The sequence below is a fragment of the Ursus maritimus genome, unplaced genomic scaffold, assembly GCF_017311325.1.
Source record: "Ursus maritimus isolate PB19 unplaced genomic scaffold, ASM1731132v1 scaffold_18, whole genome shotgun sequence".
Taxonomy (NCBI): domain Eukaryota; kingdom Metazoa; phylum Chordata; class Mammalia; order Carnivora; family Ursidae; genus Ursus; species Ursus maritimus.
In genome coordinates this window covers 14,000,528-14,144,706 of record NW_024424230.1, presented here as the reverse complement: position 1 = coordinate 14,144,706, position 144,179 = coordinate 14,000,528, and the positions used below count along the sequence as shown (strand labels likewise).

Genomic DNA, 144,179 nt, shown 5'->3' with positions numbered 1-144,179 from the left:
GGACGCCTGGGTGGTTCAGTCAGTTAAGCATCTGCCTTCGGCTCAGGTCATGATCCCAGGGGCCTGGGATCGAGCCCCACATTGGGCTCTCTGCTCAGTGGGGAGCCTGCTTCTCCCTCTGCCTGCCGCTCCCCCTGCTTGTGCTCTCTCACCCGCTCTTTCCCTCTCAAATAAATAAATAAAATCTTCAGAAAAATACAAAATAAAGGAATTCAGTCAAATGTGGACTTAGCATTAAATACTTCCAAAGGTCTCTATTTGATTTTGCATCTTTTGCTGTACCCACAATCCTAGCAAAGACTTCTGTTACCATTTAATGTTAACAGATCACTTATCAAACATAGTGACTTGTTATGGTAATCCACGTTTGCTTACTCAGCTGCAAAGTCCTTAACATACATCAGGTCTAAGAGTCGGTTGTTACAAGATGAGCTGTGTTCCTTAATAACGAACTTGGCCTCAAATAAGGATAAGCTTAATCTGGTAACATTGGCAGCTGGTCATCATTGCAACATAAATGATTAAAACCCATTCTAACCACCTAATTATTCCTTAATCCGATTATCACCACTCATCACATTCCTAAAATAGTCCTATGAGACTTTCTCATTTAAACCTAGTTGATAGCTAACTTAGCACTATCAATAAGGTAGCCAAGTAGCTTTATCTGCTTCTTTGAGATCATGAGCTGTCCAGGGATGGAGGTATTCAAAAAGGAACCACGAGATCTCTAGAGCCACTTTCAAGACTGTGCCTCCCATTCTCTGAAGGAACACGTACGTGACAATGAGATGCTGGGAGATGCTCAGATGGCTGGAGAGTATAGGACACAAAGAGCAGTCAGAGTTGTGATTGTCACTTCAAGCTGAAGCAAATTCAACCTGAAATTACTGATATCACCAGCGAAACATTCAACCACATGGTATAAAAAGAAAAGCAATGGTCTAAAAGTCAGGAGTTCTGAAAGCAAGTCACAGCTCTGCCAGTAAATAATTGGATGTTTATGCAGTGTCTGGGTGGATCAGTCGATTGGGCAGACGACTCCTGGTTTTGGCTCAGGTGGTGGTCTTGGGGTTGTGGGATTGGGTCCCACATCAGGCTCCACGCTCAGCAGGGAGTCTGCTTGGGATTCTCTTCCTCTCCCTCTGCCTGCCCCCTCCCCCTGCTCTCATTCTCTCTCTCAAATAAATAAATAAATCTTTTTAAAAAATAATTGTATGCTCTTAAGCAAGTTTCTTCACCTTTCTGGGCTAATGTAGGACTCACTAATCCTTTCCAGCCTCAACCTTTTGCCTGTTACTTGCCTGTTTAGACTAAACCAACTTATTTCCATTTCTCAAGGAGATGGTTGTCCACCTCAAGGCTCACCACGTCTCTCAGTTCTTTCAGGTAGAGCAGAGAATGTAGGGAAGGTATTAAGAGACACTGGACTTGCCTTCAAGGACTTTATAATCTAACCCATAGGTCATATGGTTCTCACCCACAAGGAAAGAAGAGTTAATCTGCACAATGTGAGATATAATCTCCTTTCTTCCACCCAGAGAGGAGAATGTGGTGCAATGGTTGGCAATGACTTTGCCAAAGCATAAAATAAATGGGGCTTGGATGACCCTTGGGCTGGACACTCTCGGACGGACAGAGTTTGCTCAGACCGAGGACACAAGGATTATTTGAAACTGGGTGAGCAGCATGAACAGAGTCAGAGAATGAGCATGGCATGTGGAGGAAACGGTGATTTACTTGAATGAGAGAAAGGTGAGCATGGGATGTAAGACTGACTGGAAAGGTAATAATGAACCCAATTATGAGGACATTGAAAAGTAACTCAAAGAGTTCATATGTGACAGGGGAACCATGAGGGGATTGGGAATTCTTGAGTAGGTGGGTGTTTTGGTCCATTTGGGCTGCTATAAAAGAATCCCACAGACTGGGGGGCTTAAGCAATAGAAACTTATTTCTCACAGTTCTGGAAGCTAGAAGCCCAAGATCAAGGCATCAGCAGATTTGGTGTCTGGTGAGACCTACTTCCTGGTTCACGGATGCCTGTCTTCTTGCTGTGTCCCCTCAGGGTGGATGAGGATGAGAGGTCTCATTCATGAGGGGTCTACTCTCATGACCTAATCACCTCCCACAGGCTCCACCTGCTAATAGCATCATCCTGGGAGTTAGGTTCAGCTTCCAAATTTGGGGGAAACACCAGCATTCAGTCTATAGCAGAGTGGTGAAGTTCTGTTCAGGGAAGGTTAGACAGATGTGCCTTTGTAAACTGAATTACTTATAGACGGAGAGGGGAAAATAAGATAAAATAGGATCAGAATCAGAAGAGAGGAAGAGTGGGGAGAGAAGAAGATGGGAGAAGAGGCGTCTTCGCAAATACCTAAGTGGTTCAGGAAGTGAGACTAGAATGCAGGAGAGTTGTCAGGCTGATGTCTGGATATCAGAGACACCTCATGAAAAAAAGTGATATATCCCCAAATTAATTAAAAGGGACTACAAGACATATTTGTACACCCGTGTTCACATCAGCATTATTCACAATAGCCAGAAGTTGGAAGCAAGTGTCCATAGAGGGATGAATGGATAAAGAAGTGTCCATAGAGGGGTGAAAGGATAAAGAAAATGTGGCATACACGTAGATAGAACATTATCCAGGGGCGCCTGGGTGGCTCAGTCGTTAAGCGTCTGCCTTCAGCTCAGGGCGTGATCCCAGTGTTCGGGGATCAAGCCCCACATCAGGCTCCTCCGCTAGGAGCCTGTTTCTTCCTCTCCCACTGCCCCTGCTTGTGTTCCCTCTCTCGCTGGCTGTCTCTGTCAAATAAATAAAATCTTAAAAAAAAAAAAAAGAACATTATCCAGCTTTAAAAAGGAAGGAAATTCTGACATACACTACCACATGGGTGAATCTAGAGAATACTATTCTAAGTGAAATAAGCCAGTCCCAGAAGGATAAATAGTGTATGAGGACATTCATTTGGCGCACATGCAAGAGTCTAATTCATAGACACAGAAAGTACAATGGTGGTTTCCTGGGGCTGGGGAAACAGGGTAACAGGGTGAGGGAGTTATTGTTTAATGGGTACAGTTACAATCTTGCAAGATGAGGAAAGTTCTGGAGTTGGGTGGTTGCACAAGAATGAGTACTTACTGCCACTGAGCTGTATACTGAAAAATGGTTAAGATGGTAACTTTGATGTTAAGTCTATTTTACCACAATTTTTTAAAAAAGAAAGAAGTGATCTTCCTTAGTCCAAGGCTCTGGATCTCATCATCCCCAGCCATCTCAGGGGCTTCATTCCATCTACCATCCTGTCTCTTTCTCTCTCTCCTGGACCTTCGAGCTCTCCCTTTCTTTCTGTCAACTCTTTCTAGCCATAGTCTTCAAATAATTTTCTATACTTTGTAGAATCTATTTTTTCACATTTCAGCCGCTACCTTCAGACAATCAATCAACAACCCCCTTCTCCTAACATTCAACTCATGCTTTTTAGTTCTTACGTGGGTGGACCACCAAGCAGGAGTTTATCCTGTTGAGCTCCTCCTACTTCAAATTGTTTCCGTCCCTCTTCTGTTCCACAAAACTCCTGATTTATCTGCTACCTTTCGAATCACTCCCTGAATCCCATTCAGGCTTCTTCATGGTCTTTCTTCCTGTGTGCATAGTACTGGGGCCCCCAGTTCCATCTTGAGTTCTCTTTTATCTCTTTTATCCTCACACTTTTTGAGTGATCACATTCACTCTTCAGCCTCAGGTACCATCATATGCTGACGATGTCTAAGTCAACATCTACAGTAGAGATCTCATTCCAGTACTTTCCACCCATAGTCACTGGCCTTCTAGACATCACCACTTGGATGTCCCACGTACATTTCAAGCTCAACATGTCCAGACTTGGACTCATTTTGGCCCCTCCCCACGATACACATACCAACTTCTCCTCTAATATGCCATTTGCTGAAATGGCAGAATTACCATTAAATACCCAACACAGAAAATTCACATCATCCTCTACTTCTCCCTCTCTCTCATACCCATTTCCCATCAGTTATAATCCTGTTGATTATACTGATTCTGGGACATTGGAAAATCCCCAGAGTGCTCTGCCCATCTGAGGGGCCATCGGAAAGCTTAATAGTGTCAAAAAGAAATATTTTAATGGTATTTTGGTCTGTGTGTTAGGAAAAGGATTTGAATATTCAAATGAGTTGACTTCCATTAGTAGTAAATGTTTCAAGATGATGTAGTAACCCTGGTGTTGAGTATCCTCTTTAAAGTCTGCTTTTAGGGCATCTGAACTGTATTTGTTGTAAAAGTATTTAATATCAGCAAATGTGATAAGTTACTCCTAGAAGAACCAGGAACAACATCTGTTGTTAGATGATGAGGCATCAGTTTTAATGCCTCAAAGCCCTGTTAAGTAGCGGAGAAGGCAGTCAGCTGGAATCTGCCTGGGAGGGTTGGTTGAGGGAGTCCCTATCTCCTCCTCCAAAGCTGTTGGAGGTCAATCTAGATTTCCAGGGCCCCTCTGAGGCTCAAACATTGGCTCACTACTTCAAATGGGAAGCTGCAGCATCCTACCTGCCAGGACCCTCCTTCCCACACCACTTGGAGGGAAGAAGGCATCTGTGGGGTGATGGCAAGGAGCACTCGTGAAAGGGAAGCAACACGGTTGGCTACTGTATTGTCTTTGCTGTGCTCGAAACCTCATGAAGGGTGTTGTAGATTGTGTTTCCTCCCAAAATATGATCCCTGGTATTTGTGAATGTGACCTTATCTAGAAATGATCTTTGCAGATGTAATCAATTTAAGATGAGGCCATTGGATTAGGTCCTACTCCAATGACTGGTTTCCTTATAAGAAGACAGTAATTTGGACACACAGAGACACAGGGAAGAACACCATGGAAAGACAGAGGCAGCAACTGGAGTGATGTGTCTGTAAGTCAAGGAATGCCAAGGATTGCTGTCAGCTACCGGAAGCCAGGAGGGACACATGGTCCAGATTCTTCCCTAAAACTTCAGAGGGAGTCTTGATTTTGGACTTCAAGACTCCAGAACTCTGAGAGAATAGATTTCTGTTCTTCTAAGCCCCTCAGTGTGTGGTTCTTTGCCACAGCAGCCCTGGGAAAAGAGAACAACGGGGAATCCTGGATGGGACAGAAACAGGAGCCAAAAGGGAGGCCTTCGATACGTGCACCCCAGGTTTAAATGGCAGCCAATCAATACATTGCATCTGAAACAGCGCTCAGATCTGCCCTCCTCTCCGAACTAGGCCCCCGGGGCCCTCTGGCCTGGATTCCACAATGGTCTCCTGACTGGTCCCTCCACTCTAGTCTTACACCAAGGGACTGGGGAAACCGAACACTAGTCACAGTCACATGGATGGAGAACTATGTTCTTAACACGGTCAGAAGCAGCTGGCATGCTGTGTAAACGTGCCGGCAGAATCCTAATGAGGACCCTCATCCTCCTTTAACTAAATCTTGCCGAGAGTTCTGTGATGAGTAATACTATAAGCCTCATGTGGGGGCCTGGGGAGACTACAGCCCAGCGACATTGAGCAATGAGCCTGAGGTCACACAGCTAGAATTTGGACTTGGTCTGGCTAACTCACCAGGCTTTCCCGTGTTACTGTATCGCCTGGAGAAGGGGCTGGCAAACCACACTTCAGGGCTGGAGGGGCAAGCAGAGCCCCTTAAAGAGAAGGAGCGCCCATCTTGAGACAGTCCTTTGAAACTGGGGTGAGGTATCATCGTGATTTCTTGGTGGAGACACGGAAATCTGAGATTTGCCTCAAGTGCCAATGTGAGTCAGAATTGGACCGGAAACCGCGCTTTCTACACTCTCTCTCCCCCCCCAACTGTGGCTCGTTCCTTCCTGGGCCCTCCTCCAGTCTGGGCTGTGAGTGGAGCCCAAAGGATCCCCTGGCCCCACCAGCTGCTGACAAGCCGGGGCTCCTGGGGTGATCAAGGCGAACGCTTGCTCGCTCACAGCTAGCGCGTTGTCAGTGACTTTCCCAAGAGTGCGGTGAGAGTTAGTGTTTATAAAGTGCTCTGAAAGCCTCTGATCAAAGACGTTAAATGGCATTAATAGAACACATACTGCAGGCCCCGTGTCTCACTCAGGCTTGATGGACACGCATCCCTCTTGCGCTGTAGGTGGACTCTTCACTTCAGATGAATTGAGCTCATTAATTAGGATCCTGTGTGCAGTTTATTGTGAAGGATGCTCGGTTATTACCGTAATTAGGACCCTGAGCCAACCCCGGACGATCTCACTGTAAACATATGGGGGAGGGGGACTGTCTCCCTGAACCCTCTGTGCACAGAGTTGCTAAATTCAAGCCCATTATCTTGCACAGACAGGCACCTGAGGCTCCAATAAAATAAAGTGTCACTGATTCCAACAGGGCTCGCTCTTAGATGAGTCTCCGGTAAGCACGTGATTAATGCACTGCTTAATAGTGCTTCCCTATTTCCAGACATGAGCTCAACTCTGGTCCTGTAACACCTCTGTTCGTCATTTCCACTCAGCATCTAATAGACATTTTGAAGCAAAATCAAGCTTCTTTACCCATTTGCCACCAAGGGGCTACTTGTATTAGCCAGAAAAGCGGCAGTACCCTTAAGGCAAATGTTCCCAAACCTGGTTGCACATGAGAAGCCTCTGGGGAGCTTTAAGCAAATCTGGATGCCCAGATCCCAGCCTTAGAAATTCTGATTCTGATTCGTGTGGTCTGGGGACTAGGCATCAGTTGGGGGGGTAAGGGCATCTTTCTTTTTCTTCTCTTTCTTTTAATTAGTAGACTTTCTCTTTTTAGAGCAGTTTCAGGCTTACAGAAAAATTGAGGCTAGTCCAGAGAGTCCCCATATACCGACATCTATATGCCATATGGAAAGTGTATGTATAGGGACGCCTGGGTGGTTCCAGTCTGGTTAAGCGTCTGCCTTCAGCTCAGGTCATGATCCCGGGGTCCTGGGATCAAGTTCTGCTTTGAGCTCCTTGCTCAGCAGGGAGCCTGCTTCTCCCTCTGCCCCCCGCCCCCGCTCCCCCTGCTGTGCTTTCTTTCTCCCTCTCTCTCTCTCTCTGACAAATAAATAAATAAAATCTTTAAAAAAAGAAAATATATGCATATATATTTAATGACCTAAGTGATTCAAATGTGCAGGCAGAACTAAGAATTCAGGTTTAGTGCAATCATTCTCCGCACAACTAGAATTCAACAGCTTTGGGTAAAAATAATTCCTGGTTGAACCACAGCCCACTGTTCCAGGTTTTCTCAACACTTGTCCCTAATGTAGCAGCCCAAGCTTGAGAGTGGATTGGCATTCATTCAAATGAAGAGGACCCTGTTTCCCACCGTGGTTTATGCCTTATGCATAATTAATGGCCTTATTAATTATTAGAGGTCTTGGAGGGTTATCTTCCTTGTTAGATTAAAAAGAATATAAGTAGAAATAATACAAGTTGTGGCAGTCTAGACCTCTTTGAAATGGCTGATGAGTTGCAGTACTTAAGGGAAATTAACATAGTACTTCTAAAAAGGAGTTATTCGAGTATTTTTGACATTAGTAGTCTTGCTGTAAAGATAATTAAGTGGAACAAAGGAAGTAATTCATTTGACAGAGAATAGAAAATATGGGGGGAAATGTGTTTTTTCATAGTACCCGAAAGGGAGCTACACATGGAAGCAAGTATTTTGCGTCCATAACCATTCATTCATTAAACAAATATTTATAGAGCATTTATTATATTTCAGGTTCTAGGTGCTGTGGATAAACAATAAACCAAATAGGCAATAGTGTTGGTCTTAGAGAATTTATATCCTGGTGGCATAATCGAATATAGACTCTCCCACTTATCCAAATGCTGTTGGAGCTAACTAACAACAGTGGACACCTATGTAAATGTGAAAGAGTATGCAAATTGTAAACATTACTGACATCACCATGGCTTTTCATTAGATGGCATCACGATAAAAGGAAATTCTAAAATTCACTATGAAATACACTTAATTACTAAATTTTGACTTGAGAGAAAGTTAATACACTCTGATATCGGTGTGCTATAACAACTAATTGTTGCAATATAAATCATAAATCATATATAAAATAGAGAAAAGAAATGAATTCAGGGCATCTGGGTGGCTCAGTCGGTTAAGCGTCCAACTCTTGGTTTCTACTTAGGTCATGATCTCAGGGTCATGGGATCGAGCCTCGCATAGGGCTCCACGCTCAGTGCAGAGTCTGCTTGTCCCTCTCCCTCTGCTCCCCTCCATGCTTGCTCACACACTCTCTCTCTCAATCTTTTATAAATAAATAAATAAATAAAATCTTTTTTAAAAAAGAAAAGAAAACTCAAGTTCGTTCATAAGGTTAACAGCTTATGGGTATGTTGGGTCTATTTCAGTTGATAGACATGTTTTAGAATTTTGTTAGGAAGAAATGGTATCCTTATTTATTGAAGGGCCCTGGTGTCTATCACTTAGCTTCTGGTGTATAACACGCTTCTCTGAAATGAAGTACCTAGAACAACACAATTTAGCTTTTATTTAGCTCATGATTCTGTGAGTCAGCTGGGAGCTTTTTCTGGGCTGATGGGGCCTCTCAGGTGTTCCTGCCAACTGATGGGATGGCCTCACTCACTGATGGGGGGGTCTAGTCCCCCCCCCCCCCCAGCTGGGATGGCTCATCTCTTCTCCATGTGGCCTCTCATCCTCCAGTCTCCTGGTCTCCTTCACGCGGTTAAGAGCAAGTCCGATGCTCAATTAGTTTTCAAGTCTGTGATCGTGTCACATTTGCTATTGTCCTCTTGACAAAAGCAACTCACACGGCCAAGCCCAGAGTCGGTGTGGGAGGGCAGTACTCAAGGGCAGAGACGGAAATTACAGTGACATTTGTGCAAATGATTCATTCCACGATCCCATTGCCACTATGGGTTTTTAGGTGAGAATCTCCTAGAAATTGCTATTTTCTGAGAAGATCCCCCTTTGATCATGGGCCCCAGGTACACTCAGCTCTAACAGTTGGCAGTGAATATAGCGCAGGGGAGACAGCACCTTGCTGCCTCTCTTCGGCCGTCCGGGATCTGGAGGGGCACACTTCATCCGCTGGGCCGTGCTAGGTTCCACCTCCAGGGACCATGCTTTCTTGTCTTAAAGCAGCTTCGTAAATTTCATATACACCCCTGCATCTTTAAGAGATGAGAAAGGTGTTTGTGATAATGCTGTGAGTATCTCTCTCCCAGGACTTAAACCTACACGATCTTCCTCTTCCTTAAGCCAAAAGAATCAGAGAATCATTGTTAGAACCGCGTGTGAGGGCTTGGCGACTCAGGATTCACAGCCAAGAAAGAAGCTCAGGGAAGAGAGAAAACACCTCCTGGCGGGACTCAGACTGGACTCCCCCTCAGAGATGAGAGGAAGTACAACAAAGAGAGGAGAGCCAGAGGAGTGTCTTCCAGCATTGGCACCTCCTTTTTTAGAATCTGATAAAACTCATTAAAAATTTTGTTTCAACAAGATCAGCCACGAGTTCAATACTCTATTGCATGTTTAAAAGTTTCGAAGAGAGATCTTAAAAGTTCTCATCACAAGAAAGAAAAATTTGTAACTACGAGTGGTGATAGATGTTCACTAAACTTAATGTAGTAGTCAATTCATAGTGTCTACACGTATCAAGTCATTGTGTTGTACACCTAAACTGATACAAGGTGTCAGTTACATCTCAGAAAAAAAAAAAAAGGATCAGCCACGTGTTGATGATTGTTTAAGCAGGATGACAGTTACATAGAGGTTCAATGCACTATCCTCACCACTTTTGAACATGTTGCGAATTTCCCATTAAAAAATTATTTTGTTTGAAATATACATATTTTTTTGTTTCAAGTTTGACTATAATTGCCACGAGTAACTCCCTGTCCTGGTACAGGAGGATGGTATAGCCCAGGGGTTAGACACACAGTCTTCCACCACTGACCACCTGTGTGACCTTGAACAAGTTAGCCTAGGTAAGCCTCACTTTCCCCTCTGTCTTGGCCTGGGTTGTCCAGAGGAACAGAACCACTAGATAGAGATTGAGATGGAGATTGATTTTAAGCAATTGGCTCACAGAATTGCAGGGGCTAGAACGTCTGAAACTACAGGACAGGCTGGTGGGCAAGAAGTTCTGACAGTCGATGTCGCAGTGTGGAGTGTGAGCTCCACAGAGCAGCAGGCTGGAAACTCAGGCAGGGTTTCTGTGTTGCAGTCCTTAGGATAATTCCTACTTGGTGGGGAGGGGACAGGAAGGAGGCCAAGGCTTTTTGATGCCTTCAAATGATTGGATGAGGCCCACCCAAATTATGGAGCATAACCTGCTTTACTCAAAGTGTACTAATTTAAATGCTAATCATCTCTAAAAAATACCTTCACAGCAATATCTAGATGAATGTTTGACCAAACAATGGCCACCATAGCCTAAGCCAGGTTGACATATGAAATTAATATCACACTGTCCATTAAAGGGAAACAAATAGTATACATGTCATAGAATTGTACGGCAATGAAGCATACAAAGCAGGGAGAATAGCTGCTAGCATTAATCTTGGTTGTCATTATTCTTAGCCAAACCCTATCGAAACAGGAAAGGCTGGTCATCCACGTACATTACGGCTCTCTAGTTTGGGGAAGGGGTGAGCAGAAGGGTTGGTGGATTTATGGCAGGTAAGTGGTTTTATTCCTTAAAGAACCAGAGTGGGGCATCTGGGGTTAGTTTTAAATTGATGTTTGTTTTCAAAAGAAAAGGAATTTAAAAAGAGCTCTGATCCTTTAAGACTGAACTGTTGCTTTAGAGACCCATCACCTAGCAACAGGAAGATAATACCTTCTCTCCTCCAACAGGTAAACCTCTGGCTTATCTAATTGAAATTTCAGGCTTCCTGCCACACTCCTGAAAAACTATCACTTTAAAGGGATCAAACTGTACAAGCCAAACAGAGTCAAATTTGAATGTGCTGGTTTCCAAACGGCAGGCTAATGAGATTTTCATTGGGAGAAGAGATTTGAAGCTTTACAGCTCATCATTTAAGTAGCTTTGTTCCACTGGCATTCATCAAATTTCACAAAAAGACTGCAGTAAAATTCCTTTTTTGACTCCTGTCTGGGGATCAAAGATAAGTGTTAGAAGCAGAAACGAAATGTAAATTGTAAGAAAATAAAGAATTATCTAGACTTCTCACCAGGTTATCTTTTATTCTTCTCTCACTGTTACCTGGCCCTCCCTTCCCATGTTCGTTGCAAATGCTCTCCATTCTACTTCTGAAATGACAGCTCATTTCATGCTTTTCCACTCCACTGACATTGCCCTTTACAGTGCCCCTGATTGATCTTCCTGACCGAACTGTCTAATCTATTCTTGACACCATTGACCAGTTTACTTCTTTTAAGACACAGCCTTCCCTCATTCTATTCTCTGCTCAAAAGTTTCAGTAACTACTATTGCTTTCTTCTCAACAAAGTTCAAACTCCTTTGCTTGGCATTTAAGACCTTCTGTGATATAACCTCAAATTTTCTTTCCAAGATTATTTCCATATTTTTTTAAAGATTTTATTTATTTGACAGAGAGAGAGAGAGACAACTAGCAAGAGAGGGAACACAAGCAGGGGGAGTGGGAGAGGAAGAGGCTGGCTCCCAGCAGAGCAGAGAGCCCAATGCGGAGCTCGATCCCAGGACCCTGGCGCCTCTATTTCCACATTTCTATGCACCAGTTCTAGCCAAACACAAATTTCTGGTCCTCCCCAAACCTGCCCTGAGCCTTTTTGACTCCACATCACTTGTTTGTACTAGCAGCTCCTCAAATGCCCTCTCCTTGAATCCCAGTAATTCACCTAGGCCCAGGCATGGCAATTCTTCCAAGAAGCCTTCCTTGATTTCCCACCTCCCAAATAGTAATAGATTCTCACCTTTCAGTGCCCCTCTCTTGTGATATTTATCACATTTAGAGAAGTCAGCAGGGAGCAGTACTTGGGTGCACAACTTTGGAGGCAGAGAACTGGGTTTGAGGCCCAGATCTGCTGCTTCTTATCTGTGTTACCTTGGACAAATTGCTTACCTTCTGGGAGTCACAGCTTGTTTGTCCTTTTGAAAAGTGAGATAGCCAGTGGTTGTGAAAGTTAAATAAGTTAAATCATGGAACGTGCCTGGCATGTAGCTGACAGTCAGTAAATATTAACTCTTATTTTTAAAAAATCACATTTAATCTTTATTATACTCCATATATTCCCCCAGCTCATTCCTCCACTGTAAAATCCCTGTGGGTAGAATCTATCTCATAAACCCACACAGTTCTTCGGCCCACCATGCCTGTCATGTATTAATATTTGAAAAAATTGTATACAAAATCAGGCTCACGGTGGCCTTCCCTGAGTACCCTAGCGAAAATGTCCCCCCACCCCACCCCAGGCCTTATTTTGACACGACACTAATTCTCCTCTGAGTTACAGTATACACTTACTGTTTTTGTCATATGCATATTTTATTGTCTATCTCCCCCACAAAAATACACTTTCAAAAAGACAAGGACTTTTGTGTGTTTTGATTATTGCTGAATCCCAGCACCTGGGTCTGTGTGCATAGCGGGCATTCAACAAATATTTGCTGAACACATGAATGAATGAAGATCTCCTTTCTCTTTTTTCTTTTTTCCTGAGTTGTATCTCTAAATAAAGTGATGATGCTTACTGCCAATTCCTCAAAGGTTTACGGAGAACAACTGGAATATTCACCGGAGGATTTTGGTATGTAGGTGTCAGGTGAAGAAACTCCAAATGTGATTGGAAATGTGCGGTGGCAATGTCTAGTGCTTACCCATTTCTTCTCTGCCTCTCCTTTGGGGCATGTGAGAAGGTAACATCTCCCTGCTCCCCTTCTAGTCAGGCACGACCATGTTCTGGAGCAGAAGTGAAGAATGTCACTTCCAGGCCAAAGCCTTTAATTATCAGTGTGAGACCCTCTTCATCTGCTCTGTCACCTGAACAGGTCAAGTGTTCCAGGAGGAAGAGCTATGGAATGGCGGGCCCTCTGTTCAGCCTGGATCCTACAATGTTGCACAGAGGGCAACTGTCTTAGACTGAATCACCTTAGACCCACAAACGACTTTGTAAGAGTGAGAAATAAGCTGGGAGGTACTCAGCCTTGAGACGTAGGGGTTGTTTGTTACTATGCATAACCTAGCTACCCTGACTAATACAAAATGTATTAGGGTCGATCGTATGAAGAGCCAGAAGGAGAGCCTTGGTATTTACAACCAAATCTATCAATGCGAAATAGACCTCCACCTGAAATATTAAGTAACTCACAACATATGCTCTTTAGTTCATTTCAGTGATCATGGAAATGTCCTCTCATCTTCCTTGATTGTCCCTCATTCTTCATAGAGAAGGGGAATGTACCAACCTTTACTGGACTTCAGTGGAGTCCTTGCTTTGCATGCTACCATATTTACCAAACCCTGTGCATCTCAGAACAATATGGTCATGATTCTAACATGCACCTGTTTCAGCCACCACTGTACTGTGCAAAGCAATGACTGCCCAAATTTGACTTTTCTAGAAAGTACTGAACTATGAAGGGACAAGACTTTGAAACTCAATTTCCTGACAGTTTCCTTTGGTTTTCTTTTTTTCTTCAAAGATCAAGAATGTTTTTCCTGTAAATTACTGTAACTTCTCAATAGCAATGAACTTCACGTACCCTATCTTAACATTGCTGATTGTCATGGTCTCCTTTCTTTGTATCCAAACAACTCTTCCTCCTATCGCATAAGTAATACTGGTTACTGAGTTATAATTATTAATTCATCATCGATTCACTCAAGATATTGCGGAATGAACTTAAATAGCTGCCATCCTTTGTAAAAATACCTTTACTGTCTGAGGGACAGCCTCCTTATACAAAAATAATAAGGCCCAGGAGCCATGAATTCTTCCTCAGGACTAAAGGATGAATTTGCACAAGTCTGTCAATCTTTCTGCCCTTTGAGCAAGAACAGCCATTGGCCAGAGGATGAGATATGGTCCATGTCCACAGGATGGAACAAATGGATTGACTTTCCAAGGGATGAAGTCCATGTCGTTGGCTGCATTAGCACAATTCTCTAAACAGCTGAACTCATGAGTCATCTGTACTCTCAAAGAAGTTCCCAAACCTATTGATTCATTATTGACACCAACCCAACCCATGCTGCTGCTAGGAAAATCAGGTGTTTTAAGGTGTCATCTATGCGCTGGAGGGTCTTACAATCTAGTTTGGGTCATGAATGACTGTGTCTTCGGAAGGAGAAACAGAGGGACTCCTGGGTGGCTCAGTCTGTTAAGCATCTGCCTTCGGCTCAGGTCATGATCCCAGGGTCCTGAGACTGAGCCCTGCATCAGGCTCCCTGCTCGGCAGGGAGTCTGCTTCTCTCTCTCTCTCTGCCAAATAAATACATAAAATCTTAAAAAAAAAAAAAAAAAAGATAATCCATGATAAGGGCCAAGAGTAGTGTAGGCACCGTAAGAGCTGTAGGAACGAAGAGCTCCCAAGGGAGGGGATTGGAGGACTAGGCAGTTTTATTGAGGAGATGAGAGAAAGGGCAGGGAAGACTTGCATCTGAGATGGGAACTCAAATGCCCAGGGGGCCGAGCAGAAAACAGGAGCGAGTGAGAGCAGTATGGGCTGGACGTGCGAGGGTCACATGCCCAGTCCCAACGGGACAGCCACCACCCCTCTGCTGTGCACAAGCCTGGGGCCATGTTACTGGGCCTTCAGATTTTTCAAGAAAAGTTAGAAATCCTTATTTGTAAGACATGGCCAGATTTGAAAATATTGGCAACTCAGATAAACACGATCGCAGGTCAAATAAAACAGTTTCTGGCGGGATTGGACTACTGCCTTGCAACTCCCGCCCCAGGTCAACCAGGTGTGAGGCCAGAGGACAATTCTCTTCTGCTCTCAGCCGACCCCTCGCATTTCAGATGACTCCACTTCTGTGTGCAGGACAGAGTGAGCTCTGATTACATTGATATTAGAGATGGCACATTTACTTTGCATAATTCCTTAATTTCGAAGAGGAAATTTCTATCTCTCCCCCTCCACATACATAATTTTGCTCTGTCAACAGTAATCGTCCCGAGCCGCCGCCACACTGGGGAGAAGCGGACTTGGCCATGATTAATTAAATTCTATTTGCTGAGAGCAAATGGCAGAGGCCTCAATCACGCTTCACGCCTTCTCGGCGGCCCCCAGAGGAAGCTGCTGTCCAGGATTATAAAACCGCTACTTTACTTTCTCTTTTATTTTTTATTGTGGTAATATACACAAACTATTTACCATTTTGACCATGTTTAAGTGCACAGCTCAGTGGCATTAAGTACAATGTTGTGCAACCACTACCACCATCCATTTCCAGAACTTTTTCATCATTTCCAACAGAAACTGTTTATTCATTAAACAATCACACCCCGTTCCTCTCTCCCCACCAGCCGCTGTAACCTCTATTCCACTTTCTGTCTGTGAATTTGCCTACTCTACGTACTTCATAGGAGTGAAACCACGCAAGACTTGTCCTTCTGGGTCTGGCCTATTTCACGAAGCATGATGTTTTCAAGGTCCATCCATGTTGGAACAAACATCCCATTTGCTTTTTATTTTGTTCCTTTCCCCCATATTTCCTCACCACTTTCCCTATTTTAGTGGTAAATTTATACAAAAAGGATAATACTGTTAGCATAAAAACCACCAAAGTATGCATCATTCAGAGCTTTAATTCTCTTAAAAAGAAAGGATCCTGATTTGTCCAAATCTCTGGCTTTCAGACTGTCTGGATTTGAATCCTGACACCACCATTAACTATTGTATGGTTCTAGGAATGTTATTTTACCTTTCTGTGCCCTGGAATTCTCACATAAAAAAACAGGAAAATAATAATTCGTATATACACTAATATCCAATGTGATATACAACACAGAAGGAGCATTTATACAGAGGAGTTTAAGTAATTCAATTTTTTTGAAACATAACCAGGGACTGATTTTATATCTCTGTTTGTATTCTAAATAACTTATTTAAATAAGTCCTTGTTAGTAAATGTGGTCTGTTTGCTAACCAGGTACTGCTCCAAATCTAGGACTATTCGTGCTAGGAGAAGCTGCCACAGGGCCTTTGCATGGCTCCCTGTCCAGTGGTCCCATCCCCAGCCATCATGCTGAAGTTTGGGAGTAGAGGACACCCCATACAACAGGGTGACAGTGACAACTCTCAGTGGGGAAGTCGGCCGAAATATTTGGAAGTTCTTTGAAAGAAGGAAAAGAGAGAAGAAGGAACAGGGTGGGGGTGGATGGAGAGAAGGTATCTAATCCACTGAACAAGGCCATTCAGTGTAGGGGCAGAAATCCTGACATAACTTTTATCAGCCCCAAGAACATTCACTTTTTCAATAGCCAAGCACTGTTTGGGAAGTACAGGTGAGAGAAAAGATACAAGTGAGAATGTTCTCTATGGATCCTTTACACAAAGGAACTAAGTAGGATCCTTCCCTATGGGCCGATCACAATCAGGCAGGAGAGTGAGGTAGGTAAGCCGACGAGTTCTATGAGGATGCCAAGCAGAAGAAAGGTAATAAGATACCGACTACTACAGAGAAGGGACTGATGAACCCTCTCTCAGGGGGTCAGAGAAGCTTCCTGGCATATATGACATCAAGGCTAGAAAATTGAGTAGTTTTCCGGTCAGACCAGAAAGGGAGGGAGAGACAGTGTATGGACAATTGCATTCAGAGAACATTTAAAATCCATTAACACTGTTGGGGCTTAAATAAGCTGGAGAGGCAGGTAGGGGGCGGAACCAGGAGGCCTGTGTGTGATGCTAAGCTCCAGGGACCCTGGTCTCATTGACGAGATGGAGCCAGGAAAGCGTTTGATCCGGAGAGGGGCATGCTCAGAGATCTGTGGTTTCTGAAAGAACACGCTGGCTTTGGTGGGCAGGACAAAGAGTGGGTAGCAGAGGTAATGCAGAAGGTGGGGACATCAGCCAAGAGCTGACTGGACTTCCCTCATGAGCATCGAAACCAGGCCACAAGAATGTAGAAGAAAAAGAAACTCAATGCTTCTTTTATTATTTTTTTAGTCTTTTTTTAAAAGATTTTATTTTTTTAAGTTATCTCTACATCCAACCTGAGGCTCAAACCGACCCGGAAATCAAGAGTCACATGGTCCACGACAGAGCCAGCCAGGCGCCTTTAAATGTTTAGCCCTATCGCCATTCATTTAACAGGTATTTAACGAGCATTCCCTGTTAACTGAAGCATTTCATTAACACGTTATATTTTTAAGCTTTTGAAGCATTTTCACAAGTGTCGTTACCATGGTTGAGCCCCAGAGCAACTGTGCAAGGTAGAAAGTTCCATCATCCCCATTTTACAGATGCAGAAACTGAGGTCCAGAGAGGTGAACTGATTTTTCCCAAGGTTACCCAGAGAACTGGCTGCAAAGCCTGAGCTGGGACCCAGACCTTGCCCGGAACGAGGTGTACTCTCCCCCCATGATGTCAACAGCTCAAAACCATTTCCCTGTTTACGCATCCCCAGAAAACGGAAGGCTGCTTGGCAAAGGGTTATTGGTCAGGGGAATGGAAAATTCCAAACAAAGCCAAAACTTTTAGTGAACTGTAGAATTTCTTGGAGTCATTGATCTAGATACAAGTGGCCCCGCAAATGAGAAGGAATGCAGGGCTGTTTCTGGTTTGCTTTTTAAATAGGCGTGGAATCCATTTATCCACACACACAGCTCTGGCTCCGTTAATAACCGGGGGGTCTGGGGTGCTCGACAGGATGCCTGCGCCTCCTTCCTGCTGCGGGGGTTGGGGGGAGTGGATCTATAAAAGCTCCGTGTTAGATGGAAAGGCGGCTGGAGCCGTGAAGGTCTGTCTTGATCACGAAGGAAAACCAAAAAGCATCTGGTGACCCATTTAGGCTTGAGTTTGCTTTCGGGCTTCTCCACCATCTGCGGACCGGCCCCGAGCCTCGCGTGGCCCGTGCACGCGCCCGGGGTCTGCGCGGGGTCTCCGTTCGCCTGCGCCCCGAGCAGGAGCGCCTTCGGGAAGCCACGGCCGACTGTTCCGCCTCTGGCTAGGCTGGTCATTATTTGTGGCTCCCGGACCTGTGTGCTGAAAAACATTTTCCATTCGGAGTTAAATCCGGCTGATTCCGCCGCCGCGTTTATGTGACGGGGCCTGTGTTTTCTCGCTGCAAAAAGAGATCAGTCTGTAATAACCGTTTCCATTTAGAGGGCACTTTGGGCTGAGAGGCGCGTCCGGAGCCACAATGCGTGGATGCTGCTTCTTTAGAACCAGCCACTTGCTCTCAGCAAACTGTCAAAATGACAGATGGGCTCTGGGCACAACCCCCACAGTCCCCTGGTAGAGGGAACGGCCTTAAAGACTGCCCGTTGGCCATCTCTTCCCGACCCCCCGTGAGAGAGGTTGCCCACACCTCAAGTTTAGACGCAAATTAGAGTCATCCCAGCTCATGGGAAAAGATTGGCTGGAGAAAAAGCAGAAATCACCAAGAAAAGTGATCATCAAGTTTATTTCTTCCAGTAGAACTCCTGTTACCAGGTGGAAATCTCTGACGGACGGGTGGGCACTGCCACAGTCCTCCCCTGCCCTCCCCTGCGGCCCGTGCGGCTCCCAGGGAATGTTCTCTGAAGCCTTCTACTGCAGGCCGACTTCCTCATTTTTTAGATAAGGAGACAGAGGTCTGGAGAGATGAGGCGGCCTGCTCAAAGGCTGACAGCCAGCGGCAGGGACAGTGTGGTGTCCGACAGGTCTCCTCCACTGAGGAGGGAATCAAGGGAGCAACAAAACAGCATTCGGGTTCCTCTTTGATCATGTCATTGTTCCCACTTTTCTCCTGAGCGGGAGACTCAGGAGATCTTCAACTTTGGTCCCTCTTCAGTGTGCTCCTTCCTGATCTCCCCTTAGTGGGGACCAGCATCTTTCCTTTTTACCCCTTGGACCTGGGTTGAAACGACATGACCTTTTGAGGACATGCAGAATCATCCAGCCCAGAACCTTCCCCTTTGTGAGTGGCAAAATAGACCTCCAGGGGACAGAGTCCAGGCCTTTGCCTAATGGTTGGGGGGGCACCTCCCCTGCCTCTGGGTCCCCCTCACTTCCCTGTGAGGGGCTCCTCTCTGCCCCACCTTCACCTAGGGACCTCTGTCTTCTTGTTGTGTTTGTCCGGAAGAAAGGAAGGAAGGAAGGAAGGAAGAAAGAAAGAAAGGAAGGAAGAAAGAAAAGCAAGCAATGTGAACATAAAATGTCAAGACCCAAGAAAACTGCAAGACCATCCTGCTTAACCAAGCATTTCTGGAAGGGAAGAGTCCTTTTGACTAATGTTTTCCGACGGTTTGCTCACTGTCCATTTGTCACCAGTTCCTGTTTGCCAGTCCCAAGCAGATCATTTATATGTGCCCAGAATCCCTGGGTAATGCGCATGCTGTAAAAATAAATAGAATAAATAAATTAGTTCTTGAGCTCCTCGAATAAATCCAGTTGAATTAAACATACCTAAAGTCACTCAGTCTTGAAGAGCAAAGTGAAGACTGCAATGAAACAGGCTTTTTGTTTGGGAAAAAGGGAGAAGAGGGGAAAAAACTTCACTCAAAGGCATGAAAAAATTTAAGAAACAAAGGGAGTCATATTTGCACAGAGAGTTAATCATTGTTATTTTCTAGAGGTTTTGTCTCCTGATTGTCTTTTCCCATGGCCTCAATTTCACCTTACATTTCTAGAAACTTCCATTGAAATTTGAATGCAGGTCTTTTCAAAAGTGGAGTCAGTGACAGTTACCTCACCGTTACTATATGTGCCCAAAGAGAAGATAAGATTATTTCAAAAAACTACCCCTCTGAACGGAGAAAGTAGCCCAAATTTTCACATCTTCATTGTCTTTCCTATTATGAGGTTTATATACTTCGAATAACAAAGCTCTACTGGATTAGGCACATGGGCTAGAAACGCACATGCCCCCCCCCACGCACACGCACGTGTGCACTGTCTTTGGTTGAGAGCTCACAGCATACCAGGCGCTGTTCTAAGTCCTTTAGTTGCATTAAACGTTTGAACCCTCACAACAGCCCTATAAATCATGTACCATTATGATCATTTCCATTGTAAAATGAGGAAACTGCTAGTTTTAAATTTTTTATAGAGGTCCCTGATAGAATTTTTTTTAAAAGGCACCTGAGATTTAAAATATATTGTACAATTGAGGTAAATTATATTTAAAGCAGACATTTGACATCTATGCCTATAAAAGTATATAATCCAAGTTGACCTAAACTGCATTTTTTTTTAACTTCTCACTGGAAAGATAAGGTATCACCTTGTAATTTGGATGATTTTCTATTTGAGCACACGCAGTGTTTCCTGAGCACCTACTGTGTGCGGAGAACTGTCTGCAACTGCTGGGGGAGACCGATGTGTAACTGGCACCACCTTAAATCCAGTTACAGTCAATACTCATCACCCTCACACACACTCACCGATGCACACTCAGGCACACATTCACCCACACTCACACATTCATTCTCACACCTGCGCTATCACCAATGCACACTCATGCTCACACTCACACATTCATGCTCACACTCACACTTTCCCCACACTGCTCATACTCACACTCATGCTCACATACTTACACACATACATACATCCATGCTCACGCTCACCTATTCACACTCGCACACACACAGTCACACTCACACATATCCTCCCTTCCTCCTCCCAGAGCTGGGACCGGGCCGAGGCAACGGAGGCTTCTCAGAGTGAGCGCCTCCTTCCATGCCCAGCCCAGCAGCCTCACCTGTCTCCCCCTACTCCCGGCCCTGCCCTCTCCCTCCTCACACACACACCACACGCCATAATTACATACCACAAAATCAAGCATGTGTGCAATGAGCTATGGGGAATGCACAACATCTGTAGATGGTCAAGTGAGAGGGCTGGTATAGACGTGATATCAGTTAATTCCGATTAACAAGTGAAGTCACCAAGCCAGTCAGCCTCGAGCAGGAACATTTGAAGGAAGAGGAAATGACTGTACTGTAGGAAGACAGCTGAACAGGAGCAGCTCATTAAAACGGGCTTGATGGGCAGGAAAGAGAAAGCAAACTATTCCCCACAGCAGTGGCAAGAATCTAAGTGCAGAAAGTGATGAGATCTGCAAAGAAGAGAATCCCAGCCCCCGGGCACTCCAAAACCGGCCGTGCATCTGAACCCGACAGTGCTGAGCTATCCCAGCAGACGAGCTGACTCCCGTCCTCATTCGTTCAGCAAATACTCACTGAGCCTCCATCACTCCTCTGAGTGCTGGGCGGTGCAGTGCTGAGTGCCAGGCACAGATAGGTCCCCATCAGCAGCAGATCCAGGGCAGGATCAACATGGTCCCCTCTCGCTGTGCGCCGTGTTCAAATGCTCTTGTAGGAAGTCTTTTCCCGTGTAATCCCACACCCACTAACTGTGCTTCTCCAAAATTTACATATTCAATCCCTTTTTAAGATAAGATTTTATTTGTAAGTCATCTCTACCCCCAACGTGGGGCTCAAACTCACAACCCCAAGATCAAGAGTCACACGCTCTACTGACTGAGCCAGCCAGGCTCCCCTATCCTCTCTCTTTTTTTTTTTTAAGCAGAACACCATTTTTCAGAACTATATAAACTGAAATCATTCTGAAATTAATAATGGTTTCCATAGAAATACAAGCCACCAAGTATCTGCTTTGGAAAAGGCTAGAGGAGCTGGGCTGAATTTGAGGAAGTGTAAAGGTTTTACTTTGGAATGAACGTTACCCTTCCGATGGCTGGGGGATGAGGCACCCTAGAATGGGGTAAAACCAGGGCCATTTCTTGGTTGGCTGACATAAAGCTAGGAAGGAGGTGTGATTTGTCCTAAATGGTGGTGGGAGGGGGTGTAATTTAACAGGGAACTCACCTGTGCAGTGGGGCCAATTGTGTTTAAAGTATATACGAATAGATAGAAATTTATAGAAGCATAGATAGTCCTTATATTGCTTATGCATTGAGTATATTGAAAGTAATTATACATGGGCGCCTGGGTGGCTCAGTTGGTTAAGCATCCAACTCTTGACTTTGGCTCAGGTCATGATCTCAGGGTCGTGAGATGGAGCCCTGCATCAGGCTCCATGCTCATCAGGGAGTCTGCTTGAGATTTTCTCTCTCCCTCTCCCTCTGCACACCACACCCCCCACTCCCGCCGCGCTCAAGCGTGTGCAGACATGCGCACGTGCTTTCTCTCTAAATAAATCTTTTTAAAAAAGTAATTATTACAACTATTGATTTCATCCCATGAAATTTATATTTCTATTAAAATGATCTTCTATGAAATGATAAGATAATTTATTTTTAATTTATGTATTTTGCATATACTCGTAAATTCCTTTATTTGTTAGCCTAATCCTCTATGTAGTGATGCTTAAAGTATGGCCCCCTGCCCACTGCAGGGCCAACAAGTCTTCCTAATGGGTTGCCCTTGACAATCCTAAAATTTTTTCTTAACTGCCCGAATGAGATCAACTCATTAATATCTGTCTACATGTTTTGCTACATTTGGTATTTTAAAACTAAATTAGTGCTTTTTAGACTTCAGAGAATTTGGGCATGGCTCCAGTTCAGTATCTTACTAACATTGCAAGGCTCCAATTGCATGTGTGCATATGCAAGTAGTTGGATTCCTACAATTTGGGGGAAGGATACATATTAATTATCAGGACTGCCTTGAATAATCATGTTCTTGTAATTGCTGCTCTTTTGCTTCTTAACAGCAAATTATTGTTAGTTTTGTTCATCATTATCAATTTAGTTTGTTGTGAGTTGTTTTTAACCCCATAGTATGTAGTAATGAATATTTATGAATTTTTAGGCTATAATTTTCCAAAATTACTCTGGTATGTATGCACCGTGTTCAAGTATGAATCATCCACTCCCTTATTACTAAAGCAGATGTATACATATTTCCCCCATGATTTGCTAATATGAGAACATTTCATCAGTAATGCGTGCAGTGCATGGAATTTTAGCAGGCAAATTACAATATAACATGAAAGTAAATCTAATAAAAGTATTGGGTTATTTTACACTTACATGTTATTGTCTTAAAAAAGCGAACATATAAGTAATGGTTTAATCTTATTGCATAAAAAGTAAGCGACACACACACACACACACACACACACACACATTGCTATTTTTTTGCCCTATTTTGATTATCTGGAGCAGGACAAAATTGTGAATCATTATTCAAGGTCAATAGTGTCCAAACTGCTTTTTACCAGATGTTAATAGGTGTTCTGCAAACAACGGATTCTTTACTCACATAAATTGGGAGGAAGTGAGATGTATTACGTATCCTTTTTCCAGATTCGCGAAGCCCTTAAGCACACTGTGATGGTGACTTTTATGTGTCAACTGGGCCACGATGCCTAGATATTTGGTCAGACACTGGTCCGGATGTTGCTGTGAAGCTATTTTTCAGATGAGATTAACAGTTAAATCAGTGGACTTTGAGTAAAGCCCATTGTTCTCCCTAATGTGTGTGGGTCCATTCACTAAGTTGAAGACCTTAGGAGAAAAAATAGTGACCTCCGAGGAAGAGGGAATTCTGCCAGCATTTTGTTTTGGATTCAAGCTGCAACACCAACGCCTCTCTGGGTCTGCAGCCTACTGGCCTGCTCTGAAGATTGCCAGCTTCTCCACGTACGTGAGCCAATTCCTTAAAATAAATCTCTTTATAGATAAATAGACTGATACGATAGACTTATATAGACTTATGTACCTACATATACACATGTATGCATATTCTCATATAGATCTAGTGCACACACACACACACACGCATCCTCTTGCTCTGTTTCTCTAGAGGACATGCCACCCATGTTAAAGGCTCTAGAAAGTTCTACAATTAAAAAAAAAAATCCCTGTTCAACCCAGTGTTTTCCCAGTTTATTTAACCACAAAACCTTTTTCATATAATACCTACGACTATCTCAAATATAGCTTAGGGCGAGGTTTTTCTCAAGACTTGACCTTAGCCAGAGCTGATCTGTAGCCTCTGTCAGCAACATCAGACGCTAAACCCGTTCAACTCAGAAACGAATAGCATAACTATCAGCACAAAAGGCTCAACGCGGCCTTTTCTTCTGCACGTGGCGCGGGCAGGGGGAAACGGCCACGTGCCCGGTGGGCGCAGCGAGGGGAAATGTTCATTGCTGAGCCAGTTCCACATACCGCGATGTCTGATGAAAATAACTACTGGTGGAACGGACCCCATGGCTGGGCTTTTGTAAAATGCTCTTTTGTGGATATTTCTGGGGATTGGCAAGTCATCCTGAAATACCATCAATTACAGTGCAATGTGGCATAAGGCGACGCCCGAATGGCAGGGAGCCTGACAAGAAAAGCCGGCTCAGCCTCCATAAAAGGCATCAAGCCTCCTCTCTCTCTTATTTATTGTCCCTTCTTAAATGTGTTCTCACAAATGGTCCTCACTGACCCCAATTTATCCTTCAGATCTGGTTCTAGAAGCCATTGCCTATTCTGACTAATCCCTTCCCCCAAACCCACCAGATCAGCCTGCCCTCTTCCCTGTCATGTGCGTTCAAACACCACGTACCCCTACATTGGACACAAACAGTGTTTATTTATTAATGCCTGTCTTCCCTCCAGGACTGTGAGGGCTGAGAGGACAGCGGCCGTCTCCATCTCGTTCATCAGGGCAGCTCGAGTGTCTGGCGAGCAGTGGGAATGCCGCGTGAAGGAGCGAGTCACCCGAGGAGAGCTTCCTCCTCCCTCGTTTCCCAAAGGAGTCTGTATCAATTATCCTTTCTTGGTAGCCCAATTGGTGTACTTTTCTCTACTTTGACCTATCTCTAAAGATCTTCACTCTTTCAACCTTTAAAAAAAATCTGTGCCAAGTCCACAAAATGTTCACATGGATGTGTAGGCACACGCACACACGTGCACGTCTGCGCACGCGTGCACATCTCTACATTCACTTATTCTTTGCAAATAATAATAAATACCTTCATTTATCAAGCGAAACAGTGTGAAGAGATGGGGAATGCAAGAAGCAGGAGGAGGAAAGAGAGACTGAATCCAATTACAGCTATATCATTTTCTGGGTCAAGTAGAATTGTGCAAAAGTTTTCAAACCTATAAAAAGAAAAGCAGAGGCCCAGTCTGGTTCTGGGATCAGTTCCTCCCCCCCCACCCCAGCTGTCATTTCTCCAGCCTAGTGCTATACTATGTACACTGAACATGGGTTTTTCTTCAAGAGTCATCGTTGGAAACAAAAGTATGGAGAAAAATAATGCATTGGCAGGTAAACAGGCTTTCATGTCAGAAAATTCAGCCGAATATTGGGAGGGGACACATATGAAAGGACTGAGGGTGAGGGTGGCATGCAGTGGGTGCCGGGCCTGGTTCCAATCACTCCGTGTACCCTCTACATCCCCTCCAGACCCTCAGTTACTCACATGCAGTACCCCTAGGCAGGGAGCGCCAGATTGGCAAAGACTTTGGAGTTGACACACATTCCCCCCCCCCTTCCAACCCTACACCCAGAAGCACAAACTTGTGCTAGCTATCCAAATACAGCCCATCTGAATAGGTTGCCAACCTGGGCCTCCCCAGGCAAGACATGCATGCAGGGTTCACCTGTGCTCCCCTCTCATTCACCCCGAGTTCCACTAAGTCTACAGAGAAGTCTCTAGATAAGGCTATAGGTACTATCCAGTAATGGCCTTGGAGAAGCGAAGACCTAGAAAAGCTAAGGTATTTAGTAAATGTCTTAAAGGCCTTTCTGCCCCTTTCTAGTTAACTCCTCTAGCTGGAAGAAAAGCTCAAGCACGAGGAAGCAGTTACAAGAAGGGAATCCCTACCCACCCCAACACACACACATGCCCACTCACTCTGAGACCAGGGAAAGCCACACAAGAAACTCTAAAATATGCTAAGTAAATGTCACATTTCCAAAAATCTGGACTCCCTAGTACAAAGCTTGCTTTTTGGTACAAGAAATGGGTATTGAATCACAGTAATCTCACACTTTTAAGACTATGGGGATTATTTTTTAATTGCCCAAAGAGAGCCAGGTCACGCTTATACTAGCATGCATGCATGATCCGATCATTGATAACCCCTTAATAAGGACTAGGCCACTTACTAAACTGACTTGAAATTCATTGATGTGATCCAGAGTTATTGAAAGACAGGATGCTTTTATCAAAAAAGGCTCTCCCGAACACTCTTTGTCCCACTGATGAAAACATGCACTGAAGGATACCTTTCCAGATTCAGAGCCAAGAGGCAGAGCACATTGCCTCTCCTATACAGGGGCCTGTGTGTTGTTCTACACACAGTACAATAAGACGGTCCGCCTGGGGCGAGACACACGCAATGCCATTTCTAAACAGTAGAAGGAGAAAGGCAGGGCCACCAGAAGTCAGGAAAACCCAAGCTGCAATACCATCCTTGGTCTTACTAATTACAAACGCGTTCTTTGGCTTCTCGGAGGAGCCACTTGAAGGTCACCTCCACTTAAAATTCTTGGCTTGGTAACTCCTTGTTGCTTTATTACCCAAGTCCATTAAAATTCTTAGAGTAGCTGATGATGAAAATTCCAGCCAATTTTTTTTTCTCCATGGAGTGGGAAGAAAAACAAAAACAAAAACAAAAAAACCAACACATGAGTCTATTTGAAATCGTTTTATGAATTTTAATCATAGCAAATGTGTTTTAACAGTAGTCATAAAATCAACATTACCACATGTACAAAGGACAAGACACCAGTTCAGCATACAAAAATACCATATATTAAAATTGGGTTCATTGGAAAAACTCAGGACTTGCTAAGACACCATCTACACCAGAGAGAGCAAGCAAGAATGCTTTAAGACATTCAGATTTATAAACAGCAGCTTGATATCCCCCTTAGAAAGTCAATTATTTGGCAACATTTGAACAATATTTTCTACACAGCCCAGCAGCTCATTTATTTGTAGGGCTATTTGGCCCTTTAAAAGAAAAGCTCCTAAAATAAATCATCCACATAATTATAAATGAAACATGTCAAGGACTTGAGTTAGCCTCTGAGCAGCATTCATCTAGCCATCTGACTGGAGTATTAGTTATCAAGAGGGCCAGGGAACCCACCAGTGCGGCTGGAAGACCGGCAGGAACCCTGCAGAGCAGCTACACGGCTTACTTGGGGGGAGTCTGTACCCACCCCAAGCTGAAACCAGCCTCCCCACCTGCAACTGTCAAGTGAGGCAAACAGGAACAAGTGGTAGAATAAAGATAATACAATAAATGACAACAGCCAGGATTGAAAACCAAGATATTCTTGAACGAGTCTTCCCAATAGTATCGACCTACTCAAGTCGGGATACATCCACAGGCTTGGCCACCACATTCCACTGCTAAGAGGGTGTCCAATTAGAGTTTGTCTGTCATGACTCAGCAACCGACCCTAGAGCAGGCACTGAGATTGTCTAGTGTGTAGACAACCCAGGGGGGCCTCCTTGGATCCTCTCCTCGGCCGAGCCCATTCCCCATAGGTCTTCAACTTAAAACATCTGGCTTTGAATTTGGTAGGCCATTCTAGAATGACAGATTGTGCTTGTCTAAGTTATTCCTAGTCTTCAGCTGGTTTCTGCCACAACTGAACATCGGCTCCTATATATTTTGTTCTCCACCCATGATCCCATTACCGATTTCTCTCTTTTCATGCAAATATTTTCTCACTGTCTTGGGCACATCTATCTATTGTTAGAGACCCGAGGCCATGTCTCCACTGCTCCCACACAGGATCTGTCTCTCAGCCAGAAAATCAGACCAGGAGTTTCCTGAAGCACCGTGTACGATAGCAGCTGCTGTCTTCCCACTGTTTAGAGATGACATAGACTGAGGTCGATACCTGTTCCCCTTCAAGGGGACATCTCCCTCCGCTTTTTCCTCCTCCTTACAGCCCATGCTCCTTTACCACCTCACATTCAATCGTCTACTTCCAGATTCTCAAAAAGCAAATGTCAAATTAAAAATGGAACATCCCTTTGGGAAACTCTTGTTAGAACAACCCAGTAACTCACAGGGAGAATACAGAAAACTTTCACACAGGCTACTAGCCCCACATCCCGCGGTGATGAATTTAGAGCAGCGTTCTAGAACAGGGACAACTATAAGAGAGCACCCCCAGAAAAACAAAGAAAGTGCATGCTGTTGCAGACTTCAAGAGACTCCTCTGTACTTTGCCCCAAATATTACTGATTGTCCCAAAAAGATCATAATATGAATAGTATCAAAAATCTTAGATGAGGGTTTTCAAGCACCACTACATCATAAGTGAGATATATATAGTGGGATACCCCAGGCAGTGAATCCTGAAAAAAAAAAAAAATCCATTGGCCCAACTGTGCAAGGAAACTTGTGCAGAAAAATTGGAGCCATGTTGCAAGAGTTCAGGAATAATGGTACTCCAACCACGATGCTTGAGCAGAGCCAAAAAACAAGCCATTTGAAAGACGGAAATTAAATGCCCCACCTGCTTATGTTCTTCAATCACCAATGGCTCTCCAATAAAATGTATACAGTAGAACCCACTTCTTCATGTTTGAAGCCTCAAGGGTTTATTTATCTTGACATTCCCAAAGGTGGTTGGTTTGATAGAATGTATGCAGCCTATAGCATTTGTTAAGAAAATAACATCTAAATTCAACATTATATAACCCACAAATTGGAAAACATGACTAACAACATTTTTTATTTGATTTTTACCTCCTGTTACAGCTAAGTCGTGTGTGTGTGTCTATCTACATATATGTCTATACCTATATGTGCAGATACAGATACATATCTATTTACAGCGAATCGTGTCAGAAAAAATCAATGGCTTGAATTTCCACTTATTTTTTAGAAGTATTTCATGCTTAATACAATTTAACTGATCTTCATTGCTTTTGAGATAGATGACTACTTTCAACACAGCTACTGAATTTTCTTGATTACTTCATTCTTTTTTGGACCTTCTGTTTGAGTAGGGGTTACCTTGTAAGTGAGGTTTTACTGGGAATGATGGAAATGGCAAGAACCAGTTTCTCCTTCCAGATCAAGGATGACAGATCAACCGACTGGTGACACGTCTTGTGTGGAAACAACACTCTGATTGGCAGCATCATTCTTTTAGGAGAAGATAGAAATTCAAACCTTTTTGATATCACTCTTCTCATACCAATAATCTCTGGGCCTCTAAATTCCTCTTAAGTCTAAAGAAAAACTACCATTTTGCCAAAAAAAAAAAAGAAAATTAAATAATTTTAAAAGATAAGCTAAAAAGGTCATGTCCACTGGCGAGTTCTAGAAAAAAAAATTCACCCGATTTTGCTAAATTGAGACAAATGCAATGTTTCCGTTACATTCAGAAACAATGAAAAGCAGACTAGCCCATTTTGACACAGCACAGGATTTCAAATAAGGCAATGGGAACTCTTCAAATCAAAATCTAGACTGGAATAAATACCATACTATCAGGAAGAGTCTCATCTTTCTATGAAAATATATCACAAACTGAATTTTCTGCTTTCCTTTACTCACTTCAAAAGCAATTTTAGTAACTTTAATAACCCTCAAGTCTTTAAATTCCATGGGCAATATTTCTTAATGTAAAAAAAAAAAAAAGCCTTTGTGCAAGGCTGCAAATTTGCAATTTGTTCATGATAAGGGATAAAAGGAAAAACCGAACAAGTCTACAACAGTGTGAAATCTCACTCTAAAAACAGTACCTGTGCTGTAGTCTGGCATCTGAAAAAGGGTGCCCACATATGCCCACACCAAACACAAGCCGAGCTGGCAGACTTCAAGGGCAAACAAAAGCCCTCTATGAACACTGCAAAACACGACTGCTCTTACGTTTCACACCTTACTAATGCAGTGATGAAGTCTGGGTAAGACGCTCGACGCGAAAAGGAATTTCATTAGGTTTTTTTTTTTCTTTTTTTCTGTAACACTTACTTTTTGGCCATAAGACCCTAAACACAGTTTCACAGTACAGGTCATGCATAGCTTGCAAGTCAAACGTTTTTATAGCTACTGTCTAAGTACTATTTTTGGACAATAGATTCACATGCAGCTAATGAGCCCAGAAAAGGGGCTTCATAAAGCACTCTTTCAGCTTCACTGACCATTCTTTGGCCCAAAGTATGTAAGTAATAACCCCAAAGGGCAATCAATGAATTTTAATCATCGTACTTGAGATCATACGCTTTTTAAGCCCAGAAGGATTTTTTTTAGCCAACTGCATGTTACTAAACCATAAACTGTCTTCTTAGCCTTACTCTGTTACACTGTTAACACTGTCATGCTAGCTCCCACTGCGCGGCCCTCCAGAAGTGCATGGTCCAATACGGTAGCTACTAGCCACATGTGAGTGACTATGTTTAAATAACTTAAAATTAAATAAAATACAAAATCCAGTTCCTCAGTCATACTAACCCCACTTCAGCTGCCCACTAGCCAATGTGGCCAGTGGCCACTATATTGGACCACATAGGTCATAGAACATTCCCATCATTGGAGAAAGATCTATTGAACAGACGAGATCTCAAAGGCTGCACCAGCACATGGGTTAACCTTCAAGGGACCTACTTTTAAGTCATGCTCAAGATTGAACTTAATTATATTTGTAAAGAAAATACCTTTTAGCTTTCTAATCATAAAGTACGACTGAAACTGAGAACCAGTTTGCCTTTTCATCACAACTTATGCCCCAGGTCATTATACAAAAATTTCCCAAAGACAATGCTTTTTGATAGCATACTTGGCTCTACTTAACATATTAAGCATTTTCTTGCTTATGTCAAGATCATTAATAAAGATGAAAATTCATGCTTCTTAAAGTTTACTATTTACACGACACTCACTGTCCTTTACATAAGGGAAGGGGGGAACCAATGGTTTGCAATTTTAAAAATCCAAATCACATCATTTTTATTAAATGTCTATACTCATCCTTAAAGCAACCCTCCTTTCATTTCCCAGAGAGGTAGACGCTAACTAAAACGGATATATATATTAAAAAAACAAAAACAAGAAACTAAAGCAATATTGAGTTAGTAAAGGGTATTCACCCACCCTCCAAAAGATCAGAGCCCAATAGAGAGGTCAACAGGCCTAAGGAAGGAGCAAGAGAAACGCCAACGCAGTTCTTGTCCCCCTTTTGCTGCAGAATTACGAGGGGCCACAGACCTCTGTGCGCCTCCACGGACTCACATACAAAACGAAGCCATCAGAAGTTGCTTTCAGCTCTGACTTTCTGTGCTTTCAGTTGTGACTGTTTTCACTGATGTGCAACTGTGCATTCTGGCTGACTGTGTCACAGGACTTTTGTCACAGGGGGCAGATGAGTTGTTCGTGTCGTGGGGAAATGCCAGAAGAGGCCAGAGCGACGGAATGCCAACTAACATGGAAACATCAAGTCTACACAAATTCTATCTGCAGGCTGAGATATCACACACACACACACACACACACAGGTGTGCACAACTGCACACTTTAACAAGCAATGCACGAATAACTGCAGGCAGGATCCACTTAAACAATATTCCTTAGGTCAGTAAGACGCACGCACACAATTCTGATTTTGGTGTTACTGTTACCTTAACCTGTAAAGTCAAGAATCTATCACAGAGCTGATTAAGTTTGCGCTGCTTTACTGCCGCTCTAGCACGGGATTGTTTTGAAGTTACGTGGACATTTTTACTCTACGGCTTTGCACTAAGAAATACAGGGCACGCTATCACCACACACGTTAGTGTCTATATATAACCTACTTAACACATAGAACTCTAGGACATACTACACTACAGGGCCAGTCATTTCATACTGTACATAAACAGATGCAGATATCATTCACAAAATTAACTTAAATATGGCCTGGCTGAAAATTGCAAGGGTAAAGTCCGTCTGAAATGTAGCATTCTTAATGCAACATTTTCTGTGGGGTTTTTTCCTCCAAGAGGAATAGAAATTAGGTCAGACATGCATCACAGAAGTCTGGCAGAGTTTGAGAAACTGACACTAACCCAACAGTATATTATGTTACGTAAGAGAGGATAGAATTCAGCTAATATGATACCTAAATTATTAATACCAAATAAACCCTAGATTATTTGTTGTATAACGCCCAATAGCTTACACAATAAAATGACATTTTAACCTAATTTCTACTTTGAGCTTTCAAATACACTTGCTTCATGAATTCCATAAAAGAAATTAGAAGAGAATTGTAAAGCTCACAGCTATTTCTGAATGCACACGCATCCAGGCACAGGAATTTACCACGTGACGCCAACAGATCTGTCTTCACCAGCGTCTGCAGACCACCACACATTTAAGAATATTTGAGAATTTATGATGAGCTGATCCACTTAAATTGGGAATGTGAGTTGTTAGTTTACCTTGTCACTTTTCTCAATAAAAACGTATTTTGAAATACAAGAGATTTTCTCACTTATACCAACAAGCGGAAACTGGACTCCTAAACCGTTTAACTCCCACGGAACGACATCCTTCAAAAAGTCATCATGGACTGTCTATTAAAATGTCAGTCCGGGTTTGTCATCGATGAACAACACTCATATCTATCACGATACCTCTAAACCGGGAGAAAAGACAGAATCTTCTGTTAGTCTCCATTTGTGCCTCACAGAATACAGGACTTGAATACACAGAAGAGGAGCAAATGTTGGAAGAGACGAGTGTGTGACACTTCACTGGGCAGGTCCCGGCGCTCGAGAGGTGGCCACCAAGTCAGACCCTGGACTCATTCAGGCCCACAAAGTCTTACTCCTGGGATTCTTCTGAAAAGATTCAAAACCTGAGGTAAATCAAATCACACACACACACACACACACACACACACACACACTATTTACATTTAAAATTCTTATTTCATGAGATGGCTTGAGAAAAACTGGCATATAGGGTTCCTATGGGATTAGGCATTTCTCATCATTACTCAGTTTATTGCTCCCCTGTTGGGCTTTCAGTTTAATAAACATGTAGCGAGCTCTAATTACAAGGGAAGAAAAATGAAGGTACATAACAAAACACAACACATTGGAAACACGTGTTCAGACATCTTCTTCAAAAAAAAAAAAATGACCGTCCACTTCACTTATTTTAATTTGGGTGCCATTCAAAAAGTATAAAAAGCCTTAGCAACTAAATGAAGACTGGATTTCCATTAAAAAGGGATAAGAAACCAGCACTGCATGTCGTCGCTGAATTTTTACGTGTATTCTCAGGTGTAATTCTATTTGTATACATAGCATCTTTGTGTTAATCTACCACATTTAGAGAAGATCACATTGTATGCACTTGCACGGTTTAACGTCTAAGTAGAATACGTCTATCTCGTAACATGATTTTGAAAAATCATAAATTACAGTCCATTTAATAAGTGATTATGAGGATGCATGCAATCGTCTTCGAAGCCGTTGCCACCAATACTCAGAATGATTTGCCTGGTATCTCGCTGAGACCTCACGTCTGCCCTTCGTGTCTGTCTCTGGTTAATCAAGTGGCAGCCCAGAGGCCTGCGCTGGCACCAAAAGATCAGCGTCGCCCCCCATCTTCTCGCTGCGATCCCATCACCAACACCTGGCTCAACCCCGAGTTGGCACCCACGAGAGACTCCCCCTGCAGCTCTGCTCAGCCACAGGAGATCACAGTGAAGCGCTTAGAAATGCAAGACATGTTGTGCAGCACGATGCCCAGCAGGAAGACGAGGACGCAGGCCACCAGGATCACAGTGCACACCCCGGACCACGTGGAGCTTTTCGCCACGCCACGCCTGTCTGGCTCCTCCTCCACCGCCTCCTGGGGCGCCCCGCCCTGCAGAGGCTGCTGTTCCGCTGGGATGGTCACCACGGTGACGGACTTCTGCTGGCTCCCGGGCAGCAGGCGGCAGCCCATGTCTCCGGGCAGCAGTGCTCGCTCTTTGGAGATGGGCAGGGGCAGCATGTAGCACCCATTGCTGGGAAGTTTGATGAAGACTGGGGTGTGCTCGGACGCGTGCGGGATGGCGATGACCGCAAGGACCTCGGGGTCGTCGGGAAGCTGTGACACGGAGAAGCCCGGGGGCAGCTTGGTGATGCCCCGGCACCAGGGGCACCTCACGTCCTTCTGGCTCGTCCTCATCTGCTGGAGGCACACCGAGCAGCAGGTGTGTTTGCAATCCAGCAACTTGGGCCTTCGCCGGGGGCTGTAGTAATTGAAACAGATCTGACATTCCAGCAAGGAATCTTGGGAGAGCGTCTCCATCGTGGCCGGGAAGCAGGAAGGTCAAGGCCAAGGGGAAGGCGCTTGTTCTCAGGGGCCGGCACTCCCACGCCTTCCTTCCTGTCTTTCCAGAGTCGTGAGGTGGTCAGGGAGCTCACAGGCATAGAGCATACTCAAGAGTGTTCATTTCTGAAGAAGACAAAAAAAAAATGCAGAAAAGTTAATTATTTCAAATAGGCTGAGATGTCAGCATATCTGCCGGAGTTCAAAAGTCTTGACACTGGGTCAAAAACGTAAAAATTTCCCACTCGAGGGAGATTACAGGAGTCCGGCCGGTGATGCCCAGTGGAAGGTAAATGAGTTGTCAGGTGGCTTCTTACGGTAAATACTTTGCTCATTTCTAAAGGGAATGCCTTCATGGGGGTACGCAATGCCCCATATTTCATAAAGAGGGAGTCTTGATTCTGTTTTGTGTATTTCGATGGACCCTGGCTTGTTCTTCTAAAATACACTGGAGAAATCCTCTTGCTTCCAACAACTTTGTAGCATCTCCTAGAAGTACATTTCTTTCCTTAGACCCTCTGGTCTTCTTTTCCTGACTCTACTTACCCTCCTGTAAGTATTCATTGCCAGATTCAGGCAACTTCCCAAATCTAGGGACTCCGAGTAACTAGTTCGCTCATTTTATATGGGTCAGGACTATTCCTCTCTCATAGGAAATTAAAACAGTGCCGCCAAAGAAGCTCACACAGGCCTCTGTTCTTGCCCCCCAGCCCTCAAAATCACTGAAGCAAAGTCATTCTTGTCATCTGGTTTTAAAAGACACAAAAATTCAGAACAACAGCAACAAACACCAGCCGCAGCAGTGAACCTTCAGGCAGCAGGGGTCACAAAGGCACACAAGGACCACTAGTATTTTTTAGTCAGTTCTTTGAATTTCATTACTATTTAGGCTTGCACCAAGTAACGGGACCACAGGCAAATACTATTAACTCGCCAGTCTTAATCAAGTATTGTCTAGCAAGAGGCTACCAGAGAAGACTGGCAGGCAGCCCCCACCATAAAACAGAAATAGTGCTCACCTCCTGGTATTGAAAGGAAGTCGAGTAACTTAGTTTGGCTTAACTGGGGCTTGAGGAACCCCTCAGTGCTCCAGTGTTTCAGTGAAGGCTGCCCAACTCCTATTGAGAAATGTCCAAATTACGTGTCTCTGGATGGAGTCACAATGACTCTGGAAAGAGCTACCCAACCACTATTGTAAAAATAATTGCCAGTCACTGAACCCCACCCACTCCCAGAGCCAGGAGCTCATAACATGGAAAAGCTCCAGCATGTTTCTTAAAAAGCAAACCTTTTTCTAACTTCCTTGGTGAAATTAAGAATGTACTCCTTGCCAATGATATGATTTGTTAACATCAGAAATGCGGAAAAAAAGTTGAAAGCAAAAAATAATCACTGGTAAAAATTAACAAGGACAGTCAAAAAGAGCAACATATTGTAAGACATTTTAGCGGTAGTAAGAGTGCCTAGATTAAATTACTAAAAGTCAAATAGAATCATACAGCATTCAGAAAGTTCATATCATAATCAACTGCTTATCTATCCACTAATTCAAGAAATGTTTATTGGATAATTGAAATTTGCTAAGGATAGAACTCAAATGTTCTCACTGAAAAAAAAAATATATGAGGTGATGGACATGTTAATCAGCTAGTTGCGGGGGGGGGGTCCCTTCACAAAGTACATATACAAATCACCACCACACGCACCTTAAATATCTTACAATTTTGTCGGTTATACCTCAATAAAGCTGAAACAAGTAAAAATTAAAGAAATGTCTGTGGAGCAGCTATCACGAACAAAGCACAATGCTAACTACTCTAGAGCGTAACGATGAATTAGATCCAAATCCCACTCTTAAGCAGTTTGAGGTTAGGTAAGAAAGAAGCACGAACAGGTTTCTTCTCCATTCATTTACTCATTCAAATTCTTATGGAACCTCTGCCGTCTGTCAAGTATTATGGTATTTGTTTTTGTCCCTTGGCACTAAGACCTTGTCACTGCCCACAAGAAACGCCCAGCCTAGCGTATGCAGTTACTCACGTAAACAGTTGTAATGTAAATACAGAGTGATACAGGCCACACAGGAGCAGGGGGAATCGGGGAGGGCTCAATGAAAGATCTGGATTACGGAGAGGATCTAGACATGTGACATCAGCAGGCAGTTTATTTTCAGGTTCAGAAGTCGGTGTGAGCAAAGGAGAGACGGGGAGCAATTACAGAATTATTTCTAGACTCTACCTGTGGCACTGGCTAGAGGGTTTTTTTCCTAATATGAGAGTAACTTAAAAATGCCCACTCCAAGAGTTTAATAGTTTTAGCTTTGATGTTTAGGTTTCTGAAACAGACGCCTTTAAATTTTTTATTATTTTTTTAAGATTTTATTTTTATGCCCAGTGTGGGGCTCAAACTTACAGCCCCAAGGTCAAGAGTCTCAGGTTCCACCAGCTGAGCCAGCCAGGCACCCCCAGATGCCTTTTAAAGAAACGGAATTCTTATAGAACCTGCAAGCATCTTCCCACTGGCCCAGCCAGAGAGCACAGTCCTTCGGGGAGGGAAGAGGTGAGCATGGCCGGGCACAGACCACGCACCGTGGACAGCCTCAAGTCCCAGGCCAAGGATGTGGGACTTTCTAGTGAATGATGGAAAAACACCAGAGAGGTTGAGAGTATGAGAATGAGGAGTGTCTGGGTGGCTCAGGCCTTTGGCTCAGGTCATGATCCTGGGGTGCCTGGGATTAAGCTCCATGTGGGGCTCCATGCTCAGTAGGGAGTCTGCTTCTCCCTCTCCCTCTGCTCTTCCCCATCTCCATCCCCCCTCATTCTCTCTCCAATAAATAAATAAAATCTTAAAAAAAAAAAGAGTATGAGAATGATTCATTAGGTAGTCACATTCGGGATAGATTAGAAAGACCTGCTGGGAAGCTATTATAATATTAGACAAGAGGTAACGAGTCGTTGAAGGAAAGACTGGCAATTAGGATGAAGAGATGAGAGGTGCCAAGCGGTTCTAGAGAAGCCGAGTGGGATCTGGCAGTGAATTACAATGTGCCGTACAGCAGGGAGAAGGCACAGGTGACGTCTGGAGAGGAGGGTGGCATCATTAAGAGCCACAGGGATCCCGAGAGAATGACAGTGAGTTCTGCTTGGGCCCTATTCCAGTTGAGGTACTGGGAAGATACACGAAGTAAGTTATTCAGGAAGATAGGCAAGAGTTGGAAAAAAGCTGAAAATGTGGGACTGATATTGTACAGAAGAGTTAGGTGTGGACCTGGGAGACCCAGGGGATGTCCACAGAGAAGAGCTATCAGCCAGAGACAACAGAACAGAACAGAGAGACACCCTTGGGGAACACACAGCTGTATCTGGTGGAAAGGAAGAACTGGGACAGAAGAAGAAGGAAAGCCATCAACATATCTCAGCACGCATCCTTGGCAAAAAAAAAAAAAAAAAAAAAAAAAGGCCTGAGCAGCATAAGGTTATGGAGAGGGAACCTCAGGCTTCGGTGCCCAAGAGGTCCTTAGTCTCTTTCAGAGTGTTTTCAGTGGTGTATCAGGGAGATGACAGAGACGGCAGGGATGCTACAATGGGCGCACGGTGTCCCTTCTGAGGTGGTGTGAGGCGAAGAGGCAGGCCAGTAGCTGAGAGGGCGAGGAATCAAACCCTTTGTTTTGAGAACAGAGAAATGTGAGCAAAGAGAAGCAGAGGACGCAGGAGTGCGCCAAGCCACAGGGTCTGAGCCGTGCTGTCCCACACCAACGCCGTGACCGCCAGCCACAGGTGCAGGCGAAGGGAGTGTGTGGAGCTTAGAAAGGGGAAAGCTGACGGGCTTCTGCAGTGGGGAATGCGGAACGGAAATCCCCACTGCGCCAGCAGTCAGGGTAGAGCCTTCTAATTTCAGACCCCAGGTACGGAATTTATTTTTTCTTAAAATACAAAAGCAAAACACAGGGTTTGCTGGTGAATCTTGGCAAATGCTCCTCTCTACCCAGGGACAGAGATAAGGGCACAGTGTTACAGACTACAGGGGGATGTGAATGTGTGTGGGTGGGAAGGCTCAACGGCTTGGAGCTATGGTGGTAGAAAAGACAAAACTGGGGAGGAGTACGAGAAAAAGCAGAGATCCCTGCCATTTTAAGAATTTGGGGACAGCATTCCTTAACAAACGCACTCAGGACCACCACCTTCAAGATACATGGAGCTGGGACAAAAAATGTTTCTTGATATCAGTAAGGAAACTGACCACCGACTTCTTAACCTTCCTTCCTGCCATATTCTTTACCTTACTTCCATATAAAAATGTGGGAAGCAGCTTAGCAGAGGAGGAAGAACAGGAGCTTTGGCCTCAACGAAGCTTGGGTTCAACCCTTGCTCTATCACCACCAGCTGTGACACTAGAGCGAGTCGCTGAACCTCTGGAAGCCTGCTTCTTCACTGGCTAACAAGGAAAAATGGAGTTGTTGCTGAAGTCAAGTGAAGGGCTCAAGGAGCACCTGTGCTCTCTCTCTCCCTTCCTCCTGACTCCAGACTCCTTCCGGTGCTGTGTGCCATCTTCCCAGAGAGCTCTTCCTGGCTCTCAAAGAACTGCCATTTTGAACAGCTTGGGAGGAAGAATGCAAGGGTTCTCCTTGGCCCTGCCCCAAGACCTGCCATACCACCATTTTTCAACAAAACCAACATACGATTTTATTCATGAATTTATGTTCCAAGTTAATGTTCGCTTAATTGGCATTGAGTTCCCTTAAAACCAGATTATACTACTCAATTTCCAACTCCATCCAAGTAAGCCTTGGCCCCAGGACAGAGGCTGAACACAAAAGCAGACTGGGGAAACAGTTCCTATCTTCCATGCTTGGCCACTTTGGCGGCAGTATCCTGATTTATAAGTGGACACGTTCTGTATGAAGCCAGCTATACTGCATCCCAGTTTATTTTCTGCAGCATACTTATTAATGATGATGATTAGTTAGGTAAAGAGAAGAAAATTTATGAGCCTATGGACCGAAGCTAGTAATGAATCACCCCTTTTCCCTTTCTTTGGAACCTGGAAAGGTGTGAGTCAACCACCGAAGAAAGGGAGTGCAAACACAGCCCACGTAAGCTGGAAAATAAACTCGAGTGCCTGGTGAAACGCACCATACACGGAGCACACACCGGCGAGAGCGCAGGCAACCAGAGTTTGATGTTATTTCCCTACAGGAGCAAGATATGGCAGTCAAGTAAAACACTCATTACATTGAAGAGGAAAGGGTACTTCCATGGAATGCATGCAAAAAGGTGTATCTGAAATACCCTGGAACAATTTATTTTGAAAGAATGTGAAGTAACGATCAAAAACCAGATCACAAGAAGAGGAAGAGCCCCTAAAGGAGGGCACTCTCAAAATAATTATGGCTTATAATAAGATAGAACTTATTTTCATAAAACGGTACTTCGTTTCATATATGATGTCAGCAGTAAAATATACAGATAAAAGGCCTTGAATAATCATTGAATGCAATACTAATGCATGCCTTGGTTTAAAATGCTTTAAAAAAAAAGATTGATTTATTTGAGAGAGAGAGAGAGAAAGAGAGCAAGCAGGGGGAGGGGCGGGAGGAGACAGAGGGAGAGAGAGAGAGAGAGAGAGAGAGGGATAGAAGCAGACTCCCCACTGAGCATGGAGTCCGAGGCCAGACTTGACCTCACAACCCTGAGATCACAACCTGAGCCGAAATCAGGCGTCGGGCACGCAACCGACTGCGCCACCCGAGCGCCCCTAAAATGCTGTTCTTGGTTTCAGCTCAGTTGTGATCTCAGGGTGGTGAGATGGAGCCTGCATTGGGCTCTGTGCTCCTCTGAGTCTGCTCAAGGTTTTCTCCCCCTCCTTCCCCCTTGGCCCCCTGCTCACACGCACGTGCTCGCTCTCTCGCAAGTAAATAAATAAAATCTTTTTAAAAAAATGAATTGAGATTTGTGTAAATAGAGGGAGGCGTGATTTGGGGGGGGATGCCAAAAACAAAGGGTTGTGCATGTTGCTGTTGTTTGGGGACAGTGGATATTTGATGCTTTACAATATTGATACATGTTCCCAAAATAAAACTTCCCTCTTTTTTAAAACTATATAACTTTAAGCACCTTTATAAAAGGTGTGGGCATGATAAAGTGCTACTATGAACATAGTGGGTGGTAAAATAGCACAGGTTTCCAATACTGAGTTTTTATAGTCTCAGTGGCTTTTAGAAGTCCAGGCATAGGAGGATAAAAAAGCCAATGAAATAAATAATCCAGATAGTTTCACTCTGCTTAGACTCTTAAGACCCTTCATACACTCTGATTTAGATTTGTGGCCGTGACAATAACGGGGAAGCCTCTCCTCAGAACTGTGGCATGGACTGATAGTGATTACGTCCGGCTGACCTTGAACTGTTCCACCTGATGGTCTCCATCAGGACCTTCAATTCAATGGTCATGTTGAGAAAAATTTCAAAGTCAGAGACTAAACTAGACACTGTACTGCTTTTCTTCCTCTCTTGACATAGCACGTCTTTCTGATACAGGTCATTTACTCCATTCTTCAAGAAAAAGCAAATATTTGAAATGGGATTAAATGAAATAATTACAATTCCACTTAATGTGGTATTTCAGCTGGCAAGACCACTTGGTTACATTGGATCTTAGCAAACACTCTGATTAGTGGCAAGAATGGGAATGGCCTGGCAGTGACCGATGTGTCGCTGACTTCTGGTCTCTGGTAGCAGAGAGCAATCCTTTCAGGACACAGTTGCCTGGTACACGTTCAGTCTAACTGGTGTAACTACTCTCTCCGATTTAATGGAGAAGGCAGTGGATTCTAGGACTCTGACAAATGTTAAATGAGAATTCCGTCAGCCCCAACTCTAATATTTGCACTGTTTCTTCCTATGAGCATCCATGATTTGCTGTATTTAACAGTCAAGAATCTAGAAAGTGAAAACTGTCATCCACTGTCTTGGACGACCAGAGGGATGCAGCAGGGAAGGGTGACAGTCTGGAGGCGGAGTGGCCTTGGTAGCAGGGGCAGGCAGGGGCAGGCTGGGTGGGACAGAGAAATCGTGGCTAAACAGGCAGAGGGCAGCAGACCAGCCAGAATGCCATGGTCAGCCCTGGGGACCTGCCACACAACCAAAGGACTGGTCCTGCCAGCACTGCCCACTGGGACAACCACAGTCCTGATGGACCAGGCCACAGGACAGGTGCCAATTCTGTTACTCTGAAAATGCAATAACCAAGCAGCTGGAGCTGAACCACGGTCTCTGGAGATGCTATTTACTCGGGGGCATTTCATTTACTCAGATGCATTTAAGTCAAGTTGGGAAAAAGATAAACGAATGTGATCCATCGACAGTTTGGCAATGCACGTTTAAAATCCAAGTATATTGGAATCAAGACATTTTTAGGAATTAAAGCCAAATTTCAGAATGGCCATGAGTGAAAATAACTACTGGTTATTTGTGGGTTTGCTTCTTCTAATAGCTATCAAGCAATCATTGCTTTTAGGGGTCAGGAGATGAGGATCTGAGCTCTAATTCTGCCCTAATCAGATGCGTGACCTTAAGCAAGTCACCTCTCTGCGAGCTGCAGTGTCCTCACCTCTGAGGACACTGGACTAGAAGATCCTCTAAAGGACCTTCTGGTAAACATAGTTCTGCCACATGAACACAGGGCTGGGTTTCCGACAGCGTGACAGAGCTGTCAGACTATTGTTCTGTGCTTACGATACCTGACAGATAATTTGCAAATATCATGTTAATGATCTCACAAGAACGTACATCAATGTGAGAGAGTGGGCAGCTAAATAAATGGGAGGCAACTTACATTAGAAATTTCTTCCTTTGTGCCTCTGGTTCCACGAATGAGTCTAAGTAGAGCTAACATGCTAACAGAAACAGCCACAACTTTGATTTGCAGCAACAATCCACAGAATAACTATCTTACGTATAATCAATAACCTTCTTAGACCAAGGAAGGTATCACCATTACCCAAACTTGTTACCAGGTGAAGGTGGTCCTAACCTTCCCTTTGGAAGCCGCCTGCACAGCTGTCCACCTCACACAGAGGCTGACGCTGGCATAAATCAGACACTCTGCTTCACCTTCACTTGTTCTGATCACCCAGTAATGCTGAAGAAAAAGCTGCAGACGCTCATAAAAGCAAGGAAGAGACATAAAGGACCGTCAGGGGATCCCCAGCCTCCCTGGAGAGAAGAGATAATAAAGGATGCCATCAGACAGACAGACAGACAGGTTGAACAAAGGGAAAATGATCAATTACCCCAACTCCTAGAATTCTTGAGTATAGCCGAGGGAACTGACAAGTCAGGCATATAGGTAAAGCCAAAGGAATGAAAAACAAACAAAAATCCGAAGCCTTCCCAACAGCTGGACATCTACTAGGGCAAAACATTTGGTAAGTAAACAAATATATATTGGGAATCCATCATATACCAAGCATTACCCAAGACACTGAGACACTATGGCAAACTAGCGCCTTTGCCCTCAAGGAGCCTAGATGTGCACTTGAGGGAGGAGCTATGGAAAGAGAACCACAGGAGGGTGGAGGACAGACAGAGCACTGAAAGGAGCTGCTTCTTCCAGGGATCATTTGCACAGGGCTTAGACAGAACTACCAAGCAAAGAACTGTCACTGCCTGTTAGAACAGAGAGGATGCTGGAACGGAAGAGGCTACCAGCTGGCCCACTAGTGGTTCCTTCTACTCCAACGACACTGGAGAACAGGAACAGTCAGAGGGAAGGACACCAACATTTCCTTTTATGATTAAACATCACATCAGACCCATGCGGGCATCACTCCAGACAGCAAGGTGGGCCCTGAGCCTACAAGCGTCAGGAGAAGCAGGAGTTGGAGGTGGTATCTCGAGGCTGTCTTAAGACAGCCCAGTGCTGGGGAAGCACACTAGGTCATCCCTGGGGAGAAGGGTCTGAGGGCTCCGCGGTGTGCATTGATGACCGTGAGGCTCTAAGCAAGGTCCCTGGAGAGCAAAGGCCCCTCTCTGCCATGGGTCCCCACTGCCCCTGCTCTTCGTGTACGGGGTAAAGGGGAACTCCGAAGGCCCCATGCAGACTTGCTATGGATATATTTGCATTTCCATAATATGTGCATTCCCCACTTGTTTTCTCTTGCCCAGCCACAAACAGAAACCTTCAGGCAATTTGTTTTTTAATTTTTTCCCATTACATTTTATCTATATCAGAGACCCTCAACCTTTTTCTGTAAAGAGGCAGAGAAGTATTTTAGGCTTTTAGGCTTTGTGGGTCGTACAGGCTCCCTTACAAATAGCTCTGCAGTCAAAGTGTGAAAGGAGTCACAGACAAGAGACAAGGAACAGTGCTTTTACAAAAACAGGCCTAGGCTGGAGCTGACCAAGAGGCTATCATTTGCTGACCCCAGAGTGCCACCATTTCCTCTCAGCCCTGCCCTTAATCTCCTAAATTCAGTATATTACTATGGAGACACCCATCCCCACATCAGCTTCTTGCTCTAACATTAGTTATCTCACCTGATGTCTTTCTGTCAAGCTCCAGAAGACAAAATATTTTCACAGTTATTCAGGGGAGATAAGAGAATATTAGCTTTATAGATGCAACACCTTTTTAAATCACTGTTTTCAGACAACAGGAAGAGAGGTGAGCAAAGAACATTAACAATGACCATCATTCCCCTGTGCTACCAACAGCAAGTACTAAGATCATTTGTGAGAACACAGAGTAGGGTTCCAAACTTCTTTCCCCCTTAGAAGTACGGACCTATTACTTCGACAAAATGGGCAATAACTCTAGAATTTATCATGACCACTGCAGATTAAAGACAACTCCTAATTTGATGGAACTTCACAGAGATACAACGGTAATGCCACCTGACTGCCGGAACTCTGGATACAATCGTTCATCTCCACAGTTATGGCAAGCCAAGAGGTTGCTGACCCAATTTAGATCCGGCCAGGTTAATCTCAGTCAAGGTGCTTCACCTTTATCAAGAAGGGACGTTGGGTACATTTCCCAAACACATGGAGAATTCCTTCAAAGTGCCACAGAACATATATGATGATGAGAACTCCATTACTCTGAGGCTCCCTAAGGCTAGAAGGAGGTGCAGGACAGGAAAGTCTTAGCTCAATTTTATTTTATTTTTTTAAGATTTATTTATTTATTTTAGAGAGTGAGAACAGGGGAGGGGGTGGGCAGAGGGAGAAGAAGAGAGAATCTCAAGCAGATTCTGTGCTGAGCACAGAGCCCAACATGGGGCTCGATCTCACAACCATGAGATCATGACCTGAGCTGCAACCCAGAGTCAGACGCTTAACCGACTGAGCCACTCAGGCCCCCCTTGGCTCAATTAAAAAAAAAAAAAAAAAAAAAAACCTAAATATTAAGACTCACCTACTTTTACACATTTAAAAAATAAAAATTTCTTAAGATTTCTTCAGACTACCCAGAAAACATTCTAAATTAAACATTTGAAAAGAACAGCGCATTAAAAACCTGGTGGGTTTTATAGACAGCTCTTTAAATAAATCTATTTGGAAGCCATTCATAAGATTATTTTCTTTGAGCAGAGAGTGTTTATTGCTGCAGTCTCCCTACCTAGTGTCAATTTCGATGATTCATGGCATAAGTGAAGCCTCAAACTGAAGTTGCAAAGGATCCCTCAAGGCACCGGTACTAAACCAGACCCAAGAAGCGCCATGGGGGTGGGGGGCTCCAGGAGTCCGCTGTCAGTCTGCTTGTCACACTTCTGCTTTTTCTGACATCCAGCTGCAGTAACACAACGAGACCTGACTTTCCACTTAGGCAAGGTCAGAATTTAAAAAGCACACCCCCTCCAAACTGGATATCCAATGGTAGTGCAACCAAATGCTATCAACCATTAATCCATCTTTCCTAACCTCACAAGAATTCCGAAAGACTTCTCCTTTGCTTTCTTATGTTTATTTTTAAGGCAACTCTGAAGTCATATTTGACAAGAATAAAATGCACATATTTCAAACATACAGTTCAATGAGTTTTGACAAATACACACAGCTGTGTAACCACTATACCGATCAAGCTATTTCCATCACCCCACAAGGTCTCTTTGTGCCTCATCCAGTCCATCCTCCCTCCCTGCCCCCAGCTCCATTCTAATTTTGAATCTGTAGCTTCTCTGTAGGTATAGGTTTAGGGGAAGTGGCCATATTCTGAGTGTCCTTTCAGACGACCTAGAACCATGTTCTGGGGAATAAGGTGTTGAACCAACTTCACATTCGTATTTCCCAGAGAAAACCAGAGTAACGAATAGTACTCTGAATGCATTCATTTAAGTCTGTACTGAGTACAAGGCACTATTCTGGGTTTGGGGGATCCAAAGAGAAAAAGATGGGCCCCTCCCTGCAAGGATAACCATGTGATGTGGTCTGGGCTTAAGGCAGGCTGGCAGACAGCAATGAAAACAGCAGCACCTGTGTCTGCCTGGGGAAGGCCGGCAAGATTTTTCAGGGAAAGGTGGCATTTGAACCTCAAGGATGAGGACACAGCATAAGCAAAGGCACAGAGCCCCAGATGAGGCAGGACCAGTGGCTAGGGGCAGGGATCAGAACCTGTGGCCTCCAGCAGGACTCGCATATTCTGGAAAAGGTGGTAATAACAGCACCTACCTCATAGGCTGTGCGGATTAAAATGCGTTGTAACCCGTGTAAAACTCTTAGAATAGTGCCTGACACCCAGACGGCTCTTCCTGGTATTATCACTACCTGAGGAGGAAGGAAAGGGAAGGTCTGCGTGGAGCCTGATGGACAGGCAGGAGGTGGGGTCTGAGCAGCATTAGCTAATCAATCAATTAAGCCCAGTCCCTCCCTGCGTGCTCTGAGCCTAATGGAAAGGCAGACAAAGGAACAGGTAGGGTTAAAGTACAGCCTTGGCTCCAGGGTTCTGAAGCAAGACTGGAGGAAGGCCCCAAAGCCAAAATGGCGCTTCCTGTTCCTTTGTATTCCCATTCCAGCGGACACAGCAGCTGTCCCCACTGGCTGGGAAAGGTCAGGTCACTAGGTGGCAGTAGGAGCAGGGGGCAAAACATGTCCCCAAGGAGGGCAAATAAGTCAGTGAGAAAGGAAGGGAGGAGAGGAAGAAGAGAAAAAGGAAGGGAAGGAAAGAGGAAGCAGGGAAGAGGGGAAGGGGGAAGAAAGAAAGCAAGGCCCAGCAGGACCCTTCCCTCCTCCTCGCAAATCCTCAAAGAGGGGCACTGAGAAAGGCCCAGCCCCCAGCCCTTCCTATTTCTCAGGGTGACAGGGCTGGTGAAGACTTCACTGGGTAGGTGTATCACAATCATGACTGCGTGATCTTTTTTCTTTTTCTTTTTAAGCATTTTAAAGTACACAGTTCAGTGGCATGAAGTGCACTCATAGCGTCGGTAAGCATCATCACTGTGTCCAGAAACTTTCTCATCATCCCAAACAGAAACTCTTGTAGGGCCACTCTGACATGAAGATTATTTTGAGTTAAAAGCAATCGAAACCCAGCATATTCAGGAAAACCGCTTTACCTCACCCTCAACTGTCTGCCTGTACCAGGAAGAGAGGGATTCACAGGGATTCCTCTTTACCTAAGAAATTTATCTGCATAACAGGGCAACCTTTGTTTTCCAAACACCTCCTATCACGTCCCCACTAATGTCTTTCTCCCTTTTGTGCCTACAGACCCTACCCTTCTCCTTAGCTCATATAAGCCCCATGGTGCCTCACTGTCTTGGGGATTTCATGTCTGTGTGGATTCCCCACATGCATGAAACTACATTCGATTCTCTCCTGTCCATCTGTCTCTTACCAATTTGATTCTCAGTCCAGCCAGAAGGATCTTGAAGGGCAGAGGAATTTCTTCCTGCCTGACACTCGGTACTCCTGAGTAACAGTAACTCCCCATAGCCCCTGGTAACCTCTATTCTGCTTTTGTTTCTCAAGGAATTTGCCTATTCTAGGTGCCTCATATAAGTGGAATCATATATTTGTCCTTTTGTGTCCGGCCCAGTTCACTAAGCTTGTCTTCCAGGTTCACCCATATCAGAATTTCATTCCTTTTTATGGCTGAGTAATATTCCATTGTGCATTATTTGTTAAAGCTCCTTGGGGACTGAATTGGGACTGGTTCAGGGGAGGGTCACTGCTGGAACACAGGCAGTGGGGATGAAGGGAAGGGAGAAGAGCAAATGAAGAGAACTTGAGGCTGGTTAGAATTAGCAGAGGGAGCGTTGGGGAGCCCTCCTGCTCAACTACAGACCCCAGCAGTTAAAACCAGCCATAGACAAGACTGCTTAACTCATGCTCTAACTGAAACCCATTGTGCTTATTTCTTATCGCACTTTCTTGAGGGATTGACCAAACTGTTTTGCAATGACTGGAACATTCTAACTGCCAGGCCAGAAAAGCGCAGATAGCAAGGTCATGCCTAGAAGACCACACCCCACACACCCCCTTTCCGGCCCGTGATCATGTGCTGGAACACATACCAACCCCCACCTGTGATTACGAGCTCCCCGCCTGCTCTTGCACATACCCTCCTGAACCTCTCCCATAAAACTTCAGTGTCGGGGCACCTGGGTGGTTAGTCGGTTAAGCGTCTGCCTTGGGCTCAGGTCATGATCTCAGGGTCCTGGGATCCAGCCACACATCAGGCTCCACTGCTCAGCGGGGAGTCTGCTTCTCCCTCTGCCCCTCCCCCACTCATGCTCTTGCTCGCTCGCTCTCTCTCAAATAAATAAAAATCTTTCAAAAAAATAAATAAAACTCTAGCGTCCATCTTGCGGGCAATAGAGGTCACTTGTGAAGGCTCAAGCATGCCACTTCCCCCCACTTCTGGCACCCAAAATAAATTTCTCCCTATCTCTTTTCCGACTCTCATCTCTTGAGTTATTGGCTTCTCTTCCAACAAGTTTATCCAAGTTTGTTTGGCAGCAGTGTTGGCCAACCCTGCCAGAAGCTACAGTTCTGATTTGTCCAGCCCCCTTGGGTTCCCTGGGATGGAGCAGCTGGCCACGGCAACGCCAAGGCTCATGCATGCGTTTCCTGAGTTAGTGACCGTGATAGATCGTTTGGTAACACGACAGGGAAGGGAAAGATCCCCAGGTTTCTGGTTCAGACAACTGGATGGAGGTCAGAATTCTAAGGAGGGCTGCTTAATGAAATGCAGCACGGGGTCTGAGGGTTAGAGAGATGGCCAATACGCTCTGAATCTTGAAGTTTTCTAACTGCTCAAGTCCTGACTTCTATGTGAAATTTAGATAACCACTGGGAAACTAGCATTACCGCATCATTTTATTTATATGATGTTACATTTCACCAAGTCAATTATTAGACAACAAAAAACCCCGCACGTCTTCATTACTGGGTCCTCTAGAAAAAACAGGGGAGGAGAAGAGACTATGAACCACAAATGTTTAAGTTCACAGAGATTAAACCTTAGCAGTGTTCAAATTCTTCTCATCTCTAAAAAGGCACAGTGTAAAATATTTGTAAGAGGTTCCAAGGTGCCAAGCTAGAGCTGTTTATTAGGACATCACATTGTCAAATAATGACTGTCACCAGGCTCGAGGCTATCTTTTGCCATGTAAATTCCTTTCTCTAAACCCTGGCTGTGGTTACCAGCTCAATGCGAGGATATGCTCAGATTCACAATCTCTCTCTTTATTGCTTATTCAGCTGGAGCTCTCCCCTCCTCTTCAGACACATCTTTACAGATTAATAAAGCTTGCCAAGTCCAGTAGATGGTATACAGTGGGCGCTCGTTTATTAAATAACACCCAGATAAAAGAGCATGTCTTCCTCTCACTGTCGTATTATCTCTATAATATGAATATTCAACTTCACGAGGAGCCCCAAACTGAAATGTGAGGATATGGATTATCCAAATTTTTATATCCAAGACCACACACAAAGTATTTAAGCTTCAAGAAGAAAAAAATTAAGCAATTTCAGACATCATGCTCGCCCCCTACTCTCACCAAGTACCCTTGAAGCAAAAAAACACTGCAAATTAAGCCTGTTTAATCTTCCAATTAACTTATTGAGTTTCAGCTTTCATATCGTTTGTAAAAGAATTTCTCATAACTTACCTTTCTCAGAACAGTCACAAAATATATCTAAAAGCAATAAGTTAATATTTTTTTAGATTAACCCAATTCTACCTTTGAATTTAAAACACAGAGATGTAGCAATAGCAGTAAAACAACAAACACAGATTTAAATGAAGATAGATGTCTCACAAACCATTAGCTGATGTAGGTCTTGGGAATCAGCTTATATTGGTTTATTGAGACAGCCAGTCTATTTCAGAAAATAATTCTCTAATGCTCTCAAGTTACTGAGAAACTTAAAATAAAACAAGGGTGAATTTAACCTACATTGAATGGAGAGAAGAGGTAGCAAAGCCTCAAAGAAATACCAATCTAAGGTGATTCACAGCGCAGACCCCGCCCCACTCCCCTACCCTCACACTCCGCAGCCAAGATCCAGTTCCATTCCCGCAGCCAAGATCCAGTTCCATTCCTGTCGTGCTTCCCTCTAACTGTCGCAATCCCTCCGTCTTCCCATCAATGGAATATCAATGAGACCACAGAACCACAGACTCACACAAACACAATTTCCTGAGGAAGTGATTCTAGGCTAACATCACTGAACATGAGGGCCGTCTGTTAGTCTCATCGTTTTTTTGTTTTTTTGTTTTTTTTTAGCTGATGGGAAACATTCTAGAGCTCTCAAGGTCAAAGGGACTATGCATTTTTTAAATGCCATCTATCCCTGAAGCGGGATTATAATAAGCAGATGAAGAGACAGAAACATCATGACGACCATTTGAAGAGATTTTTCTTTCTGTCCATCAATCCAGGATGGGGCAATACATCATCCAGGTGACCCTTCCCAATTACGGCTACTTTAATAACGCGATTTCCATTTGCATTAAAAAAAGTTAATCCACAAGATAAAATATCAAATACAATGGCACAACCAACTCCTTTTATTATGGGTGCAAAATGCTAATGCAAACCTGCTTTATTCCACAAATCAGCAAGTCGTCATTCATGTAATCAGCTATCTAGTGAATTGTTGAGCACCTACTCTCCCCAGGCACTGGAGCAAATGATGTGGCCCTTGGTTACTTATTCAAGTACTTGTCATGCCCTGGCTTGAAATGCACCCTCCAGCCACTGGGTCACTTGCCCTTCCGTAGAAGCAGCGTGCTTTTCTTAGAGCCTCTAAACTACACACATTCTCTTAGCTTAGCATGCCTGGAAACATTCAGCCCAGAATGAATCAACTCTAAGAAATGCTAAGAAAGCATCTCTTACCCTTCTAGCTGGATAAGGTGCTAATACTCACGTTCTCATACTCTGTTTACCTGTGTCTCCCCCATTGGAAAGAGTTCCATCAGGGCAGGAACCTGGACACAACCTGAGTTTGACCAACTGAGGGGTTCAATGGACTCCTGTTTACCAGCATCTCCCCTGGCCAGAATGAATACCCGAGGACAGGGATCTGGCCTGTCTTCTCTTCTTTCCTTAATGACTGCCATCCAGTGAGTGCTGAATACATGCTTGTAGACTGACTGAAAACTAACTGAAATTAGGCCATTTTTGAAAAATTAAGGACATATAGTCACCAGTATCATAGGCAATTCAGGACTCATGAACATGGTAAGATTCATACGTGAGCAGTATGCTTTCATTTACCTCTTCCTAGAATGGTACGTTAAAGGAAGGAATTACTGTGTAGGAAAACAAACTCGGATGTTAAACTAGTACTTCAACAAAATAATTTGAATCCATGCCTCATAATGTTCACTGAAGACTGAATAAGTCAGTGCCTGGGAGTGGGCTCTAGCGTCTACCCCACAACAGGCACTCTCCCACACCGTTCCTGGGAGAATATAACAGCAGGAGGGGGAGGTGTTGTTATCTAATAAACCTATATGTGATTTACCTGTCGACCTAGGAATTCCACTTCTAAGTATTCACTCTGAAAATACACCACCATTCATACAAAATAAAGCATTCGCAAGGCAATTCATTTCACCATTACTTGCAACAGTCAGATGCTGGGGAAAACAGAAATTTAAATTCCCATTCACAGAAGCTAATTGATCTCTACCCACTCAGTGGAGTAGTAAGGAATGTGGTCATTCATACAAAAGAATGAGGAAGATGCCATGAAATGCTTTGTAATGACAGCCTGGTTATACTAAGGGGGGGAGGGGAAGCAAGGTGGAAGGAAGAAGGGGAGTAAGAAGATATATTTGCTTATTTTTATGAAAATAAACAAAGAACAAACAAATTAATGTCACAATGGTCACAAATAAGGGGGTGGGTGGGAATGGAGAGGAAGGGCATGGGGGTGAGGTCTCAGTATATCTTCTGTACAGCTGTGACTTTTGAGTCATGTATACATTTTACATATTTAAAAAACAAGTTAAATAAAAAAGGACAAACAAAATCAAACCCTAAAATTAAATATGTAAACAGAAACAACAGAACTGAGCTCAGATGGACAACATAACCATCATAAGCAGAGAGGGAAACATGCAGAAAGAGAAGAAGAACAAGAGGAAGAGGGAGGGAGTTCTTTTTTAATGACAAATCCCAGCTTATATATGAAAAACAACAGATTATATTTTTTAAACCACCATTTTGCCATCTCCAGAGCAGTGACTGATCCAGGAGAAGATCACTCATAAATGCCAAAATCACTGGGTGAAAGGTCGCTGGAAGGCAGCACACCATATTTACTCGCCTCAAAGATCAGCTCACAGATTACTTCTTAAATGGTGAAGACAAAAGTCATCTCTACAATGGAGAGATCTGGCAGGCATCACCTTAACCCCAGATCTAACTCAGCACCTCCCAGTAATGGCACAGACTGATGTCGCCTGCAGTGGGGCACGGAAGAACACAACTTGCCTGTGAGGTGCCATGCCGAAGGGTTCACCTTGAATTTAATCACAAGGAACAGGACGTGGAGGACTTTTATGAGCTCCTCAAAACTGGCAATGTCATGGAAACAAAATCAAAAGCAAGGAGACTGTTCTAGATTATAGGAGCCTAGGAAGATGCGTGAACCATGTTGGGATCCACAACTGGGTGTGTGTGGTGGGATCTCCACGGTGATAAAGGACGTTTTTAAATATGGACTGTATATTAGATGCTATTATTGAATTAATGGTGAATTTCTTGGGGGTGATGATGTGATTCTGAAGGAGAATGTCTTTGTTCTCAGGAGATATATGTGAGAAGTATTCTGGGAGTGAAGTGTCATGATGCCTGCGAACGTGGTGAAGTGTAAAATTCATCTCCATTCCACCTGTTTCATTATGCCTTCTATTTCTAAGATTATAGGTGAGAGAAAGCTAAATACAGCCAAAGCAAGCCTCTTACACTTCTTGAAAAGCTGCCAATCACCCCTCAAAAGCGTGAGTCCCTACAAAAATAAAACTTTCTGTTACGGGCTGAACTGTGCTCCCCCCACCCCACCCCATAATGCATACATTGAGGTCCTAACCCCAGGACCTCAAAATGTGACTGTATTTAGAGACACCTAAATTTAGAGACCTCTAAAGAGGTGATTAAGTTAAAATGAGGTAATCAGGGCAGCCCTAATTCAATGTAACTATGTCTTTATTAGGAGGTTAAATTAGTGCACAGACGGGGATTCCGAAGACCGCATGAAGACACAGGGAGAAGGTGGCCATCTACCAGCCAAGGAGACTGGCCTCAGAAGAAACCAGCCCTGCTGACACCTAGATCAGAGACTTCCAGCCCCCCGAACGGTGAGAAAATAAACTTCGGTTGCTTAAGCCACCCAGTCCGTGCTACCTGTTAAAGCAGCCCAAGCAAACGAATACACTGACTTTGTGCTTTTCTTTTCTTTTCTTTTCTTTTCTTTTCTTTTCTTTAAGATTTTGTTTTTAAGTAATCTCTACACCCAGTGTGGGACTTGAACCCACAACCCCTGCTCCACCAACTGAGCCAGCCAGGCGCCCCTTGTGCTTCTCTTGATTAATTTTCTATTTTGCTAGGCCAAGTGTCAAGCAGAGTTCCTGGCTTATAGCACCCAAATGCACACTTTCCTTCAGACTTTGCAAGAATGGCACACAAGGTCCTTCGATCCCACCCCCACCGATCACACAGGGTCCGTCTCCCACCCCCACCCCCTCCCCTAGGCTCCAGGACACCCTCCAACTCCTGGTTCCCTGCCTCTGGGCCTTTCTTTGAAGAAATACACACACTGTTCCTCCTGACTTGAAGACTTTCCTTCACAACCCTTACAAAGTTGGAGGCTCCCTCCTCCCCAGTTCCTCAGCTCTTTATCAGCCCCTATGAAACCCCTCCCCGTGCCGCATTATAACTACTTGTTCACTCACAATTCTCCCCCCAGTTTGGTTGCTCTAGAGCAGGAAATACGTGTTCTTTATCTTTGTAAACCACAGCATTTAAGCACATGCAAGTCATTCATATCTCTGGTGAATTAAATTAACATGAAACATGAACCATCCTATATGTTCAATTTCAGACTCCTAACTTTTCATTCACTTGGCATGTTCAAGGGACCAGAGAAGCAATCACAAAAGGACTCCAAAGTTCAGCACCTTAACCAAAGGCAGAGGAGTAATACTTAAATCCTCACATCTCAGCCTGTACTTGAAGCCAGCCTGATATTCATTAGTATTAGCAGAAATGAATCTCAGAGAACCAAGATCAAATGAAATGTACGTCAATGTGAGCTTAAACCAACCTCTCTTTCTAGAATAAACTATAGTCATCCTTCTTTAGACCCTGGCAAACCACCTCTCCTGTCACCCCTCCCACCCAACTTGGCCCCAAAGCATCTACAAATAGTCACAGAGCATCCTCGGATAGCACTACCATTCACGGCTGGAAAGAGACGGAAGAGCCGCCATTTACTAGGTTGGCACTGGAGGTTCCAGCAAAGGACGGCACACGGATTGATACACGTCTGCTGTCCAAAGCCCCATTCAAGGTCCTTGCTTTCCCCGCCCCATCCAGATCAAAGTCTCACCTATCATCTTCTCATGACTCACCTCCTTGCCTCCCACCTACTCCCTCCTGGGCGACTTCTGCCCTTTGTACATTGGTGCTCCTTTATCCTAAACTGCCTATACTTCCCATCTGTTCCTTTGTCCTTCTTGTCCCTACTGGTACCTGCTTCTCTGCTAACACCAACACAGGCTGCTGATTTATTCACAACCTTCCTCACCCATCAGCAGTGGCAGCTGACCTTTACCATCATCTTCCGCAGCTTCACTAAACATAATGACTACTCATAGGACCCCACCTTGTAGCACAAAACCAAACAGCTTCCCCTTCCCCAAAACATTTGAGAGTAAGCTGCAGACCAGAGGTCCCATTACTCTTCTGTGCTCGAAGTATTTCCTACATAACAGCAGTACAACCATTAAAATCAGAAAATTTCACCAAATGTCCTAATGATGCAAAGGGATAGAATCCAGGGTCACATGTTGTATTTACATGTCCTGATTCTTTATTCTTCTTCAATCTGGAACAGTTCCTCAGTCTTCTCTTGACTTTAATAAACTTGACAGTTTGAAGATTATCAGGAGTTACTTTGTAGAATACCCCTCAGCTTGAGTTTGTCCATTGTCTTCTCATGAACGATTCAGTTTATACGTTGTGTTTGGTGGGGAGAGGAGAGAGACCACAGAAGTAATTCCAGCAGGTGGTTATGTCATATTGATACTTGTGTCTCCCACATTTCTCCACTGTAAAGTTACTCTTTAATCCCCTCCCTTTTGTGTTTGACGAGTATTTTGTAGAGAAGTACGTTGAGGCTATATAAATCTTATACCTTATGAAACTTTCACCCATCCACTTAGCATGCTTTAAAATTTCTTGCCTGAATTAACTACAACATGATAGTTGCCAGACGGTGACTGTTACTTCTACCCTTTCTTCTACATTTATTAGCTGATATTCTGTTGAAGGTAGAATGTCCTCTTCTCCTTATTTATTTTATTCATACTAGTGCGGGCTCACTGATTTTATATTATTCAATGAGTTAAGACCCATTACTGCTATATTTATTGTGATGCTGTAAGTACCCTAGGTTTGGCTATCAGGGGCTCCTTCAGGCTGGTTCCTACGTCTCTGTCATTCTTTAAGCACTTCCTTACTTTGTGACACAAAAAGATGTTTTAGGCTCTTCTGATACTTCCCCTGCCCCAGGCCCAGAATCAGCCACTTCTCCCAGGAGCCCATTCCTTTCACTTGCAGAATGGCATTTAGAAATCAAGATCTTAGTGGGGTACATGGCTGGCTGGCTTGGTCAATAGAGCGTGCAACTCTTGATCTTGGGGTTGTGAGTTTGAGTCCCACGTTGGGTGTAGAGATTACTTGAAAATTAAAGAAAGGATGGAAGGATGGATGGATGGAAGGAGAGGAAGGAAGGAAGGAAGGAAGGAAGGAAGGAAGGAAGGAAGGAAGGGTGGGTCTTAGAAACCATAGGTATGCTCGTGGCCATCAATCATGCTCTCAGGACCTGTCAGTGGACACAGCTAGGAACTGAGCTCCATTGGAGATGTCCAACATCTTGCTCCCATGTAGCAGACAAGCCTCAACATCAGTTAAATTGCCTAGGGTACTGCAACTTGGACTGGTCTGTCTTTTCTTTATAGCCCACAACCCAAGGAGCTATGCTTACAAAATGGGGATCCTATCCTGTCACTCATAGCTCCCCCTCCTCTTCTAAAGCCTCATGCTCTGGTTTGGGAGCTTCTAGTCTTATCTGATTATGTCATCCTTGGTCTTTCTCCTTGTCATACTACTCTGTGTGTTCACTTCTAACTTCTTGGCTTCCCAGGTGGATTTTCAGAGTCTGTGGGTTCCAGGCAGCCCAAAAGCTAGCTCTGCCCTGTGTATAATCCATCTCAGCTCCCAGAACCCCAGGAATCTGTCTGTCCCAGAGGATAATTTTCCCACTAAAAAACAGCACCAAAAAAAGAAAAAAAAATTTACATTCTTCATGGTGACAGTCCATTTTTCCCTGTGTTAATTTCTAATGGATTAAAAAAAAAAGTTTTAGGTGGTGTAACAAAGTGATACGTACATTTTTAGGTTTGTGGGGGTAATATTTTGGTCCCCAAGTGTGGGCTCCTCAGCTAGTCCTGCATTTCTGAGCTTCCTCCCTTTCTCTACTCTGACATCACAGTTTTTTTTCTAAAAGCACCAGTGTCTTTCCTTCCTCTACTGCTCTGCTCAGCTTCCATCCCCAGAAATGTGTCCATCCAGGTAACCTAGAGAGGACATATAAATCTTCTGGTTCCTACTACCTACTGTAGGAGCTTAATCTGGGGTGAGAAAGACTCACAGAGCCCTTGAAATAGCCATTCACGGGAAAGGCGATCAGAAGTCAGCCCCAGCCCATTGTACAGTCCATCTTCTGCCTTTTGGAAGTTTCTACAGGGTACCATACATGATGGATGTTTAATAACGTTGTCAGGCTAACTAGCAGTGATTTCTAGTGGAGACCCATAAAAAGTTACTACAAAGGCCTATAATTTTGGACCTCAGAGCCTTCATTTTCCCAAATGGGAAAGGAATGTAATAAATATCTCCAGAACCACGATGTGATATGACACCAGCTATTAAGGCTCAGGGAACCAATATCCATGAAACAGTCCCTTATCCATTAATAATAGTTACAAAATGTCATATCCCACAGCTGTGCTGTGCTACAAATCTTATATTCTTTATCTAAGAACAGATAAATAAATAAGTATGAGTTGGTCTGACTTTTCTGGGCATAGAGAAGTGAGATCTTTGTAACCATCATGTCAAACATGAATTCATGAGTTCTGAGTCAAGGTCTCCCTCTTCTAGACTAATGATTCTTCGTTTTCGGGGGTTACACCCATTCTGAGAAAGTGATAAACGTACAGACTCCTCCATGTCTGAGCGGGTAGAAGTGCAAAAACACACCCATGTGCACAAGGAGAGTGTGCCTATAATTTCACGGAGTTCCATCCCTGAGGCCCCGGGTAAAGAACCCCTGCCCTCGGCCAGTGCTTCTCAAATGTTAATGTGCCAATGAATCACCGATGCCGCTTTGAGTGGCAACCTTCTAGAACAGAGGTCAGCACACTTTTTCTGTCCAGGGACAGATGGTAAATATTTTAGGCTTTGTGGGCCACACAGCAACTCTGCCGCTGTCCCAGAAAGCAGCCATAGATGATACCCCAACAAACGGGATGTGCCTGTGATCTAATAAAACTTTATTTACAGAAACAGGAGGCAGGCTTGCTTTGACCTGAGGAACATGCTGCAAGGTATTACTTTAAACCCAGCACGAGGACTTTATAATAGCAAATTACAAAACTAAACTGTTTTTTTAAGGTTTATCACATATTCACTTTGTTACAGACTTAACCAGCAATTCCCATTACCACATTCTTTCCTACTGAACAATGTGTTACGAAGAAGCCATTGTTCCATTTTGCAGCCGACACAGCGAGGGTCAGAATAACTCCACATTATAAACATTTCCTGAAAGACCCTCTGTGGCCTGCTGTTCTAACTCACAGCACAGTTCTATTAATTGACAGCTGACCACACGCCAGACATAAAAGCAGAACACATTCCTTCGTGTCATTTTAACAAGGCTGGCAGCTGTCAGACTCAGGCCAACAGCCACAAGGGCTTTGTTTCCACAGAGACTTGTTTTCACAAAAATCAGGACCCACACAAGGCTCTTCTCTGGCCTAGCCTGTCCTTCGTGGCCAAAGGGCAGATGCTTGACCACTGAGTGCCTTCCTGGGTGATCTGCCCCCAGTCGCTTCCTGTTTCTGGCAAGCCCCAGCACCCACAACCAGCCAGCTCCACAGAATGGAAGGGATTTGGATGGGTTTTCCTCCCACGAGTCCTGCATTCTGAAGTTCACACCTGGCCAGGTGCCTGCCGACCTTGCTCTGGAGGAAGGGTATTAGAATGACCTGTGTGGGAATGGAGCCATTTCCGAGGGACTGAGAAGACGTTTTTCTTTTCAGTGCATGCACACCCTGACAGAAAAGCCAGCTCTTGCTAGAAATGACTTAGGTTCACAGTGTGTTTCTAGCCATTTTCGCTGGTTTCCCAAGTTAAGCCTCACCGAATTCGATATTAACTTCTCCAGGATTGCCAGCCAGTGTTTAAACCTAGAGCATGCAGGTGTCTAAACAGCATGAAGCGTAAAAACTCTACAAAGCACAGATGATGCTTATCCTTTTGTGTGAAAGTCCAACTCAAATTCATGAGCAAACGCCTTTTATAAGATCTCACGCAACTAATCCGAAAACAATTGTTGAGTAACAGAGCACCAGACGTCATAAAAACAATATCCTGCTGCCCACCTCTTGCTATGGCCAAGGACGTTCATCACCTGGATCTGGCGGAATAAAGCCACGGGGGCTCTGGTGTTTCTTGGGTGTTTGCTGTTGTTGTTTGTGTTTGAGAAACATGTCTGGGACTACAGGGCAATCACAGCAGCATTTTTTTACCTGGAGGTCGGATTCTCTTTGTAAATCACTAGCACAGACTGTCCAACAGCTTACTCATCTTGCGTCTCCACAATAACTCTAGAGATTATGAGGGAATAAAAGTAATACTAACTTGAGTCTGTAGGTCATATGTACTTAAAACTTGTGTCTCCAGGGAGGGCGATCAGATGCAGTGAAACTTGATTTCTTAAGGGAATGAGCAAAATACATTTTACCTTAGTTTTTAAAGGCTGTGATGGCCCTTAGCTATTCACGGTGGCCTTGCAAAAAAGGCATTTATTCACCTGCTTGCCCTAGTGATGAACAATTTATGGAGGGCAAGTAACAAAGAGGCTACCTCATTCATTTTATTCCCTCTGTTTCTCCTGGGGGCCATAAGTGGATCCAAGGGCAGAAAACTGTTGATGACACTGGGAAGATTTTTCTAATAGTAGGAAGGCTGGGTGAAAATGACTTTCCTAGTCACTTGTAGAGGTGACAGTTTTTGCGTGTGCTGTAGAAGAAGGGAAACGCTGGGGATCTCAGATAAAACCTAGACAATGAAGGTGGCTTGGAATGCCAGACCTCTGGCCAAGTCCGCAGGCTGGCCCGTGGCTGCTGGGCACACAGCGCATGCCCACCAAGCCCTCCCAGAGCTTTGTGCTAGAAAACACCACTTCCATCCAGGTAGGTGCTCTGTGTGAAGTTTATGGTCAAAAATGTTTCTCCGCTGACAACAGAGTTTTTCTTTTATTTTTTTTTAAGATTTTATTTATTTATTTGAGAGAGAGAGCAAGAGCAGAGGGGAGGGACAGACACAGAGGGAGAAGCACACTCCTTGCTGAGCAGGGAGACCAATTCGGAACTCGATCCCAGGACCCTGGGATCATGATCTGAGCCAAAGGCAGACCCTTAACTGACTGAGCCACCCAGGCGCCCTACAGCAGAGTTTTTCTATCCTTTCATCTTACACAGGTAAGTACATACATACTTCCAGATGCTGCCGGATTTACGGGAGTACCTCTAAAGCACTCGCACTCCCCACTCTGAGACACCAGCTGCCCAAAGCAGAGGCAGCCCAGCTGACATTCCTCCCAGTTGAAACTGTCCTCCAGGAATGGCACTAGCACGTGGGGAGCCTGAGAATAAGCCCGCTCAAAATGCAGCCCAAACCACTCATCCAACCTTGCTTGCGCTTCCTCCTGTCTTTTTCCTAACCTTTAAAAAATTCCCAAAAAACTATCTTTTTTTTTTTTTTTTTAAGTAGGCTCCATGCCCAGCATGAAGCCCAACACAGGGCTTGAACTCACAACCCTGAGATCAAGACCTGAGCTGAGAAGAAGAGTCAAGACACTTCAGTGACTGAGCCACCCAGGCGCCCCCCAAAAAACGATCTTAAAGAGCAGCTATGGTATCCTGAAATAGAAAGTCAAAGGTACAACCACCATTTAGCACTACAGAGCAGACTGCTTCCATCTACGCTAGACCGTCTTCTCTTCCCTCCCCAGTGCACCTGGGCAATCTCCTCTACCCGGTCTCAGCCCTACTTCAGCCTTGGCTCTTGCTGCGTCTGCTGCCAGGAGTCTTCTTCTCCCACCTCTTCTTCACACTCCTCTCTCGCGTAATTCCCTCCTTCACATTTGCTCAAATATAAGCCCTGAGGACTTGCTGCCCTCTACCAACTCCGAGCTCACTGTGGTAACCGTGCAGAAGCATTTAGGAAAGGGGCAGCAGGCACAGAAACAGTAGTACTTCCTCATCAGTAAGAAGGCCAGACAAAGCAATGCACCAACATCTAGAAGCACTAAACTGCCTGAAGCGAGAACTTTGCTTGGGCAGAGCTGAGGCCCTGGACCTTGGAAAGTCGCTAATTAGAATCTCAACCCATCATTAATTAGCTATGTGGCCTTAGGCCAATCATTTAACCTCACTAAGTTTCAGTTTCCTCACCTGTTATGCAAGAACAATTACACTGATCTCATAATATTGTTTTTAGGATTAAATGGGTAATTGGGAAGGTATCCAGCCCAGTAACCAGCACATAATAGCTGCTAGATAAACACGGGTATTCTTTCCCTTACTTGTGGTCTGACTTCACTTTGGGAGCAAATGTGACATTGATGACAAGAAAACAGATCTTTTGAAAATAAATACAAAGAAAGAGGTGGAGAGAAAAGCACAAGAAAGAGGTAGCAGAATAACATTCAAGAGCAAAAACATCTCTAAAAGGGCAGCAAACACAAGTAAATACGAGCTTTGCGAAATGTGCTATTTTCCGTGAGGTCCGCTTCCGTGGCTGACTTGAGACCCTCCTTGCATCATGTCATCGCACGCAGCTCTGCTCTAAAAAAGGTTTGGTGCAGTTATAGTAGGAGCTGGTAAAACAGTGCCCAAAGTCTCTTGGCTCAGAATAAATTCCTTGAATCTGTTAACTATGCGAAGACGGCTTTGCATCCGTGGAAAACAGAGCCTGCCTGAGGCTCACTCTCAAAATGACTACGGCCATGGTATAAACATCTCTTTTTCTTAAAACACACCTCAGAGAAAGCCAATCACTGAGGGTAATATCATTTGAAAATTAAAATTACCATTCAAACATAGACAAGAATCACACATCTGAGATCACCACTGGGAGTTCTCATAAACTTCTCAAAGTTAACATGTCCAGAATGTAATTCTTGGTCTTCCCCCAACACACCCCAAAACCTGCTCTTCCCTCAGTCCTTCCCATCCCAGTTACTGGAAACTCTATCCTTCCAGCAGCACAGACCAAAACCCTCGGCATCATCCGGTTTCCTCTCTGTCACATACCTCATAGCCCACCTCCCAGATCAGCTTTGCTCTTTTCCCTCCTCCCCTCCCCCACCCTGGTCCTGGCCACCACCCTCTCACCAGGAGCACAGGCAATATGGTGGTCTGGCCCCCTGCCCCCCTCCTCTGCCCTCTACAGTCTACTTTCAGTACTGCATCCAGAGTGATGTTAGGACAAGTCAGAGCAAGGGACCCCTCCCTCAAAGCCTGATAGCTACACATGCCGTAAGAAGTAGGACCGAAGTTCTCACAGTGACCCATGTGTGTGCCATCACACCCCAGGGCCTCCCTTGGCTCACCCCCTGCTCCCTCTGCTCCAGGCTCATTCTTCCCCTGGCCCACAATTTCTTCTATCAGATATTGCTGTCTTCCGTCCTCACCTCCTTCAAGTCTGTGTTCAAACACCACCTTCTTAAGAAGGCCTTTCTTAATGGCCGTTTTTACAAATTGCAGCACCTCCCAGCATCCCCTCTCCTCTTTCTTTGGTTATCTTTCCCTAGACACATCATCTTCTAACACTGTATGTCACTTACCTATTCTATTTAGCTTGGCGTCACCTCCTGAGTCCCCAGAACATGAGCTCCATGTGTCTTATTCGGTGCTGTATCCCCAGCATCTAGGACTGTGCCCATCCACACCAGATGCTGCACTGATAAACTGCGTCTGGGCTTCTAGCACATCAGCCAACTAAAGCTGTGTGGGGGGTGGGGGGTGGCGCAGGAAAAACAGGTTCTTACTGACCCTGTCCTCTCTCTCTCTCTGTCCCACCACACCAAAGCTTTCTAAGTTTTCCAATATTTTTGCAAGAGATAATCAGGCTTCCATAATTTTTCTGGCCATTAATAATTGTACCATGTTTGAGTGATTCCCTAAAAGTGTATATGTCAGATATAGTGAAAAGTAAAAATAAAAATAAATTACTACCCCTCCTCTGCATCACTTTCTCTAATTAAACTGGAAGTCAGTAAGAGAATATAGCAAGCAACACTCATATGCTTCCCATTTTAATACGCAGCGATCCAGTCTGTGCTTGACCTAAGCTGGACACAGCTACATCTCCCTGAGGAGTACTCGAAGAGAGCTAAGGAAGGGCCTGTAATCGGTCTGGGTAGGAGTGAGGGTCCTCTCAAGGCCACCAGGCATTAGCAACAGAAGACCCCTACCAACCCCAGAACTGAAAGGCAAGAGAAGGGAGCTGTCACAATCGTCAAAAGCTTGAAGTTCTAGAACCTGGAAAGTGGGCCTGCCCAGGAGCTAATAGAAAGAAAGGAAAATGGGATGCAGGCAGGCAGGGAGCAAGGATGTGGGAAAGGAGAGGTCCTACCATCTCCTGCCAGTAGTCAAACCCAACCTGAAGCCAGAGGACAAGGGAGGCAGGGGGATGCAGCCCAAGAAGGTCTGGGAAGACAGGAGATTGATCTGGAGGGATGACTGGAGAATGTCCAGCACACCCCTGTTAGCCAGTGGAGATCCTGGAGTCTTGACCAGTCCAGGGAAGAACATGGAAGGGGAGTCTGGATAGGGACTGGGAGTTTTCCTTACTTCCTCTCTCTGTTAGCTGTGGATCCACTAAGATTTAGGAGCCAAGTCTGTGTCAGGGAAATGCTGCCCTGGGTGGGAGGTGGGCGGTGGGGTGGGTTAACAGCTCGTAACCTAAGTACTAAGTCTCCTGCCGAAAGGAAATGGTCTCTAGTACCCTACACACAAAAACTGAGATGCAATTGCTATGTGGTATGGCCAGGGAATTTCTTTTACAGAAAATCTCCACTTCTTCTTTTTTTTTTTTTTTAAGATTTTATTTATTTATTTGACAGACAGCCAGCGAGAGAGGGAACACAAGCAGGGGGGTGGGAGAGGAAGAAGCAGGCTCCCAGTGGAGGAGCCCAATGTGGGGCTCGATCCCAGGACTCCGGGATCACGCCCTGAGCTGAAGGCAGATGCTTAATGACTGAGCCACCCAGGTGCCCCAGAAAATCTCCATTTCTGCTACCTTGAAGTTGAGCCTGAAGGATTTCCCTAGGCCCATGATCACGGTTTTGAGAGTCCTGCTCTCTCTTCTAAAGTTACTTCAAATGTGCAACAGATGACCAATCTCTGAGCAATTACAGAGAATACCTACAAAGTTCTAGGTGCCATTTGCACCCACTCCTCCCAAGAGCCACACAAAGTAAGTATTCAGGGCTGAGTCATCTGCTGAGCTGACCACTGGGCAGATGTCAAAGCCTGTGCACTTTTCCAAAATATGAAAAAAGGAGTTTTAGAATTTAATCCAAATGAAAAATTCGTAAACCTCTGATTTCAGAGGACCCATAACAAAACAGATCTCTCCTTCATCAACACATTTGAATTGATATAGATGGTGCAGTGATGTAGGCTGAACCTTTAATGAATGAGTGTGAAGAGCACCTGGCTTCTGGATTAAGTTCGATCAACGATTTACTTTGTGACCAGAGGCAATACTCAGTTTCTCAGCAGCTCAGTGTCCCTAGCTTTTAAATACAATGACCCTTCATCCAAACCTGTCAGGGACATATGGAAGCGAATTACTTAATATATCCTTCCAGTCTCTTCCAGAAGCTCTTCTTCCGCAACCTCCTAAATGTGGATTTTGCCCAAAGCGATGATAGGGTAGTACTGCAAGCACATCTGTCAGAGTCATCTGGAGTCAAATGGTAGACCTTTCACTGGTGGACCATTTGAACTGGACAATTTATCCAAACTTTTTGTGCCCTAGTGTTCTTCATCTGTAAAATGTGAACACTAAGAAAGCATGCACTCACACAGTTGCTGGGTGATAAAACGAGAACATGTGTGCAAAGCCCTCGGGAAAGTATAAGGAATAGAATAACCACTTGAAAGCAGAATGTAATCATTATCATCATTATAATCCTCATTATCATTTTTCATATGTGGTTCTAAGTAGAACTGGTGAAAGTATAAAATTTCTTTGAGCATTCTCCAGAATTATTCTATGACCTTAAAATAATTCTCTTTTTAGTCTTTACAAGCAGAATTGACAATAACACAAATGGCGGGGGCGGGGGGGGGCGCCTGGGTGGCTCATTTGGTTAAGATGGGACTCTTGGTTTCCCCCCAGGTCATGATCTCGGGGGTTGTGAGACTGAGCCCCAAGGCAGGCTCCACGCTCAACAGGGAGTCTGCTTGAAGATTCTCTCCCTCTGCTCCTCCCCCTGCTTGTGTGCATGCTCTCTCTATCTCTCTCTAAAATAAGTAAATCTTAAAAAAAAAAAAAAAGAACACAAATGGATATTGTGATTGCCACCAAACTTGATTAATAGCTCTCATCGATAAACCCCAAGTTACTGAAAAGCAGGGTCAAGCTACATAGACTTGATTAGAGCACAAGAAACATGTCCTGAGGGAAATCTTGGGGAAAGAGGATTTCATTTTGGACTATTTTCTATGAAAAGGTCTAAGTTCATGACAACAAAGTAAACCTGCCTGTGAACGAATGTACCCAAAATATAGGTTAAAAAATAATTTCATGAGCCATAAAATACCCCAAATGCTTCTTTGAGCTCAGGGACCTGTTGAAAACTTCCTGATGCTCCTACCCAGCATTCATTGGATATAAGTACCCCACCCCTCTACTGTAAAGTCTTCTGATACTCAGGAAGCTCCACCTGCCAGGGACCAGGCCCCCCCGGACAGCTGGCACAGTGCCAAGCACACGGAAATGCCCAGCCACGTTTGCTTTGATAAATGACTGATTCTATGGCAAATCGGATCAGAGAACCCTGTCAGCTTCCCAGGGAACCACTCAGTGGATCAGCAACATGCCAATGACCTTCCTCTGTTTGGTCCCTAAGACCATCTACTGATATCCACAATTATAAAAAATGTCTTCCAATCGGACCCTGGTTGGTACAGATAAACCATCTGAAGTCTTACATTTCTGATCTAACAGAAACGGACAGGCTTTACTCACCCAGTCCCTCCCCAACACCATTTTGTATCAATATTTTAAATCAAACTTTTAAACCATTCAACTTCTGGGCCATGGTGTCTATTGTGCATTAACACTGTAGCTAAGTGTAGTTCTTAGGAGTAGTAGGTATCCAATAAACATTTACTGAAGGGAGAGAGGCAGGGAAGAAAGAAAGGTGGAAAAAACACTGAGCCAAGCTCCTGAGCTGCCCCAGGTTCAAGGGTGAGGAAAAGGAAGAGTGGACCTATATGACGCAGCCCCATGTTTTTGATGGGCCTCACCTCATCCTTACAACAGTCCTATGAGAATGTATCTCATTCACCCATTTTAAGGATGCAGAAACTGAGATACAGAGAGATTCAATAGTTTTCTGAGTGCCCCCTAGACAGTAAGTTTCAGAGCCAAGATTTAAACTTGAACAATATAATCTGAGCTACATTCTAGCACGGCCCTACTATCTGGACACCTAAATTCACCTAAGACAGCCTGAAGAAAGCCAGTCATTAAGGTTTTCATTTATAGATAAGAAAATTAAACCCAACTGGTTAAATGACCAATAAAAAAATCACACACCATCTCACAGTATCAGACGCAGTGCTTCTACTCGGTAGCTATCTTAGAACCTAGAAAATAAGGACCCCCATCTGTTCTTATACGTGAATATAGTAAGTTTATGCTACAGGCTTTCTATCATCTTTCTCATTTCAACCCAGAATTCCCACTGAAAATACAACAACGATATTTGCATAGCACCTTGTGATTTATAAAAACAATTTCATCTACAATACCCTCCCTGTGACATACACAATGCAGATAACATCACCAGCTGGCAAAGACCAGGGCAATCTTAGTGACAGGCAGCCCAGAGAGGCCCTCGGCGACACATCTCAGCTCAAAGCACCCAGGAACACAGGGAGGCAACTTTCAAAGACCACGGCTCCTGCCAACAGGGGTTCCCAAGAAAGAAATTTCAAAATGATTACTTTCTCCTCCAGACTGGACACACAAGGACATAGAATGTAAGTAAAGACAATATTTCTCAATCCTCAAGGGGATCAACCATTTAAGGAGAAGGTCTCCACGTCTTTCTTCTCTCTCCCTCATTATTGCTTTTCAAAACCTTTGGGCAATACAAGGAGAAAAGTATTTGCTCATTGAAACTGTCTGCCATCGGGGCACACCAATCTGTTCACTGAACATCTCAAGAGTTGTTGGCTAACTAATACTTTCGTCTTTCTTACCAGAATTAAACCATAGCTCATAAACTGAGAAGTTAATATCATTGAAAGCTATAACCTCGAATGCTCGGCAGAGCAACTTCCCCCAAACTCAAAGGAACATCTAGGTCATCAGACTTCAGAAGACTGATTTAAAATCTTACTTAGCAGACCAAACACCTCTGCAGGGGGTCTCATTCTTGGCTGAACACGACAATCACCTGCAGAGCTTTAAAAAATATATCATTGCTCAGGTACCACCTGCAGAGGTTCTGATATAATTGTCCTGGGTGAGGTCTGCACATCGGGGCATTTAGAAGTTCTCCCGGTGACTCTACTGCACCCACGGTTGAGACCCGCAAGTACAGAAAGTAAGGCATACGCCTGCCTGCTCAAGTAAAAAGTGACTCACTTTTGACCTTCGGACCAGGAACGATTGCACAATGTAGGATTATTTGATAACATGGCTTTAAATTTTCAGACCCAATCTGTTCACTGCATAATTGAAATTGTTCTCCTGGTCTTCCTGACATATCCAGACCACCTTCACCTGGAAATGCAGATGAATATAAAAATGCATTTTGAAAGTACTAATATTTATGTAGCACTCTGAGATTTATAACTATATAAATAGTTATATTTATATAGTTACATTTATATAGTCACATTTAATCATTACAAGAGCTACAAGGTATTAGTTTTCTACTGCTGCTGTAACAAATTATCCCAAGCTTAGTGGCTTCAAACCACACGAATTTATTTTTGGAGTTCTGGAGACGAGATACCTGAAATTAGTCTCCCTAGGCTAAAGTCAAGGTGTGGGCATGGCTGGTTCCTGATGTAGGCCTTGAGGGGAAAAACCTGTTTCCTTGCCTTTTTCGGCCTCTCGGGCCGGCCTGCATTCCTTAACCCACAGTTCCTTCCATATATTCCTCGGCTGCCTCCTTATAAGTAGGATCCTGGGCTTACTTTGGACCCACTCAGATAATCCAGGATAATTTCTCCACTTCCAGATCCCTAATCACTTCTACGTAGTCCCTTTGCCCTGTGAGATAACATTCTCAGGTTCCAGGGATTAGGACAAAGACATCTCCGAGGGCCATTATTCAGCCTGCCACAGAATAAGGAAAATGTCACCACTATTACCATTATGCCCATTCCGTCTGCTCATCATCCTTATTTTTCCACCGAAACTGAGGCTCAGGGTTGCATGACTTAACCAGGTCCCATGTCTGGGACAAGGCTGAATTTAAATCTGACCTCATAACTCTCAGTCCCACTTTCTCCCTGCCACAAGTGTCGTTTCCCCACAATAAGGTGATGTTTGCAAATTTACTTTCTTTTCCAAGTCTTTGCCACACTGTTAACAAGACGTGTTTTCACTCGGCCTCAAGCATTATTTCTGTTCCTCAGCCAATATATGCCAAGTGGAAACTTCCATGCGCTACTCCTGGCAAACATGTCTCAAGTCAGACCCCTTCCCTATGGCCCAGAAGAACTGGCAAGTCCCCCGAGGCAGTAATTCCCTTATACAGACTATGATGTCACAACAACCTCAGAGTTAGCTGCGTAAGATAGTACATCGGGAGAAAAAGCGAGCTCTCGGTTTTAAGAGAGCAAACAATCTGAACTTGCTAAGACATACACATACACATAACCATCTCGAGAAAAATCTATAATTGGTGATTTCCATATCCTGCCTGCTTGAAACAGCCTATTCAGAACAACTTTCTCTTCTTCTCAACTGAGGAAGTGGTATGTATCTAGAAGCTCAGATAGTGGTCTTCTAGCAGCTGGGGTCATCAGGAAGTAGTGGGTAAGGCTTTCTACACAAAGGACATTCTAATATGATGGTCACACTTCCACTGATGCCTTGGGATTTCACATATCCCTCCTCCCAAGTACGTCAGGGAGAGAAGAACCTGGCTGAATCACAGCCACTTTAACAATAGGAGAAAGTAAACAAGCCAAGCAAATCTCACTGCCAAGCTCATACCTGGCCTGAGTCTGTGTTCAATCTGATGTGAAAATGGTAGGGAAGAAAGAAAAAAAAAAAAATCAATGCCGCATCAGAATGCAACTGGTATAATACCAGCAAGTTACATGATTTTCTGTTCCCAGAACTATAAAATAACAGCAAACAGCGTTTTAAAGGTCATGTGGAATAATTCAAACAGCTAGAATATTATATTTTAAATAAGCTAATGCGGTGGGGGGAGGGAGAATGCTGGAATGTATCTGTGGCTTGTATTCATGCCAAATCCATGCTCTGAAGCTATCACTGTATATGATTATAATCAATATTTGGAAGGATTCTAGGGGCAGCAAGATTCCCTGACATCTAAGAGTCAGTTTGGGCCACTCATCCAGAACAGTAAACCAATGCATTTTTAAAGCTTTTCAACAAGGTAGTATTACACGGGAATTCTGGTTTACCAGGAGTCAACCATAAACTTGTAGTAAAGTTAGGATGTTCCAAACCATGTGATTTAGATATAACCTGGCTAAACTAAAAGAGAGCACACCTGCTAAGTATTCCTTACTCCACGTTTCCCGACATCCAGGTAGTTAAAGAGTCCTGGGTTTTGGTCCTGGCTCTGCCCTTAATTCACCTGGACCAGTCACTCAACTTGTCTGGGTCTCAGAGTTCTCATTGGTAAGATGAGAGGGCTGGACAAGATGACCTTTAAGGGCTCCTCCAATTCTGACTCTAGAAGCTTTCAAAAGATCCATTAACAAAGTTTACTGGCTGACTTCTATCTGGAACTAGATTCCAACTGAGTTGGTGAATAAAGGGAAGACAATGAGCTGATGGTCAAGACTCTCAACAACTAAAAGCTGGGGAAGACACATAAGCTGGAGAACGACATGGTGAAAAAGAAAATGCGTTCCCCTCCTGGGGAAAGCTACAAAACCTGGGGGACCCAAGAGTTTATTTCAAAGACTCCTGGGGGTGCTTATACTTAACAGCAGGAGGGTCCTGGATTTTCATGCTGCCTCTAGTACTCAGAGCCTCCCAAGTCCAGGCACAGAAGGGATGGGCCGGAATGGGGGGTGGCAGTCATCCCCGGGATGGGAATTCCACAGGCAGCATCATCGAATCATCATCACTAAGGCCTTTCTGGCCATGTAGGATCCAACATAGCGTTCAAGGTCAGTGTGATGCAGGGATGGCTACTCGTTTGAGCTGGAGCTGAGCGGTTAGGGATTTGCTACACCTTCTTCCTCCTGTCCTTACCTGGGGTGGGGAAGGGGGGGGACAGCAGAGCAATCTTCATCTTCTTGAGGGTCTGCGAAATTAGCCACAGCAAATGAAAAGTCGATTCACAGAGCTGCTGAGCTCGCTCAGGATTCAGATCCCTGAACTGCTAGTTCCATGAAACAAATGTGCTTGCTCAAGTGGGAGAGCCCAGAAAAAAAGTGACAGGAAAATTGAAGACTTGCTATAAAACTCATCTTCAAAAAGCCATAATTATCACAATCGTGTCACCTAGGCATTATTTACAAACATCCTTCTGCACAATTTCTCCTCTTGGAACAGCCCTTGTCTAGATACAGTGCCATTACTCAGGGTAACATTTTAGATTAACTAAGTAGTAAAATATGGAAAAACAAGCATTTTTCCATCAAAACTCTCGAATGAATATAATTAAAATAAGATGCAAGGGAACAGGCATAAAAGAGAGAGAATCTGCCTTTTCACCTTCGTGCTGATAATCCCTCCTTAACAGTTTTAGAACTTGTCAGATTCTAGGGTTGTCTACATTACTCAGTGCATTACCCCCCACATTGGAAAAGGGAGAAAGTGTAAAAAAATTTTTCCTATTCTGCAGATTTTAAAATTGAGACTTTGAGGAAATTAAATGATTCATCTAAAGTCAAGTCACAACAAAAAACCCTGATCACCAAACTCCTTATTTTGATGCCTCAGGACATCAAACACAGTCTAGGTGATCTTGTTTTCATGATGAAACTAAAATAATTTTTACATCAGACGCTGTCATCTGTTTTGTCTGGGCCTTGCTTCTGAACCTTTCAGGCCTCAGAATATCCTGGTTTGGCTCCTGGCAAAATGAAGCCAATTTTCAACAGCCACACAAACAGGGTTCTCTCTACAAGCAGAGACAGGCAAGAGAATGCTCGTCACGGTCTATTAACTGCAGTTCTCTTCATAACCTACTATTCCTTTTTTACATTCTTTTAACTGAAGTATAATTGACATACAGTGTGACACGAGCTTCAGGTGTACAACATAGTGATTCGACAGTTCTACACATCACTCAGTGCCCATCACCCTAAGTGTAGTCCCCATACAACGCGATCATTCCCTGTGCCGTATTTTCCATCCCTGTGACTTATTTGTCTTATAACCAGAAGTTTGTACCTCTTAATCCCCTTTACCTATTTTGCCCCTTCTCCCACCCCCACCCCTCTGGCAACCATCAGCCTGTTCTCTGTTTTTATGAGTCTATTTGTTTTTTAGATTTCAGGTATAAGTGAAATATGGCCTTTGTCTTTCTCTGTTTGACTTATTTCACGCGGCCTAATACCTTCTAGATCCATCCATGTTGTTCCCAATGGCAAGATTTCATTTTTTTAATGAGTGAGTAATATTCCATTGCATGTACAGATCTTTCTTTTAAATCCCAAGCCTCATGGTTCGTGGCCATGATCTGCTTGTACAGGACACAAAAACAGCCAACGGTTCCACACTATTTCCAGGGTCTTCCAGGCTCTGGCCAGCAATCAAAAATAGGACTGTGGGCCTTTGGTCATTCTATTTGGGGATGGTATCACATCACAAAGCACCTCTCAGTCCCAGCTCTGTTAATGAAAAGTCCTTTTAGGTAAACCTGTCATGGACGCATATGAACATCTACCTTCAATAGTGTTTTCCCAAATAATGCATCTGCCCCGTGATTTGAAGGAATGAAACAACCAGAACAACAACAGCCGCAGGAGAAACAACTCTAGTCCATGCTCAGGTGGTGGACTCCTAGGAGTTTAGCTTTATTTTGGGATCTCTGCTACCGAATCCACAAGTCTGTTCAAATAAATGAGGCAGGGTAGGGTGGCGGCTCTGCCCCAGAAGTGGTCTGTCTCAACCTGGAGTCAAGCTGCCCCAGCCCTCTTTTCTCACAAATGAATCCCTCCCACCTACCCCAGTTTCTAGGATTAACTCTAACCTCAGTAGAGACGTCTGGGGAGTTTTGGTGCAACCCCCTGGAACCCCGCCCAAGTCCCCCAGAACGCCAGCTCGGTGCTGACTTCCTGCCAGCTCCTCTACCTACACCTGCGTTCTTTCTTGATTCCTTAGCCTTCAGGTCTGAAGCTCACTGGACCCCCGAGCTCTCCCTCCCCAAGCACCTGGACCTGCTGTCCCTTCGATCCTGTACTCTAGGACTGGGACTCTGTCCCCGAGATTCGGCCACCTCTGGAAATATTCCCCAATCCTGACTCCTTCAACTTCCTGTTGGAACCTTCACCCCGAGGGGATGCCCCCAGCTTTCCCGAAGCTCCCCCATCTCATCTGACAGGTGGACTTTTACCCCGGGCTCCCACGGGGCAAGCCTACCCCACTCCTTCCAGGCCCGGCAGGACCCTGAGAACAAGACCAGCAGCTCTTCAAGTGACCCTCTGCATTTCAGACCATGTGCTTATTTAAATGCCCCTGTCTGAGCCCACACTCCATTTACTGGTGGAGACAGAGCTAGTGAACGGCTGTCCTCATTATCAACCCCTCACTATTTACTTGACATCTGCCAGCGGCTTGCATACAGCAACCTACTAATTGCCCTGCGGACAACATGACGCAGCAAATCTCACTATTTCCACATACAGATGAGAAACCGAAGATCCCATTCTAATAAGAACCGTGCCTACGCTCCGCTGGCAAGACTGGGGCAAAACGAGGAGTAACTCGGAGTCTCTTGGCTTCATGCTTACAGTATGAACCCTCTTTGGGGAAACCACATTTCCTGTGCATTGAGTTATGTCAATTACCCAGAGTGGGCGGGCAGAGAAGGTCCTTTCCGGCCCCCATGGGCCGACCTCCTATCATGGACAAGGGCTGGGGCTCCCTGGCGTCCCTGTCACCTGCCTGCACGACTCCAAAGCCACCGCGTACTCATTCCAACTTGCAGAAGAGCCACAGGACGCATTTGCTCAAGTCCCAGCTCAGTACTTCTGATAAAACCAATTGTTTCAAATAAAACTGGAAGGACTTTTGTACTTCCCACCGGTACCATCGAAGCTTCTTGGTTTCAGGCTTAGTTGACTTAAGTGAAATCAGCAGCAGAGCATGAGAGGGCTGTTTGGTGCTAATTCAGACTCTAACTTCCGAAGGGGGCATAACTCTCGCAGACCATGTTCTCGGGGGCCTCGCAACGTAGTCACGAGAGACACACAGCTACCGGTTCTGGAAAGAGCCAGGGAGGAGCTGCCTCCCTGTCCAGGCTGGCACGTGCTGCCCTCTGGAAAGGAGCTCGGAGCTGTGGTGTGAATGAGTAGATGAGTAGCAATCCGTCGATGCGTGTGTGTGTGTGTGTGTGTGTGTGTGTGTGTGTGTGTGTGCCCGGTGCACAGGGGTATTAAATGGAGTCTCCGCCAAAAACCTATGTTCAAGTCCTAGCCCCCTGCACCTCACAGTGTGGCCTTGCTGGGCAGTAGGGTTACTGCACAGGTGGTTTGGCAAGATGAGCTCATACTGTTGGGATGGCCTTTAATCCAACACCACTGGTGCACTTTCAAGAGGGGAACAGACACCTCGGGAAAGAGGGTCCTATGACAGCATGGGCAGAGATTAGTTGCGTCTACAAGCCAGGGGTTGCCAGCCCCACTGGGAGCTGGAAGAGGCAAGGAAGGGTCCCCCCTACAGGTTTCAGGGGAGTGTCGCCCTGCTGACACCTTGGATTCAGACTTCCAGCCTCCAGAGCTGTCAAGAGGATACGCTTCTGTGGCTCTAAGCCACCCAGGCCCTTGCACTTCGTTACGGCAGCCCTAGGAAATTAATATAAGGTGGAAAGGAAAACCTAGGAATCACAAAAACCTCTTGATTTGGAAGAAGCACCAAATAAGAAAGAGAAAATATATGGTTGTGCTCATGCTCATTCTGCAGCATGGTCGCCCACCTGAAGGAACTGGAGGAAGAAAGACAAGGCCCTGCATCCCTCCGAGGAACCTTCCTTCCCCTAAGAAGTGAGACTAGTTCAGGTCCTGAGTAGGGGAGGGAACGGAGGAGGAAGTCCTGCCTTCTCCATCCTGAGCCTCTTAGCGCCTCTCTGCCTCACATACTGACAAAAGGTACTGGGCAGGTGTTTTCAAATCCATGATCTCTTTTCATTGTCACGACCATTTGGGTGACAGAGAAAGAGGGCAGGTATTATCATCCCCATTTCACACACAAGGAAAAGGAGGCTCAGACTAAGTCATGGGCTGCCCACAGACAAGATGACCATTCCAAAAAGAACTTGAGTTGACAAAGCAAAAGGCTTTCAAAAGAGGTGAGATGGGGGTAAATCCTGTCTGGGAAAAAACAAAAAACAAGCTATACAAAAGGTCTAGACACCTTGCATGTCCAAACCAAACCAAATCTGCTGCCCTTGACACGTAGCCCCTTTCCCTTTTCCTGAAGGTAGCAACAGTCACAGAACGTGGCTGTCGACACACTCTGCCAATTCTCTGGCGAGCTTTTTACCTTCAGGTGTCTCTGAGGGGGAAAAAAAAGCTGCACGTTTTCCAGGCTTGAAATATAGGGCGTCTGCGTGCTCTTTCACCGTGCGCTCTACAATCTTCAAGCGCTGCTGTGTCCTTGCCCAGCCGTCACCTGAGCCAGGGCGTGCTCTCCTGAAGCTGGACTTGAGCGTTCGAGAGGCTGGAGCTCCCACAGACTGTGTCCAGCAACCTGTGTGACTGAGTGAGCCGTCTCCCAAAGCAGCACTTGAGAAGGCAGGAGAATACAGGGACCCAATGGGATGGCCCGTGTCCCAGGAAAGGACAGGAGGGAAAGGGTTAAGCTGGAAGCCCTGGAGATAAGGACCTTGGGTGGAGAGCTCGGACTCTAATCAGCTGCCTTTTCCAAATATTGTAATCTCCCTCTGGAAAACACCCAGTCTCTGGCCACCGAGAAAACTTGGGTTTCTTCTTTCATGCTCCTTAAAACCTGCAGCCAAGATGCCAGGCACACACACATACCCTGGGACCAGCCACTCACCACTCTGCGAACGCTCGGCCGCGAAACGCCATTCCACATTTTGTCAGCTTGAAAATATTAAACACCACTGAACAAAATTTAAGGTTTCTTTTTCAGACGTAAATTTCTGCTTATTTCAAAATGAATTAGTGGTTCTCTGGGTTTCATAATGTTTAATTCATTAATGATAACTACAGCTCGAGAATTTGAAAGGAAATTGCTTCCAGGATAAAATTAAATGCGAAACTCTAAGCAGTGATTCATGGCTGTTCCTATCTAAATTACTAATCCGTGTGACAAACCTGGTTGGCAGCACACAAAAAAAGCAATACCATTTCCCCCCATTGCCTTTATATATTTTGCTGAATTGTTTTGCAAACTGCCTAAACCCAAGTCCTAGATAATCCCCTGCTAGCGGCCTCCACCCCATAGTGGGATTCAGTACTGAGAGTCCCTACTGCCTCGGAGAGGCTCATAATGGACTAATACTTCTATGCCTCGGAAGAGAGTTTTCTCGACATTAGACTTTAGACATATAATCCAATGGATTTCTAAGGAAACTCATTTTAAATTAAAGGCAAATATCCCCATGATATCTGTCCGCATCTCCCCAAAGAAACCTGCATAAAACTCTAAAAATGGCAATTTTCCTTTCGTTCGCAAGGAAGCCTCGCCAGCTGAGATCCAATTACGTATCTCCCCGTTAGAACAATTGGGCACTAGAGTAACCATGCTATCCAAAAGATGAGAGAACAGAATGCTCCTGAAGTTTCATCAAGCCCAGGTTATTCTGTCTCCAGAAATTTCTCTCAGGTCGGTTCCTGTAACCACTGCCTGGATTTGGAGCCTAGGCTAGAGAGAAGCAGCAGGCAAGGATATTCCTGCCTGCACACAACCCACCTCCAGAGGACCTCAGAGGATCAGGGTTCCCCCAGGGCACCTCTCTGGGAACTGCTGCTAGACTGCCACAAACCAGGTCCCCTGTCTCCAGGGTGTGTCTCACTCCAACCATCCTGTGTGCTGCTCCTAAATGACAGGTGAGATCCCCAAGAGCCCTCAAGGGTGCTACTCCATGCCAGGGATTTACAAATGGTGACTCCTTTGTCCTTGGGACAACTCGGGGAAGGTGTCCTCTTCGTCCCCATATTGCAGAGCAAGAAATGGTGGCAAAGAGGTTCAAGACACGCACCCAATTTACCGAGCAAGTAACCGGCAGAGCCAGGATTCACACCCACACTTTCTGCCCAACTGCCCATGCTTCGAACCAGCTGATCATGCCACACCACCGTTCCAAATATTCTACTCACTCTTTATTTCCGAGGGGGCAGGGCCCACACAGCCGCCAGGCTCTATGGGTCCTTTGGTGATTCAGTTACATTTTCAGCCTCATCTGACAAACACGCTCTTCTCCATCTACCTCCCATTCTGGCTTTTCCAATCTACGTGCACCTGATCTTCCTTCCACCTCTCCCCCGTGACAGCCTCCAAGTCCCCCTTTGGGGTGTCTTCCCCCCACCTTTATGCTCCTGGAGTGCCAAGTTCATTCCTTCAGTTGACCATCCACTACTGTCTACTGACGCTGGAGGCGCACCGTTGTCTCCCCTCGAGTGTGTGACCTTTTCGCAGCCACCACCCTGGCTTCTTCTCTATGACCTGCCCTGTGTTCCCACAGCATAGCAGGGCCATGGTGAGACGTTCTGTAACCTCTGCGACTAAGGAATGTGCTACAGCAAATCATCAGTGACACTTAAAAAAGCAAAACCAAAACCAAACCAGAGACTCAGGAACTTGTCCCCAAATGACCCAGTTAGGTCCCTAGAGAGTGAAGACGAGGGATGGCAGGATTTATGTGAACTTTGTCAAAGGTCCATCAGGGAGTATTTTTTCCATCAATCATTCAAACGTTGCAACCACGTGAAGGGAAGAATACCTAGCTATCTGCTCAGTAGCAAGTGGCTCTATGAAACAAGCCTGTTTGGGATTTAAAATCAGCAAGAGGTCATCTCAGAATGGGAACTCGAGAGTTACCCATGCGCCACAAAACAGGGATGGCAAACTGAACCCGCAACTCAGACTGGTCTTTATTGTAGTTTCTGAGCAGCAGGAGGGGGAGAGAAGAGGCACGTTAAGGAGGTTCTTTTTTAATTTTAAGGAGGGAGTGTACCCACTCCCTGCAGCTCTTCTGTCGCCCCCACACAGGGTGAGGGATGTAAAGCAGGCTGGTCTGCCCACAGTACCAGTCTTACCAGGCGGGCATCCATTCCTGACCATGAACTCGGCATCAAATAAACCCCAATACCATCAGCAATGCAGCACGAAGATCAAAGATCACGATGGTAACTCACGGTCATAATTTAAAATAGAAAATAATGCTCCTAAATCCCATAAAATGGTTACAAATGTCCAATGCATGCAAATTCTCTGAGAAACCCCGCAGTACTGTGGAAATACACAAAACACACCTAAAAATACAACCCTACCGTTATGTAAAATTAGCCTAAAACTAATATGCTAACTAAAACAACTATATATTAAATCCATTTTGCTCACCTTCTTAGAACTTAATGAGCCCCAGGGGGCGGGCGGTGGGGGTGCAATTTGGATGCCACGGCCTCTTTCACAAAACCGTCCAAGGAGATTCATGGTCATGGGTGGAGCGGGATTTTTCCAATCGCTCCCCATTTTCCTTGTAGGCAGCACAGACATTCAGAACAAGCTGCTGACTACAGAGGTCGGCTCCAAGTGTCGCTGCAGGCTTACAACACTGTGTTCGGGGGTGTTTCTCCCAGGGAAAAGCATTTTAATAATATTTTCTCTTCCTCCCAGCCACACCTGCCCAGCGTCAGATCAGAGAGCACGGGATGGGGGGGGGGGGGGGGGCAGCCCCCATCGCTGTTTGCTGAGGCTGCAGGGCACTCTGGAAAAGCCGGTTCAGGTCGAAAGGCTAGGTACAGGCTTTACAAGTAACTTCAAAGTCGTCCACTAAATGAATGAAAAGCATAAATCAGTATCGTGCCCTGTAGTGATGCAGAGGAAAGAGGCAGAGCAGGAAAGTGTGTAGGAAAGTCAGGAGGAGGCCTTACAAAAGCAGCTGTGGGGAAAAGGTCAATGACATACAGGAGGCTTCCCACGTGACTTAAAGCAGGCTGATAAAGGGGCTGCCTATCCTTGAGGTTCCCAGGGTTCCCAATTTAGCGATTAAATAGAACTAAAAGTATTCACTGTTTATAAAAATATAGGTCTTTCATAAGCATTTGAAAGGCTTAGAAAAGATTCTTTTGAACATCCCAACACCTTGCAGGTGACCTTGTTTGTTCTACGAATATCTCAAGTTCTCTGTTTCTTTATACGTAGGACTAGCCAAAGGAAGCCCCAGTTCCCACCATTTCAATTACCACAAAATTTTAATTAGAGAAATCCACAGAAATGGGAAATCCCGATCTTCACATTTTAACTGCTCACAATGCAATAATGATATAAAGACGAAATGAGGAAGTTTGTAAGCTTATGTGCTTTGACCAGGAAACCACGACAGCTGACGGTGTAATCAGGATTCACTATAAGCACTTGTATTTCCTGGTAGAGACTTCTGCATGGAGCTTGTTCACTCTGGATGTAATTCATGAAAAAAAAAAAAAAAAAAAGATGGGCAAGTCTATCAACCCAAGGCAGGCCTCACTATATACCTTGTCATATCGTATCTTTCCATTGCTCCTAAACCTTGCCCTGTCTGGAAAAGAAATCATTTGGAAGTGTAGAAATATTATTTTACTGGACCCACATCTGACTCTAATCCCCTGCTTTTAGGATTATAAAGAGGCTGGAGAGGGGGGTGGGGCTCAGAGTGTGGCGGGAAGCCTTCGGTGGCCAAATGTCTCTCTCCAGAGAGAAACAGGCTTTACGGATCAGTGTCTGAGGATGGGATTTATTATCGCAAATATACTCACGGATGGCATTTTTAAAGATCTTCATGTCATACATTTCGTCTGCTTGTCTCCCACACCGCTTTTTTTCAACCAAGGGACCTCATCTGCTCGGCCAAGGAAGAAAGTGTGCAGCGCTCCCTTCCGTGTTCCCGCGGTCAGTCCCCTCACCCCTTGGCTCTTCACAGCCGGCCTGCTTTCCCTCCAGGAAAGACTCCCCAGCCCCGCCATCTGCACGGCTCCAGAGTCCAGCCAGGGTCTGTGCCTCGGCCAAAACGACCCCAACCCCACTCCCTTTAGGTTTTGCTTCGGGATGTCACTGTTGTCTCCCCCACCTTTTTTTTTTTAAGAATGTGGAAAGAAGAGTTCTTTTAAGGTTAACCACGAAGGAAAAAGGACCAGAGTCCTATTTTCCTGCCAGCATGTTTGTAGACCTCACTTCTTCAGATCCAAGAAAAAGAAAAGAGAAGCCAAAGTAAGGGGCCAGCTCCATCCAAGGCAAAATGACCCAGTTTAAACTGAGTGCCTCCCGGTCTTCCTGCATTCTTGCCTCCTGCCCTGGTTTTGATGCTCAGGTTAGTCCTCCCACCACCCCATCCCCAAGGCTTAGTGGGGCCAATCTGTCTGGATAACGTTACAACCTGTGGTCTTCTTCTTCCCATTCCCTCCATCAGACCCGCCCACACCCCATCTGCACCTGCTTCCCAGCAGGGCTGGCAGATACTTGATCCAAGCGATTAGCTGCAACACCCTCACGGAGGTGACTGTGTTTCCCTTCACAAGGGCGCGCACATTTTAGCAAAGGATTCAGGGACATAAAACCCAAAAGGAAAAGGAACTAATTTATAATGAATTGTCTACGTACCAGCCTCAGACCCCAGACACATCATGTCATTTCTCTGGGCCTGACTCTGGCTCCTGCCTCACACGGTTGTTCTGATAATTAAGTAAGCTAACATATACGTAATACTTAGAACAGCACCTGACACCTTGCAAGGGCTCCACGTGCATCAGTTTTATTAACCTTCACCATGACCTTCTGAACGAAGCACTACTGGTCTCATCTTAAACGAGGACACAGAATGACTTGCTCAGGATCACAAGGCTAATGAATTAGCAGAGTAGGGATACAGCCCTCAGTCTACCAAGTGACCACAATCCCTGCTGTTTTCAATACACCACAAGGAATGCATCTCTAATGGTAAAATCATGGACACTCTGCAGGCCTGTGGGGTGAGATCTCATTGAAGGGGTCTTGTGGTATGCTGATGGTGGACTATCAGAAGGAAAGGCTGGGCAGCTGGGGTGAGCACGGAATGATTCCCGGAGCATGACCAGAGTTGAACAGCATGGAATGTCCTGTCAGGGTTAACTCAAGGCCCACCTCTGAACCACAGACCTTGGTCTACACATTTGCCTCATTTAGGCTCTGCCTTATTTCCTGACTGTAAAATGGAACATAAAATTTACTTGGGACATTGCAAGCTCCTGACCCCTGGAGGTGTTCATGGCAGAAGAGAAAACCCCTTGTGAGAGAAACTCCAGAAAGGGAGTTAAGTCCTACAGTAAGGAGGACAGCAAACCTGGGAATGTTAAGTTACTTCCAATGTGAGAAATCAAGGCTTCACTGAACAACAGGCTAGAGATGAACAATGCTTATTTAAAAAAAAAAAAATGCTGGAGCTAAAAATATTACTAATGATCTTGATAATATCTGGTTAAAAATTTTGAATTAAGTCTGGGCGGTCTAATTTTTAATCTCCAAAATATTCTTGAAAACTCACCTATTTCCATTGTAGGTTACAAATCCATAATTAGGCCTCTTTCCTTTCTGGCTTGTTCTACATTTGAAAAGCATTCACTATGCCACTGAAGCAGACTTCCCTCAAAATAACCTCATTATTCAAGACTTGAACAATTATGTCACAGATATAATTACTACCATCATGATTCCAGTGGCTATTTGTTGCACCATCATTTCCAGATGAACTTCTGGCGTAGAAATAAAATAGCCACAATAAGATAATTAATTACAACTCTATTATGACTATAGCACACAGTGACTGAAATTAAAACCCTGAAAGTTTTAGTATTTCATTTTTGATATCATGTTCATCTTTGTAGCCAGCAAATAATTACTACAAAGACACTTATTGTTAGTATATTTTGTTTCTAATAGCAGCTGCTTTCTTGGTATTGGTACTTTTCCATAACTACTACTGCAAAGTTTTGAAAGACCACTGTATCTGAGTACGAATGTTACTACTAATCAGATTCAGGGTTTGTTTTCTTTTGTTTTGTTTTTTTAAAATTTTACTTATTTATTTGAGAGAGAGAACAAGCAGGGGGAGGGGCAGAGGGAAAAGCAGACTCCCCACTAAGTGGGGAGTCTGATGCAGGGCTTAATCCCAGGACCTTGGGACCATGACCTGGGCCGAAGGCAGACGCTTAACCTACTAAGCCACCCAGGCACCCCCAGATTCAGGGTTTTATGCTCCTTTTTCCCCTTGGGAGCATAATCTTGCCCAAGCCACCAAACTTTTCTGGGTCTCAGTTTGCTCATCCAAAAAAATGGGGCTTAAAACAGAACCCACTTCTAAATTATTCTAATAATTAGGTGGGGTAACTTTTATAGAGCTTCACAAAATGCTTTGGACTTAGTTACGGCCACGTAAAGCTAGCAATTACTTCTTTAACTTGTAAATTCAGTTCAAAGATATTCAATATTTAAAATTTTACTCAAGGGACGCCTGGTTGGCTTAGTAGGTGGAACACGTGACTCTTGATCTCAGGGTCATGAGTTTGAGCCCCATGTTGGGCATAGAGCCTACTTAAAAAAAATAAAATAAAATAAGATTTTACTCAAAATGTCACCTGCATTTGCTTCTTTGCATTTAGTACATTTGCCAATGTACTAAACTGATTATCCAACAGTCGGTTATGAACGTCAGTCCACCTGACACAATCTCTGAAGGAATAAGGTTCCTTTTCACAACCCCAAGAAAGTAGACACATTTTCTGAGACAATGGAACCAGCTAGAGCAAAGCCAGGGTAGCAGATTCAAACTAACTGGCGCTGATTATACCAGAGTGTTTGAGGCCAACGGGCCAGAGACTGCATTAATAAACAAACCTCACAAAAGGAAAAAGAAACCTCTCCCATCTTCAAAGTATCTTCCTAATCTATCTACACGAGTAGTTTTATTCTGTGTATTTGTGACCATTCCTCACACTGTACTAAATGAATTTTGTCAATTAATTTAATTTAAGACATATAAAAACTAATTTCCGGCCTCTACTACTGTTTTACCCATATGGGACTCCAAGTATATTTTGGTTCCTGAAAACCTACCCCCAGCTTCTTACATGAAACCCAAAGGCTGACCTACAAGACAATACCATCCCCTTGCTGCTAGCTTCACTGCGCATTAACTGAGAGAAGAATCAATCAAGACAGTCAATATGTCTTTGGAACAGCCGAATATAAATGATGCCAGTGGTGGGAACCATCATACTTCCCATTGCTAATATGAGACTTGGCTACTAAGATACAGTGCCCCCTAAAAGAAAACTTCCTGATGATACAGCTTCTAACCAACCAGTAGCATGAAGATACCACATCCAAGATAGTGTGGGGGGGTATATAAAAGTGTTAGATCACTACAGTCTTTAAGGAGATTAAGAGTCAGTTAGAGGTAGAAGATAACCAGTTACAACATTTACTGGTGGGGAAAAAAAAATAAGCCAGGTCCCTAGATGCAAAGATACATAAGGTAGGCACGGCCCTCAGGCAAGCCACATCTATCATCACTCAGCCACATCTATCACCACCACCAGGCCCCACGAATCATCAGGGATTCAGAGATGGGCCTTGCGCAGGGTACCAAAGGAACTGAGGAGCGGAGGAAGAAAGAGAAGGCAGGCATCCTCAGGGAGGCCACAGGAGGAAGGCAGGCCAGCCTGAGCATGCCCCGGGGCTGGTGAGGTAGAACCACCATGGCCAGTTCAGCTGAGCAGAGCACTGTCCCACCAGATTCCCCATATTCCAGGCAGGGCCCCCTACAGAACCCTCTTCATGCATGGTCTGCAAAATAGCTCCAGTATCTTCAATCTAGGAGAAATCATAATCAATCTGGGAAGAATAAATATAAATTTAGCTACACTATACCATGAAGTCACACATTATCTTTTAGTTTTCAATACATGCAGGTGTCCTCTGCTCCAGGAAACAAATGTGTTTTCCTTGTTCCTACCTCCCTTTCAACCTGCGTCCTTTCACAGACAGCTCTCAGAGGCTCTCTCCCCCACTTGGCAACATGGTTCAACCTCAGACTCACGATGGCCATCTGGATGTAGATTACTCTCAAATGTACAACTCTGACCTCTCTTCCAAATGCCATTTCCAATGAGAACTCTTGATTTCTTCCCAATCTGGCCTTTTCTGTGTCATTTTATATTTGTTATTGTTATTTACCCTGTTACCCAGACTTGAAAACCTGTTTATCTCCCACCTCTCATTCAATTCATCTCCAAAATTCCACTAATTTTGTCTCTGAAATGTCTCTTGTGTCCATGCATCCTTTCTATTCCTGTGGCCCTCCCCCTGGGGTGTAAGTCTTCACTACATCTTCTCTGGACCCCAATTGGTCTCCCCACCCTTGTCCTTTCCCATCCATATGGACTGCTGCCAGATTAAGCTCCCAAAAGTACAGCCTCATACCCACATGCTCCCCAACTCCCAAACCATCAAGGACTTCCTGCCAAATAAATCCCAAAGGCCCCCTTCCCACCAGCTATTCTAATCCTTTTCCTCCCAGTCCGGCTTGCATACTCCACAGTCATAAAGCATTGTAGTCATAAAGCATTAATTGTTGTCCAGAAGACAAGATCCACCATCCCCGACCACGTTGCTGCTGCTGGGATGCCACTCCACTGCCACGTGGCCAGAGTATCCCCTATGCGTCAAGAGCATCACCGAATGCTACTTCCCGCATGCAGCCATCTTAAATCCTTTAGCAGGAAGTAATCTTTCCCCTCCGCATTCCAGTACCACTTCATCCACCCCACCCAGCATGTGAGTTCCTTGTGCGCATGTGTTCTTACTCCTACCAAGGTGACCTCCTAAAGGAGCATCTCTGTGGGAAAATAATCAAACCAATGTGCTACGTTAGTACTTCCTGATGAGCGAGCATTGTGCCAAGAGTCATGGAAGACACAAGAGCATGAGCTGACAGCTAAATGGAGAAATTATGCTCAAACAATGCAAAAATAAAGCAATAATATCAGTAACTCTTTTTAACCATCCTATACAGATGTTTATTGAATTCATGAAAATACAGAACATCTCAGAGAAAAGAAGTCTTCTGAACAGAATGAAGAATTTGAGGCAGCATACTGTAGTGGCCTATAGCCTCAACCCTGGAGCCCCTTGGGGCTGAGTTCTAATCCAAGCTCTGGCATTTACTCACCTTGTGACCTTGGGCAAGTCATTTAGCCTCAAGTCCTTGTAAAGAGACAAATTAAAATGAAGATATAAAAAGTACCTTCCCCGGGGCTCAGTCGTTAAGCGTCTGCCTTCGGCTCAGGTCATGATCCCAGCGTTCTGGGATCCAGCCCCACATCGGGCCCCCTGCTCAGCAGGAAGCCTGCTTCTCCCTCTCCCACTCCCTCTGCTTGTGTTCCCTCTCTCACTGCCTCTCTTTCTGTCAAATAAATAAAATCTTAAAAAAAAAAAAGTACCTTCCCCTTCAGACTGTAGTGAGAATTATGCACATACTATACGCAAAAACACTTAGAGCCATGGCAGATAACTAGTCCTGTCCATGTTAGCTGTTCTTATTATTGTGCAAATGTTCTATATGGGGGAAAAACACAAGAATCACATATTCGGTAGTTAAGATGCCTAGCAGGATTTTTACTAGCAAGGAAGACTTCACCATCTTAAAATCATCAATCCACATTTGCTCGACTTCCTGACAGGGAGTTTCTGGTTGACTGACAGGTAGGGTGAAATTCACCAGGGGTGGCTCTCGGGACCACGGATTGAATGCTGTGCAAACAGAGCAGGCACCTTGGCCTCTGAAACAGACACAAAGAAGGGCTCACCCACAAACAGCCCACAAACAGCCATTGTCTCCTGCAAACAACCCTGCTGTTGTCATCCGGATGGGGCCGAATGAAACCATTTGACCAAATGCATTTTGGTCAGTGGCTCTGTGTAGACACACCACAGGTACAATTAGTTATGGCAAAAGAAAGCCAGAACTAGGCACTGAATTTGGTCTGATAAGGGAGCTTTTGGGGTCAAATTTTTAAAGGACACGAATCCACAGCATCCAGCTGGACTATGCAAATATGAGTCTGTGTCAAAGCCCACCCCATCATACGGTGACTTATTAATTAATGGTGTGGGGAACAGCTGTGACTGTAGGGCATCAACATCTGTCATTTCCCCCCTAAATGTTAAAATGCGTTATACAGAAATTGCCACAAATAAACAACCTGAACCCACATCGCGGGCGCATATTCCCACACAGTGAAGTGAAACCTGCCAGGACATCTGATGTTTTATTACTTTTTACTAAAATTATTTACAGCTCAAAATCACTTGTTACTCACATGTCAGAATTACCAGAGCGGTGGCATCACAAATTCACATTTCTCACCGTCGTATTTTCTGACCAAATCTAGAAATTAACAGAATTCTAGCACTAAGGCTGATGCCTTACAAGAACAAACAAAAATATCTGTCCCCTTCTCCATGGTTGGAAGGTCTGTTTTTACTTACGACCTGGAATCCTGGCACGGCTGCTTCAGCGAGGTCTCTTCATCCAAATGTCAGGGAAGGTAAGGCAGGGGAGACTGACTGCCAGAACAAATACCCCCAAATCTTACTAGCATCAAGCAACACATAGTTTAACCTCTTCTTCCCGCGGCATTCCAGTTCCGCTTGGTAAGGGAGGTTCTGCTCCACACAGTCATTCAGGCTTCTCCCGTCCCGTGGCTTCTCCCATCCCGTGGCTTTTCCCATCCTGTGGCTCCATCATAGCCCAGGGCTTCGCAGTTCTCCATCCCCCTGCCCCCTGCAGCCGGCCAGCAGACCAGAAAGAGAGCAAATGTGGAAAAAGCACTCCCGCTCTTAGCTGCCTCTCATGTCCACACACATCTATTGGTGAGAATCAGTCCCATGCCCCCCCTCCGCCCACATGTGAAAAGTAGTCTAGTACAGTGACTGTCCACGGGAGGCAGCTGTGACGCCCAGGAGACACTGGCAATGTCTGGAGACATCTTTGATTGTCACAACGAGGCAACTGGCACCTAGTGGGTAGGGTCCAAGGGTGCTACGAAACACCCCACGGCGCACAGGTCAGTCTCCGCACAACAGAGTCATCCAGTCCCAAACGTCAACAGTGCTGAGATTCTGGTAAGCATCTAGCCACTCACCACCATCATGCGACATGTCAATGCTCAGGTCGACCACCATTTGTCACTAAAATACACCCTAACCAATTCCAGCGAATCCACATTTCAAGTTTGTTCATCCATTCGCTCATTCGTTCCTCCATCCATTCATCCAAACTTCTGAACAAAACAAGGTCCCTGCAGTCAGAATTCAAATGGAGCAGGGAGGCAACCACATACAGTATTATCAGGCACGGAGGTAAGTGATATTAAAAAAGAACAAACAGAAGGAACACTCATTCTTCCTGAGAGAGTTGGAGGAGAATCCATAACGCAGATGGAATGGGAAGGAAGCCTTGAAGGAAGCATATACTTAACAGCTTTCCATCAAGACAAGGCGTTTTGTGGGAAGGGGGAGAAGGGGGACAGGAAGAAAAGGCATTCCAGGAAAAGGGAACTATACGAACAAAGGAATGGCAATATGAAAGGATATGACTTCTTCTCCTTTTGGTATGGGGCAAAACAGTAACTAGGGGAGGAGGGTTCACCCACAAACAGACATTGTAAGAAATGCTTTTTTGTTCAAACAATATTTTTTAGTAGTGTATTCATGAAAGTGTTAAGCTCCCAACTACACACACTGGCTTTCAGTCAAGTGGCCCTTCAAGAAACAATTCCCATCACCTAACTACACAGAAACGTGTTAGCACAGGGCAAAACTCAGATAATAGTCGGAAATCTCACTGTGAATTTCCCAGCGGAACTCATCACTGACTCCTTCAAAACCATACGGCCTCAAAGTCAACATCAAACTGATTCAGGGAGATGCTGACCAAAATCATCCATCTTCGTTCCCAGAGACAGAACAGTGCAGAAGTCAGATCACTTCCTGAGTTATATTGCACTGAACCCATTTTTGAAAAAGGAGTTATTGCTCTTTCAATCCCGAATCCCAGCCGTGGATGTGGCTCCCAGGCTCGGGTTCAGAGCACAGACAGCATAAGCTCATACCCCGGCTCTGGCATAAACTCGTGGTGTGACCTTGGGCAAGTCCCCTAACTTTTCAGGATCCACTGTCTCTCAGATAACACGCTTGAAGCAGTTAGCACTGAGCCTGAAGCATATAATAAACATTATCTATTATCTCTGTACTAGAGTTATCTCCCCCATCCCCCTCTAGTAATACACTATGGAATCCCACACAGTTTGGGAAGGAAAGCATCTGATAAACTTCCAGGTCACTTTGTAAAACATGCATTATTAATAACAACGTCAATTTGCTTTGGGCAAGATGCTTTCAATTACGAAGTCAATACCACCATGTAAACAACAGTTGTTCTTAATTTTGAAGCTAAAATTGAGTCTAAAAAATAACACTCTCCTACACCATTATTTACCCCATTATTCGCTTAACTCACTTTTCCTCCCTCAAACTGTTGTCCCTCTCTCTCCTTTTCTCATTTTCACTGTGATCAGCTCTGGGAAAACAAAGTGTATTTCGCTGTTAAGTACTATAGATTATATCGAACGACACCAGTCACCTAGCACTAAAAAGCCTCATAAAAGGAAGAAATTTGTTTCTTTACAAGTCAGAATCTCGAAGGAGAAGTTAAACCCAGGGAAGTGGACTCCAGAACCCAGCGGAGTGTCAGCCTGCGCAGAGTGGCTTCCTCCGCCGAGAATCCGGAATGCCCATTTCTGGGGTGTTCCAGGTGAACACACATGAAGTCCCACTCACCTTTACTCACAGTGGCCACAGAGTCTAATGGCACTGCCCTTTGCAGTAAGTCAAGGACAAGGAACAGAATGAAAGCCAAGGCGACCAGACGACCGAGGCTGAATCCCATTTATACTTCAAAATTGATTATCACTGCCCGCCTAATTTACAAGGAATTCTAAGTTGTTTGGACAGCATCTCTTTTTCAATTTCCATTCCGGACTGGCCTTGATTCCTGAGAATGTTATTTTAAGGAGCACATTAAAGAGAGGGCTTGGCACCTCCACACACAGGTTCCACAAATAAGATATAATAAATCTGGGGTAAAACCTCACATACTCTCTTTAACCTCTTAGTGAAGACATTTTTTCTTGCAAATCAAACAACTTCTTGTTGGGAAGAATGACTGCCCTAAGATACAATTCTCAAACACCTCGTTTATTATTTTAACATAAATTCAAGGTGTGTGAACAATTAATTTTTGATAGCGCTGACTCCACTGTTAGGGGAAAAAAAAAAGTAAACGAGTGATTCTGCAAAAAAAAAAAAAAAAAATCCACAAAAAGCAAAAAAAAACCCAAAAAACAAAAAACCCCACCAATTCTTTCAACTTATATTAGCATTGTGTGTAGAAATAAGGGCAATTTATAAAATGAATTCTGCTTGCCTGTAAGTTTCCCCTTCCATAGACAAACCATTTACCTTTTTCTCAGGTGAAGCAACAGGCCCTGAAGAAATCTGGCTTATCGGGAACCGAAATGAGTATGATTTCTCAGTGTGCATGGTGATTACCCAGGAATCTGAGTTGAAAGAGTGACGTAAATGTCTAGCAATTGCCCTCGGGTGCTATGTGCATGGGGTTTGCAGAACTAGCAAACTAATTACTGTTTCTGGCAATTTGCTGCAGGTCCTAACATCCCCAGATAAATAGTTACACTTGCCAAAAAGAAACAGAACACAAAGGGTTATCATTGGAGGCATCAGCTAAAGACTACAAAAATCTGTGGCTTATCCAAGGGCCTTATCAGTTGCCATCAATGCCATGTGTTAGTAATGGAGATTCAGAAAGAGGGAATGCAGGCAAATTGGAGCCCGGGCTCCAGACATCTCCACTCAGTAGTACGGAGCTAGGCCTGCTTCCCTTCCCAACCCCCTCTTGGAATGAACAGACTCATCAGGAAATCGCTCCCTGGGCAGTGTGTACACAGGCACTTGCTCGCGCAACCGTTATGTTCACAACACGCGCACGTTGCAGCAGCTCATCGGCTGCTCTTGTGTGGTTCCACCAAGAAGACAACAACAACAAACACCATCAAGAAAAGCATAAGCTTATACATAAATACACTCCAGAACCCCGAGCAGATAGAGGGTCATGCATTTTCAAGGTAGCCATCCAAGGGCCTACCCTGAAATCCTGCAAGGATCCGCAACCCAGCCCTGAACTGGAACCCAGCTCTCAAAAGTCATTTCTCAAGATTAAATTCCACCATTCCTTCAACAAGTATCTATTGAATGTCTACGGTGCACCAAGCCCTGTGCAACAACCCTCCCAGACACAGCAAATACTACAGCTTAAAGAGCATTTTTTAAAGAGCCCATTAACTTTACGGTCCTATTGTATAGTCTAGTTGCCTTTCTTGCCTGTGCTAGAGAGATCTCTTCTTTAATAAAAGTAACAACAATAATAAAGATCCTATTCCAAAAAGTACATTCGTAAAGAAAAGAATTGACAAAGCCAACTGCCTCCTGCAGGCTTATCCAGCCCTGTTCTCTCCCGCTCCTTTTCTGAGGATGGCTGCCTCTCTACCCATGTGAAATGTCCACGAAGCCTGCTTTAGGAAGCTAAAAAAACAATCCCAGAACAAGGACAGGACCCCTAAGTAGGGTAACCAATGGATGCTAGGTTTCCTGGGGCCATTCTGGTTTTAAAACAGAAAGTCCCTCACCCTGGGTATCCTCTTAGTCCTGGACAAGCTGAGTCAGTGGGTCCTCCTACCCTCCCCTCCCCAAGAAACCAGACCCTTGCCTGGCCTGGGAGGAGTGAGGCCACAGGAGAAAGGAGGCCGGTGCTCTTGAAGGAAGGCTCGATTGCCTGCAGGCTGTCCCAGAGCCTCTCCACTTCCTCCAGCTTCCTCCTGAGAAGGCCTATCATCTTAAACCCCACACCATTTAGGCAAAGCTTTAGAAAGACTCTGCAACAAGACTCGGATGACACGGCATACAAAGCAAATCCTCATAAAAATGCCAAAAGCCGTAGTTATTTGGATGTGGTTATCTTCGTGGCTAGTTAAAAAGCTTCTTCAGTATAGAGCACAACTATTGATCCCGAGATTTCCAGATTTCAACACCACAACTGGTGGATGGTAGATGCTGAATAAAAAGGACATCAATAATAGCCGCCACTAACAGAGCATTTACAATGCACAAGGCAACGCGCTAAACACTTTTGTAAATGATCTCACTTACTCTTGAATAACTCAATGAGGATGACTGTCCTCCATTTCCCAGCTGGAGAAACCAAAGCTCAGTCAGACCTGATTTACTCAAGGTCATTATGGCAGAGCCAACACTTGAACCCAAACCCATCTTGCTTCAAAAATGCCAGGTTTTAATCACTCAACTGAATTAGGATCAAGTAAGATGGGTATGTACAGTAACAGACCAAGAATTGAGAAAGAAGAGTATCGGATACATTTCTTTTATTCTGTCCCCTTTTAGCTTTGCCGTTGCAAACAAGAAAAAAAGAAAAAAAAGGGCAGAAAACCAAAATAATTACAAGTTTGTATATTAAGTTAAGGCAAGGCAAGGACTTTACTTAGAATTGTGCCTAGCAAACAGTGGACATTGAATATTTGAATAAATGTAATATATACAACCTTATACCTAATATAGGGTTTAAGTCATTGATTCTCAGTGTTTTAAATGTTTTTTTACCCACCATGAGAGGTGAATAGATGGATTCCTACCTTAGGTGATGGAGTAGGACCAGATGGACAAGTACTTACCCCAGATAAAAATGGCTCTCTACCTGTATGGTTGAATTAGCTATTCCTCACTTAGAATGACCATAATCCTTACGTCACATGCAACAAAGGGGCAAATTCTCCAAACAAGGTAGAGAGATCTATCCACATTCTCTCCAACCACTTTTAACCTCATATTAACCTGCAAGGAAGCAATTTACAAACCCACCCCAGAGCAATACAACTGGAAAAGAATATCACAGCAAATACTTTCATTTTTGAGACCTTGATCTCAGCTCCATTCATTAGGCCTCAAACTGAGAACATTATTCTGATGTTAATGTATTTGTGGCCATTTTCTCCAAGCAGCTAAACACATTTCCTCTTTCATAATAACGCTATCCATAATGATCAAGCATTCCAAGGGTTAGAGTTTCTATTACATGAACGAGTATTCCAAAATCAAAAGAGGCAGAGCAAACCAGATGGCTACAAGCTAATTACAAAGGGAGATATGGCAGCCAATTATGGACAACTGTCACCCACTACGGTCAAACCCAAACAGCACAGTCTGCTTCTTGAGAATCTGGGGTAGCCTTGAGACTGTGGGATGTCAAGTTCTCTACGTCCCCCAAGAAGATGCTTTTGTGTGTTCTGTTGTTGTTTTGGAAGAAGACAAACGGATGCTGAAAAACAGACTACCAATAACAATTCATTTTGTTAGAGTGATGACCCTCAATGAGAATGGTCACTTCCCGACCACTGAAATGCACACTGCAGCCTGACAACTCTAATTTGATTCAATACTTAATCATTATTAACACACAAGTATGGGAAGCTCTTAAAAATAAGCTTCCCTTGGGGCGCCTGGGTGGCTCAGTCAGCTGGGCATCCAGCTCTTAATTTCTTTGGCTCAGGTCATGGTCTTGGGGTCCTAGGATGGAGCCTTGTGTTGGGCTCTGCACTCAGTGGGGAGTCTGCTTGTCCCTCTCCTCTCTCCTCTAGTCATGCACATGCTCTCTCTCTCAAATAAATAAATAAATAAATAAATAAATAAATAAATAAAATCAGAAAAAAAGTTTCCTTCTTCTAAACTTCCTTTAAGTCTAAGGCCAAAAGCATCTATAGTTCCTTTATCATAGTAGGTCAAAATCATTTCTGTGCTGTCAAAGATTCATCAATGATTATTTACTGAGCCCTTACATTGTACAAACATCACTGGGAATACAAAATAGGTTCAAACCTTACCCAGTATTCATCTCTAAGGAGCTTGCAAGAGAAATGAGATCTTGCTGGTTTCAGTCCCTACATCCACCAGTTCCAAGACCCCCTTGGAGAAAACTGGACCCCTCACCCTTTCCCCCAGCTGAGCAGTGACTGGAAAAGTCCCACTCTCATCCTGGGACATCTTTTCAGCATATCTCACTTTATCTGAACTAGCTGGAGTGGGTTTCTGTTCTTTGCAATTAAAAAGAAAGAAAAAGACTGGGGCACCTGGGTGGCTCAGTCAGTTAAGTGTCTCCCCTTGGCTCAGGTGATGATCCTAGGGTCCTAGGATCAAGGCCTACGTCAAGTCAGGCTCCCTGCTCAGTGGGGAGTCTGCTTCTCCTCCTGCCCCTCCCCTCTGCTTGTGCTCTCTCTGACTCTCTCTCTCTCAAATAAAAAAAAAAAAGGAAGAATGAAAAAGACCCCTCAATCTTAGGTGATAATACAAGACCATCTATGGTAAATGCCCTTTGTAGAATGAATGAATGTTGAACGAAATGAGAGATGAAGGCAATTTTGCCAGAGAACTTTGGAGGAGTGAAAGACTGCTAGGGGCTAAAGTGACAGAGTTAAGTTTTTTAGAAGAGTTAAGAGCAAAGTCACACCTTGACTGACGGAGTATAGGGAGAGGACACTGTAGGCCACAGAATATTCCAGAATTTTAAAACAGGCTATGCAAAGCATTTCTGGGGACTTGTGTGTTCGCCATCCCAGCCAAGCTGGTGTTTTAAAGTCAGGTGGAGCGAAAGTCAGGGATGGACATAAGTCTGGGTCTAGGTGGGGAAAACCTTAAAGGGAAGACTAAAAAATATGAACTTCATCGCCAAAAGACAGGAGCCATTGAAAAGTAGAAAGCAAGGGAATGAACACTTAAAATGATCTACTGTCCTAAGGGTAGCAGCGTTTTGTCATATGGATTGGGGTGGGAAAGCCAGGAGGTAAGGGTACCCACTCTTACAATCCAGAGAGAAATGAAGTCCACAGCTGGGAGATGGCGGTGAGGACAGAAATTAAGGGAGACAGGAACTGTCACTAAGGAGGGACAGTTCATCTGTTAATCAGCAGAATCCCAATATTCATAAGAACGCTCCCTATTTCCTCAGTATCTGGCAAAGCTTTTGCCAAAATCTCATCAATGACTGTAGAACCTCAGTGACAAGTGTACTAAGCGTGCTTCTCCGGATTTATAAACGGAAAGTGTGGTGACTAACATAATATAATAAAAAAATATTATTATATGAATCAAAAAAAATAAAATAAATGGAAAGTGAGGCAGGAAAGCTACATTTCCTTGGGAAGTAGGTAGGAGGGACTAGAGAGAAAGCATGGGCACAGAACATGGTACCCCAAGACCCCACTTCATCAGGCCTTTGCCCCTCCTAGTGGCATTCGATCAATACCTTCCCTGCATGAAGTCTGGTAGCCCAGGGAGCCTGTGTGATGTCAGAATAAGTTTTAGCACGCAGGATGCTTGCAATGAGTTTTACATATGCAGGAATTAACAAATCCAGTGGTAAATAAGACATCCTGCCCTACTTATGCCCTCTGCTCCCAGCAGATTACAAGGAGCCCCCCCCCCTCACAATTCTACAAAAAATGTACTCTGGGCCTCAGCAGCCATAGAGGGTCTAGGCCAGAAAACCACAGGCTTCAAGAACCACCCAAAGGAGAAACAAGTCACACACACTGCTGCTGGCCTCGAGTCTTCCAATGACAGTAAGTCAACCAGAAATAAAAAATCCTTAAACATAAAACGAGTTTTCTTTTATCCAAATGGTGACTTCAATCACTCAGGCGGACTCCTGGAATTCTGGGCAGCTAGCTCACAAAGCCAGGAGGGAAGGAGCAGGAAAACCCATGCCTTCCTCCCTCCTGGCTTTCTTGACATTACCACAGCACCTCAGGCCAAGCACTGCATTCATTCCACAAGTGCCCTCTACCTGGTCAGCCGACTGGTCATGAAATTCAAGTGGCGGGCAACCAAAATACAGAAATGTCTTTTGGGGCTTCCCAAATACATTTCGAGACTAGACCCTCAGGGCTTCATTTTCCCTCTCGCCAGGTCTGTGCCTTGCCCTCAGCCCAACCACACACACCCTGAATTGCTTCCTGGAGGCCGTGGAGGGCGATCTTTGGTTCTCCCTGCTGGCTTCTGAGCCACTCATTTCCCACTTTCCCTCCCTTTGGGTGCAATATTTTGTCACTCAAGGGAAGCAGAGGGCAGCCTCTGCATTCTTAGGCGAACACTGATGTCCCCTAGTCACTGTGACTCAGGGGCCAGCTCTCATTTCACCGTATCACCTGTCTAGGGAGAGCTCTTTTTATAAAATGACTTCAGCGACGTGATTACTGAGCCAGAAGCAATACTATATTGTTAAATTCCACGCTTATGCCGAAGGTACTTCTTAAATCCTAAAAATTCTAATCCGTTCATGCATTTATCACAACATGAACAAAGATATTTGAAGAACCAGCACTTCCAACAGCAAAATCTCTCTACAAGCCACCAGCTACTTAATCCACCGCCCCTTGCGATGCCTATTCCTCGGCACCCAACTATTTTTAGGGACAATGCAACAAGGCAGGCTTTAAAACTTACCACTCTCCTTGTCAACATCGTTGCTGATGGGAGCATGAATGTCCCAAAACTCTCTGAGTGTTCTGCTGGTCCCGTGACCAGAAAACGCCGCTTGTCCAAAGTGCTTTTTCTAAACATCGGAGTAACAAGGGGGTGGCCCAAGGCCACCCTACGCACATTCCTGCCCCCTCGAAGTCTTCTCTGGGGCCCTGAAACCTTTGCTGTGAGAGGCCATCCCCTGTGTGACTCTAGGCCCACTGCCACTCCTTTTCTATCCCAGGCTGTTCCAAACAAACTCAGGAAGTCTTAGACAAGAGGCAGATGGTGAGGGAGACAAAGTCTGTAAGTTAACAGCTCTCTGTTACATAATGCTAAGCACAGAACCTCCTAGAACTGGCCCTAGAACCATCTCCTGGCCTATCACTTCAGAATAAACAACTACTCAAAACAGGCAACAAGAGACAGCATTATAATTTTCTTATTTGATGGTCAGTGTACAATAGTATTAGTAAACATAATACCATCATATCAGTAAATACCATGTGGGGGTAGGACCAGATTCTTTAAGATATCTATCATTCATTCTTTCATCTGATACTCGTGTAACACTCAATGTCTACAAAGCATGAGCTAGCCCCGTAGGAAGACACTTTGCAACCCCATCTGGGCCACATTACCTGTGGAAGTCAGTAGTGATCACTCACCTCTATCCAGTTCCCTCTTTCTCAAGACAAGAGATATTGAATTGTGGCTTCAGTGGGGACTAGTTCTGGCCAAAGCAATGTAAGTCACTTCTGGGTCCGAGCATGTCACTACTACAGCAAGATCCTCTATACTTTCCTTTCCAACGTTGCACACTCAAGATCACACCTCCATCAATCTGGGTCTTCGGGGGACGACGAGCAGGGCCTCCCTGCTGACCACGCCGGACACACAGCACGGGAAAGAGAGAAACTGTATTTAGCCACTGAGATTTGGAGGTGATTTCTTACTGCAGCATAACCTAACCTAAACTGCCAATAATATCGCTGTCTTAAAAAAGAGAGAAACCTGCAAAAGTTCCTCTCCCCCATCTGTTTTCTAAATCGGATAATACCAAGAAAGCAGAGTTTGTTTCAAAATTCAATAATTCTTTCAAATGTAGAGGGTGCAGACAGGATAGACAGGTTCAAGCAACTCTAAGGGAATAAGGAATGAAACAGAATGACCTTTCAACACGGTGAAATCCAAACATTCATGTGGAATTCAGCTGAAGAGTTTAAAGACTAGGAAGAAAAGGTCACCTTCTGACAACAGGTCTAGTCCCTTAGGAAGTAGTGATCTCCCCAATGAACGAGGCATTCAATGATCATACGCTCCTCCCTCAGAAGTCCAATACCACCCTTTGTTCCTCTCCCTCTCGCTTCCATTGAACTTAATTAGAATCAGGTCTTCCATAAGCTCCCTGAAGGTGGTTCATCTTTATGTCTCCAGACAGCTCCCCCACCCCACCCCTTGGCATCTTTCACAGAGCCTATTATTTATCAGGTGCTTGATAAACATCTGCTGAATGAATTAAAGGAACACTGTAGAAAGGACTCGGGCACTGGAGGCAAAGGTTGGTCTAATAACCCTCGAGGGCTCCCCCGACCCACAGCTAAACACACTGCTGCAGACATCTGGAGGTGGGGAGGCTCCACCTAAAAAAACCAAAATAAGCATCAATACAACACTTTATTATGATTTATTCCTGCACACCCTTTAAAACCACAGTGAAACCTAACACTGCACTGTGGCTATCTTTGTTCTTGGACGTGCATTTACATGTGCAGGCAGCTGTTTTCCTGTGTGGAATTTTGTGTGTGAGGTATTTATTTTTTCTATTAAAAAAAAAACCACACCCTTTGTTTCTATTGCATTATTACACTCCTTATTATCCCATCACGTGGCTTTTCCTCTTGCAGGAACACAGCACACACCCTGCGTTATTGCTGACATAAAAATTACTTGTCAAAATCCCTCTATCCTAGCACCATTACAAATCTGACCTTCCCCAAGCGGTGGTCTTTGTTCCGGCTGGGACCAGAGACCTCCTTTACTTCTCCTGGTGATTCCTGGATGCTCTGAGTAGAAGGATACATGCCGGTGTCACTTATGTTTTCTTAAAGTCACCTTTCAGAACTACCCCAGAGGTGAATGACAAATCCTTCAAGTTTTTAAATTTTATTTTTCAAGGGATGGGGGGGGGGGTTGGTGATGGAAGAATCTGCCCAGTACCCAGTATGGCTATTGCTGCAGTCCAAGAGAGAGCACCAGGAGCCTTTGGCCCTCAGCAATGCCTTCTTCCTACAAGATAAACCTTGAGTCCACCTCCATAACCATTCTTATTCTCTGCTCCTCACGCAGGATGCCAGGACTCTGCCCTCTAGGAGACAATGCCATTGCCAAGGTGATCTGACACATCTGAAGGTTACGTTTTCTTTGAGCTCCATCAAGATAACCCCAGATTTCGTGAGGTTGACACCAAAACAGAACTATCCTTGGAAAGAAAGGAACAGGCCAGAGTTTTTGGAAAAGAACCAACAACCTAAAGATAAAATGCAGCCTGAGAGCCTAATGGTTCATGGCTATGTAAATGGGAACTTAACTAAAGCACCGTTTCTCTGTTCTCTTTCTGCTCCCCCAACTGCCTTCCGTTCCACCTCCCAGGAACTTACTGCTGGCATGTCCCTCCTGATATTGCAAACACTATTACAATGAAGGCTTGCAGGAGAGACATTATTTCATAAGGTTACTACATTTGACCAATGCCCTAATTGAGCACTGGTCAAATTTATAATCTGCCTTACGATGATACCTTTTCAACAAGCAATATCCACGAACAGACTGAAGCCAAAATGTATTACTACAGATAAGAAAGCAGGCATCTATCCAAACCCCACATTCAGATACAATTGCCTATGTACTGAATATATCAAAATTCCCATCAATGGAAACCCAGTGGAATTGATTCAACCCCAAACGCACCCTGTCCTCAACGACTTCTTCCAAAGGAAGGTTTCAAGTCATTTGCAATTTCTTTCTCAGAACCAGGAGTTATCAGCAGCCCCCCACAGTTCCTCCACATAGACAGGAAAGGAATGGTGTGATGCAGAAACCACCCAAACAGCCCCGTGCAAACACTGTTGGCCCAAATGACCCAGAGACACCCAGGCGGCTACCCAGACTGCTGGGGGTTACCTGAATCTGTCACCGAGTCTCTTTCACCCCCTTCTGCGTGATGACATCAAGTGGAAATGGTACGCGTTTGGGAGGCAAGAGGCTGACAAGCAGGAAGCACAACTGAGCCTGAGCTTTGTTCAGCCTGCAGTGAAATACACGCAGGAAGGGTTAGACTCGCTCAGCAGAGAAAGAAATCCAAGCACCCTCCCCGGCCAGCGGCGGTGGAGTGGGTGCGCTGGGCGGTGGAGGGAGGCGGTGGAGGTGCGGAGAGCCGGCCAGTCGCGGAGGGGGCGTAACGCTTCCTAATTGTCTCTATAGGATAAATAACCCCCTCCCCCTACTCCGCTGCAGTCTCCCCCCGCCCCCAAGTTTTCCTCTGCTGGTAGAGCTTCCACCAGCAACTGTAACCTCTCAAAAAGAAAGAAACACGAGAAGGCGTAGAATAACATCTCGGGGCAAAGACACACTAACAAAATATACTAGTAAACCGGGTTATCAGGGAATGCGGGGCTCCCGGTCACCCGCCCAGACAGACACACCAGTGCTGCATTCGCGAGCATCCTTTTCCTCGCCCCTGTCCGCCACCTCATCAAGTCCCTGTCACTGTTTTGCCGATTTCTCTACTCTTTCCCAAACCGTGTGGCGCTTCCCCCCGCCCCACCCCCACCCTAGGCGGGATCGGGGACCGCCGCCTCGCGTGCAGCGTCCCACGCGTCCAGCCTGCTTTGTCCTGCCGCTGCCCTTCCAGGAGCAAGCGCCCCAGGCACGTGGGTCCGCACAAAAGACCCCCAACATCTGGCCCGCCACAGCTCCCTCTCCTCCCGACAGGGGTCCCGGGGCCGCCGAGTGGCGCGCGAGGGCAACTTCTGGGGGTGGGAACCTTGCTCCACAGGGGGCTTGCTAGGGCACTGTCCAGGGTGCGTGCGGGGTGGGGGCGCAGCTGGGGCGCGCGCGCGCACGTGCACCCTCCGGGGCGCGCGCGGCGCGGGCACGAGACGCGCTCCCTCGGACTGGAGCTCCAGGGGGCATCCGAGGACTCGGCGGAGCCGCCGACAGCGCCGCTCCCCCGCCCCAGCCGCCAGCCCAACTCAGCCAGCGCTCGAGAGAAACGCAACTCCAGGGACCCCCCCTCCCCGGCGCCCCGGGACCGCCCCGCTGTGCACCGCACTCCCCTCCCCGGGACCCTTGCGGCCCGCCACCCCAGTCCGCTGCCCAAAAGGAACCCCCCAACACACCAGGTGGCGGCTCCCCTTCCCCGCTTCCCTGGCTCCGGGCGCGGCAGCAGTGGGGGCGAAGGTATCCATCCCTCCGCGCCCCTCTCGCAGCCCCCGACCCGGGAGGGGCAGAGCAGAGAAACAAACCGAAAGTCACCGACCTCTCTCTGCAGCGGGCTCGGGCGCTCCCTACAGAGGCGGAGGCGGCGGCGGCGGCGGTAGCATCGCGGGGTGGTCCCGGCGCGCCCGCCACCCGCTCGGCTAGACGCGCGTGGCGGGCTGCGGGGCGGGCGCGGGGAACGCGGCGTCGGCGCCTGCACCCCGGCTCCCGGCTCGGCCCTTCGGGAGGCGCCCCACCTGCCCGCCGCCCTCCGCGCTCCCGGTCGGACACCGCCGCCAGGCGCTCGGCTCCGAGCGGGAGCTTTTTGTGTCACCGCCCAGACTAAGGCACCGAAGGGGGGTGGGGGCGGGAGGCCGGGCTCCACTCCCCGCGGCACCGCCCCTCCCCGGCGGCTCCACCTCCTCCAACCTCCCCCACCCCCTACAGCGGCGGGTCCTGGACGTCCATCTGTCAGTCGGGAATCGCTCACCCACCCCTCGAGTGAGGAGCTGCCCACCCTGGCCCGCGGGCTTCCTAGGCCGTGCCCTAAGTGCCCAACCTCGGCCGGGACCTCGACATTGTCTCTGTACCGCGCGCGGGTGGGACCTGAGCAGCGATCAGGTGTGAGACGAGGCCGCGTTCAGCCGGCAGGAGGGCAGGGCTGAGGTGGGGGCCGAGGCTGGCGGGGACCAGCGTGCGGCTCGAGACCAGGTGACCGAGCCAGGGAGTTGACATCGTCGCGCTTCCAGAAACTGCCCTGGCATACGCGTCGCCGCAGATACTTTTTGGCTGCCCCTAGAAGTTCACGTAATCCAAGCAGGGAGCGGTTCTGCTTTTGCGAAGGGGAAGACGGTTCCAAAGAAGCCGGAATGGATACCCTACTACCTGGCTCCCTGGGAGGGGGTGCGGGCGGTAGGGAAGAGGGAGGTGCAAGTGCTGAGGGTTCTATGGCAGGTGCGCACCACTGCGGCCCACCTTATTCTCCACCTTGAAACCTAACTCCTACCTCAGGGGACGTGCTTAGAATGACTAGTTCCTCCAAGAAAATGTGAAGACATGGTCTCTTGCCTCTTGTGTGACTGCAAAACTGGGGAATGGAGGAGAGGGGGTGGCTCGTAGAGGATGGTATCCATGCTCATTGGTGCCTTTTTAAAGGGTTTCTATGCAAAATGAAGACCCAAAACTCTCTTCTATGACTCTGGTAAGGATAAGCCTACCCACTTGCCTGGAACTCCAGCACCGGGGTTAACTGAGTGGTCCCTCAGTCAAACAACAGAGGGCATGCAGCGTTTCTCCCTGGCTGTCTTTATGTTCTGCTGTCTTGTCCACAAAGAAAGAACTCCCATTCTAACCTCTCCCAATAGCTCATTGAAGTGTTTCTGCCAAGAAAATGAAAAGGAAACCCTGCAAACCATCGAGGGGGCTCTGAATGACTTACTAAAATTCAAAACATACTCAACTAAAACCTGTTAATAGTGTTTCCAAATGTGTTATCACTAAGCACATACAGAAATCAGTCACCAAGAGACAGCTTTATAGCTTTATAGCTTGATGGCTGTCAGTCCTCTTCTTAGGCTCCTAATTAAAGTGTTCACTTGGCTAACTCGTGTTCTTTTGTACCCCGAAGTTATATCCTCACTGTGCACCTGGCGGCAGTGAAAGCTAGATGTGTGTTTTTAACACACATCTCAGGTATACTTGAGGTAGAAGACTTAAGGAGTCTTTATTTTTGGGCTCAAATTAAGGGCAGAAAAAAAAATTTTTTTTTTCAATGAGAAGCTAATGAGAGTATAGAAAACTTCTGATGTTGACCAGGAGCTTGAAATAGGATGGTGAGTTATCACACCCCAAAATTTTACTAGGAAAGTTTAACGTATAAATATTACGAGTACACAAGAGTGACTTTAAAGATGGCTTTTAAGAAGCTAATTTCAGGGACCAGTAATTATTCCAAAATATTGAAACTCTTCTTTCAGCTGCTTTCAAAACAATTCTTTAGGAGGATTCAAGCATTCAGCATGGTTCAGGGTAACTTCCAACCTTACTCATGCATTCCCGCTGGCTGGTATTTTAATTCACGCCACATCATGGGTGTTCTGCCTTCTGTCCAGTCTTGTAAAGCTGTCACGTAGAGAAGGTTAATTAACTGGGGCAGACTGGGATAGACCAGTTCTAAGACTAGTCGGGGGCAGCACTGGGGCTGGCAGCAACCATTCAAGTCCGGGGAGGAACAGGCAATGACATGTCTGAACAGATTCTTCAGAGAGGCAGTCCCCGGAGCAAGGCAGCTGCGACCAGGCCGTGTCCCGAGCCACAAGCTGGCCAGCAGTGTGGCCAGAGCTTCTGGCCTTACCCTCCAGACTGAGACCCTGCCCATGGTGGGAGTGAGACAGGGTCCAGGCAGCGTCCCAGGTCTTGAAGAACGAGGCTTATCAGGATAGGCTCTGGCACTGGGGAACAAGATAAAGATCAGATATTCATGAATTCATTCTACAAATATTCCTTGAGTATAGACTGTGTACCGGGAACTTGGCCCTAGGATCAGAACAGAGAAGAAAACGGACCCAAATTCCTGCCCTCACAGAACACACATTCTAACAGAGAAAGCAGAGAACAGACAATATAACGAATAAGTAAAATAAATTGTGTGCTGGGGGGCGGCGGAAAGGGGAAAGGGAGCAAGGCAAGCAGGACAGAGGGGGATGAAGTCCCCATGTGCGAGGAAGGCTAAAATTTCAGTCCGGTGGCTGGAGGGCACCTTTCAGAAGGTATCCTTTGAGGAGCATGCTGCAGGAAGTGAGGGAGCAAGGCAGGCAGTAAACAGGGAAGGACTCGCCCTTATCAGACAGGGTACTAGAGATGGGTCTGTACTGCCCACGGGCAAAGGTTGAGATACTAGGACTGGGTCAGAAGGTCAGTCAGACCAGTAACATTGACTGATGTTTATAAACGTCGCCTGAGGTGGAACTAAAGCTGTTTAAATCCAGACAGGGATGAGCTCTTATTCATCTTTGTACCCACAGTATTGAGCACAGTACCCAACAAATGTTTATTGGCTTGAGCCCTAAAATCTCTGAGAACCTGGGATGGAGCTGACATAAATGTGAACCCATAATACCAGGGACAGCCCTTCTATTGGGGATGACACTTCCACAAAAGAATGTGACGATCTTGGGGCACCTAGGTGACTCTTGGTTTCGGTTCAGGTCATGATCTCAGGGTCCCGGGATCAAGCCCTATGTAGGGCTCTGGGCTCAACACAGAGCCTGCTTCAGATTCTCTCTCCTTCTCCCTTTGCCCTTGCCCCCGATGGTGTGCATGCTCTCTTTCTCTTAAAAAAAAAAAAATCTGAAAAAAGAAAGGAACGTGATGATCTCTTTCATGGCTTTTTGTGACTGTCTAATGGATCTTTGAGGGCAGGGATTATATTTTACCTTCTACCCCGAGCACCTATACATGAAGGGCAGGAGAAAAGGAGAGAAACAAGAGGAGAAGAAGAGTAAGAAAGAGGCAACTGGGATAGGGAGCAAACAAATCCCACTCAATGCTTGCAACCTCTAAAGATCTTAATCCAGCCCAGTAATGAGGGTGAGTTTTCTGTTTAACATGTATGAGTTTTGTATGTTAAAACTGCATCTTGAAATCAAATTATGGTAATAATTGAACTGAAAAACAAGGAGATTTTATGGTTTGTAAATCGTACCTCAGTGAAGTTGTTTGGAAACATAGAAGTAGCACCCCATGGTGAGCCAGCTTTCACATGCTATCGATGAGAAGCCAAGGAGGCATATTTAACCAAACACATTATCTTCCTAATAGATGTTTAAACCAAATTGATTTGTGTGAAATAGCAGAAAATATATATATTGGTCTCTGCCCCCAGTTCCTGGAACAGAGCTTCTGAAACCCTTGTAATTTCCTAAGTGATAAGAGCACTGGGAACATTTTTTGTTCTAATATTTGGTCTTTGACCTCCTGACACAGAGTTCCTACACCCCTGAAAATTTCCTGGGGGATAGGAATGTCTTTTGTTCTGATGAGGTGACTTTTGGTGGGCTCCTGGGTGGGCACTGGTCACCAGAAAAACCAAGCCATGATGAGAAGCTTAGAATTTTCAGCCCCACCTCCTCTACTCCAGAGAGGGAAGAGCAGCTGGAAATGGATTTAATAAATGATCCATCATGCCTACGTGTTGAAGCCTCCATAAAAATCCCCAAAGTACAGAGTTTGGAAAGCTTTTGCTAGCTGAATATGTGGAGGTCTGGGGGGGAAGAGATGTACCCAGAGAGGGCGCGGAAACTCCCAGCTCCTTCCCACCTTCCTTGCCCATCACATCTCTTCTATCTGGATGGTCATCAGGATCCTTTACCATATCATTTTATAATAAACTGATAAACAATAAGTAAACTTTTCCTAAGTTCTGTGAGCCACTCTAACAAATTCATTAAACCTAGGCAGAAGGTGATGGGAACCTCTGCCTTATGGCCCATCGGTAGTCAGATGCACAGGGGATCACCTGGATTTGCAATTGGCATGGGGGGACAGCCTTAACCTGTGGGATCTGACCGTCATCCAGGTAGCGTCAGAATTAAGTTGATGTAGGACACCCAGCTGGTGTCACGGAGAATTGCTGGTTGTGGGGGGAAAAAAATCCACTCCTTTGGTGACCAGAAGTATCAGAAGTGGAGTGTTCTAGGTGAACATAAGGGAGAAACACCCAGAACAGTGAGTTTCTCTTACTCAATTTGCAAATTTACTTTTTCCTTACACGATATTTGCCACCTTAAGGCAAATATAATCATCTTAAAAGTCTAAAGGAAAAGTCTTAAACTCTATCTAGTCTAGATAGTTTACTAATGATGACTGCTAAAGAGAGTGCACATTTCAAAACTGGTTTTTATTTTGGGGCCCTACTTAAGCCAAATCTGACAGACTATTCCGATAGGGTGTTCTAAGTGAGAAAGGTACTGTATTTGACACATGGCCTAATCTCGTCCCAGCTTAGAACCAGGTGCTATCTATCTAAGGACAATGAAGCCTCATCTGGAATAAAATATTGAAGTATTCTGGAAACCCCAAAGGATTTTCATCGGAACTACATCTAGATTGTTTTTCTGAAAGTGGTGATGGATTGAACAAAGCCATCTCACTTTTTTTTTAACCTCATCTCTGATCCGTACCACAGACATGTGAATCAGCTGTCTAGAATTACCCGAGCACAGACAATGTGAAATAGTCAACATGTTTAACCAATTGTAGGCCTAGGCGTCCACCAATTCATTTGGATAATGACCATACACAATAAGGCCATTTGGTGCCTCCGGGCTGAATGTCAGCCTTAGGCTATGATGCCAAAGTCCTCCGGACACGCCCCCAACAGCAGCTCTCTGCTGTGTTCTCATCACATTTGGACAGTTCAGGGTTGAGCAAGATCCTCCCATCCATCAGTCAGTTGCTAGTGTCTGCTCTAAGTATGGTAGAGGGAAATCATTATAAACTGAACTCAAGCCCTTGCCCTGTATGATCAATGTGAGACACTGTTCTCACTGCCCAATGGGCTGGAGTGACTACATTCGATCAGCCGGGGAAGGTTTGGAATATGCAGCTCCTCTCTTACTCACTGTCCCTCCTCGCATTGTCTGTCCAATTCTCATTCCCTCCAGGTGTGCCTTCATCCATGCCCATCAATCACTGTTCTCCCTATGTTTCCTTTCCATCAGCTGTCAGGTTCCTGGAACCCACTTGGCTCCCCTCCTCATGGCCACTAAACCCGCTGATTCAGCCGTCAGATGGTAGAGCGGTGCAGCTCTGAGACAGGAGAAAAGGAAAAAACGAACAAGGAAGTCCCATCTCCATTGTTCAGACCCAAGTCTGAATCTAATGCTTTGCCCTACTGGTCCAAGAAGCTGGCTCCAGTCCCTCTGGGATCCATCTTGTGGACTCCATTCCTAGCCTGCATCTTAATCAAGTTGACCTGGCAGCCCTTTACCTTATCCAGGTCCAGACCTGGCTTCACCCACCCCTTCTCCCCACTGTCTCTGCTCTGAGCCACAATCATTCTGAGCGGCAATCTTTCCAACACAAGGGAAGTAAACATCTGTTTCTGGCCCTTCTGGATCCCAAGGGTCAAATCAGGGCACCCTCTAGTGGTCAGGAGGAGAGATGGCAACCCCCGGCCTGCGTCACCTAGAGGTCAGACCCTTGTAGAGGTCAGGATCGGGCAATGTGGAATAGGATGTTCTCCGCGTACTTTCTACCTCTTTTTGCTTTAACGTCTTTCCTCTGCTATTACTTCCCTCCCTCCCGGTGGGTGGAGTGTGTTGGGAAGGGGAGTGGAATAAAGCACACCCCACTGCATTCTCAACCTTTCTGCTTCAGTCCTTCCTATCTCCCCCTTTCCGTATCTGTTTTAAAGAACACAAAAATTATTCTGCTACAGGGCAAGAGACCTTCGAGATATCAACCAAGTCCAAAGTCAGTAAAAGCAACTTCTTTTTTTGTTAGTGAATGGTTCTTGGGCCTGTGTACCAGATAGCGTTGCTGACCATAACCAGAGTATTTCCATTCATGCTCACAAGAACCATGGAAGTAGTATGATCACCCCCACTTTGCAGACAAGGAAACCGATGACTACACCATTTACACACCTTGCCCAAGAAGACAGGACCAGTAAATGATGAACACAAACTTGACCCATGTCTGCCAAACCCAAAGTCCTTCTCCTGAATATCTACACCAAGATTCCTGCCGTGGACCACGCTCTGCAGGTAATTCCAGGTAATTCCACTTGATTTGGCTTAAATGCATCTCAGCCTCTTCCCAGCTGCTCCTGTTGTAGCTCAGAGTCAGCCACTGGCTCCTAAGGCTGGCACTGTGGCTCACAGCACTGCAGGGCCGCAAATCTCCCCCAGATTTCAAGAGGATCTGCTCTTCCCTAGCCTCACCGTCACACTTCCTTTGTACCTTACACAGCCACGTGGCCTACATTTATAATGGCCACTCTGCGAAGATTCAGTGCTTTCAAAGTTTCCAAGGGTATATACATCTCTGTCTCTCCCCATGGCCTTGTGCCCCTTCAAAGCGCACTCAGCTTTCTCCAACCAGGTTCATTTTTACCTTCTGTGAACTCTTACGACCCATCAGTCATTCTTTTATTTCGCACTTACTGCACTCTGCCTTACATCTGTCTTACAGCCGCTCACATATTTACCCCATCAACCGGTCCTTAAAGACCAGAACTCAGGTTCATTCACTTCACCCACAGACGCACACACGCCCCAGCATCATACAGATTAGCGTGCTCACGCCCTGCACACAGTCAGTACTTACAAGTGTTCATTTTAATGACGAATCAGGAGTTTCCATTTTCCCTTCCAGAATCATGCTTCCTACATCCCCTCTCAGGGGATTTTCTTTAAGTTGTTTCTCCACAAATCTGTTACAACCTAGTTACTCCAGCTCAGCCAAAATGGGATTTAGGGTTATTTCCAAATCCTCATGGGGAGGGGGGTGGGTAGAGGTGGAATAAAGAATTATGACATGAGGGGCGCCTGGGTGGCACAGCGGTTGGGCGTCTGCCTTCGGCTCAGGGCATGATCCCGGCGTTATGGGATCAAGCCCCACATCAGGCTCCTCCGCTATGAGCCTGCCTCTTCCTCTCCCACTCCCCCTGCTTGTGTTCCCTCTCTCGCTGGCTGTCTCTATCTCTGTCGAATAAATAAATAAAATCTTTTAAAAAAAAAGAATTATGACATGAGAATGCTCTCTGGGCTCTATAGGAAAATGGACTTTCGAATAGCTATTCTTACCCTATATTTTGGGTTGAAATGTGTCCTTTCAGAACTTGCATGTTGAAGTCTTAACCTCAGAACATGATCAAATTTGGAGGAGGGTCTTTGCAGAGGTAATCAAGTTAAAATAAACGTATAGAAATGGGCCCTGACCCAATACAACCAGTGTCCTTGTAAAAAGGGGAAATTTGGACACAGACACATACAAAAGAAAGATGATGTGAAGACAGGCAGGAGACGGCCATCTACAAGCCAAGGAGAGAGGCCTGGAACAGGTCCCATCTTCACAGCCCTCAGAAGGAACCAATCCTGCCAAGACCTCGATCTCAGCCTTCCAGCTTCCAGAACCTTGAACCAAAATTCTGATGTGGGGGCCACCGAGTTCGTGGCACTTTGTTGTGGCAGCGCCAGCAAACGAATATACATTAGGACTCCTGCTCACCACAACCCATGGTGGAATATCCAGGGGCTATTCCTTTCCCGAGTACTTACCTACACTGGCGAAGCTAAAAAAGATAACCAAGCAAATGCTCATTTACATGTTTGGGAGAAGAAGAAAAGCAATGCTGGCTATCATTTATGAAGCCCTTATTGTGTGAGTAATGAAATAACGTTTAATACAACAATGTGTCTAATCACTGCTAGGTGCTTTGCAAACATCATCTTACTTAATCCTCCCATCTACCCAATCAAAGTGAGTATTGTTACTCTCCTCCTTCCTTTCGAGTGTTCTCTGGGGAAACTCCCCTTGTTACAAGACGGTTGCCCCCATTCTGACATCATATGTAGATCAGGTAACATCCAGCAGCAAAAAAGGGAACTACTTCCTCTTCCCAGAGTAATGAACTCTTTTCTAGAAGCCTTCCAGTCAACTTCTTGTGACTCCTAATCCAGGACAGTGTCACATACTCATCCCTAAACCAATTCCTGGCAAGAGAAATGGCACCGCCACGAGGGACCACATGATGAGGCAGGATTGTTGAAGTCATGTGGGATGGGGTGGATGCTGCAACAAAAGAAGGGTTATGCTACATGGAAGAAGAGCAAAATAGACTAATAGGTTATAGCCATGCACTGAATCTTATGAGAAGTATGATCCTGGGCAACTTACATAAATAATCCTCTTATCGTATAAGACACTTCTCATTGTTTTCTGCTACCTATAGCCAAAATCATCCCAATATGCCACTTCTACACGTATGCTTTGATTTTCCATTGTGAGAACAGTCTTTACATCATATTATGAGAAACTAATAATGTCAAGTTGACTGCCACACAGAGGTTCAAAGGCCCAACAGAGAGAAATAGCATTTTTTTAATTGTGATAACATATATGTAACATAAAATTTACCACTGTAGCTATTTTTAAGTGTATGGTTCAGTGGCATTAAGTACATTCACACTGTTGTGCAACCATCACCACTTTCCATTTCCAGAACTTTTCGTCATCCCAAACTGAAACTCTGTATCCATTAAACAATTATTCCCTATTCCCCCTCCTCCTAGCCCAACAACCACTGTTCTACTTTCTGTCTCAATGAAATTGACTTCTCTGGTGCCTCATATAAGTGGAATCACACAACATTTGTCCTTGTGTGTCTTATTTCACTTAGTCTAATGCCTTCAAGGTTCATCCATGCTGTAGCATGTATCAGAATTTCCTTCCTTTTCAAGGCTAAAAAATATTCCATTGTATGGATATACCTACCATTAATTTATCCATTCATCAAACAAACATTTGAGTTGTTTTCACTTTTTTCCTATTGTGAATAATGTTGCTATAAATGTGGGTGTTAAGTATCTGTACAAGACCCTGCTTTCAATTCTTTTAATATATGCCTAGAAGTGGAATTGCTGGATCATCTTTTAATTCTATTTTTAATTTTTTGAGGAATATCCATACTATTTTTCACAGCAACTACATCATTTTGCACTCCCACCAACAGTGCACAAGTGTTCCAATATCTCCACATCCTTGCCAACACTATTTCTGGGGATTTTTTGTACATAGCCATTCAAATGGGTGTGACGTATATCTCATTGTCATTTCGATTTGTATTTCTCTAATGATTAGTGATGTCGAACATCTTCTCATGTGCTTATTGGCTATTTGTATATCTTCTTTGCTGGAGAAGTGTCTGTTCAAGTCCTTTGCCCATTTTTGAATCAGGTTGTTTGGTTTTTGCTTTTGTTGAATTTCAGGAATTCTTTATTCTTCAGGGATTACATTTAACTAAAGCTAATCATTTCTACAAGCTTCTAGATGGTCAGCTTCTTGGTTCACTTACCTCTGGTTCATCTTTGCATTTCCCCAAAGCTCTAGCTCAATGCTGTCATACGATAGGAACTCAAAACCTTTGTTGGCTGGCTGGCTGGCTAGATAGGTTGTGGTTGGATGCAGATGTGAACCATATTTAGGAAATAGAAGATAAGGTTAGAAAAGTAATTTGGGTTTCAATTTGAGGATGTATCAGTTTGGTGGGAAATGGAAAGCAGGATAGTTTTTGAGCAAGAGAGTAATTTAGAAAAGCTGATGTGGCCCTGATATACAGGGGGAATTGGAGGCAGAGATCCTGGAGGCAAGGGTCACAGCTAGAGAACCCTAGTGCCTGAGGAAGTGATTAGGGCTGGAAATCAGACTGGCAGCAGCAGGAGTGTGCTGTCATTAATAGTACCTAGTTCTTTACAGTTACCATGTCTTTTCACACCACTATTTCATTAGCCCTTTCAATAATTCTGCTAGGAAAGTTTCATCACCTCCTACAGAATTGCAAATTGATTCTCAGAAAGTGTGAATTTTCACCAGGTCAGAGTAATTAAAGGCCAGGTCAGGATCAGATCCCCAAGCAACGCTGTTTCTCATCCACAAGCATCACCTGACTACATATTAGAGCCACAGGATAAACTTCCAAACAAGAAGATGTCTAGGCTCCATCCCAGATATTCTGACTTAATTGGTCTTCAGTGAGGCATAGGTGAGGGAGTTGCTGAAAGCTCCCCAGGGATTCTCACTTGCAGCCAGGCTGAGAACCTCTAGAGAGAGAAAGGGGAGGCAGAGTCAATGAGACCCAATGACTAACTGCAGAAAAATACCAGTGTGACAATAAGGTTTTTAGCCTGAGGGACTAACCTCCCCAACAACCTCATCTTACCAGGACAGATTTATATGCACACGCCTGCAACAGCTGCATTCATGGTTAGAATAAATGGAAAATGGCTGCTTGTGATGGGATCTCAAATAGTCATCCACAGATGGTAACAGACAAGTGTATGAAGTGTTGGGGAGAGGAGGTGGCTAACTCTAAAGGTAGTAATATGGACAATGCTTCCTCCGGATTGTCCCACAGACTTCCATTCAATAACATTAAATTGTGTATTTAGAAACATTCCACAAGAGACTTCCTCTTTTGGATTCCCACAACTATCCCCATTAGTGGTCCATGGGAAAACCAGTAGCAGTGCCATCCTTGAGGTTAAGTTGGTCGGTTATGGTGGATGGCTGGAGGGGATGGTGAATTTAAGAGCCCAAAGAATTTGAGATGCTAATGGCACATCCAGGTGGAAAAGATGAGCAAGCATTTGGAGCTGAGAGACTGAATCACTTGACGTTAGGTCTGGGCTAGATTTTAAAGCAAACCAGGTAGAAACTGGTTAAAATTTAGATGTGAATGAGATCACCAAGGAATTCCATAAACAAAGAGAAAAGATCCAAGTACCAAATTGTAGAGAATGACTGTCTTTAGGGGCTTAGGCAAGAAATGGCATCCATTCAGGTGCTTCACTGTGTAGGGTCAGCCCACTTTACCTGCCTCATCTCCCACCAGTCTCTTACTTGCACCATAGATGCAGATCATGGAGATTGTCCCTCATCCTAAACATGACCTTCGCTTTTCCATCTCCTTGTCCTTTCTCCTGAAATGTTTCTTCTCTCTTCTCCATATGCACATATATGCCCAGTTCTCTACAAGAGAACATTTCAAATGCCATGCCCTCCTTTGGAGGCTTGTATTGTCCTCCCATGGGGATCTGATCTCTTCTTCTTTTAACCCTCATTGCACATCTTTGTAAAGCTCTTGTGCACCTATAATGGTTACCTATTGCTATAGGTAACCTCAAACTGAGAAGCTTTAAAAAAAACCCCAAGTATTTATTATCTCTCGCCATTCCTGGGGGGTCAGGAATCCAGGAATGGCTGAGCTAGGTGGTTCTGGCTCAGGATCTCTCATGTGGTTGCAAGATGTCATCTGGGACTGAGAGGGGCTGAGGTAGTGCCCAGAAAAATATTATCTGTAACACAAATAAAAATTGTCTGCCAAGGCAGGGGATCCAGAGTACATAAAAAGGGGTAGTATGTCTCCATAAGTAGGTGGAAATGACATAGCACCCCCACCCTGGTTAGACGACCGGACAAGTACAAATACTCAGTAAAGCTTCTTTTTCTCCTTCTCTAGGTCCCCACTACATCCAGCCGAAGAGACAAAACCTCTCTGCAGCTTCCACCTCCCAGCTTCATGGAGACTGGTCCTGATCTCCTCCCTTCTACACTCAACACCAGAGCTGTTAGGCTTCCCCTCCCACTCTAAAGGCAAAAGAAGGAATGATGTAATAGAGCCTCTACTCTGAGAAGCCATTATTCTGCCTTTGGTCTCCACTCTTCCTAACCAGCCGTGGGATAAAGCTGACTTCTACCCAGCCAAGTCAAAGAACCTTGATGTGAGTTCTGGAATTCAAACCCAGTGCAAGCTCTTTAAGGTCATGGGTCTCATCTGATCACATCTCTACACCTTCCTCAGAGTAGGTCCTTCAAGAAATTTAAAGGTTTGCATTTTAAGAAAATAAGGAGGTGAGTACTGAGGTACTGGAATTGGTAAGAGTAGGTGAGTAGCTGACACTTTGGGGCACCTGGGTGGCTTAGTTGGTAAAGCGTCTGCCTTCAGCTCAGGTCATGATCCCAGGATCCTGGAATCGGGTCCTACACTGGATTCCTGCTCAACGGGGAGCCTGCTTCTCCCTCTCCCTCTGCCCCTCCCTTGGCTCATGTGTTCTTTCTCTCAAATAAATAAATAAATAAATAAAATCTTAAAAAAAAAAGAGTAGCTGACAATTCTAAACACTTAAAGTGCAATGCAGGTGAAAGCGAGGACTACCTCAAAGGAGTAGCAGCATTGAAAAAAGTCTCTAAGGCTGGTAGAGACCTAAACATATGTGTATACCTGGGAGGAAAAAGATATTGTAGAGTTAAGAAAGAATTATATATTTGACGAATGTATTTAGAAAGGTTGAGTAAACTGTATTTGTTTAAGAATGCTAGTTTAGGGGCACCTGGGTGGCTCAGTCCACTGGGTGACTGGCTCTTGATTTTGACTCAGGTCATGATCTCAAGGTCCTGGGATGGAGCCCCACGTTGGGCTCCTTGCCAAGCATGGAGCCGACTTGAGGATTCTCTCTCTCTCTACTTCTCCCTCTGCCCCTTTCTACCACTCACATGCATGCTCTCTCTCTAAAATAAATAAATGAAATCTTTTAAAAAAACAGAATACCAGTTTACAGGTATCCATGGAATACACACACACAAATAACTAAATATGTAGGAAGGAAAAAAGATAATTTCAATAAATTCCAGAGAGCAAAAATTATGTAGGTCACATTGTCTTTTAACAATCAATTCAAACAAAAAAGTAATGAAAGTTTAAACAAAAAACACTCCACCATCTGACAATGAATACACATCCTATTATGTTATCATAAAAATACAAACTATTTAGGAAAAACAAAAATTAGAAACACACATATTAAAACTTAGGGTATTTGTCTGAAATTGTGCCCAGACACAAATTCAACGTTTTAAAAGCTTTCCCTATTATTCAAGAAAGGTTGAAAAAAGAAATTCTAATCATTTGAATGTGGAAGCTAGAAAAAGATTATTATAAGATACTTAAAATATAAAGAAAAGGCAAAAAAATAATAGAGGTAAAAAAATCCCAAAATAATAAAATTAAGGACTGGTCAACAAATTCAGAGCTTTGTATGTGAGAAAAAAAAATAACCAAAATGGTCTATGTCTGAAAAAATTAAGTGAAAAAATAAAAACAACACAAATTTAGAACAGGCAAACTATGTGACAACTAATATGGAGGGGAATTTGAATAGATTAGCATAGACTTGCATACGCCATTCTCACACCGTGTTCAACTCTATGTTAATAAATTTCATAATCTGGAAATTTTCTGAAAAAATGGAAATTTCCAAAATTGAAACCAGAAATACTATAATGCACTAGTAGAGTAATAACAATAACTATCAAAGAACTATTTCCCAACAAAGCCTCCAAAACCAGATCATTTACTAACAGATTCTTTCAAATTCTCAAGGAATAAGATAGACACCCTCTACAATTTGTTCCAGAGCACGTAAAAAATGGCAATTACCCCATTCATTTTGTGATACTTCCCTTCACTTTCTTTTGCCCCGATCTTTCACTATTTATTTATTTTATTGGTCTTTTACACTCAGTTAACCTCATATCCTATCAGACTTGTAGCCTCACCAAAGTGCTTTAAAGTATTTTTGCTTCTGAGGAGTTTTGAATAGGCTGTGACACAGGCTTATAGATAAGAAGTAAACCAGAAAATGATTTTCTCATCCTTTTCAGAATCCAAACTTTCCATAATAAATAAACATATGGGGCGCCTGGGTGGCACAGCGGTTAGGCATCTGCCTTTGGCTCAGGGCGTGATCCTGGGATCGAGCCCCACATCAGGCTCCTCCACTATGAGCCTGCTTCTTCCTCTCCCACTCCCCCTGCTTGTGTTCCCTCTCTCGCTGGCTGTCTCTATCTCTGTCAAATAAATAAATAAAATCTTTTAAATAAATAAAAAAACAAACAAACAAACATAATGTGGGTGACCCTATCCTGCTTTTTTTTTTAACACAGGCAAAAGACTAGCTGACAGTTGTGATTTTTATCCTGCCTTTTTGTATTTTATTTTTAATACATAATTTTTGGTGGCTTAGTTTAGTTTATTTAATATCCTTTCCTCTTAAAAATCTCTGCTCATACTCAAAGGTTTAGGCCAAAATCTTGAGGTTGCAGTTCTTACATTCACACTGACTTTATAATCATGAATGCTATTCCTCACCAATATTTTTTTTTTTTCTGAATACCACCTGTTTAATATTCAGGATCATCCGGGGGCGCCTGGGTCGCTCAGTCGGTTAAGCATCTGCCTTCAGCTCAGGTCATGATCCCAGGGTCCTGGGATGGATCCCGGATCAGGCTCCCTGCTCACCCTGGAGCCTGCTTCTCCCTCTCTCTCTCTCTCTACCCCTTGCTCCTGCTCGTGCTCTCTCGCTGTCTCTCTCAAATAAATAAATAAAATCTTAAAAAAAAAAAAAAAAAGGATCACCTCTCAGTCTCTCAGTAAATAAGTCAGCGTTACAAACAAATGAAGAAAACTGCTTGACTCCAGGAAGAAGGTAGCCATCCTGCTTGGCACACTCACTGGAAACTTGAACAACCTGGAAACCTCAGAAATATTTCCAATTTGCAGAACTGTATTCACCAAGTTCAAGGGCAAAGCTAGTGAAAGGAAAATTTCACCACCATGCTTCTCAGTTGTGCCTCTTCCATGGGGGCGGGTGGGAGGAGTCCTTTCTTTACCCACCCACAAAGATCTGAATCCTTCTCCAGTGCAAGGGCCCAGTCTTGCTAAAAGCTTTCTTAGTTAATTCAATGCGATCAACATCATTCATTTTCCAAGCTGTCAGCACCTGGAACACTGATATAGGTTCCCTTCCCTCTGCCTCCTTTGAGTTTTGTTGTTACCAGGGAACTAACTGAATTAAAATTAACGTGTGCGCACACACACACACACACACACACACACACGTGCACTTGCACGCACTTTTGTTTGATGGAAGGTGCAACTTAACTTTTTGTTCCTTGGAGCCCAGCACAGTAACTAGTACCTAGTTTGCACTTAATAAATGTTATTTGAAACTAAATCAAATCAAATTGAATTGAATTTAGCTAAAATAGAGGTATAAAGACAAAGCTAAGGGAGCAACAGAGGAGAGCCGTTTCTAATTCTGCCTGGGAGCATTCGAAAAAGTCCCAATAAAAATAACACAAAATGTGTTTGGAGGAGTCAAACACACCATTTGACAATGCAATTTAATTGCACGGAGCAAACATTTATTTAATTTTAATAATAAATGCTTACACATTTTTACACAGCATTTTAATCTTTGAAACTCTTCCAGGCACTAAATAATTGAATTTTCTAGATTACATTCTTCAAAAATCATCCACATTGATTTAATGTTCCCAGCAGAGTAGTTAAATGAAAACGTAAACAAATGAAAGTAGAGACAGCACAAAGATCAGGACTCTTCTCCACATTATTCAGACCACCCACTACCTAAGAGGTGGTACCAAGGGGAGACAGATGGCCCTGCCTCTGTCTGTGAGAAATGGGAGCCACCCACATCACTGTGGACACCAGTGTCACCTTATCATGCGCAAAACCAAGATAACCAAAGAAGACACTCAGATCCTCTGGGCCCTCAATTGAAAGCTCAATATAGGTTATTCGTCTCAACACCCACTTTCTATAGTCACTTCTTTCCTAGTAATAGACTAAAGAGCTTCTAGGGGCTATGTTGACCTTTGAAGAACTCTCTAATCATGTGACTACATAGTGAAATATTTCTACACTGGTATGTATGCATGTGATATAAGTGTCTATAAACATGCTTAATGGGATTTTTCTTCTTGTCCTAAGTCCTGTGATATAAGTGTCTATAAACAGATGCTTAATGGGATTTTTCTTCTTGTCCTAAGTCCATCTGCAGCTTATTTAAGAAAGACTAGAAATAGGGGCACCTGGGTGGCTCAGTCGGTCAAGTGTCTGCCTTTGGCTTGGGTCATGATCTCAAGGTCCTGGAATCCAGCCCTGTCTTTGGCCTCCTTGCTCAGCAGGGAGTATGCTTCTCCCTCTCCCTCTGCACCAACCCCGCCAGCCCCAGCTCATGTGCACTCTCTCTCTTTGACAGAGAGGGAACACAAGCAAGGGCAGTGGGAGAGGAAGAAGCAGGCTCCCGGCAGAGAAGCCCGATGTGGGGCTCGATCCCAGGACTCTGGGATCACGCCCTGAGCTGAAGGCAGAGGCTTAACAACTGAGTCACCCAGGTGCCCCTCAAATAAATAAAATCTTAAAAATAAAATTAAAAAAAGACTAGAAATAAGAGTAATTAGAGAAAGTTATTAAATGAAGAAGGGAAAGCTTCCTCCCAGTCCAGGCCAGAAATGGGAGGGCACTGAAAGACCTCCTCACAGAGGCTGGGGTTGACTTCAAGAAGACAATTTGGGGAGAAAAGAATGGGGGAAGAAGAATGAGGGTGCTGGTCCTTCTCTGCTGGGTCTCTGAGCCAAGAGGGTGAGGCCACAAATGGGGAAAGAAGAAATTCTGGATTGAATGAAGAGACGGAAGTTTTGATTGAAACTAGAAGAGACACTTTAACTCTTGAAAATGAATCACAGCTACATAAAAGAAATCATTCTTATAACTGAAAACCACTTAAAAGCAATGCGATGTGCCCACTGTGCCATCATGGCTCAGGGAGCAGAGATCTGGCAAAGCCATGAGAGGAAAAAGAAATAGCACCACGTCCTGTTTGTATCCACTGAGATCATTCCATGTAACAAACTAGTTAGCCTTAAAACATCACCTCACGTGTCCTAACATGGCCAAAGAAACACGCTGTTACAGAGCTGATTTTAGGAGTTGTAATGACCCAGTTGGCTTAACCACACTGTAATCCAAATAACTGTGCAAAAACCAAATCATAAACAGCCACACGGAAGGTTGACTGAATGGCCATGGACAGCTGCAGCTTTAGACTCCCCCGTTTTCCTCATAACTCTCAATAAAACTGAATAATAAAATCGAGACCCAGCTGTCATTAACATGCCATTAGGACGTGTCTGGGTCATCAAAACCTGGCAGCCATTCAGTGTATTTGTTGTTTTAAGCAAACACTTTCCTACTCAGAAACAAGCCAAGGGACTAACCTCAATGATTAGTAAGGACCGAGTTTAGCTGGAAAAACACATTTCAGCCTAGCATTCAAATGTCCCAGGCTTAAGTTACTTTTTAGAAGGACAAGAAGCTTAAGTGACAACAGCCTGCCCAGATGACTGAAAAAATGGTCTCTTGATTTTGAATCACTGAGATGCCCTGTTCTCATCTATTACCTGCAAGGAACTCGGAAGCAATCGCTTTCACGATGAACTGCTTTCATTTTCCACCTGTTGGAAGGGGCAGTCATCCCGACCAAAACAAAAAACAAAAATGCGGGGTGGGGGGGTGGTGGATAAAAAACACCTAAACTGATCAGGAGATAGCTAAATGAATCAACCAATAAAATTTGGAATGCTTTGTAATTGTATGATAATGACAATCTACAATAATAAAACAGCTCGCAATCTGAATTTACAATCCCTACTTACTACATAAAGCCCTAGCATTTTAGAGGCGAGATTATCTATTCACGAGGCTTCTGCCCAACTTCTGTAAGAGGATTCTATTATGGTTAAACTGGAGATAAAATGGGAGTTTTAATATGATTATAGGTCAGTGGTTTTTGAATTGTTAATGTATAAAAGACCCCAGAGGCATATGCTGAATATATAGTCCGTGAAAGACAAAATTAAATAAACAAAAAGCAATTTACAAGCTGGAAAACATTTTTTAGTTCTCGTGGAGCGTTATAACACATGTCCTCTAGCATCCAACTTAACAGGGCTGAGCTGACACCACGGAAAGGAGGCAAGTAAATTAATTTCGCTTCATGGGCCCAGAACTAGAAGAAAATGGTTTGTGGAAAAGCTTTTCCAAATGGAAAATATGAACCACAGGAGTAGACACGTGGTTCCTGAGGGCATGGAAGTTCCTGAAAATGAGATTCATCCTAGTAATGTTACAAGATAATGAAGATGATATATATTTATTTATGTGCTTATTTATATTTGCTCCACCCTACTCACCTCCAGAAAGAACTGTAGTGAATGAGAAAATCCTGGAGAATAAGGACGATATTTCCAGTGTGGGTCAGGCAGTGTTTTGAACATATCGGTAAGGCAGTCATACTAAGTATGGTACCTATGAGGGGTCTTACACAGTTTCCCATTTAGCAGTTCAAGGATGACCTTGGCTGTGGTAATTCACTTCCCTGTTTTTTTGACCCTTGGCCCCTAGTTGCTCATTTAGGCCATTGATTTCTTGCCCTAAGATGCCCATCTGATAACAGCTGTCCAGAGGAGAGAGTCACCCCTCCCCATCAGTGTCATTGCACACGCACCATGAAGACTCTAAGAAACACATACGCTTCTCCTTTGCAGCAGCCTAGAAGCATGAGAAATTTTGTCCCAGCTACCTCTCCTAGTTAATGGTTTGAAAACAAGAGATATAGGCGGGTTTGGTTGCGAAACTTACCAAAAATGGTCATTACAAGGCTCTCAGATTCCCTGATTCTCCAGCACTAAGTGGGTATCCAATAGTTCAGTTCCATTCTGACACTAACCACCCGGTGTAGTTAGTTCAAGACCACTCTCACAACAAATGCCAATCGCGAATGGAATGCCTAGCCTGCTCACACTTCCTTCTGACTTGGCTACGAATTCTAAGGTTCCCAGGTTTCAGTTTTGATGGTTACCTAGAGCAACTCGCAGAACCCAGGAAAATGCTACACTTGCTACTACAGTTACTATGAAGAGTGCAAATGAAGAGCCAGATGAAGAGGTCCAGAGGGCGAGGTCCAGAGAAGTCCTGAGCACGGGAGCCTTTGTTCCCCTGGGGTTGGGGTGCACCATCCCCCTGGCACGTGGAGGTGTTCACTGACGTGGAAGATTCCCTAGGCTCCCTCATTTGGGAGTCTGTATGGAGGTTTCATCATGTCGGCATGACTGAGGAAATCCTTGGCCATTGGTGACTGAATTCAAACTCCAGCCCCTCTTCCCTCCTCAGAGTCAGGGAGTGGGGCTGAAAGTTCCAACCTTCTGGTCATGGCTTGGCCTTTCCCGCCACCAACCCCCATCCTAAAGCTAGCTAGGGACTCTGCCCAAAGTCACCTCATTAGCAGAGACTCAGGTTGAGTGGTTCAAAGGAGCTTATTATAAATAACAAGAGATGCTCCCATCACCCCTCTCACTCAGGAAATTTCAAGAGTTTTAGGAACCTCGTGCCAGGAACCTGGGACAGAAGTCGAACACGTATTTCTTATACTGCATAGGCTCATCTAGCATTAAACCTCCAAGGACCATGAGATCCTCTGATTCAAACCAACTATCCCACAGCAAGATCAAATAAGGCCCATCTCCTTTTCACCTCCAGGAATCCCCAGCATATACAGTACAGATTTCAGTTTCGTTCCATAAACATTTCCTATAAGCCAATTCTGCCTGTAGGTCATTGCCCAGCACCCGAGAGTAAGACCTGGAGCTAGTTCATACCCCTGGCTAACACTGAAGAGCGTTGTCCCTGCTTTACCCTTTTGATCCTGTTAACTACCATTTGCAATTGCACCCATTTTACAGATGAGGACCCTGAGGGTTAAAGAGTTAAGGAAGGTCAAGATCACATGCTAGTAAGCTATGGAAATGCCATTTGAGCTCAGGTCAGTCTGTCTAACTCCAGGGGCTGAGTTCTTTACCTGGCTCCACTCTGCCTCCCAGCCACCGGGAGAGACCAGACCACCAACCCCTGGCTCAGGATTAAAATAACCTGCAATCATCACTACTCCTGTGCGTCAGGCAGGCCTTCACAACTGATGCCTCTGACAGTGTGGTCTTGAGTGAGGATGATACCTTTGGCTCCCGTGAGTGGGCGCTTTCACATCACATCATGAATGCAACCACCAAAAAATGCTATATAATCAAAACAAATTGTTTTAAAAAGTAAAGTTTCACTCAAAATAAAACCTCATTAATTCAGATGCCACTAATTCATAATCAGTGCTATATTAATAGGAACCAGGCTGAATGTTACCTTTGCAAACACTTTCCTAATAAATCAGGAAATTAATGACATAGTGTGTGAGATTTATTATATTCATTATCAGGTTCCAGAGCACTATATTATTCTCAGTTAAAATTCTGAGATGCTATATTGACTGTTTTCATTATTTTTTTATCCATGCTTGCAAACCTTAATGGAAAGGCAAAATATAGTTCCTAGTATATGTAATATAGAGTATAGATATTAGAAATATTCGTGCAGCAAATATTTGTTTATTTTTACAGAATTTGCATGATCAATTTAAGAAGTTTATATTGTGTAATGCAAGTATACAGGAAAATCTATACTTTTGAGGTATAGTCTATATAATCCTTAAAAAGAATGTGGTTCAGGTGGCTATTTCCTAGGTAATGACATCATTCATAATAAAAACTGCAACTTCTAAGACTCCAATAGCATTGGGATTTAAAAGTTATTTAACAATAAAGCTCTAGGGAGATCCTAAGTGTTCTTCCAAGCTATAAATATGTCAATTGCTTCGTATGTATGAAACAAATAATCTTCTTTACAGAGTGTTTGCTGGACAAAAGGGCTTTTTCCCCGATTTCAGGTGAATTTCTAGGCCCACTGTTAAGCTGATGAACCACAGGGACACCTTTCTCTGCATGGGATGAACATAAATACATTTGAAGCCCCCTCGGTGGGCTTTCCTATCTGCTACCTCCCTCCAAAAAAAATCTGTGTGTCCTAGCCTGGCTCTTAATAGTGTTCAAAAGTTGGGGCGCCTGGGTGGCTCAGCTGGTTGACTATTTGACTCCTGATTTCAGCTCAGGTCATAATCTCAGAATCGAGGGATTGAGCCCAAGTCAGACTCCACGCTGGACATGGAGCCCTGCTGAGGATTCTCTCTCCCTCTGCCTCTCTACCCCCACTTCCTACCCCAACCCCTGTGCCCACACATGTGTTCTCTCTCTCAAACAAACAAACAAACAAACAAAGTTCAAAAGTTGCCAACAGGGGCGCCTGGGTGACTCAGTCAGTCGACTGTCTGAGCCTTGATTTCAAATCAGGTCATGATCTCAGGGTTGTGAGATCAAGCCCTGCGTAGGACTCTGCAATCAGCAGGGAGTTTACTTCTCTCCCTCTCCCTCTGCCCCTCCCCCTGCTCACACATGCTGTCTCTCTCTGTCTCTCTCTCTAAAATAAATAAAAGAAATAAAATAAAATAAATAAAATAAAATAGAAAATAAATAAGAAATAAAATAAAATAAATAAAATGAAAATAAAATAAAAAAAGAAAATCGCCAACAGTAGTGATTGAAATACAGTTTGACCCTATAGCAATCTACTGAAATGGAGGCACATTTTGTAAAAATCAAAATGAAATTTAGTATCAGTGGTTTAGAATGGGGGGGGGAAGGGAATAAAGAACAATGCAATCTCCTCATTTCACAAATGGTACAGATAAGGAAACTGAGGAGAAAAGATGTTAAGTGACTTGTCTTAGGTTATACAGCAAGTTCCTGAAGAAAACCTTCTCCTGCCTGCGGACTATGTTCATGGTTGCTATTGTGGGTTGAACTGTGTCTGCCCCAAAAGATACGTCCAAGTCCCAAGCCCCAGTAACCGTGAGTGTGACCTTATTTGGAAATAGGGTCTTTGCAGATGTACTTAAGTTAAAATGAGGTCCCACTGGATTTAGGTGGGCTTTAATCCAATGATTGATATCCTAGTAAGTAAGATCTAGGACAGTAAGATCCCTCCTAGTAAGAGAAGGGAAATTTGGACACAGACACAGAGGAAAGAACAGAAGAAGGTGATGACAGAGGCAGAGGTTGAAGTAATGTAGCTGCAAGCCAAGGGGCACCAAAAATTGTGAGAAGCCAGGAGAAGCTGGAAGAGGCAAGGAAGGATCCGCCCCCACAGCCTTCAGAGGGAACTTGGGAACACCTTCATCTTGGATTTCTAGCCTCCAGAACAGTGAGATAATAAAAGTCTGTTGTTAAAGCCACCCAGTTTGTAAAAACTTGTTATAGCAGCCCTAGGAAACTAATACGGCCACATTCGTAACAGCATCAAAACCCTTTCTGTACTAAGATAGTTTACAGTGACGTAAATAAATCTCCAGTGAAGATTCACAACTGACCACAAACACCTATCACAAAAAGTGTAATAATTAAGCATTTGCCATTTTTCTGAAGTGCCATACCTTACTTTGTTTAATCCTCATAACGACACAATGATGGGTAATTCACCCATTTTAAAGATGAACCAATAAAAGTCTGGAGAATGTTAAGGAACTTGCATAGAGTCAATAAACGAATAAATGCTGAAGTTGGGAATCAAATTTGGGCACATGCACCTCAAAACCCATGCTCTTAGCACTACCTCAAGCCAGCTGTGTATGGCGGGTCAGCGTGGACACTGAACTTACCAGAGCTGTATAACCCTGCACTGGGTCACGGGATTGCAGTAACTGTGAACAGTTGTCAAAGAGAAATAGCCAGACATGCTAGAGTCATTTAATAGGCACTAAAATGTCAGATAGCAATCTGACTCTAATAGTTCACCTCCTACCAAATGTTGCTCTACAGCCATGCCTCCATGTTCACTCATTCTTTCCTACAATACACAGAGGCTACACGCCTTCATACGCCAGCCGCTCCCTTGAGTGCGTCAGTGACCACTCAGAGAATGAGATATTAGTTTTGCCCTGACAGAGCTTACAGGGAAGTTGTGGTTGAACTGAAAGACTAGTTCTTGCCTGAAAGAGAGTCAGAAAACTTCCCTGTGGTTTGCAGATGCTAGCCCTTTCGTGAATTTAGAATTTTCCTCTAAGTATTAAAAATGTAGCTCAGAAGACCCACAGCAGTAGAGCCCGGATTGGACCCTTTGAATTTCTTCTCACTTGCCCGAAGGCATGGGAATGAAAGCCCAGAAACAGGAGATTGAAACAGAGGAGCACATTTCCTAAGCATGCTCCAAGGAAAAGAGAACGAATTTAGTTTCATGTTCTTCACGGATAGATTTTGGGGGCAAATGCGTGGTTTCAAGGCACAAGAAAGGCATGAAAACGGCAAAAGCAAAGACATAGGGGCATGAAAGTTTATGGAATATATAGAGAGCTGTAAGATTAATGCAGCCAAAGCACAGTTGTGTAGTGTGTGTGTGAGCTCATCTACGCCCAGGTACATATGCACAGACACGTACACACGGGGCACTGTAGGGGTGGTGTGGGCTGGTGATGCCAGAAAGGTAGATGGGCGCAGCTGAGTTCAGGCATTTACCAAAAGGGACACGGTCTGGAACACAGCAGCTTAGAAGGGTGGCCTGGGAGGAAGCCACCAGCCCTGGGGGGATAAGAGGAAGCGTTCTCTATCTTAACTGCAGTTTTAAATAAATAAAGAGGCTAGAAACTTTCCCAGGTAAGCTAAGATCTGATGCCAATTAACATTAAAGCCTTCTGTTTAAACCTCATCGTTCCCGTCTTCTGCAGTTACTACTAATAGCCTGACCCGAATAGAGAGGCTTCACAACTTGCACTGACCAAATTTTTTAATTTTTAAAATTCTTCTATTACAAAATTAAGACCTTTTACTGTGATTTTCTTTTTTTACAGAGTAAGAATTATTTCCCATACATATCTATGTTACAAATTGCCAAAGAAACAAATTTTGTCCAGCTCAAAGATTATCTCTAGACTAGAGGTTGGTAGACATTTTCTATGAAGGACCAAGGAGTCAGTATTTTAAGTTCTGCAGGTCATACTGTCTCTGTCCTACCAGCTCTGCACTTACAGTGTGAAAGCAGCCATAGACTATATGTAAATAAGTGAATGTGGCTGTGTTTCAATAAAACTTCATTTACAAAACGAGGCAGAAACAGATTTGGTCTATGCGCAATAGTTTGCTAACTCCTGCTCCAGCCACATAACCTTATTCTTCTGCTCTCAAGGAATGTTTAACCCACTTTTGTAACTTGCCAATTTTAGTTGTCTTACTATTGAGTTTTCTCCTCATGTTGATCATTCAGATTAATACTTTCTTTTTTTTTTTCTTAAAGATTTTATTTTATTTATTTGACAGAGACAGCCAGCGAGAGAGGGAACACAAGCAGGGGGAGTGGGAGAGGAAGAAGCAGGCTCCCAGCAGAGGAGCCTGATGTGGGGCTCGATCCCAGAACGCCAGGATCACGCCCTGAGCCGAAGGCAGACGCTTAACAACTGCGCCACCCAGGCGTCCCCAGATTAATACTTTCATACATATTTGTAAAAGTACCGACTTTCTTCATCTCTGGGACAGGTTCTACAGATTGGAAAGCATTCAAAAGCATAGTTTTACCATTTGACTTTCATTGTTATCAATAACACTCTTACAGCGTCCCTTCATGGGATTCTTTGTAGAAAGTGTAAGTACACATTCAAAATGATGACCCTCAGGGCACATGGGTGGCTCACTTGTTAAGCATCTGCCTTCTGCTCAGGTCATGATCCTGGGGTCCTGGGATCAAGCCCTGTATCGGGTTCCCTGATCAGCGGGGAGTCTGCTTCTCCCTCTCCCTTGAACCCCCACTCATGCTTGCTCTCTCTCTCTAGTGCTCTCTCAAATAAATAAAATATAAAAAGAAAAAAACCCAAAAAACAAAATGACTGCCCTCTAAAGGGACAAGGTCATAGATAACATAGACAGCAGAGGGTCTTGCCAGCCTTGACTTTATATATTAAGATTTTATTAAAACCATGGCTGGGACGGGCGCCCAGCTGGCTCAGGCAGTAGAGCATGTGACTTAATCTCAGGATTATAAATTTGAGCCTCACATTGGGTGTAGAGATTACTTAAAAATAAAAAAATAATGCATAAATACATAAACAAATAAGAGCATTCCTGGGCATTTTCTCTGTACTTTTGAGCTACCAGGCCACACATCTCATTACTCCACCCTACAAAACGTTCCTAATCAGATAGTAAACAATATGGTTACCCTTTGGCTCATGGTAACAGAGAGTCATGACTCAGAATCTCAGAACCAAAATCAGACAGTAGCAGGTCCCAATGATATGTGGGTCCCTTTAAGTAAAAGGAACAGAGGGGGGCACATTATGAATGCAAAATTAGGTACAAAAGTGAATTTTATTTCAAATGAGAAAACAAATTGGAACAGAAATAAACTCTAAAAAGCTGAGAAATATGACAACCATTTTGTTTCAGATTACCTTTTGGGTTTCCACTAAGATACTTCCTTCATGTCACATTTAAAATTTTGGCTGGGTTTAGAGAATACACGTATCATGATGAGCACTGAGTAATGAACAGAATTGTTAAATCGCTACATTATGCACCTGAAACTAATATAACAACATTATGTTAACTATACTGGAATTTTAAAACTTAATAAAAAATAATAAAATAAATTTTGGTTAGTTAATAATTTTGGAAAAATATTAAAAATTAATCTAAAATCAAAGAATACACAAATGCAATTTGAATACTTTTATAATTACTGTTACATTGAAAGGGTGACAGCGTGTTATCAAATTACACTTAGTGTAAGAGTTCTGTCACTGGGCTTTCTTTTCTGCCATTGTCACTTGCTTATTCAGGCTATTCTGCTGTGTTGGTGGCAATTCTGCATTCTATTTCATCTGGAACCACCATGCTTTGTCAGGACAAGACGTGTCAGATATCCTAAAATTCAATCCGATATGCTGGAATCCATAAAAACATGCAACTTCACAATGAATTGTGCTCATTTCCAGCACTGCTACACATGTGTTATCTACAAACCCTGGAATTCTGATAAATTCTGTTTCAAGAAATTCCTAAAAAAAAATATTAAGTTGCAGTCAAAACAGTCAGTGGTCGGGGCGCCTGACTAGCTCGGTTGACGGAGTATGCAACTCTTGATCTCAGAGTTGTGAGTACAAGCCCCATGTTGGGTGTGGAGATTACTTAAAAATAAAATCTTAAAAAAAAAAAAACCACCAAAAACAGTCAGTGGCCTTAATCGATAGTGATACAAAGATCTGCATGTTTATGGATATGTGTGGCCATGTAAGCACTTTGCTAGGCCTTGAAAAGGGTCTGTGAAGAGGAGAACCCACAAGTTTCAGCTTCCTTACCATCACCGGAAGCCCACCTCTGACCTTCAAAAGCACTTGCTTTAGTTTTCATAGCTATCACATACCCCTGGTGGTTAGTCGGCCTCTATAAAACACCCCCTATGATACTGAGTTTATTACCTCCCAAAGCAACCCACTCCATTCTTAGGCATTATATTAGTCAGGGTTCTCCAGAGAAACAGAACCAATAGGATAGATATAAATCTACATTAGAAGAAATTTATTATAGCAGTTGGCTCAGTAGTTATCAGGGCTGAGAAGTCCCACGACCTGCCGTCTGCAAGCTGAAGACCAGGAAAGCCAGTGGTTCAATGCAGTCTGAGACCGGAGGCCTGAGAACCAGGAGCATCCATGTCTAAGAGCAGGAGAAGATAGATGGCCTAGCTCAAACAGAGGGAGTGCATTCCCCTGCTGCCTTTCGGGGCTATTTGGGCTTTCAACAGATTGGATAATGCTCACCCACATAGGTGAAGATGATCTTTACTCAGTCTCTTGATTCAAATGCTAATCTCGCCTGGAAACACCCTGAGAGACACACCCAGAAATAATGTTCTACCAGTTCTCTGGGCATCTTTTAACTCAGTCAACTTGACACATAAACTTTATCATCATGGGCATCTTAAGTTATTCTAGAATTCTTATGCTAAGCCAAAATCCACCTCCTAATAACTACTATCTAGTGGCCCTAGGTCTCCTTTTCTATTTTTAAAGTTTGTTTATTTATTTAGAAGTAATCTCTATGCCCAATGTGGGGCTCGAACTCATGACTCCAAGATCAAAAGTCACATCCTCTTCCAACTGAGCCAACCAGGTGCCCTCTACATCTCCCTTTTGAATAGTAAATCTAATCACTTAAGTCATCCATAGATTTGAAGACTGTGGTCACATGATCCACTGTCTTAGTTTGGGTTCTCTAGGAGGCAGACTCTGTCATAAGGATTTATTCAAATGCTAGTAGTTTGTCTGGGAGGTGATTCTAGGAAGCACCAGTAGGGGAGTGGGGAATTGAGAGGGAAGGGAAAGCAGCCAGCAGGGTATTACCAAGCCAATGACCACCGTGGACAACCTGAGCTCCGTCCTTGGGTACCCCTGGAAGCCAGTGTAGAACACCAGCCTCAGGGTTATCCCACTTAAAGGGTAAGGAAGCTGGAGATGTATACAGCAACACCCATCAGTTATAGTTGGCGGCTGTTCTTGACACAGACTGGGCTCCAGCTTTCAGAGAAAGCCGTCAAAGAGATGCACAGGCCGGCAGCTGGAACTCAGCCAGCCTGCATCACCATGATAAGATCCAGGGACTAGGGGCAGCACATTCTCCAGGTCAGAATGCCCAGGGGTCTTCAAGGGACCCGCACACAGAACAGCTAGGGGTCTCCTCCATCCTGTTCTATCAGATGGTCTTGCCTTTGCCCTTTTTTTCTTTCTTTCTTTCTTTCCTTTTTCTTTTTCTTTTTTGCTTAGAACTGAGCATTATACTCCATGTGTGGTCCTGCCTTCTCTTTCCCCCAATTTCGGGTCCCACAAAGAACACACACAACATGAAATAGGCACCATCATTGATCAAAGGTAGAAAAAACCATAATCAAGTTCAGCTACAAAAACGGCAGAGTGTTCAAACAAATGTGACAACAGCAGAGCGGGCTTGGTGTGGTTCTGATGCAGCGTGTGTACTGGGGCTCCTGAATGGCTTTTACTGATCCATCTCCAGGTCAACTGGGAAATCCTATTTTCTTTAAAAATTCTAGACAGATTCACTCTTTCCTTGTCACCTGTCACCTAAACGGATATTCTTTTTTAGTGTTGTCATGTAAGCAAGATCTAAGTTTGAACTATGCAGAAGGCATGAACAATTGTTTATATTAGATAATCAAAAATAGTAAGTGCTTTGCCAAACAGTGACAGAATTCTTTCCAGTGATTCATTACTGCGGCAGTTTTTTGTTGTTGTTTTTGAAAGATTTTATTTTTAAGTAATCTCCACAACCCAATGTGGGGCTTGAACTCACAACCCCAAGATCAAGAGTCGCATGTCCTATTGCCTGAGCCAGCCAGGCACCTCTGTTACTGTGGCAGTTTTAAAATACACTCACAATTCTTTGCTACTCCTACATTCATAAGTTGGTTCCTAATTGCCTTCCCTTTGAGTGCGGGTTACACTTTGGTTCTAACAAAGAGAATGTGACAAAGCAATCACACAGGAATTCTGAATAGGTCATAACAGACGTTGTGGCTTCCTCTGTATTCTCGGGCCACTGTGTCAAGGAAGCTAGCTGTCATGTTGTGAAAACACTTGAGCAGCCCCAAGAAGAAGAAAACTGAGGCTTTCCAGACAAGAAGAGCAATAGGAACAAATCATCTTGAAAGCAGGTTGTTTGGCCACACTGGAGCTTTCAGATGACCCCAGCTCTGGTTGACTTGACAGCAACCTCAAATGAGATCCTGAGCCAGAATCACCAGCTAAGTCACTCCTGGATCCCTGACCTTCTGAAATTATGAGAGAAAATACATAACTGGAAGCTGCTGTGTTTTGGGGTCATTTGTCTCACAGTAATAGAAAACTAATACATGGAGAATACATGCATGGCTGATTGGTCTCCTTAGATAATCAAAACTTGCCAGCTCTTTACCTGAAATTGGCAGAGTTCCTTCTTGTGATTCATTGCCACGAAATCTCCATTTTCATCTAGTTCTTAATGAAATTCTAAACCACTTATCAATAACCTTCCATTACCATTTCTTGAATTGCACATGTTTTTAACCTATCTTACCCCACCCCAAATCCCAGCAATGTAAATGCTATTGAAGACTGCACTACCAGGACTTAAGTCCCATCAGTGCATGGCCCTGCCACCTTGCCCCAAGAGCTATGGAATAAATTTCTTATTTAGAATAGGGCAGAAGTAGTGGGCATTAGGGAAANTGATATGTTTCATTAATTATCTCTTTTACCTTTCTTTTCCTAGCATCTTTCACAAATGATTTTTTTAATAGCAATATGTGAAATGCAACTGATTTGGCTCTAGCCCATAAAAATGCCTGTCTGTCTTTTGTGCATTGTGAGCAAAACAGAAACAGCCCAGCCAACCCCACTGACTCTGGCCAATTAGTGTTTCAGCAGACAAGTATTTCTACATTAAGGCAAGGGGTCCCTGTGCCTTCCTGACTGCTACGGGGAAATAATAAAACAGTAAATTATGGTTGGGTGGAGAGCTAGCCTTTGGTCCTTGATCCTGCTTCTCTGACAATAGCCAATAGGCTTCTACTTGTGGTAGTTTGAACTTACCTTGTTTCCTTTTTTCCCCCAAACAGCTGCAGTTGCAAGTTATTGCTTGCCAGAACTCATTTCTCTCGTACCTGTTCAAACATCTATCTATGAGCAAGAAAAAGCTGATGGAAGGAAAAGGATATTTTGCTGTCCTCAGATTATAGATGACTTAAAGAATTGAATTCATACTGACACCAGGATGGAATCAGGAATATTCTTTCCTACAGTTATCTCAGAACTAGAGAGCGAAATAGAATGCTGGTTGTGGGTGTGAATATATATGCTCCATGTTCTTATATTATTTGCATTATTTGGAACTTCCAAGTTAATTAAAGCATGGCTCATCACAGTTACTACATTATAATTATCCCTCAAAAGATATGCATGCTTTACCTGGCAATAAAAATTCTCAGGGTGAGTCAGTGAGTTCATGAGCAGCTCAGCTGGTGGATTTGTACCTCTGATTCTGGCCATTCAGCTGCCCCAAAGTCCAGACACCACCACACCAGCGCCCAGTTTGAGCCTCTTCCATTTGGATGCTTACCTGTGGTCTTTTCTTGACTTCCCAGTTCACATTTTAAATTGAAATGTTATAAGCCAAGCCAAATTAGTGTATTTCAAGGGTTTATTCCCATCTCTTCTATTGTTCTGTAATTATAGTTGGGTCCAAGATGATTTGGAATCTTGTGCCAATCCTGAAGTTATTCCAAATTTCTTATTTTGGGGATGAGTCTTAGAAAGTCTGGCACACAGTAGGCACTCAATAAACATTTATGGACTCCTGGTATGTACACGTGGTATTTTTTTTTTTGCTGAGACAATTTCTACTTTCAATAGACAGTAGAAGCAAGATGTTCCTGGCACATGCCACGCTGACTCAGGTGACTGATAACAGGGAGCACTAAACAGAATTCCTGGAAGGGATGATGTCTTCCAGCTTCTTTATTATCATATCATCTCCTATTCTTAATTCATTTCCTCAAAGAACCACAGATATCAGAATAAATATGCTGGGGCCTTACCAGTTACCTAGTCCATAAGGTTAGAGAATTCAGTAGCCTATCGAAGACTTCTCACTACCTGAGCTACAAGAGCCTTTATACCCTCTTGTATGGATTTGGGTACTAACATGATAGCTGGGCCCTAAGGGTTTTCTTTTGATAAAATGAAAGAGGAAGGGGGAGAGAGAGAAATAAGAGAAAGGTCCCTTCAACGCCCAAACCCAGCATGTTCATATGAGCATATAAGAAGAGAACAATGCAATTCCAAAATTGAACTTTAAAAATTCCATCCTAGGAGTGGTCTTTTTTTTTTTTTTTTTTTTTTCATAAACTGAAATCTTCCTATCTCCTTATTTTGGTGAAAGAGATGAGAAAGATTGATGAAAGCACTTTTCTTGCCAAAGTCCTCTCTGTCAGTTCAGAGCAAGGAAAATGAAAATACCAAACAAATTCATCCATCATGATATACTTCTTGTCTCCTTTTCATCTTTCTTCTACTTCCTAGATTACTAATTTCTCAGTCACCTTGTTTTCACTCCCAGTCTGATGGGGAGCATATTTATAATACTTAATACTTGCTATATCTACAGATACTGGTGCTTTAGTATTTAGTATCTGCCATATACATAGGATCTCAAAAAGTTTCAAGATATGAAGTAGGTGTCTCGAGCTATTTTCAGAAATTAGAATAGGGGTGCCTGGGTGGCTCCGTTGGTTAAGAGTCTGCCTCTTGATTTCAGCTCAGGTCATGATCTTGGGGTCATGAGATTGAGCCCAACATCAGGTTCCCTGCTCAGCAGGGAATCTGCTTGAGATTTTCTTCTTCTGTCCCTTCCCCACTCATTCTCTCTCTTTCTCTTTCTCTCTCTCAAATAAATAAATAAATTTGTTTAAAAAAAGAAAAAAAAAATGAAAGAAAAGAAATTAGAGGGTGCCTGGGTGGCTCAGTCAGTTAAGTGTCAGTCTTCGAGTCAGGTCATAATCTCAGGGTCTTGGGATCGAGCCCCATGGGGCTTCCTGCTCAGAGGGGAGCCTACTTCTCCCACTCCCTCTACCACTCCCCCTGCTTATGCTCTCTCAGTCAAATAAATAAACAAAATCTTAAAAAAAAAAAGGGGGGGAGCTGCCTGGGTGGCAGAGTTGGTTAAGCATCTGCCTTCAGCTCAGGTCATGATCCCAGGGTCCTGGGATCAAGTTCCACATTGGGCTCCCTGCTCAGTGGGGAGTCTGCTTCTCCCTCTCCTTCATCTGCCCTTCCCCCCTGCTCGTGCTTGCTCTCTCTCACTCTTTCTCTCTCCCAAATAAAATCTTTAAAAAATAAATTAAATTTAAAAAAAAAGAAATTAGAATAGGTAAGGAAAGTGAGCTTCAGAAAATCGAAGGATAACTTGTTATCACTAGTAAAAACTTGAGAATTTTATCAGGACCCTGGCGCTGCCTATCACATTTAACCATTGGCTGCTTGACCATAGGCAAGGGTATCAGTCAGTGTTAGTTAGGTTATGCTGTGGTAACAAACAATCTTTAGAACTAAGATTGTTCTCCACTTACACCACAGATCCATCACAGGGTGGTTGTGGCTTTGGGCCACATCATCCTTACTCTCAGATGGAGGCTAATGGAGCAGTTTCTATCTGGGATCTGGCCTGTTTTGTGACAGAGGGAAAAGAGCACATGGAAAATAATATGCTCGCTCTAAAAGCTTCTGTCCAGAAGTGGCTGCATCACTTCCACTCACAATCTGTTGGCCGGAGCAAGAACAATGTCTCCATCAATGGGACAGGGACACAATCCTTTCATAAGGGAGGGGAGCAAGTATTGTGCACATTATATGATCTAGCCCAGTAAGAGGCCTCTGTTTTCCCACTTGTGAAAAAAGTTTCGCCTAAGTTACCTCCCAGATAAAGCTTATGATCTAATAATTTTAGAACCACTTGGCAATAAAGGAGGGTAGTACAGTTGTTGCTCGTACCTGCCCTCTATAAGTATAATAAATGCAATAGTTCCTCATAAAAGCAACAGGCAAAGTTAGGAATGGCTTCTTGTTCAAGCCATGCTTGGTCCAGTGTTTCTGGAAGATACTTACCAGCAACTACCAGTGTTCTTTCCCCCTCAAAATTCTATGATACTCTAACACAGAGAGGGCCAACAAAGGCTGAGAATTCTGTGAAAACACTCAAGCCAGGGTTTTCTTAAAAATGTATCTCCTTCATAGTTATACTTAAAATTTCAAAATATTAATCTGAGTCTTCAGACCTGTCACCAGAAATCTTTGCCCCTGAGGTTACTTTACCTAGGAGGAAATATCAGAACCCCACCCAGTCTTGGCTTGTGCAAGCAAAACCCATGGATTTCTGGTTCCCATTCAATTTGTGCTGAGAGAGTCATGTTATTTACCTGGTTGTATTAAAATGGTACGTTAAGTGTTAAAGATACAATTCTTTAAAAAAAAAAAAATCCAGGGGTGACTGAGTGGCCCAGTTGTTTGAGCATCTGACTCTTGGTTTCAGCTCAGGTCATGATTTCAGGGTCATGGGATCCAGCCCGATGTCAGGCTCTCTGCTCAGCACAGAGTCTGCTTGGGACTCTTTCTCTCCCTCTGTACCCCCCATTCCCTACCCCTTGCGTGCACACACTCGCTCTTAAATACACACATACATACATACATAAAATCTTTTTTTAAAAAAATCTGGGGCACCTGGCTGGCTCAGTGGGTGGAGCATGTGACTCTTTATCTCTGGGCCATGGGTTCCAGCTCCACATTGATCATAGAGATTATTCAAAAACAAAAAAACAAAAACCAGAAAACAAAAACAAAAAGCAAAAACAAAACAAAACACAAAAACAAAAACAAATGTTGGGATAAGGAAAAAGTCTAAAATTACTAATAAGTGATTTATAGCTTATAGGTGCACTATACCTTATCTGAAATCCTTAAGAGTCAGATATATTTCAGAATTCATAATTTTCAGGTTACAGAAAGGTAATGCAATGCATATATCATATATTATTTAACAACTCATCAAGCTATGAGACTGGACCCATAATCAAATATATTAAATATTCCAGCATCAAAAATGTATCAAGTATAAATGCACACAAGTATAAAAATAAAGATAATAGGGGCACCTCAGTGGCTCAGTTGTTAAGCATCTGCCTTCAACTCAGGTCATGATCCCAGGGGTCCTGGGATAGAGCCCCGTGTCAGGCTCCCTGCTCAGCAGGGAGTCTTCTTCTCCCTCTGCTTCTGCCCCTCTTCAACCACATTTGTGTTCTCTCTCTCAAATAAATAAAATCTTTCAAAAAAAATAAAGACAGTAAATAACTATGTATGTCCAGATCTGATTTTTTTTTTTTCCAGATGAGTTCGCTGCAAGCTTATAATAAAATTCTGGGTTTTCAGAACTTTTGAGAATTGTGGATAAGAGTCTGTGGACTTGTATTTTATTTACTATTTAAAATAGTCCTATTTAGTGACCTGTAACATATATTAAGTGAAAAAAGGGAGGTGGAGAAGAGCATGTATAATATGTTACATTTATCTTAGGGGTAAAGGAATGAATGTTTGCTTATATTTTTAAAATTTGCTCATACTAAAAAAAAAAGAAGAGGAGGAGGAGAGGCAAGAAAGGATAAAACAAAAACTAAAACAGTGGAAGTGATGTGGAGAACAAAGGCAAAAGAAATGTAGAAAAAAATTAAAGCTCCTTATAACTTACAGCCCATTGACAAGTCCTTGGGACAGGCAGGGTGACCTTCCTCCTGGAGCTCAGTTGTCTCAATGTGAATACTTTGCTAGGGGCAAAAGGCAACCTTAGCTTGACATTAGCCCCACCTCCAGGATCCTGTAAGTCTTCTTTAACATACAACAAATCCCTTTGGAAACTTCCTTTATCTCCACCCGCCCAAGATACATGTTAGCAATCATCCTCCAAACATATGGTCCACTGATACACATCTGAAGGGTCTCATGACTCATGTTTTACTAGACACTAGCAAATGATCTTATCTTAACGGCAGCTAGCCCCTCAAGGTCCTGGAAGCCTTACTTCCAAATTCCTTAGAAACTTAACACTATCCCTAACCCCCTCCCAATTTAAAAGTATATCATCAGTCACTCCTCACAATCCCAGTGCAGCTCTTTCTGCCCACGGGTCCTATCCTGGTGCTTTACTAAAACCACCTTTTTTTCATCGAAGACCTCTCAAGAATTCTTTCTTGACTGGTTGCTTCCCAATGCCAAAACATTTCACATCAGAAATAAGGGAAACAGGATGGAGAAGACTGGGTTCAAAGCTAGCTCTCTATGAATATACCTTGACTGTAAAGCAAATTTAAATTTTAAAAACATGTAATTCTTAAAAATCTAAACCACAATGAAGTGAATGAATGGGCTCCTGAGAATCAAGCTGGCAGCATAAGCTCACCAAAAGGGATTATTCTATGGCTCTAAAACACAGAATTTAAATGAACATCTTTTAGGGAAATGTAACCTAAGGACAAAACAAACTATTTAAAAAATTAAACTGTGTTCAGTTATCACAGTGTTGGTGGTAGTGTTGCAATTATTATTCTGAAACTGTTGTCTGTATTTTGGATAAAGCAAATGAGTAAGTATGCTGGCTTGAGTTGGGAACGAGGATCTTAAAATCTGAGTACTTGAATTTGAATTGGAAGCATCAGTATGAACTCGACAACCAAACTGAAAGGAGAATATATCTGATGAGAACAAAGGCCAAAAAACTGTAGATAAAATTAAGTTTCCTTACAACTTGCAGCCCATTGACAAATACTGGAGACAGACACAGTAGGACATCCCTCAAGGAACTCACAACTACCTTAATGTTAATGCTTTGCTAGAGGCAAAAAGCAACCTTAGCTTGACAATAGCCAGAGCTCCAGGATCCTGTAAGTCTTCTTCAACATATGAAAATCCTTTTGGAAACTTCTTTTATCTCTACCCCACCCCAACTTAAAAATATATAACCCATTGCTCCTCACAATCCCAGTGCAGCTCTTTCCGCCCATGGGTCCCGTCCCCGTATTGTAATAAAACCACCTCTGCATCGAAAACATCTCAAGAATTCTTTCTTGACCGTTTGTTTCCGGTCCACATCACATCACATCATATCTAAGAAGAAAAAATGAGACAGAAAAACACTACTTAAAGGAGACTTCATAAACACGCCAACCAATTATTGATACATGTATTTCCTTGTTCTATCCATTGATAAAACCTAAAAGTAATGACCAACTCAGAAGTAATGAGCACTGTAAAGCAATATGATAATGGTTTCCGTATACAGCCTCCCATTAAAAGGAACAGGGCTTGTTGGACATATGGTTGAGCCCAGGTCTGAGGTAGGAAATGTACAACATAAACCTGGAACATTTCTCATTCCGGAAGACAGGAAGCTCACTGGTGTTCTGTCAAAAAGAGTTGGGGTAAGCTTGAAGAAGCTTCCAGTGGCCCAACATGGGACAATTTCAGCAGCGGTAAGAATAACTACAGTGGGGATGCCTGGGTGGCTCAGTCAGTTGGGTGTCTGCCCTCAGGTCATGATCCCAGGGTCCCCGTTATCTAGTACCACATCAGGATCCTTGCTCAGTGGGTAGCCTGCTTCTTCCTCTCTCCCTGCTGTTCCCCCTGCTTGTGCTCCCTCTCTCTCACATAAATAAATAAAATCTTTAAAAAAAAAAAAAAGAATAACTACAGTGGATTGAAACTGATCAAGTATGTTTAAATCGATAAAACAAACTCACTTTCAGAGGATGCTAACAATAACATATTATTTTTGAAAATAGGCAAATAAAGGGAAAGAATCAAGCATTTAATCTACCTTTCCTGTGCAATCCATCTCTGGGTTACCAAATAGTTGATCAGGAGACATTTCTTTTTACAGAAAAAAATTATCATGCTAGGAAATGAAGAAGGAATGGTAGAATTAGAATATCCATCTTTTGCAATTCCTAATTAAATAATTAGTCTAGACATCGCTCATCGGTGGCTGCTAGCATAACAGAAAGAGAGATAATTGGATACTATGTTCTTTGGAATGGAAGTCAGAAAAAAATGGAATTTGAACCTAAGGCTTTAAATTTCATTGCCAATTTATAGCAAATACAGGGGACAGAGAAAGATATAAAGTGACAACATGGGGATGCAATAAACAAAATTTTGTGTATTAAGCATGTCTTTTTATTCCAGTATTTTGATATCTGGTGTCCTACTGACCATGGGAGACTGTCCTCCTATGGCTAACCAGTTTGTAGGAATGGTAGACAACTCACCTCCAAGCACATGTTTCATATGCAAACTAACTAATACAGAGCCACACCACCCCCATCTTCCATGGGGATTTCACAATTCAGGGATATATTCCCTTGCCCTAGTCACACCAAACAACTAGAGATAGCCCTTATGTCCCAGAGCCCACTGAAATTATTCCAGCCAGCCAATCTTGCTTATGCTGCCTTGCCTTGCCCTTCCCACAGACCACAATAAAGACTCTTGTCCACATTTTCCTCCCATCCTTCTACCTCCCGCTGACACTGATGCTTCCCAGTGTGGCTTCCTTGGCCTGGCTTGTCCCCTCCTCTTGGGGGTGTCTCCTGATCTGTTGGCCTCACCAAACCTAAACAATAATAAACTCTACATTTTAAAACACCTTGACTGTGGGAAACCTCCACAAGACAAATGACAATTGCAAGGGAATTGGAAGGAAGGAAGGAAGGAAGGAAGGAAGGAAGGAAGGAAGGAAGATAGGAAGGAAAAAAGAAAAAAAGAAATAGCAAGGGAGTAAACTAAGAGGGACAAAGAAACTTTAGTTAAATAAGCCATAACAAAATACATCAACCGATTGCAAAGTATGGACCATATTTTACTCTGAATTTGAACAAACTCTTAAAAACATGATGAGGCGGGGCACCTGGGTGCCTCAGTGGTTAAGCATCTGTCTTCAGCTCAGGGCATGATCCCGGCGTTATGGGATCGGGCCCCACATCAGGCTCCTCCGCTATGAGCCTGCTTCTTCCTCTCCCACTCCCCCTGCTTGTGTTCCCTCTCTCGCTGGCTGTCTCTATCTCTGTCGAATAAATAAATAAAATCTTTAAAAAAAAAAAACATGATGAGGCTAATGGAGAAATGTGAACACTGATTGAGCTGCTGACATTTGATATTATGAAATTACTGATCACATTTTTAGGTGTGATTATGGAATTGTTACCGTTTTAAAGATTTTATTTATTTTTTTAAGCCAAAAAGTCTATCGCGGGGCTCAAACTCACAACCCTGAGATCAAGAGTCACAAATGCTCTACTGACTGAGCCAGCCAGGCGTCCCTGTTGTTATAGTTTTAAAAAGAGACTTAATCTTTTAGAGGTTCATACTGAAATATCTACAGATTAAATGACAAGATGCCTGTGATTTACTTTACAACAATCTGGAGTGGGGGGGGGAGAGGTGCTAGGTAAAAGTAGGAAAAAAGTAAGATTGGCTTAAAGTAATAGGTGTTGAAGCAGGGTTATGAATACATGAAACTATTCTGTTTATGAAATCTTCAAAATTTTTCATAATAAAAAATAAAAATCCTTTGAAGAAACTTATTTTTTAAAGATTTTATTTACTTATTTGAGATCGAGAGAGAGACAGAGAGAGAGAGAGCAGGAGTAGGGGGCAGAGGGAGAGGGAGAAGCAGGCTCCCCACGGAGCAGGGAGCCCAACGTGGAACTTGATCCCAGGACCCTGGGATCATGAACAGAGCCAAGGCAGACGCTTAACCAACTGAGCCCACCCAGGAGCCCCTGAAGAAACTTCTTTGAAGAACATGTTAAATGGCCCAAATTTTTAGAAAAGATAAGTGAAATCAGAATGACTAAATAACTTGCCCAATTGCTAATACATGATGGGGCCAGAGTCCAAATCCAGGTACACCCGACCACCCAAACTCTGTCTTCCCCAGTGAAAAGAGAGGCTACCTCTGGAGGCTGTTCCTCCAGCTCATCTGTAGAGGCGAGGACGGGGTTCTCTCTTAGTCCCCAAGGCACCAGCCGGAGCAAGAGGGACTGTTGAACTTGTGGCAGCAGCATCCTCCCACTGCAGCCCCCTGCTGGGATCCTATACCTCGGTTTCTCTGGGTTGTACCCCAGCCCTCACTCCCAACGCTCCCCCGCAACAGAGACCACCCTGACTTTTTTTTTTTTTAATTCCCCTTTCAACACCCCATACTGCTCTGCAGGAAGTTTACCAGAATGGGCCCATCCAAGTAAAGCCTGTCACCTTATTGTCAAGGTATCTTCGAAGCTTTCTCTTTACCGGTAATTTTTAGTGAAATATACTCTCTCACTTTTAGCTTATGAACCACATGAAACAACCTCACCATTTCTGAAGTCTGCATTTGGGGCTCCAAATGCCAAGTTTTGGCTTGACCCTTTTCCTTATATCAGACTTCCCTCTAAATTACTTTTGATTCCTTGCAAAAATCAAATCTAATGTTAATAATTGTCAAAAGAAGCCACAAAGTTTCCCTCATATTCAGGGCTAGGAACTGCACTAAGTGCTTTAAGAATATTATCTTCTTCAATCCTCAGGATAGTCCTTCAAAGGATGAAGATGAGCCAGCCCTGAGGATGTTCAAAGAGAAAGCGCGGGAGGGAAGGGATTACCTTGGTCCCAAGGTTAGAATTAACCTGGGCCTTGACAAAGGATTTAGCGGTGCGGACACTAATATGAGTCTTTACATTATCACTTTGTCCTGTCATCTGTGAGTCTTGAGATCATCCTCAAACAAAAAGAGCCTGTGAATATCAGTAATCTGCACTCTCCCATCTCCTCCCAACAATGACCATCAAACAGCAACCCCGGTAATTCTCTTCTTTTTCAGAATCCAACATTCTTTACTGAGGAGTGCTAGGGATTTGTCTTAGCGTCTCACAATATATAAAACTATTTGCGTAAACCACGATATTCAGAGCTCACAACCATTCCCTGAATTTGCCCTTTGGGGTTCTGTATGGGACAGAACTGAGAGGACATACAGATCCAACTAGCAACACTTCTTTTTCTTCCTCTCTCTTAACTCTTCTTGACACCCCCCGCCTTTGCTCCCCCATGCCAGGTCCATCTCTTAGTGCCACTATTTTTCTCCACTCAAACATCAAATTCCTACCTGTAAACAGCTCAAACTGCCACAGGCAGAGTGAGTACTGCTTTCTTCTACAAGAGTTCCACCTTATAGAGACTAAATTTAGAAAGTTATCAACTTTTTAGGGAGGGGGTTAGGGAGTTCTCAGATTTGATTTCCTCAGTTATAGGCTTTAAACTGTTTCCTCATCTTGGTGCATTAAATCCTGGGCCTGGAGAAAAATATTTGCCTCCAATGCAAGTTTTAGAAAGAAATGCAGGTTGGGGTTACACATTCCTGTTCGGGAGCCAGTGCCTTTTCCCTGCCTCCCAGCCAATAGGACAGAGACTGTGATCTTAAATGATTTTAATCCTTCTTCTAGGCAATTTTCATTCCTCATCAGACATCAAATTTGACAGCACCAGGTGTCACATTCATAAGACCGTCACCATCTATCACTCACATCCCCACTTCAAAATCAAATGCATGAGCAAATCTTTGAAAATATTTGCAAAGTAACAATATTTTTCTTATTTGATGTCCAAGTGCTATTCTAAATAATTCACTTAATAAAACCATTATTCCTGGGGGACCTGGGTGGCTCAGTTGGTTGAGCGTCCTATTCTTGATCTCAGCTCAGGTCTTGATCAGAAGGTCGTGAGTTCAAGCCCCACATTGAACTTAAAAAACAAAAACAAAAAACAAACAAAAAAAACCCCTATTACTTCCTTTCTGAGTTTGGTCTCTATTCCTTTTAGAGGTTTGTTTCTCTTGTAAATGCTACCATTCCTCCCTTCATTCTTTAAAACCCATCACTTCCATCTTTCTGGATTAACTCCACCACTGCCCCCACCGCACCATTCTTTGGTCCACAGACTTTAGGCACAAATACATCATGTAGCCTTTGGATACCTTTATTGTTTCTATTCTTAGTTAGTCTTGTTAACTAGATTGGAAACTCTCCAAGGGCAGAATTTGTTTTCTCTATTACTTTATCCTCTAGTGCAGGACTTGGCTCTCAATAAATGCATACTGACTAGTTAACTCACAGCAATGAATTATTTGGACAAATCTCAAATGTATCAAGATGATGGTTTAACAATAATCACCTGCAGTAATGACAACACTCAAAATCACATTTAAGTCCTTGTCTCTACTGGCTAACTTCTTCCAGACAATACTTATGAATTTTGCATAAGATTGCTGTCGTCTTGACATTACTGTTTCATGAAATTTATAATCTTGCAAAGCATTTGTCACTGAAACAATGTGGAAGATAAAAGTAATTTCAGTAATACATTGAAAATGTTCTGCTGCTGAAATGTTAGTACAAACATCCTAGAAAATGAGGAGAGACATGTTTTAGAAATATTCCTGGCTGGCAACAAGCTTAGATATAGAAAGTAGTGTCATTGGGACCTGGGCAAGAATGCACCTAACTTGCAATGAGCCAAGTTTCTTGGGCCCCAACTGAAGGTTGACTGGGGCCCCAAAGGGACAAAGGCCTGCCTACCTCTCCCCCTCGTTCTCTGGGGGACTGGGTTTATGGCTAGTCACCAGACAAGAATAACTTCTCCTCAAACAGACCTCCGTCAGAACAAGAGAGATATATTAATTTTCAGGACTTAGAAATTCAGGATGGTGAAGAGGGGTGTGGCAATGGTACAAGTGTCCTACCACTTACGTATTCATTCATTCAACAAACATTTATTACCTCCCACATGCCGGCCACACATCACCCCCTTCAGTATCTCACAGTCGAATGGCAGAGATGGGCATCAAGACAACAGAGCGCCACGGGATGCACACCATCATGTAGCCATTAGACAAAGTGTGGGGGTGGGGTGGGGGTACCTCCGGCCTGAGCCCAGGCCACACCCTCTAAATCAGGCTTAGAAACTTCAAAAATGCTTTAGCAGGAAGCATATGTTTCCCAAATAAATTGAAGATTTAGCCGTCTCCCCAAACAATTGGAGATAAAATCCTGTAAATTAACATCGCCTGAAGTGTATTCCAAGGACCACTTGCGCTGCAGGATGGTAACAGCTCTTACCCAAAGGGAAAAAACCAAAAGGGAGGGTAATTGCTGGTCACTGAAATCCGGAAATCGCTGATGTAATGAACGCAGGATTTCTTAGATCCCTTAAAATGTTCATGTGCATCATGAATCATATGGTAGGCAGTATTTCCCAGAGTTCGCTACCTGAAGATTTCTTTTTTCTACAGCCATTTTTCTCTTCAAACACAGTCTGAGAAACCCTGCTCTGCAGCTTTCCCGAGATGGGCCATTCCACTCCGTGCCCTCATCCGGGATGAAGACATCAGGCTCACTTTACACATGGTCCAGAGGGAATAATCGAAATATGTTATCTCATGGATCAAATATTAAGGTCCTACAGAAACGTATAAATCCGTTTCAAAGACCAAGAAATGCTATAGATGATGGATTTTTAAAAAATGATTTCTTCCCAGTTCAAACGTGTGTAGCCAAACGATTTTTCCCAGCTCCTAGGAGTAGACTGTCTACTGCCCTTAGGGTGCCCCACTTTAGGTTTACAAATTGGAACGCAAGCTTGGTTTCCTGTTTCTGCAGCAGGACTTGGAAAATATGTCGACGCAGCTTACAAAGCACACACCGTAACTCAGAAGCTTAGGTAGACTGGCTTTTGGTAGACCAACACGGCATTTGTAAGACCTTGGGGCTGCAGATGTGCGTTCTCACTGGCTACTGGAATCACCTGGGCAGCGTACAACACACACACACCCCCATGTCTGGACCCCCCAGAATGAATTAAATTAGATTCCCTGGAAGTGAGGCCTGAGAATTTTTATTTTTAAAAACTCCCCGGGTAGCTCTAGTGTAGGGCCGGGATTGAGAAGCCCCACCCTGAAATCCAGCTGTAAGTCTGCGCAGCTGGCTGCCACCCTGCCTCATTTTCAGGACTTGCTAAGTCTTCAGTGGACGCGCAGGGTGTGGTATGAGTCAGCGCAGGCTTCCTTAACAAAGCACCACAGGCTGGGGGGCCCGAGCGACACACACTTACTTGCTCACGGTTGTGGGGCTGGAAGTCTGAGATCAAGGTGCTGGCAGGGTGGGTGCTTCCGGGGCCTCTCCCCTTGGCTTGCAGACAGCCGCCTTCTACCGTGTCCTCTCAGGGTCTCTCCTCTGTGTGTGCGTCCCTGGTGCCTCTCTGTGAGTCCAAATTTCCACCAGTCAGATTGGATTAGGGCCTAATCTTAATGCCCATTTTAAGTTAATCAATTCTTTTTTTTTTTTTTTAAGATTTTATTTATTTATTTGGTCAGAGAGAGAAAGAGAGAGAGAGAGTGAGCACAACAGGGGGAGCAAGGAGCCTGATGCGGGACTCGATCCCAGGACCCTGGGGTCATGACCTGAGCTAAAGGCAGACGCTTAACAGACTGAGCCACCCAGGCGCCCCTTAAGCTAATCACTTCTTTAAGATCCTATCTCTAAATACAGTTACACTCTGAGGTACTGGGGGTTACAATTTCAACACATGATTTTGGGGGGAGATACAATTCAGCCTATAACAGGAATGAGAGGAGACCCCAAAGTCTCCAGGAAACATTGCAAATTGTTATATCCATAAAACTGTCACTTTTTCCTGCTTCCATCGTAATTAAGCACATGATATAACATAGGAAGAAAAAGAGATCTTTGCCCTTATGGCCCCCAAGATAATAAAAACTTGAACATGGCCTATAAAACTTAATTTTCTTTAAAGAAAAGGGGGGCAGAGGGGAAGTTTTATCTTTGACTTTTGTAATAGTAGTGTTTACAGGTATAATTTAAACTTGGTGAATATGATGATCACATGAAACATTATTCTTTTCTCCTCAGGACCAGATAATAACAAAAATTAATATAAATAAATGATAAATGTAAATATAATATTCACATAAACCAAGTCTAAATTTGATAATCTGTTAATCTTTGTGATATTGTTCTACCAAACACCTCAAGTCTTTTTTTTATATATACTTATGTTATTTAAATAATCTCTACACCCAACATGGGGCTTAAACCCACAACCCCGAGATCAAGAGTTGCATGCCCTCAAAGCGAGCCAGCCAGGTGCCCCCTGCTGTGTTTAATTTGGCACATCAAACCTTTTGAAGTTTTACACACTTACATTTGGAAAGTGAAAGAAAAGATACGTTTTTCTTTTCCAAATGATTTTGTGTCTGAGTCTTTCTGCAATTCTGGGGGGTCCAGTGAGATTTATCTGAGGAAGGGGCCCTGCCACAGCTGACTGAACCTTCCCTGAGAACACACTTACTCACAAACTGTGTGAACCACGACATGCTTTTTTTCTTTTTCTTTTTTTTTTCTTTTTGTTTCTAGAATTAAT

The 144,179-nt window shown here is 44.1% G+C and overlaps 1 protein-coding gene across 3 annotated transcripts; it reads right to left on the bottom strand.

The window, feature by feature from the left end:
- Window positions 1–32,992: 32,992 nt before the first annotated feature.
- Window positions 32,993–99,647, bottom strand: RNF152 (ring finger protein 152). Of its 3 annotated transcripts, XM_040632459.1 has the most exons (3): window positions 99,557–99,647; window positions 95,685–95,893; window positions 32,993–34,554 (listed from the first exon to the last, which is right to left on the bottom strand). In XM_040632459.1, the coding sequence occupies exon 3, from the start codon at window positions 34,405–34,407 to the stop codon at window positions 33,796–33,798; it is 612 nt and encodes a 203-aa protein (XP_040488393.1). In that variant the 5' UTR covers window positions 34,408–34,554; window positions 95,685–95,893; window positions 99,557–99,647; the 3' UTR covers window positions 32,993–33,795. The 3 variants fall into 3 exon arrangements, with proteins under 3 accessions (XP_040488393.1, XP_040488394.1, XP_008703320.1); XM_040632460.1 differs by lacking the exon at window positions 95,685–95,893 and having other exon boundaries at window positions 99,557–99,645; XM_008705098.1 differs by lacking the exon at window positions 99,557–99,647 and having other exon boundaries at window positions 95,685–95,952.
- Between the last annotated feature and the right edge of the window lie 44,532 nt (window positions 99,648–144,179).

Bases quoted from the DNA above. Each gene is read 5' to 3' on its own strand.
- RNF152 (XM_040632459.1), bottom strand. From the start codon at position 34,407: ATGGAGACGCTCTCCCAAGATTCCTTGCTGGAATGTCAGATCTGTTTC.